This window comes from Protopterus annectens, chromosome 1.part2 (genome assembly GCF_019279795.1).
Source record: "Protopterus annectens isolate FY-2018-M chromosome 1.part2, PAN1.0, whole genome shotgun sequence".
Taxonomy (NCBI): Eukaryota; Metazoa; Chordata; order Ceratodontiformes; family Protopteridae; genus Protopterus; species Protopterus annectens.
Window position 1 is genome coordinate 1212070367 of NC_056727.1, and position 144179 is coordinate 1212214545.

Consider the following 144179-nt stretch of genomic DNA (forward strand, 5'->3'; position numbering starts at 1 on the left):
CATTTACAACAGGGCTGAATCAGAGAATGCCTTGTAGATCAGACATGTAACCTCTTAATAAAATATGGAGTAAAGGGATAGAGACTTTAGTTGGTCTGCATAAGACATGTGTCTAATGCTTTGCATTTTCTTATTAAGAAATCTATAGTAGCCACTCCAACTGGTGTAACTGCCTGGTTAGATATATGCAGAAGGAAGCACTGAACACGATTATGGGCCTGATGAGGGATGAGCACTATGACTTCCTTTGAACTTGATGCCATGCCTTTACTTATAAGTTGAGCCACACAAAATGATTTCCTCACTACCATAGCTGCCTGGTGGTCAAAGTTTAGGTTACTATCTATCTGTGTTCCTAGGACCCTCACCAGTAGGGCTTCATTTAGGGTGTGCTTTCAATATTATAATTTACAGTGATATATGATTAACTGAAGGGTATTATTACCTTTATTATTATTTTTAGCATTTAGTCTCAGACCATAGTTTTGGCACCAGTCTTTTGTCATTTTGAGGCCTGTTTGTAGGATGTCAACACTGTTTGGGGTTTCAATGATTGCTCCCAGGTTACAATTATCAGTGAAATTGGTGAGCCAGAGGCCCCCAACATTGGCCTTCACTTCAGAGAGGTATATACCAAACAGGAGGGGTCCCAACATTGAGCCCTGAGGGATACCACTAGTAGCAAATTTCTTATCGGAAGAAGATTCACCTGTCCAGACAACATGTGTCCTGTTAGTGAGCTAGTTTTGCTATCAATCTGACAATGCAGGGGTTTATGCCTAACTCAGTAAGTTTATCTATGATCCCCAGATAGGAGAATGTGTTGAAAGCGTTGGCCAGGTCTAGATAAGTAGAGTGCACCGATTTATCCTCATCCATGACCCTGGTGACTTTCTCAAAAAACTCCACCAGATGGAGCAGGCAGGTCCATGATAATTTTCTCCATGGTCTTGCAGATAAAATGGTCAAGTGTATGGGTCCATAGTTGCCTGGATCAGCTGATGGTCCCCATTGTGCAGAGGGATGAATATTACAGTCCACCATTCCTTTGGGACAAACCAGAGGCTGTGGTTAAATATGCTTTTTAGTGGCCCTGATAGATTCTGTTTTAAGCCATTTAAGAAGCATACTGGAATGTTGTCAGGTCCCATTGAGGCTGTGTTTTTGGCTTTAGCAAGCACAGTAAGAACCTGTTCATTTGTAATGACCAGTAGGGGGATGGTTGTTGGTATTTCTTTGCATGTGGTAGGTGATGAGGGGGAAGGAGTTTGAGCTGAACTTGTCGGCCAGCAGGTTTACTATAGTTTCAGGCTGGGTGTAGGTATTGCTGCTCATGATTAACTCAGCACATTGCTGAGCATTTCCCCTGAGGTTATGAACATAATTAAAAAAGTCTTATGTTTATCTTTCACCTTGGAGGTTATCTTTGTCTTGTAGTTTGTTTGGCAGATTTGAACAGCTCTCTAATTTTTTGTTAGGAATGGTGAGTGTCGTTTTGCACTTTTTGTCTGTTCCTTCTTATCTTTGGAAAGAATGTTTTTTTTCTTTTGTTGAATAGCCTGTTTATGTTAAGGGTTCACCAGGGTAGTTTATTTTTGCCAGTAATAATAGGTTTGACTTGGACAGGTACTGCCTCCTCTATGCAGCTATGAATGTGGTTGTACAGTGCTTTTGTGTACAGCTCTGAGTAGGCATCAGTGTCATCCAGGTTTGGAGGGGCTTGGACGTTTAATAAGCTATCACTTAGTTTGAGGTAATTGGCCTTAGCAAAGTTCTTAGGTTTGGAGTTTGATGGGGGTTCTAGGTTAGTTTTAATACTAAAGAAGATAATTTTGTGGTCAGGTCTTATGAGGGAGGAGTTAATGTATGGGAGGGAACAGCATCCCCCTATATTAGTGAGTACTAGGTCTAGTATATTTGTACGTCTAGTTGGGGAGCTAATTAGTTGCTCAAGGGTTTTGTTTTGATGAAGTCCAAAAGCCTCTGAGCAAGTGAATTATGGGTTGTATAAGTCTCCCAGTTTATGGAGGGGTAGTTGAAGTCACCCATAAGTATGGCGTTAGGCTGAATGTTAAGAGATCCCAGTAGGTTTAGGTAAGAGATGTGGTTTTCCAAACTCATGTTAGAGGATCTGCAGCTGGCAAGGATATGATAGGGGCTAGCACCTATGGTTAGTTGGGCATGAAGCAGCATAAGACAGTCAGATTGTTGGACCAGTCTAGCAGAATACTTGTCCTTTATAAACACTGAGACACCTCCTCCCTTTGTTTTATCCTGAGTTGTAGGGGATTGAAATATATGAAAGGCATTGTAGCTTTTGATAGTTATGGTGCTTCCCATGGTTTTGAACCATGTTTCCATGACTGCACATATGTCTGCATTCTCCAGGGTGAGTATTGCTTCCAGGGAGTGCTGTTTTTTATTTAAACTCCTTCCATTGAGCACCAGTACCTTTAGGTAACTGTGAGTGATTTTTGTTATGTTGGAGGATTTAACAACTTGGCACAGCCTGAAAAAGTCACTGTGAGGATAGACAAAGATTTTGCCAGTATCTGGAAGCCATATGGTGACAAGTGCAAACCATCTCTGGCAAAGCATTGTGGTTTGTCAATCATATCTCCCTCAGACTGCCAAATATTGGATTCCCTTGTTGTGACACCCAGAATCTAAGCCAATTGCTGAAGTCAATCATTTTTGCTGGTACTGTGGCATCAGCATTGGTGAAGGTAGGATGTTACTCAAGGCTAGATTCATACCTACCTGGAACACATATTCAGAAAGGTCCATCATGTCTCTCTTTATATAGTCCAGTGTGGTAGATCTTAGGTAATTTACTCCCACGTGGATTATGACCGTGTCATACTAGTACTTGTAGTTCAAAGACCAAAGTGCATGTGTGATCTGGCAGATCCTGGCTCCAGACAGATAGGCCACTGTGATCGCCTCCTTGTTTAGCCTGTAAGGTGGACATCAGTATGTCTTACAATGGAGTCCCCAATAACCAAAATGTTTGGCTGTGTTGTGTGTTGTCTTATGGGTTTGGGAGCTGAGTTACTATGATTCTCAGAGTTATGTGTTGTGTGATGTGCTGTCTTTTTTGAGCGTATGTGGGGTCACTGAGAGTTGTTCTTAGGAGGTCTTGGAGGTTTTGGTAAACTATATGCGAGTACTTCCACGTATGTGGGTCTATGTGTTTGTTCCTTAGTGTTGGTAGTGCGTGTTTTAGGTGTAAAGCTAGCAACCTGATTTTCATTTTTCATGTGTGTATGTGAGAGCTTTGCTTCCAGTGACATTGTGTATGTACAGCTCTTACACACTGTGTTTGTCTGTTCTAAAATTAAATGGTTGTCAGGGAACATGAGGCATTTACTACACTGTCTCAGGATGCCCATATCCACCAGGCCAGAAACAAAGTTGACAGAGAAGGACCTATCCCTTCTACCAGATCCTTAGTAGATGGGAAGGCATAAGGGACACTTAAAGGTCTAAGTGACAGTGTTTAGTAGTATGATGACCTGCAGTAATGCTGCCCTTTGCACAAACTGGCAGTTCTTCAAGCAGCTATGAACAGTGGGAGACTATGGAAAGTGTTTCCTACAATGGATTTTAAACTGGAGAAGGTTTGCTTATATACAAGGTATGGGTGACTGTGTTTGCATATCGCTCAAACACGAGGCAGAATGAAAGACTTTTACACAGTTAACTCATTCCCTCCAGAAGAGCTATTTTAAGTGTGTACCTTTAACTCCTAGTGGGTGTGGCTTCAGCCTTTAAAAAATTAAGTTATCACCTTACAGTTCTAACAAATACTAATTGACAGAGATCATATATCGATACAGTGTGTTGTCATCATGTATGCTTCAAGATAAAATATTCTGATACCTTGTATGTAGCATGGCTTTGTTATTATTAAGGCAAATATGAACAGGCAATATTTGACACCTAGAGGCACAGTAGGAGGTAACTGCAGAAATGCCTGGAGACGTTACTCGGCTGTAATGAGTCTCAGGTCAATCAGATAAACACACAGTAAGCCTTTCGCCAACAGTTCTTAACTTGGATGGGTTGAACCAGCCCTCTGCTCCCACCAGAATGTAGAATAAAATTCTCTTAATGTACAACCATTCAGCTCAAGTGCAGTAACAACTGCTTTTCAACAAAAGGCAGAAATCCTTGGAAATAAGTTCACAAACTTCTACAAAAACAGAAAATCTTTGCAAAACTTAGAAATATTGTGGCAAACTTAGGAGAAAGGTTGGTGAATTCAGAACAGCTTTTTCACTATCAGAGGAGCTTAAGAAATATCAGAATACTGTAACAAACAGATGGCATTTCTTTAACAAGCATAGTCTGAAAAACAGTGACAAATTAAACAAAATCAGTAAATGCAACACAGAACTGTTAAATAACTCTGAGATAGTTAAAGTAAGTGCAAAAACAAACAAACAAACAATTATGTAAGCTTTATAATGCCACAGATATTTTTAGATGCAAACCAATGTCTTGCAATCTCAGGTTTCCAAGCCAGGCACAAGGAAACTCTGAATAAATTTTAATACTGTAGTTAAATAGTAACTCCAGTGGCCCTCATAGGTCTTGTTTTAGACTATTCATTAGCCCACTGAGGTTGTGTTCCTGGCCTTAGTGAGGATATGCTCCCTATTTAGAATTGGAGGGGTTATATTTGAAGGTATTTCTCAGGAGGTGGCACAGGGTGAGTGGGAAGGTAAAGCTAGAACTGACTTTGTCAGCCAACAGTTATGCTATATCACTGAGCTCACTGAATGTGGCATCATTAACCACCAGCTCAACACAATGTTATGTGCTGCCTTTGAGGTTTCTGACATAGGTGAAGAAGGCCTTATGGTTGTCTTTTGCCTGGGAGGCTATTTTGACCTGAAAATTGGATTTATTGTACTTAATTGGTCCTCTTAGCTGCCTGTTTATTTTGATGAGAGAGTTCTTATCTTTATGGTCTATAGGTTCATAGGAGGTTACTAGGCTATTGGTTCTAAGGTCTTTTATAAGACTAGCCATATTATTCCATCTTTCCCTTATTGACCAAGTTGTATTGTCTATATTTGCAGCACAACTCTATGATCAGCACCAATTGCCATTATCCAAGAGGGGCATAGGATACACCCCCGGGATAAATTTATGGTCTCCCATCCAGCTGTCTAAGTTACACTTAAACAGAGTCATTGAGGAGCTCAATTTTATGTAAATTGGGCGGTTGTTCCAAAGGACTGGCAATCTCTGTGAGACATATCTGTATCTCCATCATGTCCTGTTAATGTCACTGGCTAGGTTAAGATCTCTAGAGTGAGTGAATCTTGTCCCATTTGATTTGCGGATGTGCAGCATTTCCATTAGGGCAGGGTCTGAGACTGCTCTGTAGGCCAGGCATAAGTCGCCTCTCAGCAGCCTATGACATAGAGAGTACAGTGACAAGGCCTTCAGTCTGTCCCTGTAGATCATGTGTTGAAGACCCTGAATTTTCTTGGTGAGAAACCTCTGAGGTTTCTCCAGCTGCTGCAGGTGATTGGTGAAGTACATACAGAAGGGAGAATTGTACTGATAAGGAGTGAGTACATGAGAGTTATAACATCCTTAGCTCTGGATGCAATGCCCTTACTTATGAGATGCGCAACATAGAAGGCCTTCCTTACCACTGTGGACACATGGTGATCGAAGTTAAGGTTGCTATCAATGTGTATTCCAATATTTTTAACCACAGGGTTTGAGCTAAAGGGGTACTGTTAATAATGTAATTTGCAGGGACTTTCCCTTTGCTAAAACAGATGACAACACATTTTTTGCATTTAGTTTAAGTCCATGGCTTTGGCGCCAATCATTTGTCTGTGTAAGCCCTTTTTGTAGTATGGCAACATTGTTGGGGGATTCAATGACTGCACCCAGTTTGCAGTCATCAGCAAACTTGGTAAGCCACAGGCCATCTATTTCACCTGGACTTCTGAGAAATAGATTCCAAACAGTAGGGGGCCCAGCACAGATACTTGTGGTACACCACTGGTAACTGGTCTGCTGAAAGAGGTGGAATCCCCAATTTTGACTGTATGCATTCTGTAGGTGAGACAATTGGCTACCAATCTAGTGACATATGGGTTAATTCCCAGCTAGATGAGTTTCTCAATGATGGCTGAGTGGAGGGTTGTATAAAAAGCCTTGGCTAAGTCAAGATAGGCTCTATGTATTGTTTTGCCAACATCCAGGGCTTTGGTGACATTCTGGAAGACGTTCACCAGGTTTAATAAGCATGATCTACCCTTACTGAAGCCAAATTGTGTCAGGTCAAGAGTTTAAAGGTCACTTATGTCTTTGTTGATAAGGTCCATGATGATTCTCTCCATGGCCTTGCAGATAAGACTGGTTAAGCTTATTTATCTATATTTCCCAGGGTCGATTGATGGACTTGTTGGCAGGACAGATTTGTGTCCCAGAGACTCCCCCATCTGTGGAATAGACTCCCTCTCCACTTCAAGCAGAGTACCTCATTATCCCTTTTTAACAGCAACCTGGATAACTGGATGGGAAATAGAAAATACACCCCTGGGATTTCACCTGTGTCCCTGCTGGGCAGGGGCTTTGGGTGCTGACTTGTTTAAACATGAGCTAAACTCTGGGCTAGGCTTATAAGGGCCTCAGGGCCAATAGCCTAGTAACCTCCTATGATCCTATGATCCTATGACCCTCTTTGTGCAAGGGAATTACTGTCACTGTTTTCCACTCTGCTGGGACAAAGCTGATACTTAGACTGTAGTTGAAGAGAGTGCCAATTGATTCCTCTAGATCCTGTTTTAGACCATTACTAGGCAGCCTGGGATGTTATCTGGTCCTACAGAGGCTATATTTTTGGCCATGGAGAGTGCAATTATGACCTGCTCTTTGTAGATACTAGGTAGAGGATTGGTCACAGGTATGCTTTGGGGTATGTCTGGTAGGGGGTGGAGTTTGTGCCATATCTGTATGCTAACAGGTTGGCGATGTCCTCAAGGTCAGTATGAGTGGTACTGTCCACTACTAGTTCATCACAAAGCTGGGCCTTTGCTTTTAGGTTTCTGATGTAGCTATAGAATGCCTTGTGATTGTCCTTAGCTAGGGATGCTAGTTTAGCTTCATAATTGGCTTTAGAGGACTTTACAAGATATCTAATTTGCTTGTTCAAGCTGTGGAGGTTGCTCTTCCTCTGCTGAGTCAGTTGTCTCTTGTTCTTAGACATTAGTTTCTTCCTCTTGTTGTATAACGTATTTATGCTTGATGCCCACCAGGGTGGCTTGTTTTTTGTGAGGAACTTGTTTTCATCTGTGCAGGTACAGCTGAGTCTATACATTTGTATAGGAGTTTATACAGAGCATTTGTGTACAACTCTGTATAGCAGTCATTGTTGACAGTGGTAGCAGGGGGTTTGACACGATTTATACCATCGCTTAGGAGGTTATAGTTTGCTTTGGAGAAAGTTTTCATCCTTTTTGTTCTTCAGGGGGGTCAGGTATGATCATTACTTCAAACGTGACTGATTTATGATCAGACCTTACCAGGGAGGGTAACACATAGGAGGTGACCCCCTATGTTGGTGAGTACTAAGTCTAGGACATTTGACCCCCTTGTGGGATTGCAGACTATCTGTTCCAGAGCATTTGTATTAACAAAGTCCAGGAACCTTAGGGTGAGCGTATTTGTGATCATGTATGACTCCCAGTCAATGGAAGGATAGTTGAAATCACCTATGACCAAGGTCTTTGGCTGTATAGTGAGTGACTCAAGTAGGTCCAGGTAGATAGAGTGGTTCTTGTGGTTTATTACTGGGGACCTGTAGCTAACAATGATATGGAAGGAGGTTGTACCTACAGTTAGTTGGACTTGGAGTAGCTCTAGGGAGTCATACTGTTTGACCAGTCTTAAGATGTATTTGTCTTTAATGAAGATGGATACACCTTGGCCTTTAGTTATTTTACGCTTGTTTTAAGGAGGTCTGAACATGTGGAAGGGATTGTAGCCTTGCATAGCTGGGATGCTCCCTGCAACCTTGAACCATGTCTCTGTGACTGCACAGACATCAGCATCTTCCAAGGTAAGAAGCACTTCCAGCGAGTGCAGTTTCCAATTTACACTCCTAACATTAAGCAGCATAACCTTGCGTTTGTCTCTAGTGGATTTTTTTTAAGCTAGTAATTTTGTTATTATGACATTGCCTAAAAAAGGCACTATGGGGGAGGCAAGTACCTTTGCCAGTAACTGAAAGCCAAGAAGTGACAGATGAAGGTCATCTCTGGCAAAGCAACATGGTCTGTCAACCATATCTTCCCAAGCTGATAGATACTGGATCCCGCTGGATTGACACCAATAGCTAAACTAATTGTTGAAGCCATGATTTGGTTTCCTTTTGTTGTATCTGACATACCCCCAGGGTGGATTGCTTTTGGAGTTAATTTTGGGCTTACTTCTGGTAGGTACAGCAGCCTCTATGCAGCCATTGACATGGCTGTGCAGAAATTCTGTGAACAATTCTTCTTATTCTGTTGTATTTTTAGGATTTGGATGGGCACTGAATTTTGACAAACTATTGGTTAATAAAAGGTAGTTTGCCTTGGAATCATTCCATACTGTTACTGGGTTTACTGGGGTTGCCGAGTTGATTTTGATTTTGAAGGTGACAGCTTTATAGTTAGACCTTATGAGGCAGCATTTTTCTATATTTGTGAGTATGAGGTCCAACATGCTGGAACCTCTAGTGGGTGCATGCACTTATTGGTTAAGGGTGTTTGTATTTACAAAGTCCAGGATCCTCTGTGCCTGCAGATATGGGGCTGTGTAGAATTTCCAGTCTATAGAAGTATAATAAGTCCTCCATAAGTAAAGTGTTAGGCTGGATGGTCAGTGTCTCCAATAGGTTTAAGTATGTGTTAGAAGTTTCATGGGACAAACACAAAGTGCAGAGTTTAATTCTCAAAGGGGATAATTGGCAAAGATTGAAATGGCCCACATGGGCACTTACCCAGTATGAACTTATGATCTGATCTGAAAAAGTAAATGATGTTAAGATCAGAAGTTTGATCAATGTACTGAAAACTATTTTTTCAAGGCATGATATTGTAAATGTGGCAGTATATAATCATGATACACAGTTTGCAAGTAGAGAGATCAAGAGATTATTGGAATAGTGGGAGTTGTAACCATGCATAATCCAAGATCCAAGTCAAGAGGGTTAATTGAAATTGTCACAAACCTCATGAAAAAAATCAAAGTCAAGAACGAGTCTTAGCAAGAAAGAGGCATCTGCATAACAACTCAATATGAAAGGTAGGTAGTGCTCTCAGGCATACAGGGATTACATCAGGTGAGAATGCTGTTTTTTTTCACATACCATTTAATCAGTCATGCTAATTCCCTCTCTCTCTTCTGTTTGTACAGGTTCAAGAACAGCCTGGCTAAAGAAATATTTTTTTACTTGGCCAATATGAATTATCAGGGTAGGGTACCTGCCATGGGAAATTGTTGTGTAATAGTTGTGTATCTTGGAGAATGAAACTGGATCAGAGTATGTCAAATTTGTTGATATTAAATAATTTTCCATAATGTGCCTGATATCCTGATTATATACAGTCAGAATATGATGACGACAAAAAATACACACCATCCAGCTAGAAATGAACATGATAAGAAATCTTAAGCTACTTTAGGTTCATAGGTAGGTACTAGGCTATCTACCCGAATGCATTTATAAGCCTGGCCGGAATGTGTTGGCTTTCACCGCCCCCTTAGATTAGTTCCCTGTGCCTCTGTCTAGCAGAGCCATTGAAGTGATCCCTGGGGTAAACTTTCTGTTTCCCACCCACTCGTCAAGGTTTCTCTTGAAGAGTGTTAGCGAGGAGCTCTGCCTAATGTAGATTGTAATCTTGTTCCAGAGCATGGGAAGTCTCTGGGTCAGGAATCTATCCCTCCAGCACATCCTATTTATTGTTGTGGTGAGGTTTAGATCCCTGGAGCGTGTGGCTCGAGTGGATATGGTTTTCTTTAGGTGGAGCATGTCCATGAATTCTGGGTTGGACATGGCCTTGTATGTCAGGCAGAGATCACCTCTGAGTAGGTGGTATGCAATCGAGTACACCTGGAGTTTCTTCAGTCGAGCTGCATAGGGCATCTGCTTGAGGCCAGTGATCTTCTTGGTGAGGTACTTCTGTGGTCTTTCCAGTTGTTGCAGGTGTCTTGTAAGGTATATCCCAAATGGGGCATTGTACTCTATGATGGGTCTGATGAGTGATGCGTAGAGGGGCTCAATGACCTCTTTTGATCTGGATGCAAACCCTTTTGTGATTATGGGCCACATAGAAGGATTTTCTAATCACTTTGGCAATGTGATTATCAAAGGAGAGGTTACTATCTACTTGGGTCCCCAAATCCCTTATTACGTCTTCCGTATTTAGGGGGCTACCACCTATGTGGTAGTTTGTGGGTACTTTGTTTTTTCCAAAGGGGATGACTATGCACTTTTTGGCATTTAGCTTGAGGCTATGGTTTTGACACTAAGTATCTCTCTCAGTGAGACCCTACTGGAGGATGTCTGTGTTAGTCAGAGAGTCAATTATAGCCTCTAGTTTGCAGTCATCTGTGAACATGGTCAGCCATAGTCCTCCTGTGCTTGCCTGTACCTCTGAGAAGTATATGCTGAACAGGAGGGGTCCTAGGACTGAGCCCTGGGGAACACCACTTGTAACCGGTTTAGAGTCAGACCTAGCTCTCGCAACTCTTACCATGTGGGTTCTGTCCGTGAGCCAGTTGGCAACCCATCTCATGACATAGGGGTTTATGTTCGGGATGGTAAGCTTGTCTATAATATCTGAGTGGGGAATGGTGTTGAAGGCCTTTGCAAGGTCTAGGTAGGCTGTGTGTACCACCTTTCCCTCATCTATAGCCTTGGTAACTGTCTCATAGAAGTCCACCAGGTTTAGGAGGCATGATCTGCCCTTAACTAAGCCAAACTGGGTAGGGTCCAGTGTTTGGAGGTTTCCAATGTCTCTGTTAATGAGATCCATGATGATGCGCTCCATAGCTTTGCAGACCAAGCTAGTCAGGCTTATAGGGCGATAGTTCCCGGGGTCCATTGTGGCTCCACCTTTGTGGAGTGGAATAACCATTGCTGTGCACCACTCTGTGGGCATGTAGCCTGTGGAGAGGTTGAGTTTAAACAGTGTGTTTATGTGAGGGGTTAGTTCATCTTTGAGCTCATGTTGGACGCAGCCTGGGACACCGTCCAGTCCCATTGATGCTGTGTTTCTGGCTTTGGAGAGGGCTGTTTTAACCTGAATATCTGTGATTTCAGGGGCACTACATTCTTCTGGTATAGTTATAGGCCCTTTTGAGGGTGAGAGGAGGGTGAAGTTTGCACTGAACCTGTCTGCCAGGATGTTGGGTATATCAGTCAGTTCAGTGTATTTTGTGCCATTCTGCACTAACTCTGAGCAGATCTGAAAATTGCCACTTAGATTCTTGACATAGCTAAAGAATGCCTTGTGGTTATCTTTGGAGTCCATGGCAATTTTTCTTTTGAAGCTAGCCTTGGATGATTTCATGAGGGAACGTAGTTTCTTGCTGATACTGATCAGGGATGTCTTCCCTTCTTGGAATTTTACTCTTTTCTGTACTAGTTTCCTCATTCTATCATATAGCTTGTTTATGGCAGAGGTCCACCAGCCTGGTTTCCTTTTCTTGGAGGAGTGAGTCTTGGTTTTGTTTTGGATAGCACGATCCATGCATTCTTGTAGGTGCCCGTCGAGTGCATTAGTAAAGGATTTTGCAGCTTGGACAGCATTGTCCTTTAGCATGGGGGCTTTGAAACTTTCCACCTCGGTCTTAAGTAACGTGAAGTTTGCTTTTGAAAAGTTTTTCACGGTGGTTTCTATGACTGGGGGTGGTGGCAGAATGTGGATATCCAGAGTGATTAGCTTATGGTCATATCTAACCAGCAAGGGGTTGACCTCTGGTGTGGAACACCGGTCGCCCATGTTGGTGATGACCAGGTCCAATATGTAGTCATCTCTGGTGGGGGTGTTGACCAGTAGATCCAGGGCATTTGAGTTTATAAATTCTAGGAAATATTGGGCAAGGGAGTTTGTACTTGAGTAGTTCTCCCAGTTAATGTTTGGGTAATTGAAATCACCCAATATGAGGGTGTTTGGCAGGACCTTTATGTTTCCCAGTGTTTCCAAGAATGCGGAGTAAGGGTCCTGAGACATGGTGGGTGATCTGTAGCAAGCTATAATTTGAATAACAGTTTTGCCTATTGTTAGTTGCACGTGGATGATCTCTGAAGCATCGTGCTGTGCCACTAACCTGGAGGTGTGGGTATCCTTGATGAATATGGATACTCCCCCACCTTTTGTATTTTGGTCCGGGTTTTGTGGCCGAAATGTATGGTATGAGTTGTAGCCTGGTAGTGCTGGGGTGCTCTCTGGAGCCTTAAACCAGGTTTCTGTTACTGCACATATATCGATTTTCTCCATACTGAGGAGTCCCTCAAGTGCGTGCATTTTGAGGTTTAGACTTCTGGCATTGAGTAGCATTATCCTCAGTTTTTTGTTACTTGTGCTATTTACGGCAGTGGGTTTGTCTTTTGAGCCTTGCCTAAAATAGGCACTATGGGGGTGGCAAGATTCTTGGCCAGTATTCGAAAGCCTAAGAGTGGCAGGTGCATGTTTGAAACCCAGTAACGCTAACGAATCCCTGTGTAACTATCTGCCTGCCTCTCTCTACTTGAACCCTGGACAACTGACAAGTTTATTGGTCATGCTGTAAAACTCAGTGGGACTCCCCTGCTTCCCCCAGGAACAGCAGTTGGTATCAGATCAGTTGGTCTAGGCTGGTGCCACACTATAAATAAAGGCATGTGTGGCAGGTAATGTAACAGACAAGGCAAGGTGGAGTTTTAGTAGAAGATCAAGCAAACAAGTGCTTGAAAGGTGCGCACTGGTTGTACATCCCAGTGATAGTGATGTAAGAGAGGTAGATTTGCAGTGGTAAAATGGGGTTTATCCATTAGTTACTTTCTTAGATATATTCATCCTAGATCTGTCTGAAACACTGCTGTAGACAGTCCACAGGCTATAGGAGATGGATAGGTAGGAAGGAAGGGCAAGTTCTAGCACTAAATACCATTAGGGCCTATGCAAAGGGGGAACAAAATGAAGTTACTAGCCTTTACAGCTATGGTAGTTGGTGTGAGGGAAAAGCCTCTAATGAATCGCTAGAAAGACTTGTCTGCCTCTAACCAGCCTCTAGAAAGATTTGTCTGGCAGTAGCTAGCATGCCATGGGGCAAGCAGGGGAGTCCCACTGAGTTTTACAGCATGACCGATAAACTTGTCAGTTGTCCAGGGTTCAAGTAGGGAGGGGGAGGCAGTAGTTACACAGGAATTCGTTAGCATTACTGGGTTTCAAACATACAAGTTTACCTGAAAGGAAACATTTCTAAGTAATGCATATTATGCATCTAATGAATAAAATTATGAATAATAATGGAAATGACACATAATGATACCACCCAATAAAGCACTCAAATCCAATAACAGTGCAGTTACTGAGACACACAACCATAACAAATGGTATTTGTGAAAACAGGAAGCAGCTACAATGGAAGAGATAAGAAGAATGCAAAGTGTAGGCTCGTTATTGAATATCAGACTCACCAATTCCCTGCCAATTTATCTTCCCAGTCGACAGATTTTCACCTGCAAAATAAGACTTTCACATTAATTGGCCTTACAGAAAATAAATCAAGTATAGCATTGAAATATTCCCCACAATAAGTCTGAAGCAACTACTCACATGTACTTTATTTTGTCTCTGTTGCTTAGCACAATCACAGCTGTGCCTTATTGCAAACAATACTCATTAAAAAGTATGTTAAAATGAAACATGGTTCTGTAATCACAGACCATGAATTAGGAGCTGATTTGTAAACATTTGATTACATAAACACCAAATAGACAAACGCAAGATGTTTCTGGAAAAGCAACATAGCAGCTATTAACCGTGCTGAATTAAAGAAGGAAAAAATGTAGGGAAAAAATAACCTGCTATGAGATAAAGCATTGCAAAGACAACACTCCTGGTATGTAAAGTTTCTATTTTGGCATACATGTATTTAAAAAAAAAACATAAAAGTCTGTCACCAGTAGAGAAGTACACAGCTCAGACAAAGTGAACCTGATGTACCGTGGATGTCACACCCTTTTCCCTGACATCATAAGCACCAACTGCTCCTATCTGCAGCAATACAAGCAAGGCATGCCTAATATACCTAGCACACACACACGCGTGCGCGCGCGCACGCACACACACACACACACACACACACACACACACACACACACACACACATATTACACACACACACACACACACACACACACACACACACACATACTGTGTATATGTATATATATATATATATATATATATATATATATATATATATATATATATATATATATATATATACATATATATATATATATATATATATATATATATATATATATATATATATATATGTATATATATAATATATATATATATATATACACACACACACACACACACACACACACACACACACACACACACACACACACATATATATATATATATTTATTTATATGTGTGTGTGTGTATTTATATATGGATTACCTTTAGTTAATCGACAGCCTACTCCATCAAAACCAACTTCACCGACACGGCAGAACATCAACAATGGAAGAGCCGATGTTTCCCACATGGTAAGTAACCGTTTGGCCATCAACCTGAACTTTGCCCCTTACCCCCATGGCAGTGCGTTCTCGGCGTTGGAATATTTATTAAGGGGGGTGTGGGGGATGAAGCCCTCCACATAGGGGTGTGTGTGGGGGGCATAGCCCACATCCGTGTGTTTGTTTTTTTGCTTTACTGGTAGTTTTTGAATTTGGGATGGCCAAACGGTTACTTACTGTGTCGATGTTCTGCCATGTCGGTGAAGTTGCTTTCGATGGAGTGGGCTGTTGATTAACTAAAGGTAACCCACATATATATATATATATATATATATATATATATATATATATATATATATATATCTGAGCTAGTATTTATTCTTTTACGGCTTAGCTGCTTAACTTTAACCCTGGGCTGTGACTGAAATTAGTCAGAAGTGATCAGTGTTTTTAATTGGTAAACAAATTCAAATAAACAAATCAATAAATAAATATAGTGACAAGGCATCTAGAGTCTTTTTTAGCACTTAGTGGGTGCAGGGCAGAGAAACTATTCACAACTGGGAGTTACCAATAAGAGGATGCAAGTACACACACACACACACACACACACACACACACACACACACACGTGTGCACATAAACTCACACATGGTGCATACACCTATGAACAATTTGGAGAATCACCAATTCATTTTTATCCTGTCTTTGGGATGTGGAAGAAAACAGGGTATATGATGAAAGCTCACACAGACACAGAGGGATGTGCAGGCTTTGCTCAGAAGGGACCCCAGTTGAGAACCAAACTAGACAGCTAAGTACTGGAGCACACCAAAACTAACTGCTGTAGCACTGAATATTTGTTAAATCTTTTTGACACAATATATTAAACTCTTTATTGAAGTGTACTAACGTTTGTGACATTAGACACTTAGTGTGATACCTGTAATGCATAGTGTTTGCTCCAGCTAAGCCTGTATTGGTGACAAGAATTCTGCTACTTTTTAAAAATGTACAGCTGTACCTAAGCAGAAATCTTACATACTAGGAATGTTTTAACACCATATTTTGTGTAAGATCAGGTTGGTTTTCCTAAATTTGATTTATTTCTTTATCATTAGTTTAACTGTGGCAGTGGAAAGGTCCAAAATGATTCATTTCAGCCACAAGCTAGTGTTACAGAGCTCAGAATAAATGTACAAGGAATTGTAGAACATGACAAAAGTTAGTGACACAGACAAATATCAAGAAAGTGGATTTTATTTCATCTTTAATTCTAGAACTACATTACCATTTACATGTTTATAGTACTCATTGTATTAAACAAAAATGATCACTGATTCTGTGGATTATATACTTAGGACTGTAATAGAGAAAGCACTTTTAGAAAATGGACTAAAATGATACACTTCAGGGGAATGAAGATTCTTCAATAGGGGGATCGAGGTACAGATGTCACCTGGTAAGAAAACAACTCTCCCAGTTCATGGCAGCATATTAAACTGCCATGAAGCACAAACTGAAAAAAAAAAAAAACAAAACAAATGGCAGCCTTCCTGTTTACTTTGCTAAATGCAGCTGTTTATCAAGTGTAAAAAATGTAAATAAAAAGGGGAAAAATACCTCAAGTAGAAGAAGAAACTGCAGCAGCAGCAGTAAGGACTGGCTGTTTTACTTGTTCCTTGCTAACTGCAGCTTAATAAGCCACCCTTAGTGAATGTAGAAAAAATAAAGAAAAATAATGCACTTAGGTGTGTGTGTGTGTGTGTGTCTGTGTGTGTGTGTGTGTGTGTGTGTGTGTGTGTGTGTGTGTAAATGATAGGGGGGTGCATTCCTCTCAGCTTCTTTGCTCGTGAATTCTGCATAAAGCTAACAATAAAGTGAATAAAATGACTTAAAACCAGGGACAATTTTTAAATATTACCCCAATTCACTTAAATGGTTAATAACAGCAATAGGTTTTCCATCAGCATGCATTTTTGACCAATAAGATGAACAAAACTATTAAAATCAAACATGTTCTAGGGACAGAGCAAAAACGTAAGACAAGATCAGTGACTTTCTGCTAAATCAGGCACAGTTGAGAGGTATGGGGGATTGCAATGACTGCTGTTGTATGAATTGTTTCATTCATTTGATCAAAATGAAATATCTGAGAGATGTGGCCAGTCAAGACTTTTTCTGTACATGCTGAGCATATGCGTGCGCACACGTGTGTGTGTGTGTGTGTGTGTGTGTGTGTGTGTGTGTGTGTGTGTGTGTGTGTGTGTGTGTGTGTGTGTGTGTGTTTGTTTCAATGTGTATGTATGTGCCTGTCCATCTGTGGGTCTGCAGAATAATATGCCCTTCGCAATCATATTCCACCCCTGGATTTTTAGAATTTTTGAAAATTCTAAATCTTTAACTGATAGAACAGCAGTGGTTATGGATTGTACAGAAACCCATTTCAGTGCTTACCTTTTGCTATTGGAAGAGGATTCAGTCAGGTATCACATTTATAAGCTCAAAAATTCATGCAGTAAAAAAAAAAAAAAGATTCCACAAAGACTTTTGATTAACTGTATCATATTTTATTTTTTAATTGGTAACAATCCTTGTGATTTACCCAGTTAATACTTTGGTCATGGTGAATTAAGTATGTGTTCTCATTTTAGTTAACATAGTTGTCATATAAAGTGATGTATTGGGGACAATATTTGTAGTTGCATTTCTTATGGCTGTTGTGTGTTAATAAAGAATCATTTTAATAAAACAATATTCAAAACATGTATATACTAATAAAGCAAACACAAAAGAATGTAATATGTAGCCCATTTTATAACAGCAATAACATCCTCTAGGGTGGGTGTTACAGGGAAATAATGGACCTTCCAGGGGTGTACAGACCTACTCCTGCAGCACTGGGCCCCATGTGAAGCTTTACTGCTTGCTTATCTTTTGATTATAATCATAAGATTTTACCAAAATGAAATACTTTTGCAAATGAGAATGTTAAATGTCGGTTAAAAATCTAATAGTGAAAATCAACCGAAGAAACGTTTAGTGAAGGTAGTGCCTAAAGTGTGGTTAATGATTTTGATGGAGGTGTTGCTAATCCTACTGAAGATGTTTATCAGACTATACATCAATTATTTGTGCTTTTGATGGAGATTTCTTTATCTGACTATACAACATTAATTTCTGCCTCCGATGGAAGTGTCACTGGACTGTCTGAAGAGCTGGCATCTGTATCTTCTTTATCTAGCAAAGTCTTTTTGCTGCGAAAGCTAAAACAGGTATGCATTTTCTTACTGCAAGAGAAAATATAACACATTTTAATGACTTGCAATTCATTTACCTCCCTGACATGATACATATATTTAGATAAGTTTAATTATATCACAACATTTATCACTGCAAAGCCTTTACCTTTTCCACTAACATGCACTAACATATAGTTTCAGCTTTGCGCTTTTTTTTTTAACCATGCCCTCACTCAGCAGTGGTGGAACACAGAGATTTTTTTCACGGTTACTTAAAAAAACATTTTCAAGGTATGTCAATAGTAGAAATGCTTTTTTGTATTTACTTTTTATACTCTCCACTATTCCACCTTCCTACCCAAAAAATCCAGCTTACATTTTCATTGTAACTTTTTCATGAATATCTGCTTTGTGCCCAGGATCACTCATGTCATACGGGCTACAATCTGAAATATGAACCTGGATAGAGAAGCATCTAATTCTGATATACCAGCACATTTCACTCTATGTTCTGCCCTGCATTAGTGAAATGCAATGATACTTCTATAAACAACCTGCTGCTAACAACACAGGGAGATGCTCAGTTCGGCTTGTGCAATATGAATAATAGCTTGTGAATAAGGAAAGAAGAGATGAGGAAGTTAGAACCACGGGTAAAAAAGAACCATGCATCTGGGGAAGAGAAGTCCAGGACAGCAGGGCAGAATTTCAGCAACATTGGCAATCTGCAGGATTAGGTTTGCCTTCAAATAGACCACAGGGTTATTCTGAATTCAGTAAGACACAAAGTTAATAAAATAACAGTGACAACCATGCACTGGCAAAGTAATCAAGGAACCTCAATCCTCACCACTAGCATCAGTGAGGGGCATGCACATTGGGAAGGATAACAAGTACACACACAGTAAAGTATAACTTCCCTTAAGAGCATACAGAGATCATCGTCTGTCTGGGACTGGTTTCTCCCTTTCTTTCTAGATCCCCAGTAAGACTCCCCACTAGCACAGCTATAGGGTACAGATCTCAGTCTAGTGGTCAAGCTAAAAGCTCCAGCACTCTCTCTGTCCAGTCAGTGCTTCGTGTCCCTGCCCAAGTAGCTGACACACACACACTTTGGAGATATGAGTTATATACAACACACAGACACTCCTGGGGAAGACTGGCACAGGTTCTCCAGCTATGCCCCCTTCTCTCCAGACTATAAGTCAGAAATCACTGCCACCAACCAATTTCACTGTGAAATATTACTGTTATCCAAATAATGTGTGACCCAGGGCTAAAGCTATTGGAGTGGCTTGGACAGTATCACAGAATACATGCAATGTACTCTAAGAGCTTAAATTATCTCTACACAAAAAAGCCACAGTTGAAATGTTTAAAAATATTTAATAATAAATAATAAAACACAAGACAATACTTATTACTTGAACACAATGACATTACAGAGTTCAGAAATCACAGGAAAATTATTTAAAAGAATACTGTAGAACAGTCTGATATAAATATAGAAAACAGCTAGACTAATCTAGCTAAATTTCTATCTAACGCTAAGAGAAATACTAAGATCTAAAATTCTACTTACAGAGCAAAGGCAGAGTGCTGGTGAGTTGATGTGTTCAGGATGAGACAAAATCCAAAAATGCTTAATTCTCTCTCTCTCTGATAAAGTCTTAAATTGATAACACAGTACTGCTTAGTCATTTCACATTACCTCATTCTTGACACTTCTCTGGTTCCCAGGCTAACAGAAACTCAAAAATTACTTTTCTTAGTAAGCTAAACCTAGCCAGGAAGCCACAGCAATAAAAGATGTTATACATGTAAAACCTTAGTAATTATCTCTTAAATCAAGACAATAGAAAGAATTTCCTGGCTCAGACATCCTGTCTCCAAGCTTGAGATCAAACAGTCATACAATTCTTGACTTATCAGCTTTCTTCCAGCAGAGTGCACTGTGGTTACATTTTTGAAGCTCAATACAACATATAGTTTAATCATAACATATACTTCTCTTTACATTTGTAAACCAAGCCTGTGGATTATATTAATATTTACAAATGACATAGAATTATCTACAAAATTCTATCTAGCTAGGCTGGCAGCCTTCACATATCCCCTCCCCGGAAAACTCAAGCTAGTTTTCCAAGTGACCCTTGAGAAACATTGCTTGAGAGGGTTAGGTCTATCAGAGTATACCTTACCCCATTCTCTGTCTTGAGAGCCCATCTGCATTGGCATTGCTACTCCCACTGCGGTGCTGCACTGACATATCATAGGCTTGCAACACTATGCTCCATCTTAGCAACTTGGCATTTTGCTGGCTACCTCTGTTTAACCTTGTTAGGGGATTGTGATCTGTAACTACAGTGAATTTTCTTCTATACAGACAAGGCTGAAGTTTCTGCAGTGCCCACAATATGGCAAGACATTCCTCTTCTACAGCAGCATAGCATTCCTCCCTGAATTGGAGCCTACTACTGAGATAAACCACTGGGCACTCTTCTCCCTCTGAAGAAATCTGGCTAAGTACAGCCCCCACCCCATGGTTCAAAGCATCCACCTGCACAACAAATTATTTGCTGTAATCTGGACTGGCTAACACAGGGGGCCCTCTCAAGACTTCTTTAAGCTTCTGGAATGCCTGCTCACATGCTGTGGTCCACACTACCTTATCTGGCCTGTTTTTTCTTGTCAGGTCTGTGAGGGGAGCAGCTATGGTATTATAACTGGGAACAAACTTTCGGCAGTACCCTGCTGTCCCTAAGAATGCCCTCACCTGCTTTTTGGTAGCAGCTGCAGGCCATGCCTGAATGGCTTCCACTTTGGCAGGTTCTGGCCTGATCTTGCCACTCCTCACTCTATGTCCCAGGTAGGAGACCTCTGCCATACCCACCTGACATTTGCTCGGCTTAATGGTCAACCCTGCCCTCTGTAGTATACCCAGCACCTCCCTAACATGTTGAAGGTGCTCTTGCCAGGAATGGCTGTAGATGGCAATATCATCTAGGTAAGCAAGGACAAACCCTCCAGCTAGGATATGATCTGCCAGCCTCTGGAAAGTTGCTGGGGCATTTTTCATCCCAAAAGGCATCTTTGTGAACTCATACAAGCCAAAAGGAGTCACAAAGTCTGACCTCTCTCTAGCACTGGGAGTCAAGGGCACCTGCCAGTAACCCTTGGTAAGATCAATGCTGGTAAGATACTTATCCCCACCCATCTGCTCTAGGGCTTCATCTGTCCTAGGCATGGGGTAAGCATTTGACTCTGTGTGACTATTTAATTTCCTGTAGTCCACACAGAACCTGGTGCTGCCATCCTTCCATGGCACCAGCACCACTGGGGAGGCCCAGGGCCTGTTAGACTCTTGAATTACCCCTAGTTCCACCATTTCCTGTATCTCCTCCCTCAGAGTCTGTTTGACTCTCTCAGGCACCCTATAAGGGGCCTCCCTAATAGGCCTTTGGAGTCCTTTATCCACCTGGTGTTGTACCAGGTGGGTGCACCCTGGTTTCCCAGTGATCATTTCCCCAAATTCCTGTAACACTGCTCAGATTTCTCGAACCTGTGTAGGAGATAGCTGCTGGGACATTGCTACCCTTCCACTGATGTGTTTGTCCGAGCCTCACTGAGGAGATCAGTCACCAGATCTCCCTCAGAGTCCTCCTGCAATCCACTGCAAGTACTCAGCACAAGGGCCTCCCTATAATGGTAAGGTTTCATCATGTTAACATGGTACAATTTGTGTCCCTGCCTCCTGCCTAGCAGCTCTACTATGTTGTTAACATCACTTACCTTTCTTACTACCTTGTAGGGTACCTCACAAGCTGCTTGCAGCTTGTTCTGTCTGACAGGAATGAGAGCCATTACCTGCTGCCCTACAGCATACTCTCTAGCTCGAGCATTCCTGTCATACTAGAACTTTTTCTGTTGCTGGGCTTCTGCCAGGTTATCCTGGACCAAGCCCATGAGTTCCCTGAGCCTTGTCCTGAGGTTTAGGACATATGCCACAACAGACTCCTTCTGGGATTCACACTTGCCTTCCACTCATCTCAAATTAAATCTGGAGGTCCTCTCACCCTATGCTCATACAGCAACTCAAAGGGTGAAAAACCCGTGGATTCCTGGGGAACCTCTCTGTAAGCAAACAACAAATGGGGCAAATATTGATCCCAATCCCTCTTAAACTGGTCTGCAAATGCCTGTAGCATGGACTTGAGTGTAGAGTTTAATCTCTCAACAAGACCATTAGTCTGGGGATGGTAGGGGGTTGTCTTTAGGTGCTTCACCTCACAGTACTTGCACAGACAAGTCAGCAGATCTGACATGAAATTGTCACCTCTGTCAGTCAGTATTTCTTTTGGGAAACCTACCCTGCTGAAAACCTCTAACAAAGCATTTGCCATCTTTTCTGCCTCAGTGGAAGACAAAGACACTGCCTTGAGGTATCTTGTAGCATAATCTACTACCACTAGGCTATACTTTTCCCTGTGGAACATGGGGTACTCACAAGCCCCACAATATCCATAGCTACCCTCTGAAATGGCTCTGCAATCACAGGCAAAGGCATCAAAGGAGCTCTCACCTTGTCTCCTGCCCTGCCTCCCTTTTGGCACTGCTCACAGGTCCTGCAGTACCCTATTACATCTCTGGAAATTCCAGGCCAATAGATGCTCTGCATAATACGTCTCTTTGTACGTTTTATGCCCATATGACCTGCAAGGATAATATCATGGGCTATGGCTAGAAGCACCAGATGGTAGGCTCTAGGCACTACCTACTGTTGTATTCTCTCCCTTTCTAGCCTTCCCTCAGAGGTCCACTCTCTATACAGTAATCCTTTGTCCCAGTAGGCAGATTCACCCTTCCCTTGAGAATCAGGTGCCTCACTTGTTATCTGCTTCAGGCCTTGTAATGTAGAGTCTGAGAGCTGAACCTGTCTCAACTCTCTGTTTGTAACCCTTCCCAGCTCCCCTTCCATAGGAAGTCTAGCATCCTCTGACAGCGGTGCCTCACTATCAGTCTGGGTACTACTACTCACCTCTACCTTTGCATTCACTTTCTCCAAAGGACCATCAGTACCAACAGGCAGCTGTGGCTCACCTTCAGTCTCACTGCTACAGGGTAACTCCCTCCCTCAAGTAACCATTTCACCAGTCCTGGTTGCAATTATGCGGTCTGACTGGGTCTCCCCCAGGCTACCAGACCCACATGGTTGTCTCCTAGCCTGACTGCGTGCAACTGCATTAACACATGGTACTGCATTATCAAAATCCTTCCCCATCAGGACATCTGCAGGATGGTAGTTTGGTACCCATATTGTCTCAAGACAACCTACAATTGGCATTTTGTCATTCCCACTTACTGGCTCCCAAAACCTTCGTTCCCCACCTTGCCTCCATGGACATCTATATGCCACATGGCCCCACAGGTTGGATTCAAAACATTTAACCCTAGGTCCTGGACGTGTACCTGGACTAGTGGCTTCCCCTGCTACTGTCAGATTCTGTTGGGGCAGTCTGGGCTGCCCACCATGGGTTCCCTTAGACCCATGAGCAGCACTGGGTGTCCCTTTCCTGTGCAGGGATGCCCTGCTTGCTAGGTATATGTCTCCCTTCTTCCTCAACGCATCTCAAGTAGCACATTGTCTATCAGCTAACCAGATCCTCATGTCCTCAGGCAAAGTGCTAAGGGCTTGTTCCCTCACCAAATGGTCTGCCAGCCCTTCAGAAGTAGTGACCTGACATCCACTCACCCACCTATGAAAATAAGTGCTCATTTCAGCAACATGTTCACACACACTTTCATCTGCCTTACATCTACACTCACAAAACTTTTTCCTATAACTTTCAGGTGTTGGCTTAAAAAATTCTAACAAACAATTCTTTACAGCATTATAGTTAAAACAGTCAACATCAGATAATTTGGAAAGAACATTTACACCTTTACCATGGAGTAAGGGGGTCAGGAACCATACCTAGAGCGTTTGGTCAACATCATACTGTTTACATACCCTCTCAACCATATGCATGAAACTATCAAAATTATTCCCCTCTGTAAAGTGTGGAAGAAATGTACTGACCTTTTGTGCTTCTGGGGTCCAATTACTCCCTTTCCCATTACCTCCATGACTCTAGCAAAGAGTCAGCATCTCCTATTCATGCTGCCTGTGCCTCTCTTACTCCACAGTTTCCATTTCTAAATGGCTGGCCTCCAACTCAAGTCTCTTTAGCTCCAGATGGATTTTTAAGTCCTCTGCAGAAAGGTTGAGCTGTCCATTCTCTGAGTGTTGTACATCTCCATGGCCTGTCTGATCGTCCTCCTGAGTGCTGTTTTCTGATGCAGTTTTGACCAAAACTGCAATCATGTCTGCCTTAGTCAGGTTTCCATGCACCAGTCCCTTAGCTTGACACATTTCATCCAACTGGCTCCTTGTCAGCTTGCCATACTCCTCCTCTGACATGCTTGCCTGCACTCTCTGACTAACTAAGCTAACAAAATAAATAAAACAATTGTGATCTGAACTCTGAATATTCACTGTGTGGCTGATTTAAAGTACAAAAGCACCTTCAGTGATCACTGTACACAAGTTACAGGAATTCACTACCCACACCACTACAAGCCAGTTAGTATGCAATGTGGCTAACTCAACATAATCAAACAATTAATATCGATGTGGCTATCCCACCACTGCCAAACAATTAATATGTGATGCCCATGCATTGTCCCAGTAATCAAGGAGCCTCAATCCTCACCACTGGCAGCAGTGAGGGGTGTGCACATTGGGAATGATAACAAGTACACACACATTAAAGTACAAGTTCCCTTAAGAGCACACAGAGGTCACAGTCAGGCTGGGGCTGGTTTCTCCCGTTCTCTCCAGATCCCCAATAAGACTCCCCACTGGCACAACTATACAGTACAGATCTCAGCTTAGTGGTCAAGCCAAAATCTCCAGCACCCTCTCTGACCAGCCAGTGCTTTGTGTCCCTGCCCAAGTAGCTGACGCACACACTTTGAGATATGAGTTATATACAACACACAGACACTCCTGGGGAAGGCTGTCACAGGTTTTCCAGCTATGCCTATTTCTCTCCAGACTATAGAAATCACTGCCACCAACCACTAATATCAGCTACTATAAGGCCCTTCCCAAAGGGTGGCCAATTTCACTGTGCAATATTACTGTTATCCAAATAGTAAGTTTGACCCAGGGCTAACGCTATTGGAGTGGCTTGGACAGTATCACTGAATACATGCAACGTACTCTAAGAGCTTAAATTATCTCTACACAAAACAGCCACAGTTGAAAGGTTTAAGAATATTCAATAATAAATAATAAAAACATAAGACAATACTTATTACTTCAACACAATGACATAACAGAGTTCAGAAATCACAGGAAAATGCTTTAAAGTAATACTGTAGAATAATCTGACATAACTATAGAAAACAGCTAGACTAATCTGGTTAAATTTATATCTAACTCTAAGAGAAATACTAAGATCTAAGATCCTACTTACAGAGCAAAGGCAGAGTACTGGTGAGTTGATGTGTTCAGGTTGAGACAAAATCCAAAAATGCTTAATTCTCTCTCTCTGAGAAAATCTTAAATTGATAACACAGTACTGAATCATTTCACATTACATCATTCTTGACACGTCTCTGGTTCACAGGCTAACAGAAACTAAAAATTTACATTTCTTTCTAAGCTGCACCTGACCAGGAAGCCACAGGAATAAAATACATTATATTTGTAAAACCTTAGTAATTATCTCTTAAATTAAAGAAGTAGAAAGAATTTCCTGGCCCAGACATCCTATCTCCGAGCTTGCGATCAAACAGTCATACAATGCTTGACTTATCAGCTTTCTTTCAGCAGAATGCATTGTGGTTACATTTTTGAAGCTCCATACAACATATAGTTTAATCATAACATATATTCTCTTTACATTTGTAAACCAAGCCTGTGGATTATATTAATATTTACAAATGACAAAGAATTATCTACAGAATTCTATCTAGCTAGGCTTCACAATAACAATTAGCTATTTATTTTTGCTATGGTTGCAGATACTGAAGTCTTGGATGTATCTGATGGCAAAATGGAACAGTGAAGTGAGAACTATGGAGAAGGAAAGAAGTAAAGCTGCAAACAGCAGTGATGTTGGAGCAAATAGTGTCTGTATACAGGTAAAGTGAAACTTTACTGGACTTGTGGAGGTGTAGAAGAGGTACTGTCCAGGGCAATGGGCACAGGGATACAGGGTATATAATAAGGGCCATTATATTAAGTAAATAAAGGAAGCGAGAACCTTTATTTCATTTATTTTGACATACTATAACTGTTAGGTAGTGACAGAGAGACTGGTTGAGCCTGGAGTGATTGAAGGTCAGTAAAATGGCTTATTAGGAGTCAGCATTTTGAGATGCATTAGTAAGAATAAGATCTGCTGATCTGCACAATGGTGTTGTTATTTTATTTAGTGTTGTTTAGGATTACTTCTGATGGAATTTATGTAGCTTTAAAATTTCTAAACCAGCCACTTGTAACTGGATTTAAGTTTACTAGTATTTTCAGTGGTACTTGTACATAAAAATGTATACTGTTACTTGAAAGATTGCAGTGGTAGATACTAGTTGGTTTGCAAGATGGTTATATAAAAGTGCATTTGGGGGGACTGTGTGCTTTCCCACAAGGATGAGGGGAAAAAGTCAAGTCACTGTAGTTTTGGTAAATGTAAAATGATTGAAGTAAGTTCGCTGAAACTATATTCAACAACAGTGGCTTGTATTATCTACTGTTGTGCAACCCTGGATTTGGTATATATAGATTTGGGGGATGTTGGGGTGTCCCTATACATGGGGTTAGTGGGTGTCTCCCCAAAATCTTTCTTCAGAGTGTTCACTGAAGCAGTTTTGCTACACGGTTCATGATATTTTATTTTTACCAAGACTGCCTTTGGCAACGTGACATGAACCCAAGGAAGAATAGGGTTTATGATGGGATTCTCATTTTTGCTGTGGGATGACCTGGTCACAGTTCATAGTCTATCTAATGCAGAATCCTGACAGTATTTAATAGATTACTTCAGGACGGCACTGGCACCTTCCTGTAAGTTTATTAGGCAGACATATATTTGTATAAAAAACATTTAATTTTCTGTATTTTCACAGCAGGCTGTACCCTTCATCATGCAGTAAAGGGCACTGCATATTTGTAGATGGGAAGTCATAGTACTCTGCAATTACATACCCACATGCAATCTAGAAGCCTTATTCTGTCTACCATTGCCCTTTACATTAACCACGTTGTAGTCTTTTCCTGGGCAGTCCAAGCTGGCTTCATCTCCAAGTCTAAATTAAACTCCAGGACTTGCAGAAATACAGAAAAATGGTTGTCAGCCTGTGAAGACTTTTTCTCATGCCATGAAGTAGCATTTATAAAGAATACGGCTGGAAACACTTCTGCTTCTTCCTCATTTGTCTTGAATACAGGTTTGTCAGCATGTTTGTACGTGTATTTCTGTTTATGGTCAGGATCTTCCTGGCTGGGTTTTGTTTGCATCTGCTTGGGGAATTTCTGCTTCCTTGGCTCCACAGTATCCATGTTTAGACAACTATGTCACCTGAGTTTAATAACCATTCTTCTGAAATTTATTGAGCAAGCTCAGCTTTCACCCTCTGAAAAGAGTTCTTGTTGACTACTAGAAGCAGGTGCTGTTTCCTTACCAGTCACTTTTCCTCCTGATTTGCTTCTTTTGAATGGTTTACTGATCTCTGAGTATACTTTCCAGTAAACCTTCCCTTCCTTATAACGTGTGACCCTGCACACCCTCTTTGCACTCATTCAGATTATCCACTTCCTGCTCCTCCCATCAGAAAGTGCTTTTTTTGCACATAAACAGTACCTACTTTTCAGATTTCTTTTTAGGTGACATTAATCTAAACTGACAAGCATGGTTGCATTTAATATTTTATGCTCTCTTTGTAGAATTATCTGTCTTAACTTGACCTTTGCATGCAGGCTCAAGGGCTATGCCTAACATCTCCTTTGAATAAACAACTTTATAGCTTCTTCTTTGTTATCAGTTTTCAGTGATTATCTAAGTGCTTTAAGATACTGCCACACTTTTGTGTCAACCATGTGTCCATGTGGGCTTTTGCTGGGTGATCTGTTCTCATTCCCCATCTTAAAGTTGCATGAACAACATGAGTGCATACTGAAACAGGGCATAGCCTATACAGAATTCCAGATCAGCCACATGCTGGAGCCTGACAGGAAGCAGTAAGGTGCTAAAATCGAGGAGGTAAATAAAGTAATGAAGCATAACACAATATGCAGAATAAAAGTAGTATAAACCAAAAGTTATACCTGCTAACTGACCACTGAGAAGGAATCCAATTAATGAAATGCAACACTTTGTGTAAAGTGCTGACATGAGATCTGTTCCTTAGTCACAGCAGAACAATAATACAGTTATGTAAAATCTACATCAAACATTACCCTAGTTCCAGCTGTGTAACGAGGCATCCCCTCTCCTAAGACTCTGTTTCCCCTGGACAATGTAAGAGAAGATATCAGCTCACAGTAATATAAAATCTACATCAAATGTTATACCTAGCTCCAGATGCTTAATATGACACCCCTTCTGTTGAGACTCGGCTTCTCCCAATACCATCTAAGAGAAGACAACCGAACAGAAGAGATGGTCTCCCCAGCCTGGTAACAAAACATCCATCATTAAGGTTCTGCTGCAGGATGGGAAAGCTCACACTGAGAATGGTGAACATAGTAAAAAATCTATGAGTAGTGATTCTGCAGCCAATAGCACCTCATCATCCAGGGAAATACTCACATCCTCAAGTATAAAAGCAGAACTATGTATATCATGTCAACCAAGGAGCAAAGAAAAGGCATGAAGGCCTGAACTTCGACACCACCATGCATCTTATCCCAGGGTGCCTAGATTATGTCCTCAAGAACTCTCTCTTCAGGCAGGAGCAGCCAGTGAAAAGTGCTCAGCTCTGCCCTAGTAAAGGAAAATCTCTTAGTGGACCTTAGAGAGGGTTTCTTTCAATTTACAAACCCCTTCAGAACTTGCTACCACAAAAGTGCTTAAGCAGAGCTTGCTATCAGGAGGTCCCTTGACAGAGCCACCCGAGAACAATCATCCATGCAGGGAAATAAATGTAGTTTTAAGACAACCTTCATGATGGCTCACACCTTGGTAAACATTAGGTGCAGAAAAAAGGCCAAACAGAAGCAATGGTAATAAAATAACACACAGCACTCTGAAAAACAGACTGAAAGAATCTCCAGTGGAGATACTCCAGATAAGGGTAATAAACATGTCTACAATATATAACAACACGATCCAGGTGCCCATGGTAGCAAAGCACAACCCTTCAGGAGTGACTATATAGACCTTGATCTACCCGATGTGCTAGCTGGAGTTATGTCTATGATGAGGCTGAAGTCTCCTGTTTCCTTCAGAACTAAAAACAGACAGAAAACAAACACCTGCAAAATACTGAGCTAATGAACACTATTCCCCAGTAGTTGTTTCTAAGTCACTTACAAATAGATAAATAAAACAAGGGGGAGTATTTTGAGGTAAAACAAATATCTTGTCTTTATGGTAGGTAAAAAGTAAAACTCTGTTAGTACCCAAGTAAATAAAATTATTATTGGCAATGAATGAGAAATTATTCCAGTATAGAGGACTGAACAGCCAAGCCTTCTTGATCAGAATTCAAAAGGGCTGCCAGCTGAAAGTTCCCTTGAGTTAGTTGCAATGTACATGGGGTATGTAAAACAACTCATCATGGATTCCTAATTAAATCCAGATATCTGTAATCATTGTAGAAGTAAAGCATAAAACAGTATGCACACTAAGAATTTTGATAGTGTTTATGGCAACTGGGGAGAAATAGCCAAGTAATGGGACCCTGTAATGGCTGCGTGGGGGAGGGGGCTGCATGAGTGGAGGGGGTGGTGCTATGTGCGTGGGGGTGTGGCTATGTGGGTGGAGGGGCGGGGCTTTGTGGGCGGGGCTCGGTTTGCACCCCCCTGCAAAAAATCCTGCAGGCTCCCTTGCCTGCATTCTGTGACCCCTTTGAGATGCGGTGACTGAGCCTATGGACAGATCTCTGGAGAAATCACTTAGATGCTGAGTTGAGGTCTTTCTCAGGGGAGAACTTCTGTGTGTTAAGACACAGTGTTTGGTAGCCAAGCTAAGAACCCAACAGTCTCTAGTGATGGTTGCACAAGCTGAGGAAAAATTCCAAAAAACACCCTATCATGGATAGTCCTAGACAGTAGTCAGGACTGTGGCTGCTATGGCAATGAAGTTCCTGTCTTAGTACCCTGGCCTCTGTGACAAGGGAGGCAAGGCTGCCTTACTTTAAGGTACTCTCATCACACATGAGGGAACTTCTTATAGAACCCAGGTGACCTTGAAGAAGCAGAAGGAGTGTGGAGCATCATAATAAAGCTTTATGCAGTAATCACTGACGGCTTATTCATTAGGAATCCACAAACAAATCCTGTGAGACTAGCCCCTGTAAAATCTCTCCTAAAATCTGTCCTTAAAAAGGGGCATTACAAATGGCCTGTCTGAGCTCATTCCTAACAGAGGACACCCTCAGTCATATCACCGTGCTAATACACATTCCAAAGCTTGCAGTATCAACACAACCAAATTTACAGTTGATGACATGAAAGCCAACAACAGAAGCTGCAATAAGATTCTTATCTAGCTCATTATTAACCCTGGAATCAGGAAGGGTTACCAGCTTTTCCAGTACCTGATCCCTTCATGAGGACTGGAACCTGGAAAAGTGATAGACGTGTTAAGGGACATAAACTTCAACAAGGCAGAGGAGAATGCCCCTCATGCTCATCCTGTCCAAAGCTTTAGACATCTGATTGGCTGCTAAGTTGGAAAGGTGCCATAATCCTTGGAATATATACTGCACTGAAGAGATCACACAAGAATTTCAACTAAAATGGTTCACCAGGATTTCATTTCACTCTGCTATGAGCTTGCACTTTTGTTTCTTTTTTTAACACATTTATTGAATTATCACTTGTGACATAGGCAAATTGACATTTGTATAAAAGTAATCAGCTGTATTAATAAGTTCACATTTACAAACATTATACTTCACATGTATTGCTATATATCATATAACCTGAGCAATATTACATAAATTATTCAATTCCTGCCCTTTACAAAAAAAGAAACATCTTTATTAAGCTATCACTTACGACACAGACAATCATACATTTATATAAATGAAAACAAACCACACTGCAATAATCCTAGTTGCAAGCATTTTACATCACAAATCATATTGAGGCACTCCCAGTTGCAAACATTATACATTACTTATAATCTACCCAATCATTTTCATTCAAACATTACATAGCTCATTTACGTCCTGCCTTCTTTTAAACCTCATTCCTCCCCTGTATATATCGCTCCCACAATTCCTATTTTCCTATGTAGTCTGAAAATTTCAGTTCCAGTTGATTTCCCTCTGTTACTATATTCACTACTTCTAGTATAGTTGGCTTAGAGTTTGATTTACATTTTCTAGTAATTGCTTTTTGGCAGCCATCATAATTAGACACAGCAAGGCCTTACCATGTCTAGGCAGTTCCAATTCTGTATCATAGCTCAGAAAAATCATCTCCCTCGTCACACCAATCTGCCCACCCAGCATCTCTGACAGTGCATCCCATAGGGAATCATTAAAGTCCGCCAACCAACTCACCTCACTCTCAGAAAATATGTTCCCAATTACCTCTTTCTTCCTCATCACACCTCCGTTTGATGTCTACCTGAGGAAAAATTCTCTGGAGTCTGTTTGGACTATAAAAATATTTATGTAAACATTTCCAAACAAAAATCCTAAATCTTCTAGATTTCGTTGCATATTTGGGAGATAAATATATATCCTCCCATTGTTTCTTTGTGAACTGTTTATCCAGTCTCTCTTCCCAATCCTTTCTAACCTCCTCCGATTGATTCTTATAGTTATCATGCAATATTTTATATGATCTACTAATTATTTCTTTTTAATGGCTGCTTCTGTTCTAGATTCTACTAAAAATTCTACCAGTGCTGGTCTCTCAATTAGGACCCCCCTATTTTTTTCTCTTTCCCTATACTCTGATATCAGTCCTTGATAGGGAAGGCAATCTCTAACCTGCAGTCCAAATAAATTCTTGGCATCTGCCCATTCTATCTTTCCCTGTCTAGTTATTTGCTCCCATTACCTTGGTTCCTTTGCCACTTTTCTCCAATAAATTCCATCCCCCCTCTTACCTATTGTCTGTAACCCTAATTGCAGTCATCCCTATCGGCGGAATCTCCTTTCTCTATTCCCATGTTGGCTTAGTTCTTAGATATTTTCTGCTACTTTATAGATTTATTATTCTGTATGATTATTGTTATTCTCCTTAAAGGCCTGCATCCAAAATTCAAGTCTCTCCTTGTTTCTTGACCCTTCCCCCTGTTTCATCATCATCCCTTTCCACTTTGAATTATAGTTTTCTGCTTGTACTATGTACAGGAGGAGCTTTAACTGTGTAGTTCTGAAATACCCCATCAAATCAGGTAATCCAAATCTACACTGTTCTGCTGCAAGAATCAGGTTATCACACTTGACTCTTGCTGTCTTCCCCTCCCAGATAAAGTCCTTCAGCTCTTTATTACTTGCTATCCACAACTTATCCTGTGGTTGATAAAAATATGCCTGACCTGTGTACAAGACTAACAGGACTAAAAACATTTTAACTGCTTGTATCTTACTATCCATATCCAAATAACAAAACTTCCATTTTCTCAGTTTTTGTATTACCTTTTGTTTAGTCTGTTCCCACATATTCTTAGCTGCCACACCAGAATCATTTTTAATCCATATTCCCAAGTACTTCATTTTATCATGTCTTCATAAATATGGATAACCTCTTCATATGTGGGTATATAATTTACTGCTATTGCCTTTGTTTTAGCTTCACTAATGTTGTATCCCGAAAAGATATGAAACTGCTTCAAAATGTTCCACAACACTGCAATGTCTCTTTTTGGTTTTATTAGGTAAAGGCATGCACTTTCTTAAGAGAAAATGGATCAGAATCTGGATTCCTCCAGGCTATAAAAATGACATTCTTAGGAAAGGCTCCATAGGTGTGAGTGCCAATAATTATTCTCTTGTTTCTGGGGGACACATAGGCAAGTATATGATGGCTGTTATCAGCCTGGGGCGCTCTATCTTCAAAGGAGAGGTATTCGACAAACTATTTGGAAAAGCAGACTTGTTGCCTTTATCTCTGTAGGAGATTAGTTCCCCTAGTTTTAAGTTCCTTTCCCAGGATAAACAGAATGGGAAGACTCCAACCCTAGATTTGGACTCAGATGTGGTGGATCAGCTCACACAAGATAGCAGTGGGGCTGAGTAAGCATCTGACATCAGTTAGTAGGACTCTAGTACTCAGGAAAGAAAGAGACACTTACTAAAGGACGTTTGGGATTGTAGAGGTCTGCTCATGGCCTAACGCTGGCATTGGGTCTTGTTCCATCTTCCAGAACCCATATGCACATGTCCTACCATAATAAAAATGCTTATACAGCATCTGGGCCACTTCACAAAGCTCTACTAGTGCAGGAAGACCTAGTAGGCCTTCTTAAACCTGGACCAGCAGTTTGAGAACAGTTCTTGGTCCTAAATGTGATCACCAAGCCCAACAATGGAACTCAAGATGCTGCTCTACAACTTTAGACTAGGTGCAAATGTGGTATGCCTACTCACCCTTGGGAAGGCAAGGGGAACACCCTGGGACACAGCCTTTAAGATAGTTACCAGGTGTGCACCACTCACAGGGATCTTGTCATTTGTGGATGATGGGCATGAGTATGACTCCTTGCTCATCACTTGGCAGCACATAAGAGCTATAAGAATGCTTTGATGGTGTAATTACCTAGCAAAGGGTAAGGTCAGTATTGAGGCTATGACTCTATCTTCTACGGATACACTGGCAGCGGCCTGCAATTATGTGAGGGATTCTCTTGGCAGTCTCTGGGCTGGTAACCTTCCAATGCTGCAATATTCAAGGACATTAGGTAGGTCTCAACTTTCTCACTTTTAAGCTGCCATGAGACAGGGTAGAATCAGTGACAATAATGGCAATACTTGGCATTCTGCTCCTCACCAAGACAATAAAAATAGTGCTGGTGTGGATCCTGGCTTATATAATCTGGCAATAACAGGAAGACTTTGTAGCATACCTCTCAAATGTACAGATCTTCACAGAATGTTCAGATTTTTGCCTCATATTTTTATCTGTTTTTCATAAAGTTGTGTTTCTAGCAAATCATTGAAGATTAAAGTCAGAAAATGACAGTCATTCGAGTTTCAGACTTCATGCCCTTCAGAAAATTCATACTAATTGCAAAACCTGTTATTCTGTCTACTTTCTACATTTATAAGAGGAATATTTTAAAATTTTCCCTATTTTTGGGTCTTTGTCTCCCATTATTTATGGCTTTGTTCAGATTTCCTGCTCTAAGAGGTTGAGAGGTATGTTTTGTAGATTTCAGTTTTCTAGGTATCAGATGGAGGAACTTTCCTTTAACAGACAGCAGGATCATGATATAAACTTTATGAGAAAAAAAATACCAAATGGTACAGGGGCTAGACATACAGTCCAAGCCCACTGCATGAAGCTACAGTATGTACTGGTGGGAGATGAGCTCAACCACCGAGGAAGGAAATAAGAGAGAGAATGATATTGTCAAGCTGGGGATTGCAGAAGAGGAAGTCTGAACATTTGTTCTCTGTAGAAATCCTGCAAAGTCAAATCCAGTATGCACAGCCCTTACGGAATTATGGAAAACTGAGTGGGAAATATAGCATGATTGAGAAATGGTAATGCCATTAATTATAAGCTGACAAACATGGATATATGCATCACACACACACACACACACACACACACACACATATATATATATATATATATATATATATATATATATATATATATATATATATATATATATATATGGTTTCACTTTATAATCTCGAAATACTAAAATACCGAATTTTAGTATCTCAAGACTATAAACCCGAAAGTGTAGTTACGTGAAACTGCATAATATCAAATGCAGACATGTCGAATCCATGATTGTGTTGGCGCGTTCGTGATGTGCAGTGTGGTTTGTGGATTTAGCTGGGGATTCAGGTTAGTGGTGTTTTTGTAAGGGTATTGGGTAGGGACTTTAGTGTGTGTGAGTGTGTGTAGTGGTGGGTTTTACATGTTTGTGTGTTTAGTGCAACCTCGGAGTTAGTATATATAAGTAGCAGGGGTGTGGGGGGTGAAGCCCCCCTGCTTATAGGTAGGGTAGATGTGTTTGTTTGTTATGTTGTGTTTTTGGTGTGTTGTTTTGTTTTTTGTAGTGTAGTTAGGTAGGTGTATGTATGCTTGTTTGTGTGGTGGTGTGCGTATGTGTATGATCGCGATTTTGAATTTCACGGTTGTGGGTTGTCTTTTTTTGAATTTTCGACTTTATAGTCTCGAGATACTGAAATTCGATATTTCAGTATTTCGAGATTATAAAGTGAATATATATATATATATATATATATATATATATATATATATACGGTGTTGTGTAATGTCGAAGTGCAAATGTTTATGGTATGTTTTTGTTTTCAGACAGGTGAGTAGGGTTTTAGGGGATGAGAATGTTTGTGCATGTATTTTGTGAGTTAGGGTTAGGTTCTGGGATAGGTGAAGAATAGATGTATGTTTGTGTAGAGTGTGCGTATTTTAATGTTAAGGTCAGGGTTAAGTAAGGGGATGGATGTAGTGTTTTTAGTGTGTGTATGTGCATCTTTGTGTGTGCTAGTGTGCCTTTTGTACTGGCAGTGTTACAAGAATGTTTTCATTAAGGTAAGGTGTAGGATTAGGGTTAACACCCATAACTAAGTTGGGCTGGGGGTTTCATGTGAAGAGCTTACTTATTTAAAGTTCGATGAAGTGATTATTACACAAAAAAACATGCATAGAAAGAGAACAAATGGGTACATCTACCCACAATAGTAGCAGAAAAAAAGAAACAGCACCCAAAAACATGCTTTTTAGGTCAGCCATTCACTTGGTTGACAGGACACTGATTGACAATGGTGCAAGATCACTATAATACCAAGACTGGGGAATATGCTATTCCCTCACTGTTGTGCAGTCTCTTGATATGTATAAGTAGCAGGGCAAGTGGGGAGCATTTGCCTGCTCCAAGGTTATGTCTTGGTGCTGCACATCAGCAAGTTGATTTTTTTAAGATCAATCACTTTTTATTGCTGTTATGTGAGTCAATCAGACAATCTACTGTGATCTAAATCATCTTACATAGACCCATGTATGTACACACACACACACACACACACACACACACACGCGCGCACGCGCGCGCGTGTGTGTGTGTGTGTGTGTGAGTGTGTGTGTGTGTGTGTGTGTGTGTGTGTGTGTGTGTGTGTGTGTGTGTGTGTGTGTGTGTGTGTGTGTGTGTGTGTGTGTGTGTGTGTATATATATATATATATGTACATACATATAATTATAGGAAAATGTAAAATACAAAGGAAGTAATGCATGGGTATTACATGGAACGGTGACTGGAAAAATTGCTAGAGGAGAACCCACTGGAATGCCTAGGGGAATCAAAAAAGGAGAGCTGTATCAAGTGTGTAATTTGCCAACTGATGCTAGGCTGATGTGTGCTTATGCAACTGGGGCTTCAGGAGCTCTGGTAGTCTAAATGTTCTATGTTTCATTTTAGACCTTATTGTTGTGAGAAAATTACTCTTTACCTTAACTATTCATCTGTACTGTTTGCCAGAATATGTACTTATTTACTGAAGGAATTACTAAGCTTCTTTTTCCCATATCCATCCTTGAATATTTCTCAAAACACCCACGTATAGCTAAACAGTAAGTAACATGTAAAAATGTAGTTGTGATACTATGCCCATTAAATTCTCTGTGCAAAGAAAGCCAGAAAGATTCAAATGTCAGAATGTTCACTTACTAACCAGGGGAAAAGTAAAGGTAAGCTGCCCACATTGTCTCATATGCAACATTTGGGGAGCAGATGATAAAAGGAGATGACATAATAAAATAAGATGAGATGACATAATAAAATGGGATGCAGCTAGACAAACTTTTGGATTAATGACCTCAGCTCAACTTTCAAATGCAAGTGTAATGTTAGACATCAAGGCAGAGTCTGCCTGCCCTGAACACCCAGCAATGAGTAAATGGACATAACAAGTTATGGTCAATATTGTGACACTGCCAGCCCAGCTATCTGGAATTTTGTAAATAATCATATGTCATTTGTGAATATTAATATGATTCATATGCTTGTCTTACAAATGTAAGAGAACTATATGTTATTTGTATATTAAACTACTGGTGCAGAAGTGTGTGTTGAAATGTATGTTATGTACTGAGCTTCAAGAATGTGTCCACAGTGTACCCTACTGTGAAAGAACAGAAATGTATATAAACTATATACCTGTACAAATGTATGTTTTAATAGTAGAAGCTGGAACATACAGCGTTAACTTGCAAAACTTCAAGAAAATAAGTTGAAAAGTAAAGTGTTTTATGATTGTGCTAAATCTCAGTAAGCAGACACAATGTCTAGAGCTAGAGGTTTTCCCGTTGACTTGAAACAGAAATAATTACTAGGTTTTAAATGTAAAAGCATTTTATTGTTATACGACTTCCAAGTTCTGCAAACTACAGAGAGATATGTACTTCTCAGATAGAGATGTTTAAAATTATGTTAGTTGCTGTTAGCCTGGGAACTGAAGGCAAGTGACAAAGAGTGATGTCATCTAGGCTGACCCATAAGTAATATTTGATATTGATTTAAGAATTCTCTCAGAGACAGAGTGGGCATTTTGTATCTTGTCTTGGATCTAGAAACATTCATTCATTCAGCACTTCTCATCTGCATTTGTCTTGCTCTGTAAGTCTAGCGATACAGTAATTTATCTTAGATATAGATAGGAATATAGTAAAGATTAGTTTAGATGTTTTATGTATTTATTTGAGACTGTCCTGCAATGTTTTAACATATTTCCTGTGATTCTGAACTCTATAGTTACTGTGTTGATTGAGTATTGTCTTGTTATTTTATTATTTATTATTAAACATATTTAAACCTTTTAATTGTGGCTGGTTTGTTTAGAGATATTTAATCTCTTAGAGTACTTGTATGTGTGTTTTGTGACACTGTACAGGCCACTTCTAAATATCCTTGAAAGTCTTGGTCACACTTACCATTTGGATAATAGTAACATTACACAGTAGGATTGGGCACCCTTTGTAAGGGCCTTAGAGTAGCTGATAAGTAGTGGCTGGTGACAGTGATAACTACCTTATAGTTTGGGCAGAAGGGGTCATAGCTAGTAAACCTGTGCCAGCCTTCCCCAGGAGTGTCTTTATGTTTGTATATAAATCAAATCTTAACGAGAGAGTGTGTGTGTGTGTGTGTGTGTGTGTGTGTGTGTGTGTGTGTGTGTGTGTGTGTGTGTGTGTGTGTGTGTGTGTGTGTGTGTGTGTATGCGTGTCAGCTACTTGGGCAGGGACATGAAGCATTGGTTGGACAGAGAGGGTGCTGGAGGTTTTGGCTTGATCACTCGGCTGAGATCTTAACTCTGTAGCTGTGCCAGTGGGGAGTCTTATTGGGGATCTGGAGAAAGAGGCAGAAACCAGCCACAGACTGACTGTGATCTCTGTGTGCTCTTAAGGGAAATTGTACTTTACTGCATGTGTACTCGTCATCCTCCCAATGTGTACGTCCCTCACTAGTGCTAGTGGTGAGGATTGAGGCTTCTTGATTACTGGGCCAGTGCAGGGGCATCACATATTAATTTCTTGGTGGTGGTGGGATACCCACATCACATATTAATTGGGTGATAGTGGTGAGATAGCCACATCACATATTAATTGGCTTGTAGTGGTGTGGATATTGAATTCCTGTAGCCTGTATACAGTGGTCACTGAAGGTGTTTGTACTCTCAATCAGCCATGCAGTGAGCATTCAGAGTTCATATCACAATTGTTTTATTAGCTTAGTTAGTCAGGGAGAGCAGGCAAGCATGTCAGCTGAGGAGTATGGCAAGCTGACAAGGAGCCAGTTGGCTGAGATGTGCCAGGGTAAAGGACTGGTGCATGCCAGCCTGACTAAACCAGACATGATTGCAGCTTTAGTCACAGCTGCATCACAGAATAGCAACCAGGAGGACAATCAGACAAGCCGTGGAAATATACAACTCTCAGAAAATGGACAGCCTCAACCTTTCCACAGAGGACTTAAAATCCATCTAGAGTTAAAGAGACTTGAGTTGTAGGCTAAGTATTTGGAAATAAAAGTACCAGAGAGACTGAGACATCTGGTGGCTGAAGAGAATGAGAAACAAAGGCAACATGAAAAGGAGATGCTGACTCTTTGCCAGAGTCATGGAGGTAATGGGGAAGGGAATAACTGAACCCCAGAAGCAACAAAGGTCAGTAAATTTCTTCCACATTTAAAGAGGGGGGATAATTTTGATAGTTTCATTCTTATGTTTGAGAGGGTATGTAAACAGTATAATGTTAAACAAGGGCACTGGGTACAGTTCCTGGCCTCCTTACTCCATGTAAAAGCTGTAACTGTTATCTCCAAATTGTCTGATACTGATTGTTTAAATTATAATGTTGTAAAGAACTGTTTGCTAGAATTTTTAAGTTAACACTTGAAGCTTAAAGGAAAAAGATTTGTGAGAATAGACGCAATGCAGATGAAAGTGTGTGTGAATATGTTGCTGAACTAAGCACTTATTTTCATAGGTGGGTGAGTGAATGTCAGGTCACTACTTTTGAAGGGCTGGCAGACCTTTTGGTGAGGGAAAAAGCCTTTAGCACTTTGCCTGAGGACATGAGAATCTGGTTAGCTGATAGACAATGCAATACTATAGATGAGTTGGGAAAGAAGGGAAACCTATACTTAGCTAGCAGGGCATCACCGCACAGGAAAGGGACACCCAGTGCTGCTCATAGGTCTAAGGGAACCCATGGTGGGCAGCCCAGACTGTCCCAACAGAGTCTGCCATTAGCAGGGGAAGCCAGTAGTCCAGGTAGACATCCAGGACCAAGGGTTAAATGCTTTAAATGCAACGAGTGGGGCAATATAGCATATAGATGTCCACAGAAGCAAGGTGGGGAACAAAAGGTGGGAGAGCCAGCAGTGGGAATGACAAAATATCTCGAGACAACAAGGGTACTAACTACCACAAGAGGTTATATCCTATCTTAGTGAATGGGAAAGAGGCCATTACTAAGAGAGACACAACCCGTGATCTAACCATTGTGTGTCCTGCAATTGTTAAAGAGGAGCATTACTTTCTTGGGCAGTCTACTCCAGTCAAAGCTTTAGGAGGGACCCCATTCCAAATACCTTTGGTTAGGGTTCACCTTGACTGGGAGGTTGGAAAAGGAACCAAGCAAGTAGGTGTGTTTGAGGCTATCCCTGCAGATGTCCTGATAGGGAATGATTTTGATAATGCTGTACCCCATGTGCATGAAGTTACATGCAGTCAGGCTTGGAGACAAGCATGCGGGTCTGGTAGCCTGGGGGAGACCCAGACAGACTGCACACTTGCAGCTAGGACTGGTGAGGTGGTTACTTCAGGGAGGGAGCTACCCTGTAGCAGTGAGACTGAAGCTGAGCCACAGCTGCTTGTGGGTACTGATATTCCCTTGGACAGAGTGACTGAAAGGGCAGAGGTGAGTAGTATTAGTACTCAGGCTGACAGTAAGGCACCACTGTCAGAGAATACCAGACTTTCTGTGGAAGAGGAACTGGGAAGGGTTACAAAGACAGAGTTGAGACAGACTCAGCTCTCAGACCCTACATTACAAGGCCTGAGGGAGGTAGCTAGTGAGGCACCTGATTTTCAAGCTAAGGGGGAATCTGTATACTGGGACAAAGGGTTACTGTATAGAGAGTGGACCCCTGAGGGAGGCCTAGAGGGTGAGAGAATACAACATTTGGTATTGTCCAGAGCCTACCATCTGGCACTTCTAGCCATAGCCCATCATATTCCCTTTGCAGGGCATATGGGCATAAAACATACAAAGAGACATATTATGCACAACTTTTATTGGCCTGAGATTTCCAGAGATGTAACAGGGTACTGCAGGACCTGTGAGCAGTGGCAAAAGGTTGGCAAGACAAGAGACAAGGTGAAAGCTCCTTTGATGCCTTTGCCTGTGATTGAGGAGCCATTTCAGAGGGTAGCTAAGGATATCGTGGGGCCTCTGCATACCCCAAGTTCCACAGGGAAAATGTATATCCTAGTGGTAATAGATTATGCTACCAGATACCCTGAGGCAATGATTCTGTCCTCCATTGTGGCAGAAAAGGTGGCAAATGCTTTGTTAGAGATTTTCAGCAGGGTAGGTTTCTCAAAAGAAATACTGTCTGACAGAGGTGCCAATTTCATGTCAGACCTGCTGGCTTGTTTGTGGAAGTACTGTGGAGTGAAGCACATAAAGACCACCCCCTACCATCCCCAGACTAATGGTCTTGTTGAGAGGTTAAATTCTACACTCAAAATTATGCTACGGGCATTTGCAAACCAGTTTAAGGGGGACTGGGACAAATATCTGCCCTATCTGTTGTTTGCTTACAGACAGGTGCCCCAGGAATCCACATGTTTTTTACCCTTTGAGTTGCTGTATGGGCATGGGGTGAGGGGGCAGCTAGATTTGATCCCAGATGAGTGGGAAGGTGAGTGTGAATCCCACAAGAAGTCTGTTGTGGCATATGTCCTACACCACAGGACAAGGCTCAGGGAACTCATGGGCTTGGCCCTGGAGAACCTGGCAGAAGCCCAATAGCAGAAAAAGGTGTGGTATGACAGGAATGCTCGCGCTAGAGAGTATGCTCTAGGGCAGCAGGTAATGGTCCTCATTCCTGTCAGACACAACAAACTCCAGGCAAGGTGGTAAGGAAGGTTAGTGATGTTAACTACATGGTAGAACAGCTAGGCAGGAGGCAGGGGCACAAATTGTACCATGTTAACATGATGAAACCTTACCATGACAGGGAGGCTCTTGTGATAAGTATTTGCATTACAAGCCAGGAGGAGTCTGAGGAGGATCTAGGGCTATGGGGAGCCAGACAGGAAAATCCCAAATTACTATGGTGGAGCCTAGAGTTGCAGGTATATGATGGGACAGAACAACACGGTACTGGGGTCAGCAATGCCAAGGCAGCTGGAATCTCAGGACAGGGCATGGGGTAAGGTACTCCTAGATAGGATCAACCCTCTCAAGCAATGTTTCTCAAGGGTGACTTGAAAAACTATCTTGAGTTATCGGGGAGGGGAGAAATGTGACACTGCCAGCCCAGCTATCTGGAATTTTGTAAATAATCATATGTCATTCGTGAATATTAATATGATTCATATGCTTACAAATGTAAGAGAACTATATGTTATGTGCATATTAAACTAATGGTGCAGAAGTGTGTGTGTTGAACTGTATGTTATGTGCTGAGCTTCAGGAATGTGTCCACAGTGTACCCTATAAATGTATATAAACTATATACCTGTGCAAATGTATGTTTTAATAGTAGAAGTTGGAACATACAGAGTTAATTTACAAAAAGGGTTTTACGATTTTATTAAATCTCAGTAAGCCGACACAATGTCTAGAGCTAGAGGTTTTCTTGTTGTTTTGAACAGAAATAATTACTAGGTTTCAAATGTAAAAGCATTTAATTGTTATATGACTTCCAAGTTCTGCAAACTTCTGGGAGATATGTACTTCTCACACGGAGATGTTAAAAATTATGTTAGTTTCTGTTAGCCTGGGAACTGAAGGCAAGTGACAAAGAGTGATGTCATCCAGGCTGACCCAGCAGTAATATTTAATATTGATTTAATAACTCTCTCAGAGACATAGTGGGCATTTTGTATCTTATCTTAGACCTAGAAACATTCTTTCAGCACTTTTCATCTGCATTTGTCTTGCTCTGTAAGTAAGTCTAGGGTACAGTAACCTCTCTTAGATATAGATAGGAATACAGTAAAGATTAGTTTAGATGCTTTATGTATTTATCTGAGACTGTCAATGCTGTTTTAACATATTTCCTGTGATTCTGAACTCTGTAGTTACTGTGTTGATTGAGTATTGCCTTGTTATTTTATTATTTATTATTAAATATATTTAAACCTTTTCATAGGTTCATAGGTTCATAGGTTGGTACTAGGCTATCGGCCCTAGGGCCTATACAAGCCTAGCCATAACAATTCCCTGGATATTTCTTCCCACAATATTTACTTCCCTGGACCCCTGTCTAGCAGGGTGTCTGACATGATCCCCGGGGTGAATTTCCTATCTCCCATTCAATCAAGGTTCTTTTTTAAGAGGCCACAGAGGCGCTCTGCTTGACATGTATGGGCAGTCTATTCCTGAGTATGGGGAGTCTCTGGGTCAGGAACCTATCCCTCCAGCATGTTTTGTTCATTGTGATGACAAGGGCAGGCTTTTAATTGTGGCTGGTTTGTTTAGAAATATTTAAGCTCTGTGAGTACTTGCATATGTATTTTGTGACATTGTACAGGCTAGTCCTAAATAGCCTTGAAAGTCTTGGCCACGCTTACCATTTGGATAATAGTAACATTACCCAGTAGGATTAGGCACCCTTTATAAGGGCCTTAGAGTAGCTGATAAGTAGTGGTTGGTGGCAGTGATAACTATCTTATAGTCTGCGCAGAAGGGGGCATAGCTAGTAAACCTGTTCCAGCCTTCCCCAGGAGTGTCTGTGTGTTTGTATATAAATCAAATCTCAAAGTGTGTGTGTGTGTGTGTGTGTGTGTGTGTGTGTGTGTGTGTGTGTGTGTGTGTGTGTGTGTGTGTGTGTGTGTGTGTGTGTGTGAGCTACTTGGGCAGGGGCACAAAGCACTGGTTGGACAGAGAGGGTGCTGGAGGTTTGGCTTGACCACTCGGCTGAGATCTTAACCCTATAGCTGTGCCAGTGGGGAGTCTTAGTGGGGATCTGGAGAAAGAGGCAGAGACCTGCCCCAGACTGACTGCGATCTCTGTGTGCTCTTAAGGGAAATTTTACTTTACTGTGTGTGTGTACTTGTAATCCTCCCAGTGTGTACATCCCTCACTGGTGCTAGTGATGAGGATTGAAGTTCCTTGATTACTGGGCCAGTGCAGGGGTGTCACAAGTATATAGTCTACAAGGGTGAGTCAGCCTGGTGTGTAACTATAATAATGTCTCCCAGACCAGTCCCTGACCCATAAAGGGATAAAATCCTGATTACAACTCAGACAGCCAGAATTCAAATTCAAGCACTGAAGAATCAGGTAAGAGAGGATGGGGTGAGCAGTGTGTTAGGTGAGGGAGGATGGAGTTGACGGGGGATGGGGGTTAGCAGTGTGTCAGGTGAGGGAGGATGGGGGTTAGCAGTGTGTCAGGTGAGGGAGGATGGGGTGAGCATTGTGTCAGGTAAGGGATCATGGGGGTGAGCAGTGTGTCAGGTGAGGGAGGATGGGGCTGAGCAGTGGGTCAGGTGAGGGAGGATGGGGGTAAGCAGTGTGTCAGGTGAGGGAGGATAGGCTGAGCAGTGTGTCAGGTAAGGGAGGATGGTGGCGAACAGCGTTTTCTTGTTCATCTATCCTCAGAGAAGGCAGATGTGATCCTTTTCAGGCCAACCTTATCCCACAGAAGTAAAGGCTTGCATGTTACCAGGGACCGCAAGACCAAGGGATGTGATGACTCCAAGCTAGTGACAATAGCACTCATGGGCATGCAAATGAGGATGCATACATAAGGGGAGAGTGTTTGTTGCCCTGCAGTGATGTGTTTACACACATCAATCACCAGGGGTGGGATAAGGGACAACACCAAAAACTATTCCTTTGTCAGAATGCCAGTAAAGGCACAAACACTGCTGTGGTTGCTTGTGTAATGGCCTTCCCAGCTACCCTCACCTTCAGAAGGGAACACCCAGGACTGGGGAGCAAATGGGCTGGGCTGATGGGGAGGCTTGATAGTCAGCAGGCACAACAGTGGGGGGAGCACATTGAAAAAAATATAATCTCCTGCCCAAAGATGCCAGTGACATTTTAATAAGAAATGACATATGAAACGTCTCTAATAAGAACAACTTTTCAAATAATCATTTATCATATATGCTTATTCACACATTGATGGTGCACTAATGTAACATAAAACAGATACATTGATTTGGAGTTAAGCTCGCTTTTTAGTGATTCCAGCCAGCATTCTGACTCATTATGCAGCACAAATTCTGATCCATTCATGCTGTCAGATCTGACAGAATCTGAATGGGGAGAAGTTCAATCCCAATGGATCATCCTGGAAACATTGAGATGTCTGCAGTCATCATCCGTGATAAGAAAAAGTGGAGAAAGCACAAAACAATACCTTACACAATACTGATGTGCTGACAATAGAGATCACTTCATCCTGGGTGCAGGGGGATGGATGCATAAAGTAAACAGACCATAAAGATCACTTCATCCTCAGTACAAGGGACAGGTACTTAAAGTAAACAGACCATGCAGATCACTTCACCCTAGGTACAAGGGATGGGTGCTTAAACCAAACAGACCATATAGATCACTTATCCTGGGTAAAGGAGAAGGGTGCTTAAAGCAAACAGTTATAAATGCTGCATACAACAACATTTAGTTGTTTGCCTATATTGGGGAGGGTCTTTTTTTTCTCCATTTCACACATCACCAGTACTTCCAAATTTAAGTAATAAATAACTACCCACCTATATTTCAAAATAAATAAATGTGCTCTTCAAATGAAAACATTATAATGTATTGCATACTTTGGAGTTGCTTTTATGTTTAGTAACCATAATTAAAAGTGGCACCAAATAAAACATGCAGCAAATTATACATTTCTTCTCTGCAGATCATGTTTAGTTCTTTTAAAATATTGCAAGGTAACAGCTACTGAAATATATCTTTTGGGGGATTCTGGATACCTGTAATCCCCCTAAAGCCAGCACTATAACGGGACTATAGAGAGGGTTAAAAACTAAGACAATGTTAATAGATACATGACTTAGCACACATTACAAATGTGCTGGTACAGCGTTATACCTGTACAGTAAAATTGTTTTAGTGTTTTGTTAGCCTTGGGGAACACCATGCAGCACTGAAGATTTAAAGAAACAAGCAGCTTTTTTCAGTAAACGACTATTACTACTGTGTACTTACAAGTGACTGCTGAGAAAGAAGCACAACACCAGGATGATGAGAATAAGAGCAATCACTGCAACACTCAGGCAAAATAACATCTTTTCATCATTAGATAATTCATTTATAAATCCAACTCGTTCTGTCTTCATACCTGAAAAAAATAAATGAACGCTTGAGTGTGCAAGGTTTCAAAATACAAAAATAAATATTTTCCATAATATTGTAGTTTCTGATAAACTATTATTCTGTATGCTGACTGAGCTAGTCTTATCCTGAAAAGGTTGAGGAGAGTGTGTGTGTGTGTGTGTGTGTGTGTGTGTGTGTGTGTGTGTGTGTGTGTGTGTGTGTGTGTGTGTGTGTAATTCCTCCCCATCACTCAGGACATTCAATTTTTTACTAAGGTTTATGTCATGGCACTTCTCTTCTATAGTCTCTTTTAAAATCTGAAAGTTATGACAAAAGAAATTTGTAATACTCCACCCCCTTTTACCCGTCTTCATAAGTAAGTACAAGGCTAGCTGCCCTTGTGGGCCATTTTAAGCCTAGCCAATTTCCCTCAAGGCTGAGAATCAAATGTACCTTCTGCTTGTGAGGTAAACACCTTAGCCATTATGCCACCCCCTAAGCCACGAAACACTGAGCTTGTCTTCTTTTAACAAGGCACACAAAACAGCTGACCTTTGCAGGAGAGTGACAAGGCCCATGTCCCAACACCATTATAGTACTTCTTACATGCCCACTACATATCCCAGTGACATGAAGTTCAGAGTCTAGGTCATACACACCTTTAACATTATAAAACGTTAATAAGCTAACAAGTAACATACCAGTATCATCGCTGTATACCATAAATTTAACAGAGGCAACTACTGTTCCACTTTCAAGGGTGTCACACTGAATGACCGTATTATTTTTTCCTCTCGACACGTCCATTATATAATAATGATTTTGAATTGGCACTGGTTCCTGTTACAAAAAGAAAGCCAAAGCTTAGAAACTATGTCAGAGAGGGCATCTATATAAGCAAATATGTATTCATTTCGCAAAGAATAAATTAAAAGATAACACCTCTTAGCGTATTGTGAGGACAACCCAAATCTTTTGTTCGTCAGTAATTCATTCTGGCTTAATCACATGATAAAATGTAAAGGATATTGTACTACAAATCAGAACAAGACTCTGAGATTCATGATTCAGTTAACAATTATTAAAACTCAGTTTGAGGCATTAACAGCAAAAATAAAACTTTCCTTTAATGGGGGATTACTATCCCCTTCATATTTAGAATTTCATAAATACTGCATTCTACAGAAAGAAGTAAGATTGTAAGAAGAAATTCTATGAATCCCTTTTCTGCCAGTGGTATATCTACTTGATGTAAAAGGACTGCCACAGGACACCAAGGATGGGGTAACTATAATAAAAGTCTGCATGAGGTTCAGTAAAGGGCAATTGATATGATGTTGCAGACCAAGAACAAGGCGTAGGATATTGCCAAGGACATGTCCCCACAGGAGGAGAACCACCAACACTGAAGTGGCTCACAGAGGTAGAGGTGTTCCTGGTATCCCTGTTTGGAAAAGAGAAGTACACTTTCATACCTCATGGTGGCAGTTGGGCTGGCATTGATTGCACAAGTGTCTGTAGGGGATACCCCAGTTTAGCATTAACCACTATATTACCACATTGTACAATGCATTGTATGTGAGGCTGGACCTCTTCTGCAGGAAGTGTCTGCATATCTGTTCCTCAAGTATCTTTGGTCTACAACTGCAATGTCCTTCACAGCAAGATATGTAGGCATCCATATGGTATTCATAGCCTCTTAACTCTAATGATCGTGTTGGAATTCTATGTTATTGTGCATCTATTAAATGCACCAACAGCTGATTTATTAGAACACAAGCCCAGTGATGATGCCATATGTGTAAATGCAGTTATTTTTAAGTGGAGCCATAATGTCACATTAGCATGGCAGCTGAGGTTTGCACAGCAATACATTTTGTGACCTGATAATGGAAAATTCTACTGGAGGGGTAAAACAGGAAAAAAGATATAGACATATGAATTAAAATGGAACCAATCTACCACATAAGGAGTGGTTTCTGGCCCAGAAATTGTAGTTATTGGTCGTTTGGACAATTTTTCCATCTCTCTCAACTTTCTGATTTAAAAGCCCGCATTTGCACTTGTTTCTTTCCTGTAACTAGTCTAGTTCAGATACAGATTCTTAGTTTTAGCACTTTAATTTGCTTATTCGTGCTTAGCACTTGTTCAGAACTTGTTGTAAGCACTAAATAAGCTACAAATTACTACAGCACTCAACCTTCCTCATTACCTAGAGGAAAACAGTTTTTGTACTTACTTTACTGACTTGCTTAGAGAAAAACAGCTCTTGTACTCACTTTCCTCACTTGTCTAGAGGAAAATATTTTTTTATTCAGGCATGTCCAAGGGTCAGCTCCCAGTGTTCTCTCCTGTCTATCTGATGAATCTGGGCATCTTGGGGCAATGTAGCAATTGCCTCATGTACACAGACAACCCTCTATTCCTACCACCTAAACACTACAACCTGTGAGAGATGCACTTATCTAGCCAAACTGGAGATAAAACTCTCTCCAACCAAGAATGAACTTGACAGTCAAGAGGAGAAGGTAAACACTTGCACCACACCACACTCACCACATAATCCCACTAAACCTACACCACCAAACTCCACACATAGAAACACAAAAACATTCCCGGAGGCTCTCAATAATAATCTGCTCAAGCAACAGAGGCCTCCAAATCAGAAACACAAGCAACCTCCACCCCCCAACATGACCCAAATGACACATAGCCCTCAGACTCAGTGTGCCACTCAACCACAGCCCATAAGGCAAAACAATGTACCCAACACACTAGTCATAGGTGACGCTATAGTCAGGCACACTGATGCCCACTCACCAGGCTAAACAAAGAAAAGGTTACTGCCTGTCAGGTGCCAGGATCTGCCACATAACCTATGCACTCAGGTCACTCCACAACAAGTACAAATATGACTCTGTCATTGTCCATGTTGGTGTGAATGACCTGAGACGTACCTCCCTGGACCATATGAAAAGAGACATGGAAGAGCTCTCCAATCTTGTAGCCCAGGCAGGTATGACCCCAGCCCTGAGTAGCATCCTAACATTGCCCAGAATGTTACCGCAGTACAAGGACAACATGATTGACTTCAACAATTGGCTAAGCTTCTGGTGTCATTCTAAGGGGATCCAGTATCTGTCTGCCTGGGACAGCATGGTTGACAGACCACGATGCTTTGCCAGAGATGGCCTGCACCTGTCACCCCTGAGATTCCAGACAGTGGCTAAAGCTCTTGCCGCCCCTGTAGTGCCTTTTTTAGGCAAGGTTCAAATGACAAATTCACCACCATAACAGTAACAGGCAAGCAAAAACTGAGGGTAATGCTACTCAATGCTAGAAGTCTAAATCTCAAAATGCACTCCCTCGAGGCACTCCTTGAAATGGAGAACATCGATATCTGTGCAGTGACTGAGACCTGGTTCAAGGCTCGAGAGTGCACCCCTGCATTACCAGGCTATAACTCATACCACACTTTTGGCCATCTAACCTGGACTGGAACACCAAAGGCGGAGGTGTGTCCATATTCATTAAGGATATCTACATCTCCAGGCTAGTTGCTCAGCATAATGCATCTGAGGCTATCCAAGTGCAACTAACTCTGGGCAAAACTGCAATCCAAATTGTAGCTTGCTACAGATCCCCCACAATGCTCCAGGATTCCCACTCCTCTTTTCTTGATATACTAGAAAATATTAGGGTTCAGCCAAACACCGTAATAATGGGCGATTTCAACTACCCCACCATTAACTGGGAAAACTACTCATGTACCAACTCCTTCACTCAACGCTTTCTGGAATTCATAAATTCCATTGCCCTGGATCAACTTATCCACACCCCCACCAGGGGCAATAATATCCTAGACCTAGTCATTACCAACATGAGTGACCGGTGTTCCACACCTGAGGTCAACTCCTCGTTGGTCAGATCCGACCATAAGCTAATCACTCCAGATATCCACATCCTGCCCCTATCCTCCATTAAGGAAACCACAGTAAAACATTTCTCCAAAGCCAACTTCATGCTTCTTAAGACAAAAGTGGTGAAGTTCATGACACCTATGCAGATGGACAATACAGTTACGACTGCTGAATCCTACACAAATGCACTCTATAAGCACTTACACGAGTGCATGGATCGTGCTATGCTAAACAGAACCAAGATGCTATACTCAAAAAAAGGAAGCCAATCTGGTGGCCCCCTGCCATAAACAAACTCTACAACAGAAGGAAGAAACTGTTGCAAAAGGGAGTAAAATCCCATAAGTGGAGGAGCTTCCTGGTCAGCCTCAGTAAGAAGCTAAGATCCCTTATAAGATCCTCCAAAGTTAGCTACGAAAACAAAATTGCCGCTGATTCTAAGGACAACCACAAAGCATTTTATAGCTATGTCAAGAATCTCAATGGCAACACCCAGATCTGCTCTGAGTTACAGCACAATGGCATGAAAATTACAGAACCAACTGATATTGCCAACATCCTGGCAGATAGGTTCAGTGCTAACTTTATCCCCCTCTCACCCCCTAAAGGGCCCATATCTATACAGGAAGAATGCAGAGTCCCTGCAATCACAACTACACAGGTAAAAGCTGCACTCTCTAAAGCCAAAACACTGCATCCATGGGACCGGACAACATCCCAGGCTGCATTTCACACAAACTTTAAAACGAACTGGCTCCCCACCTAAGCACCATGTTCAATCATAGCCTCATGTCAGGCTTTGTGCCCACTGAAAAACTTCTCTAAAGCAAATTTCACACTCCTCAAAACCGAGGTGGAATCCTGCAAAGCCCCCTGGCCTGTGGAAAATATGGCCCAGACCACAGAATCCTTTATAAACGCATTCTATGAACACCTTCAGGAATGCATGGATCATGCAATCCCAAATAAAACCAAGACCCAATCCTCCAAAGGCAGACGTCCAGTCTGGTGGACCCCAGCCATAAACAAACTATACAATAGAAGGAGGAAGCTACTACATGATAGAGCAAAATCCCAAAAAGGGAAGGCATCTCTGATCAGTATTAGCAAAAAACTACGGGCACTCATAAAATTGTCTAAGGCCAGCTTCGAGAGAAAAATTGCACAGGACACTAAGGATAATCACAAGGCTTTCTTTAGTTATGTTAGGAACCTGGGTGGGAATTCCCAGATATGCTCAGAATTAGTCCAAAATGACAAAAAATACACCGAACCTACAGACGTTGCCAACATCCTAGCTGACAGGTTCAGAGCAAACTTCTCCCCCCCTCCAAATCAAAAGGGCAAATATCTATCCCAGCGGAGTGCTGCCCCCCTGACATCTCAGATGCTCAGGTAAGAGCCACCCTCTCCAAAGCAAAAAACACAGCATCAATGGGACCAGACGGTGTCCCAGGCTGCGTCCTACATGAACTCCAAGAAGAGCTAAACCCAAACATAAAACTACTGTTCAGTCTCAGCCTTACTACAGAATATGGACCCAAAGAGTGGCGTACAGCAACAGTGGTCCCTCTCCACAAAGGTGGTGCCTCAATGGATCCTGGAAACTATCGCCCCATAAGCCTGACTAGCTTGGTCTGCAAAGCTATGGAAAGGATCATCATGGACCTCATAAATAAAGATATTGGGGACCTACAGACACTGGAACCTACCCAGTTTGGCTTTGTTAAAGGCAGATCCTGCCTCTTAAACCTGGTCAATTTCTTTGAAACAGTCACCAAGGCCATTGACGAGGGGAAGGTGGTCCACACAGCCTACCTGGACCTCGCAAAAGCCTTTGATACAATACCCCACTCGGGCATTATAGATAAGCTCACCAGCTTAAATATAAACCCCTATGTCACTAGATGGGTTGCAAACTGGCTCAAGGACAGAACCCACATGGTTAGAATTGCTGGAGCCATGTCAGACTCCAAACCAGTTACAAGTGGCATCCCACAAGGCTCAGTCCTGGGACCTCTCTTATTCGGTATATATTTCTTGGAGGTACAGGCCAACACGGAAGGACTGTGGCTGACCAAGTTCGCAGATGACTGCAAACTGGGCACCATAATCGACTCTCCAGCCGACACAAGCATCCTCCAAAAGGGCCTCACAGAAACAGACAACTGGTGCCAGAGCCATGGCCTCAAGCTAAATGTCAAAAAGTGTATAGTCATCCCCTTTTGCAAAAACAAAGTGCCTACAAATTACCACATAGGTGGTAATCCATTAAGTACAGAAGAAGTAATTAGGGACCTGGGGATCCAAGTTGATAGCAATCTCTCATTTGACAACCACATGGCCAAAGTGGTTAGAAAAACATTTTATATAGCCCACCTAATCATGAAGGGATTCACATCTAGATCATCTAGATCAGGGGAGATCATCGTGCCTCTTTACTCATCCCTCATCAGGCCCATAATTGAGTACAATGCCCCTTTTGGGATGTACCTTACCAGACACCTGCAGCAACTGGAAAGACCCCAAAAGTACCTCACCAAGAGGATCAAAGGGCTCAAACAGATGCCATATGCTGCCCGGTTTAAGAAACTCCAGCTCTACTCAGTGGCATACCGCCTGCTCAGAGGCGATCTGTGCCTGACGTATAAAGCCATGTCCAACCCGGAATTAATGGACATGCTGCACCTCAGAAAATCCAAATCCCATCGAGCTACACGCTCGAGAGACTTGAACCTCAGCACTGAAATAAATAGGACATGCTGGAGGGACAGATTCATAACCCAGAGGCTCCCTTCACTCTGGAATAAAATCCCAGTCCAGGTTAGGCAGAGTCCGTCATTGACTCTCTTCAAGAGGAATCTTGATGAGTGGATGGGAGATCGTAGGTTTACCCCGGGTATCACTTCTGTGTCACTGTTAGACAGAGGCACAGTATACTAACCTCGAAAAAGGGCATAGCAAAATTAATTTAAAATGGGTGTGAAAGCCAAACACACTCTGGCTAGGCTTATAAATGCCCTAGGGCAAATAACCTAGTATGAACCTATAAACCTATGAACCTATGAATGGCGCACAGCAACAGTTATCCCACTTCACAAAGGGGGAGCCACCACTGATCCTGGGAACTATCGCCCTATTAGCCTGACAAGCCTGGTCTGAAAAGCTATGGAATGTTTCATCATGGAACTCATAAACAAAGACATTGGTAACCTCCAAACTCTGGACCCCACACAGTTCAGGGTTTGTGAAAGGCAGATCATGCCTCCTGAACCTGATCGACTTCTTTGAGGAAGTCACCAAAGCCGTAGATGAGGGTAAGGTGGTTCACACAGCCTATCTTGATCTCGCCAAGGCTTTTGACACCATCTCCCATTCTGGAATTATAGCTAAACTCACTAAACTAGGTATAAATCCATACATCACTAGATGGGTTGCCAAATGGCCACTGACAGAACCCACACTGTAAAGGTTCCAAACTCCAAATCTGACTTCAAACCAGTGACAAGTGGAGTACCATAGGGTTCAGTCCTGGTACCTCTCCTGTTTGGTATCTACTTCTCTGAAGTACAGACTAACACAGAAGGCCTTTGGCTAATGAAGTTCGCAGATGACTGCAAATTAGGAACCATAGCTGAGTCCCCAAATGATGTGGACATCCTACAGAAGGGCCTCACTGAGACAGATGCCTGGTGTCAGAGCCATGACCTCAAGCTCAATGCCAAAAAGTGCATTGTCATCCCCTTTGGTAAAAACTCTGTACCCATGAACTACCACATAAGAGACCTTGGGACCTAGGTGGACAGTAGTCTCTCCTTTGATAATCACATGGCCACAGTAGTCAGGAAATCCTTCATGTGGCACACCTCATCACAAAAGGGTTCTCATCCAGGAAAAAAGTGGTCATTGTTCCCCTCTACTCAACACTCATTAGACCCATTTTAGAGTACAACGCCCCTTTTGGAATGTACCTCACAAGACATTTGCAGCAGCTGGAAAGGCCACAGAAGTACCTCACAAAGAGGATTACTGGCCTCAGACAGATGCCCTATACTGACTATCTCAAAAAACTCCAGCTTTACTCCATAGCATATCACCTACTCCGAGGTGATCTCTGCCTAACATATAAAGCTATGTCAAACCTAGAGCTGTTGGATATGCTACACCTAAAGAAATCCCAATCTCCCCGAGCTACACGCTCTAGGGACCTAAACCTTGTCACCACAATAAACAGGACATGCTGGAGGGATAGATTCCTATCCCAGAACTTCCCATACTCTGGAAGAAGCTACCCATCTATGTCAAGCAAAGTTCCTCATTAGCACTCTTCAAGAAAAATCTTGATGAGTGGATGGGAAATAGGAAATACACCCTGGCGATCACTTCTGTGTCTCTGCTCAACAGGGGCACAGGAAAATAACTTTCTTGGGTGCCGTAAGCCAGGGAACCTCATTGGCTTGGTTTACTTAGGCCCTTGGGCCAATAGCCTAGTACCTACCTATGAACCTATGAACCTATGAACTACATGTGGCAGTAGAGTTGGATAATGAATCTTGTTTAGAGTCTATACCCTCCTAGCTCCTGGACTCAATTCCAGTGCTTGTTTTCCAGGATAATCCCTAACACCATCCCCAAATTCAATCTCTGTGGTCCATGATCACCTCTACCACCTCCCAAATTTATGATGAGTATTTGTCATGCAGGGTCACTCCCATTTCCTGCAATCAAAATGATCATTATCTTTTGCAGTTTTACTGATCTTCCTTTGTCCATGTGTTTCTTCTTATGTTTCTAATTTCTTTCCACTTGCCAAAGACTTATTGATTTGCTACCCTAATTCTCAGTGCATATACATCCACTTTTAATTAATTAATGTATTATCTGGCTAAGTAAACTGTCCTATTATGGACCCTTTTCAGATATGACCAACCAATACACTCAAGAGCACTGCCTATAAAGAGTTCAGAATAGCATGGCAAATTCAAAAACAGTGCCCAAGCTAAACCATGCAGCTATGAAAAAGAACACTCCACAAAGGTAATAGCCACAGATCAGGCTGAACTCTTGATGTCTAGAGTTGCAAGCCAGCAATTTTAACAACTGTACCACCAAACTGCCCTTCTAGAGCCTTACTCTTTGCTACTCAGTCATGAAATGAAAGGGTCTACAAGATCTTTCTTCTAATCCTGTTATCAAATAACTAAATAGGTAAACCTCTGTGAAAAAGTAAGCATGTTATATGTGTAGGGATTTCCTCTTACAATTCCACTGCCAAACACCTTAGTGATTAAACAGGAATGACTGCAAGGCGACAATAACCTGTGTGGATTGCTAATAAAATTATTTCCTAGTAACAGTGCCAATTTAACTGGCATGCCTCTGAATTCCAGCATTTTTGTTATAGGTAGTTGCAGCACAATGGTTTACTGTGAAAAGGAAAGGAAAGTGTATACAAACATAAAGGGAAGTGTTGTGTATGAAATGACAAAAGTAGTGTAATAAGAAGTTATCTGAATAACACAATGGCTTATCTTAGCATTGCCTGTTAGGTATTTTAAGCAACAGCAGTTGTACAGTAAAAACAAATCTATAGATGGTCTGATGAGATGCATTGGTACTTAAGGTGTTACTTGGCAGAAGAAATCATTTGGTCATGCCTTTATTTCAGTGTATTTCAGTATAATTTTATTTAAATTTCATTTTACATGGTTTCTATATATAATATATATCCGCGGTGGTGGTGCTGCGGTAGCGTTGTCGCCTCACAGTAAGACGCTGTCTGGTTTGTCTCCCAGTTAGAGCGTCTTCTGCATGGAGACATGCGTGAACGGGCATTCCTTCATTGAAGGTTGTGTGTCAGGGCTGGCAACTCGGTACGTAAAAATCAACTGCCAATCATTAGCGAACCGGAGTTCCGCTGTGGCGACCCCTAACCGGGAAAAGCCGAAAGACAACAACAACATATATATAATATATATGGATCTACTTTACAAGCTCAAAGTTTCAAAACTTTGAACTGCAAATGGTTGAGACCATAAGATCGAAGTTTTGAAATTTTTGAAATTGTAATTAAAAAGAAAAAATAAAACAAAAAAATGTTTTACGTTTTTACAGAGGGGGACAAGCCCCCTGCATCCCCCACACCCCCGGCTAAAAACATATACCAACTCCATGATCACACTACAGTGAGGAAAACAGTACATTTCCTGTTCCCTGCTGTACTGTGATCCCCATTCAAAATGTTTGAAGTTTAAAAACTTTGATCTTATGGTCTCAACCATTTCCAGTTTGAAGTTTTGAAACTTCAAGCTTGTGAAGGAAATCCATATGTGTGCCTGAGTTAGAGGCCTTTGCCCTATCTGGAGCCATGTCCAGGTAGAAAACAACACTACTGCACCCCATAAGAGAGTGAGAGCTGTCAAGAATCATTCAGCCTCACCCCCTCACCCCCAGTCCTCTGTCATCCAATTTGTTACATGAGCTTGGGAACTCACTCCCATTAGCCCAGTTGTGGGCTCAGTTATAACAACTATTTCATTTAAATTTGAAATAACTGTTTCTTGTTTTATTTTATTATTATTTTTGAGTAGATTCATATGTCCATCCTTCTGTTTGTTAAAAATGAATCATGAAGACAATGAAAATATTGCAGTGCTTTTTCGGATCTTCAGTCAGTGAAATCCAAAAGCTCTTTTGCAGAATAAGGTCATAACTTAGTTTTTAAACAATATGTTTTCCATTGTATGCAATTTATCTTCATCTTATTATATTGATACAAGTCAGTGTTCGCCACTGATAAATGGTTGTTTTATCAACGTTTCAGCACTGCAAGTCTTTACTCCATTATTAATATAGGGATGCAGGGCAGCTTTCCCCCTGCAAAAAAAAATGCTTTTTTAAAAAAATTCTCATCAGTGGAATGTTCAGTTTGGTTGTTTCTATCCAAATGAATTTTTGCCCAGTGTAAGAGAGAGAGAGAGAGAGAGAGAGATGAAACATACCCCCTCCACTAACCTCAACTACCTGAAAAAAGTGATCAGTGAAAAAAGACAAAGTGGATAAATTAAAGTCAGTTTACAAATAAAGTTTTGATGAACACTGGCATTCAGCTGACTTCAAGAATGCTGATTCTAGTATTGTATATTAGTAACTTGACCAGTGAGTGGGAAAGAAACCACATAAAATGGAGCATATAGAATTTCAAAACACAAAAAAGAACATTTTCTACCAAATTAGTGAAAACCAGTCAAGTCTGTCATTTCTAACAAATGTGTGAACCCTAGTGCAGTCTTACTATTAATATTAACATGGGTCATCATGCATTGGCTTATTGGGAAGCTGTGTAGATTTAAATGCCTGTGGGGAGTTTGCAAATTCTCCATATCTGTACTGCATTTCTTCAGGTATTCTGGTTTCTGCTCACCTCCCACAAAATGTGCAGGTTGACTGGATTCACTAAAATTATCCCTTATATATTGTATTTACATTGATCCTTGTGTTCTGGACCACTGCTGAAAAGAGTTCACAGATCTGCTCTCTTATCCAGTTAACAAATGATAAATAAGTAAAAATAAACACTTCCTATCATAGATAGGTTGTAAGAATGGCTTATTAATCTATGGTATAAAATGAGATACATTCACTGTCTTACAGCCTATGGTACAGGGTCATGGCTGAAAAGGGTCACAGTCCTAGTTCACTTACCCAGTTATGAAACAAATAAAATGTCAGGGCCACTCTCACATTCTTTTTGACTGCTAAAATGGTTAACAATGGGAGGAGATTCATAAACATACCATAATGTGTGCACCTTCATTTACACATCATGGTAACCTTTTTAAATTGAGAGACAGTCTTACCAGAATGCAGTATGGTGCCCTAGCACAGAGACTTGCCGTACAATGTAGTATGCTAATGAGGCAGTCCGGAGGAGATGAATATGTTAATTAACCAGAACTACCTCCAGGATGGCATCTACATACCAAGCTATTAAGAAAGTTTCATCAGACATGTAGATCAGCATGGTCAGCCCCACCACATCATGGTAGTGAACATGTTCATCTATTGGCGTGTAATGTAGTACGGAGATTGGTGTGGGGGAAACACTAGCCACCAGGAATAATACGATTGTGTCATAATGGCACCAACACTGACACTGGGATTGTGGGAGGAGTACAAGTCACCAGGGTACAATACTTGCATCATAATGGCACTTACACTAGTATAAGGATTGGAGGAACAACTCAGAGACACATATGATGACTGTAGTGTGTATGTGTGTTTTTGTTTGAATCTGTACTTGTGTATGTGGGAGAGTGACTGAGGGGGGATTCCTATGGCTACACAATGCAACTGCAGCAGTGAATTTCTGCAACATACAGACCGGCAAATCAGCAATGTCACACTAGACCTTTTCAGGAATCCCCAGAAGTGTTGTTAACCATAATCACTTACCACTCACTCCATGTATTACTGCTTCAAAATAATATTTTACCTTGTATAAGAACAAAAATTCATAGCCCCTTTATGAGTCCTAAATGTCTGCAAATGTATAATATTGAACAGGGGAATCACAAAAAAGAGAGTGAACTTCCAGGTATAATCTAATCACAAAAATTTAAGGATGCTTATCCTTCAGTAATCACTCCAAGAACAGTTCTACAGAAATCATTATGTTAGAGGAAGAATTCTTTCTAGGGTGGTATTTTCCAGGCTGAGAATTCTTCATTGGAAAATTCTGAACTGCCATAAACCAATATATATATAACTCTATACATTATCTTTAAAAAGCTCTCATCTGCTTCTATTTTTTTTCTTTCTATATATGGACGAAAAAGTTTGACATACTCACCCCATCCTTTGGTACCATGTACCATGCATACAAAAATCTGGTGAAAGGTGGTATAAAAATACAAGATAATGTTACAGATTTTTCATTTTCACGTAGTGGAGTTCCCCCTTTAAAGAAAGTTGAAAAAATGAGATATCAGTGGAATAATTCCAACATTTTAGTAATCAGATTAAAAAAAATGACATCAAATTTTCATCATGGTTAAAAACACATTATGAAAAATACACGTGCATATGATATAATTATTCTATATTTCTATTCCTTTCATGGTTTATTTAATTCCAGCATAAATACAAACTCTTCTGTAGTGAAAGCTGCTTCCTCGAATTTCCTCCCATTTAATGTTACCAGACTACTGAAAAACATTTTAAGAACTGTTGCATGCTTGCTTTCTATAACCCACTGTACTGCCCTTTACTTGCTCACACATTGGTCAGCACTTCTTATACCCTAGCCATAAATAATATTACTTCCTAAATATAATATTAGGTACAAACACTACTCCTCTGTCCTAGATAGTCATAACGGACAAACACAAATCTAATTTCAAAATAAAGAATATAATTGTAGATAACTCAGCCACAATGTGAAGCAGAGGTCCAAACCCACAGATGGTAGCAAGATATTTTATTAACAGGCAGGATAAGCGCTTTCGTCTTGTGTACAAGACTTCATCAGATGCCTCCATTTTACATTTCATTTTATTTAAACCCATTTCAATTAAATTTAATTAAAATTTAAAGGTGCATAAAACCATATGTAAAGAATGAATATACAAACACTGCATAATCAACAGGCAAAGCCTAAAACTTTTTTAAAAAATACTCCTTCATAACATTGTATTGCTAAAAATAGAATAAAAAGAAAATAAAATATTTACTTGTTTAAATTTGTGTAGCTTTAGCAGTTAAAACTGGCTTAATAGTAATATATTCATTTAAACCGGGAAAAATGTTAGACTTTAACCTAAGCTGCCACTTCAATTCCCTATTTAGCAATAAATTTTTTTACATCTTCCCCTCTGAGATTCATTTTAGCACATCTTTAATCCCAAATTTAAAACCATTAAAGGAAGAACAGTGAATAGAATGTTTATATAGTGCACTAGTCTCTTTCTTAATCCTAATGTCATGGAAATATTCATACATTCTATCCTTAAGGGCCCTCTCCATTTTTCCTATATAGAATGCAGGGCACTTTTCACATATAGCCAAGTACACTATCATTTTTGTATTACAATTACCTTTACAAAACTATACTCTACTATTCAAACCATTTTGTAAACATACACTGTCTTCCTTAATGATATATGGACACTGCTTGCAGTTGCCACATGAACTAGTTTATTTATTTGTTTTATTTTATTTTATTTTACATTTGTTAACCGGGGGTGTCTGACTGAGCCGAAAAGGCCCTTCTTCAGCAGAGGCCTGGGGAGAAAAGCTTCACAAAGAAAAATTACAGACACATTTAGTTATTTAGACATGATCAGTATACACACAAATTACAAGAGACATGTTTTTACAGTGGTATGCGGCACATAAACAGTTACAGTGGAGAGAACAAACAAAAAATATTAATTTTAAAAATAAAGGTAATTAATAGATTTGTGGTGTACAGCTGAAATTTGGAACATAGGTAGAATACATACATAGTACACAGGTACAGTACATACATTGTAGATTAGCCAATGTGTGTGAGTAAGATTGAAAACTATTATCAAGTGCTCTAGATTTAGTATGTATATGTTATCCGCTTTCACTAGCAATCATGGCACTGACAACTTTGCTTGAGATGTTGCCTGATGAGGTCTTTAAAGGAGGCTTTGGATGATGTGTTTTGAATGCTAGTAGGGACAGAGTTCCATTTTTAGCCACTGAACTACTATATAGTGCATCTCCAAAGCTATTGTAGCTGTTGGTGACTTCTAGTTTGCTTGATGATCTAAGAGGCCTTTTGGTTGAGTGATGTTGTACTAGGATTTTGAGGGCAGGACACTTATTGGGAAGGTAGTAGATAGAATGACAGAGGCAGAGCTGATTGTAGGTTAGGAGGTTGGGCAGTTCAAGACAGTGGAGCTGTCTCAAAGCAGTACAGTGATGAGTTCTATATGAGCAATTTGCAGCAAAGCGGGCAATTCTGTTATAGCAGGCTTCCATTTTGCTTAGTTCAGTTTTGTTGAGATTAGTCAGAATGGGAGATGCATAGAGTAGGCTCGATAGAAGTTGGGAGCAAGCGATGGCTGATCTTGTGTTGTTGGTAAGAAATGGTTTGATACAGTAGAGTGACCCCAGTTTGGCATGTACTTTTTTTAATAGTTAAGTTGAGATGACTATCAAATTTTAGGTGGGAGTCTATGGTTATTCCCAATAGCTTAGCCTGTGCCACTGGAGCAATTGGAGTAGCATTTGTGGAGTAGATAGTGAATTGACTGTTAGTGTTTTTGTTAGAACTGGTTATAATCATAAGCTGAGTTTTCTTTGGATTGAGGATAAGTTGGGCTTTGGTAAGGTAGTTTTCAACATCAGAGAATGCTAGTTGAGTTGTTTGCAGAAGGGTGGGAATGTTTTGTGCAGCACAGATTAAGGTAGTGTCATCTGCATACTGAATTACAGACGCATGCTGTGTGGAGGTATGGAGGTCATTTGTGAAGACTGTGAATAGTAGTGGTCCTAAGATAGAACCCTGTGGGACTCCTATAGTTATGGGCAGCTGAGGAGAGAGAGAATTTTCCCATTTCACAGCTTGGTACCTGTCAGTTAAGTAGCTTTGGAACCAGGTAAGAGTGGAATTTGATAGATGATATTGGTTTAGTTTGTTTAGCAGGATTTGGTGTAAGACTGTGTCAAATGCTTTGGACATATCCAAAAAAAAAGAGTTGACACTTGTAGGCCTTCATTTTTGAGACGGTTTACTGTGTCTGTGAAGCAGAGGAGGGCTGTAGTGGTACTATGGGCAGTTCTGAAACCATGCTGAGTAGGTAACAGGATGTTGCTGTCTAGGAGATAGTTTAGCATCTGGGTATGGATGCATTTTTCTAGGATTTTGGCCAGGGGGGAGAGTAAAGCAATGGGTCTGTAGTTATTAAGTTCAGTGGAGGTCCCACCTTTATGTATGGGTGTAACATAGGATATTTTCCAGAGTTTGGGCACATAGTTTTCAACAATTGATCTGTTTATGAGAGTGGAGACTGGGATAGCAATAGCATCTGCTGTGAGTTTCAAGAAATAGCTGGGGAGTAGGTCGGCTGCTGTTGATGAGGTTTTTAGTTTGGAGAGCATGCTTTTGATTGAAGTGGTGGAAACTGTTTTGAGGGTAAAGCTTGTATTAGTGTTATTTGTGTTGTGGGGGCTAGTGAGGAAGGAACTGTCCTGTGATACTAAGGATAGAATTGAGTTCACAAAGTGGGAGTTGAATTGTGTTTCGATGGGAACTTTAGTGTCAGGGGTGGTTGGTTTGGGGGTAGCCTTTTGGGTGCATTTTAGTAGCTGGTTTACATTTTTCCAAACTTTTGTGTTGGTATTTAGTTTGTAATGTTGTGTAGTAGGATTTTTTTGTCCAGCCTAATGCATTTCTTTGCACGGTTGTGCAGTTCTTAGTTAGGCTTTGTGTTTCTTTGTTTTTTTTGATAGTAAAGCCAGGCAGTGTCTCTGGACTTGAGAATTTGTTTGGTTTCTTTACTGAGCCAGGGGTTTGTAGATGTTCTAACCTTGATTTTGCGCAATGGAGCAACAGTGTCTAGATGTTGTAGAAATGTTTTGTTGAACTATGCTACAGCCTGGTCAAGTGGGAGGGTTTTTAGGGGGGTCCAGTCACAGTTACAGAGTAAAGTGTTGAGGACCTCAGGAGATAATTTATTTGTGTTTCTAGTGGATATATAGTTAGTGGTTTTGCATATGCTTGTCTACTACGTATAAAGTATATTATGTTGTGGTCACTTAAGGTGTCTGGGAGACTGCCTGTGTGAGGGTACAATGTGGGGTTGTTAGTTAGGACCCAGTCAAGGATGGATTCCCTTTTAGATTTTTTTATCACATCTAGCTGGAATTTGGACTAGCTGCTGGTAGCCATAGAGATTTATTAGATCACTTGGTGGTTCTGATATACAGGTGAACCAATCTATGTTGAAGTCCCCCAGAATAAGGGTTTCTTGTGAGTATGTGGAAGAACACCAGGATAAGAAGTCTTCAAGGCTAGCAGGTGTATTACCAGGTGGAATATAGATCACGATTGTGGTGATGACCTTTTTAGGGTGAAGTTGAAGTTGTGAGATAAGTATGTCCCAATTATTGGGGGAGGGGTAGAAGTTTGGTAATTGATGGACAGTTAATACTTGTACAGTAAGGCAGTTCCACCCCCCCTTTACAAAGTGGTCTGTCTTGTCTAATGCTATTGTAGCTGGTAGGGAGAACTTCTGAGTTAGCTATGTTTTTATTTAGCCAGGTTTCTGTTAAAGCAACTATGTCTGGGGAGTAGTGTGCTATTGTGGCCTGGAGTTCAGGTATTTTATTTTTGATACTTCTAATACTAATATTTAGCATTAAAAGATGGTTGGTTTTGCTGCTGTTGTTGATTTGCCCAGGGATGAAGAAAGTGGGGGTGTTATGTTCTGACATTTGTGTTGGAGCAGTTTGTGTTGGACAGGATGGATTTGGGCCTGGGTTGGGGTGGATATCCCCACTTATGGTGAGCCTGGAGTTAAAATGGTTATACAGATGTTGGAGTTTGGTGAGGAGTGTGAGAAAGTATTGTGTTTTTTTGGAATAGGAATGAGAGCATATGTGTTTAGTTCTGAATTGGTCCATTATGTAGTTCTTGAATAACTGTGGGCAGATATTATTATAATGTGTGGTGTCTGTATAAGAGAGTGAATAATGTAGTGTTGTGCTACTAAGTTTAGGAATATTGTTAGAGTGATAACTTGTGGTGTTGTAAAGAATTATGAGAAGACAGACTAGACATAGTTGTGTGATAGTCATGGTTATAAAGTTTAAGTTGTTTCTAGGTGGGGGGGTCTGAATAGGAATTATAGGGTTGCACTATATGTGGATGGGGAAGTAGTGTGGGTGATGTAAAAAATGCCTAGTGGGAATGAGAGTGATTGGGAGTATTTTGTGTGGAGCAAGTTGGTGTGGTATAATGTGATATGACTTGAGGAGCAGTGATTGGTGGAGGTGATGTGAGGGTGAGCCGTGGGTGTGGCTGTGATTACTATAAATGTAGAAGTAGTGAGGGTGGGAGGAAATAGGGGGCAGGGCAGGGGAGCAGAGAGAGCCCGAGCGTTAGCGAGTGCGAACGGAGTGGGGCAGAGCCAACCAAGACAAGAGAAAAAAGTAAGTATTACTTTACAAATCTGAACACTTTAAACAAATTCCTGAGGTCTAATGGCTTACCGGCAAGCATAATGTAATTGCTGAATAGCACTTGTGTCCTGGTGGGAGACTACTAATTTAAAGATGGCTCCATGCTCAGCAGGATTCTAATATAGACTTTGTATTGGGGGAGGGAGATAGCACAAGGGGTGTAAACCAGGTGGAATGCAAAGAAACCAGAGAGGCAATCAGTGGAAATCAGTGAAGGCCTCAGAGGGGGTAAGTAATAATTCAAACTACCTGTAAAGTGAAGGAGAGAAGAGACAGCAAAGTTTATTAAGGTTGGGAGTGTATCTTCACATTGACTTGCTGATTAGTAACCAGTTTGTGCACAGATTAGAGTAGGGAGATACATTAGTAATGAAGGGGAATGTATAGAGATGCAAATAAACAGGTGGGCCTCCAAGTGATACAAACTAAGGCAGAAAGCACTGAGAGGGCTGCTTGATGGTTAATTTAGTCACAGGGATGTGAATTAAATGTATACTGTCTATTGGACAGCTAGGATTACTGTACTAGCGGGGGAGTGGGGAGGACACAAGGCTACAACAGTCAGTTTTATTAGCAAGCTGAGAACTACTAAGAAATACTGCTAATGTAATAGCTTCCCTCTCATAAAACATACAAGTAGAATGCCTGGGTGGACTGACCCTGCTCTTGAGGCTCAAAATGTATATCCTTGTTTAGTTTGCAGTACTGATTCCTTCTTATACTGTATGGGTAGAGTGGTAGCCGCAGACTGCAGATTTGCTTGAGTGTGCTCTGAAGAGAGAGAGAAAAAAGAGAGGATGAAGCTAGTAGGAGGAGACAAAGATAGATTAAAGGAAGTAATGAGAATACAGGAGGGTGTAAAAGATACAAATCGGAGGATAGTGTGGATCAAGCAGGAGAATAGATGCTACTGCTACAGTTTGAGAGTGCTTCAACAGTAACCACATCACAGTGCCATAACTTAGTTTGGAAACAGGTTAATAAATCATGCACAATACATTTATCAGCCAATTATCCTGTGCATACAGGAAAAAGGAAAATGAACACTTAGCACAGCTGAATCAGTAGCAGAGACAACTGTAGTGCTAAATCAGTAAATACGGTTTGTAACTCCAAAACTAGGTCAATTAGATGTACATTGCAGTTATAACAGCAGTTTTAGTAGCATAGAGGCAACATAGCTGCAGTGGTAGTGTCAGTAAAAACACAATTCCTGAATGACAGAATCAACCAGTTAAATAAACCAATAAGCAGATCAATAGTCAGGAATCAGAAAAATGAATACTAGTTGTATATATCCAAATACAGCAAAAAGTAAGTATTACTTTACAAATCTGAACACTTTAAACAAATTCCTGAGGTCTAATGGCTTACCGGCAAGCAGAATGTAATTGCTGAAGAGCACTTGTGTCCTGGTGGGAGACTACAAATTTAAAGATGGCTCCATGCTCAGCAGGATTCTAATATAGACCTAGTATTTGGGGAGGGAGATAGCACAAGGGGTGTAAACCAGGTGGAATGCAAAGAAACCAGAGAGACAATCAGTGGAAATCAGTGAAGGCCTCAGAGGGGCTAAGTAATAATTCAAACTACCTGTAAAGTGAAGGAGTTAGTTGCCTTTTTTGTTAGACATTTAGACATTTCCAATTGTTCAAATGCTCTTTTAAAATTCTTTCCAGTCCTAAAGGAAAATGCAGATTCATACCCCACCACTTCATACAACTCTTTGTTTGTTTTAAGCATACTCCAATTAGCCTTTATAATGTCTGTAAAAATTCCTGTAAAGCCATTAAACTCAGTTGCACATGCCCTTTGGAACTTATTGTTTTCTCTTAATTCAACAAATTCATCCAAGGGTTTTCCTAATAAGGCCTTGTTTCTAATACCCCACCCTCTATATACTTCATCCAGAACCCCTTGGACCATCTCTCTTGGATTATCCCTCTCCATAAACATCTCACCAAGATAGTTTAGTTCCCTAGTGAGATCTTTTTTATCTGAGGTCATTCTTGCAATACATACTGCTTGCCCTTTTACAAGACTTTTTTTCTGAAACATGGGATGATTACTAGTATAGTGCAAATAACTATTATACCATGTACTTTTTCTATAAATTCTAGACTTAAACCCTTCTTTAGTCTGAAAGATAGTAGTGTCAAGATAATTTATACTTAATTTATCCCATGTATAAGTAAATTTAAAGAAAGTGGTGCATTCATTTAAGTATTGCATAAAAGAATCTACAGTCTCTTTACTCCCTTCCCATAAAACAAATATATCATCCAAAAATCTCATGTATAGACATATATTGCTACTATATGGACAATTAAATACATATCAATGTTCCCATTCCAACATTACCATATTAGTGTAAATGGGGGCACAAGCTGCCCCCATTGCCACCCCACTAATTTGCTGGTAATGTTCACCTTGAAAACTTATATAGTTGTGGTCAAGCACCACCTCCATTAGTTCAAGAATCAATTGAATTTGGTCTTTGGACATTGTAGAAAACTTGCGAATGCTTTCACTAAAAAACTGATATCCTTCCTGTCTCAGAATACTAGTAAATAAATCCCTTACATCTATGGTGAGAAAACATAAGCTTTCCTTCCATACTTCATGTGTTAACTTGCTTAAGAACTCCCATGAATCTTTAATTAAATGGTCCGTCTTCAATATAATCTCCTTTGTCCAAAAATCAACAAATACTGCCAAGGGGTGAGTTTTAGAATTTCTGGCAGAAACAATGGGTCTAAAAGGGGGATCTCTAACACATTTATGTACCTTAGGTACCCCAAAAATATTTGGAATAATATGATTGGGTTGCTTTAAAAAGTAGTAAGTTTTACCATCTATTCTATTTTCTAACAAATATTCCTCTAATAAAGAATCAATTCTACCATAAGCTATCATAATTTCATTTTTAGAAACTGGGGAATAAGTATTGGTGTCAAGCAAAATATTAGCTATGGCATTATTGTATTCTTCTGTACCATAAAACACGACTCCACCTCCCTTATCAGGCTTCATAATACGTAAGTCAGTTTGACTCTTCAAATCATTAAACAACATTTTTTCCACCTTGTCCAAATTAGGAAGCTCCACATTGTTCCTATTACTTTTATATGCTTCATAAATTTCTTCCGTGACACACTTTTCAAACATCATAAGGACTGGGTGGAGGTGTGGATTAATTGTACTTTTTCTATGTAAACCTATCTGGCAATTTTTCAAATCTTCCTCAGAACTTTTATAAAGCATACCCAAATTCAACTTCCTAAGGTAAAGCTTGAAATCAACCAAGGTATGAGTTATATCCCCATAACTTGATGATACAAATTTAACTCCTTTGGAAAAAAGGTTAAAGTGTTCTTTCTTAAGAGTGAATGGTGTATAGTTAAAAACTGTAAATCCTTTATATTCACATACAGTTCCATCAGGATCTAATATAGGTGCTGTTTCACTTTCATTCCTGCTTTTTTCCAACCCTGGTTTTCCCCTGAGGCCTTGTATGTATGATGGTATCCCGGATCTAAATTGTGTCGGGTTTTGCTGGCCAATCTCTCTGACCTTCTTACTGCTAAAAAATGGTCGTTATGCTCTGAAAAAGAGTCTAACTCATCTAGTCCCCTGTGTGGGGTATGACCTGTTCTTTCATCCCTTACATGCTCATTAATCCTTTCGTCTGTGGATGCACCCACTTTTCCATTTTTATTTCTGTTGTAATTATTATTCTTGTATGGCCCAGGATATGCTATAACTTCAGTTTATTGCTGTTTATCTCTGACAAACTTTTTTGTTTTCTTAAAAATATGTTGTTAATTCTCTTGTTAACCCTAAACAAAACTTTTTTGTATAAATGCTCATATTCAACAAATAATAGGTCTTTCAAAATGTCATCATTCAATTTTTCCACTTGATTATTCAACGCAGCTAGTGCCATTTCATTTTGTTTTATTAATTTGCTAATGAGCCCTAACCCACACTCATCAAAAAAACAATGAAATTCTTTAATAACTTCTTCAGTGTTAACTATTCCAAAGGGGTATTTAAACATTCTCAACCCCTGTGGAACCACTTTAAGGCTAAGGCAACACTGCAAGTATCTATTATCAATTTGTAAACATTTAAGTTTAAACAACTTTTTTTCTAACATATAAATCATAGCTTTTAATGTAGGCACATCTTTATCAACATCAAGCGCATGTACGTTAACATTGCTATCATTTGTTGAAGCAAAGTCAAACTCAAAATATTTGACCATAATGTCATTAAAAGACACCAGTTCGTTAATGTTCATCCTAGTGCCCACAGTTCGTGCAGTCTTATCTCAGTTGTTATTTTCATAGTTTACAGTACCTTTGGAGTTTTTGAGACACCGACAAGCAGCTTGCTCGCAACTACCAATAGTTGCTTCATTACCAATAGGTAATGTCTCCTAGGTTGAATACATTTGTCCTTTTTCCATCATCACCGCTCATTGAACGTTAACAGACACAGTCTTTCCCCCACCATAACTCGCTGAAGAAGAGCGTGAGGACGACGTAGTCAGCACTTCAATGGCTCGCACACTAACAGGTGAAACTGAACTTGAGTACATGGCTCCGCACGTCGGTTCCTTTTGCCTGAACAATTCTATAAGCCTAGTAAGGTCCCCTTTCAAAGCCGATATCCCTCTCTGACCTTACGTATTTCTTTTTGAGTTTGTGCAACACTGTCCAGCCCAAAAAGTTCATCCTCCTCAATAAGTGTAGAATCACCAGACTTATTCTCCATAGCCAAAACAGTGATGAAGAAAATAATTCCACTAAAATGAATTGCACCAACCACAGGCACCTGGACCCCAAACAAGAACACTCAAAACAAAGAATATAATTGTAGAAAACTCAGCCACAACGTGAAGCAGAGGTCCAAACCCACAGATGGTAGCAAGATATTTTATTAACAGGCAGGATAAGCGCTTTCGTCTTGTGTACAAGACTTCATCAGATGACTCCATTTTACATTTCATTTTATTTAAACCCATTTCAATTAAATTCAATTAAAATTTAAAGGCACATAAAACCATATGTAAAGAATGAGTATACAAACACTTGCATAATCAACAGGCAAAGACTAAAACTTTTTAAAAAATACTCCTTCATAACATTATATTGCTAAAAATAGAATAAAAAGAAAATAAAATATTTACTTGTTTAAATTTGTGTAGCTTTAGCCGTTAAAACCAGCTTAATAGTAATATATTCATTTAAACCGGAAAAAATGTTAGACTTTAACCTAAGCTGCCACTTCAATTCCCTATTTAGCAATAAAATTTTTACATCTCCCCCTCTGGGATTCATTTTCACCACATCTATAATCCCAAATTTAAAACCATTAAAGGAAGAACAGTGAACAGAATGTTTATATAGTGCACTAGTCTCTTTCTTAATCCAAATGTCATGGAAATGTTCATATATTCTATCCTTAAGGGCCCTCTCCGTTTTTCCTATATAGAATGCAGGGCACTTTTCACATATAGCCAAGTACACTGTCATTTTTGTATTACAATTACCTTTATAAAGCCATACTCTACTATTCAAACCATTTTGTAAACATACATTGTCTTCCTTAATGATATATGGGCACTGCTTGCAGTTGCCACATGAACTAGTTGCCTTTTTTGTTAGACATTTAGACATTTCCAATTGTTCAAATGCTCTTTTAAAATTCTTTCCAGTCCTAAAGGAAAATACAGACTCATACCCCATCACTTCATACAACTCATTGTTTTTTTTTTTAAATACTCCAATTAGCCTTTATAATGTCTGTAAAAATACCTGTAAAGCCATTAAACTCAGTTACACATGCCCTTTGGAAATTATTGTTTTCTCCTAATTTAACAAATTCATCCAAGGGTTTTCCTAATAAGGCCTTGTATCTAATACCCCACCCTCTATATACTTTATCCAGAACCCCTTGGACCATCTGTCTTGGATAACCCCTCTCCATAAACATCTCACCAAGATAGTTTAGTTGCCTAGCAAGATCTTTTTTATCTGAGGTCATTCTTGCAATACGTACTGCTTGCCCTTTTACAAGACTTTTTTTCTGAAACATGGGATGATTAGTAGTATAGTGCAAATAATTATTACACCATGTACTTTTTCTATAAATTCTAGACTTAAACCTTTCTTTAGTCTGAAAGATAGTAGTGTCAAGATAATTTATACTTAATTTATCCCACGTATAAGTAAATTTAAAGAAAGTGGTGCATTCATTTAAGTATTGCATAAAAGAATCTACAGTCTCTTTACTCCCTTCCCATATCCCAATATCTTGCTACCATCTGTGGGTTTGGACCTCTGCTTCACGTCGTGGCTGACAAATCTAATTTCATTCAATACTATACACTCACCTCATAAAGGTCAAATTTCATTTGTTACGAAATACAAGTTCAGTACCTGGTGCAGTTGTAACAATGGGAAAACTAACGTTTCCATTATTTGCTATTCTTTTACTAAGATTAATTCTAGCACCACATTGAGACTATTTCTGAGTGGCTTAGTACAGTTAGTGGAACACCAGTATAAATACCCACACACCTTAAAAGCTCTACTGCAACTTCTCTTGGAAGTCAGTAATCAACCCGCTAGCAACTGGTCTTCTAACTGACAAGAAGTTAAGGCCACTTGATCAACACAAAATCAAATATCTAAACTGACTTCTAATTTCCTCATATTAAAAACACAGATCTGAATCATACACCACATTCAATGACCCATCTCACTAAGGCACAAAGGAATGAACCTAGATCATGTTCCTTGATTATTAAACTAAGCCCTGTGGTATCCTACCAGTCTTTTCAGGGATAAACACACACACAGACACATATATAAAATATATGTCTATATAATTAATGTTTACTAACTGCAAGAGGATTCATAATTACTTTTCAAACTGATTTACACTGCACTGAAATCACTTACAAAAGTAGCATTTAGTATCATGCTTGGGCTCTGGATGTAATAAACACTTGGTAAGCTTGTCTACTGCAGGAATTTGCTTCCCACATAAATACTTCAGTTTAGGTGGTGAAACCATAGAAGAAAGACAGAATAAGGAAAAGCAGTAGTGAACTTAGTGGCAGAAAAACAAGCACAATTCATTTTTGGAAAAATTAGAGTGGAACTAAAAAGTCAATGAATTTATAATGTCTGAGATATTGAGATAAACAGATGAGGAAAACACAATCCTGTTATTTGTCAGGAAAAATAATGTAGGGACTTGGTAGCATCTGCCCGACAGAGAATCCAGAGATGATCTAGAAGAAAAGTTTTGATTTCTGGTAAATTTTATGTGCTGAGCAGTCCTAGTGCCTGAAGGTACAAGACGTGAGCCTGAATATATTGATCTAAGACCCAATAGAATAACATGTGCAGTGTATAGTAAGTAAACAGTAACAATAAGTAGTGGTCCACACACACACACACATAATCAGGTTAGTGACATGGAGTACACAAGCTTGCAAACTGCAAAGCATAAAACAGCCTTCAGCTAAACTTCCTCTTTACTTTAACACTAAGTCCAAAACATGGTGCTCCTACACAGTTGTTTGTCAGGTAGCAATAATAGTTTGTCTTCATAAGTAAATAGTTTAAGATATATTCTTCTACTTTTGCAGTACTATCCATCTGTTCGTGGTCAAGGCTCTCGGAAGCACCAAGTGACTGACTAGCCTTCATGCAGACTTTCCTGTCTGCAATCTGGTACTTGTGGTCATCCTCTCCTGCAAAACTTTTTTTTTTGCAAAAGATATACTTTGGGGTCTCATGTGCTTCATTTGTCCTATTATGCATGTATAGCTCACAATTCTGGTTCATATTTTGGAATGTGGAGTTTAAGTGGCAGGGAAAGTACACACAATAGTGTGGTCCATCTAGTTTGGGTATTCAGTTAAATGACATGTTCTAGTCATAATCAAAAATGGGTGATAAAATCATATTTTAGGATCAGCTACAGAACTGATGACATTCAAAACATGTAAGTAAAAAGATGGTAGAACAAAGTGGTCAGGAAGTATTACTTAAAGACTGGAGCTATGAACCAAATGTACTATGTCTTGTGGTACAGAGTTCTGTCCCCATTGTCTCCAGTTGCATCCTGTGTGATTTCTAGCAAGTCATATGACTACAGTGGCAGTCCTGTGTTTCTACTGAACAGCACTGCTTGTGCTTTGTTTAGTTTAATAAATGAATAAGCATACTAAATTTAGAAGTGTAAGAAAATAAGCTAGCAGCTACAAATCAAACAAGTACTCAAGATGACAAGGGCTGAGAAATTTTACATAGATAATGGCCAATATGAAAGACACATTTTCTGCTTAGGTCTCAGGAGAACAAATATGAGTCTAAGCTGCAAACAATAAATTTCTAATCCTGTAGCAAAAAAAAAAATAAAAAATTAGGCTGAGATGCTGGTGTCCATAACGTATTCAAAATAAACTATAATATTCCACTACAAACTTCAAAAACATAAAATAATTAAGCCAACTGGTAACACACTAGCTTACAAAGTGTTAAATGAGAATTATTGCCTCCCCAAATGAACCCGCTTTCATTAAGAAGTGCCACCAATAGACTTAGAAGTCAGTATGGCCCTCAGTTGCTAAGACCACATTACAAATGAGCTACTACTGAAAAGGAGTTCTCTAAAGTCGTCTCTGTCACCTAAAACAGCATGCCTACACAAACTGAGTACACGTGCCGAAAGTCCACATCAAGATTCTGAGTGCAAATGTTGTATGTGTGTGTGTGTGTGTGTGTGTGTGTGTGTGGGTGTGTGTGTGTGTGTGTGTGTGTGTGTGTGTGTGTGTGTGTGTGTGTGTATGTATATATATATATATATATATATATATATATATATATATTAGTAGCTGTATATAGCCTCTCTTCCAAACACATCCTAATATGACACATATATTTTTATTACAAACAGCATTAATATGGCTAGCTTGTGTAACAGTGTTGTCCTTTTCATTATGTGGGTTTTAGCTGGCATATTACAACCAAGTACTGATTAGAATGCAGTCTGTTATGAATATGGCAAAATGTAATTTTATTAGTACATCAGATGTACATGTACTTTACAGTACATGTTATTACTGATTCTATTATTTATATTCTTGTCTATTTCATGAGTTTGGGCTGAAAATGGTGTTTGAACAATCCACTTCCCCAGTTAACAGATGTTAAACAAAAATAAAATATACTATATACCAATTAACAGACATGAATTTCTCATATCTTCCTGTTATCTGTTTTTTCTTCTTGTATTGAATACTTACATTCACAATCTGGATTTTCACTGCACTCCTCAACGCGGATAATGCATTTTGTTTCTCCTGCAGGACATCCTCCTGTCCTATAAATTTCTCGAATCCCTACTCCTGTTATATAAAAGAAAAATCCTTTTGTTTAGTAAGTAACTCTTGTAGCCTACAGGACAGTAAATTGATGAACTTGCAGCAATGAAATTAAGTTTTAAACAGTGACTTGAGAAATCATATATCAGATATAGTGTTCTTATCTTGTCTAATCTCAGTGAAGACATTATCCTGGTAACTTGCAGTACTTTTCCAGGGTACACAGCAAGTGTAAAATGGTGATGATAAAGACTGTCTCTGCAGTACAGATGTTTTTTTTTCTTCTACTACACAATATATAACCAGAGTTATATAACCAGAGACCTAGATGCTGGGTGAGGAGCTCAGGCAGTGATGAGAGTGAGTCACCTACACTGGCTTACAAATTCAAGAGGAAGGGTACTGGATAAGTACTGGCATCTGGGGAAACGTTAGAAGGTGAAGTTTCTGCAAAAAAAAAACTCAGAAGGGCACACGCCCTGCAAATAATTTAGGGTAGTTCAGCTAAGCATCATAGATGTGCTTAGACATGTATCCTTACCTAGCCACACCGGTGGCATAGAGGGGTAAAGCTCTAACTATGACACAGTCAATCTGGGTTTGATTAGCGGCTCGGGTGACTGATGGAGGGTCAGGGAGGAAGGGGTGGGTATGCCCATCCTGGGAGGGAGGGCATTCATTACTAATGCTACCTAAGGTGAGATGTGGTTCAAAGAGGGGAGTTGCCCTCAAACATAAGAGATGAGCATAGGAGGTAGGTCAGGGAAGAGGGTTGGGCATTTAAAGGAAAAAGAAAACAAAACAGGATGGAAGTGGAGACAGCTGAGCCCTCAAAACGCTCTTGGGATCCATGACCGGCTCCATTGACATCAGAGCAACTCCAAGGAGGGTAGAAGACAAGCTGGTAGACTCAGCATGGATACGAGGCACTGGGAGCCCCCACAGAGGACCAAGAAATAAAAAATAAGTCCATACCTAACACAACAAAAATGTTTTTTTTAAACATTTTAAATATTGTCTAACCATGTTTACTGTCACTGTTCTGCAGCATGACATTCAGATTACAAATGTGCTCATGTTATTTGGATATGATCATGAAATACAGAATAATAAAATAGAAAATGTGACTATTTATCTTACAATGTCGGGGTTAGCCACTTGGCAGAGTAAACATTGTCTCAAGATGATTAGTCACATTTACAATGTGGATGTGACCCCATGACCCCATGTAAAATGGGAAAAGAGAGATGATGATGAGAATGATTATGGTGACATTAGTAGAGAAAATAACTAGAAAATAAAAAAAATAAGGAGAGAGGAAGGGATGTTACGCTGTTGATGGATGAGACAGAAATGAGGGAGAGGAGGACAGCAAATAAAAGCATGGGAGAAATATGTCTATAGGTAGCTACATCTGGAAATCTATAGGGAAGTGATTAAGAGAATGCTGCACAATGTTTGGAATAATGTTAACAGGGACTGAGAAAGAAACGTATAAAAAAATGTTTTAACTAGGTATTATATAAAGGTATGTATAATATCTTTTACAAAAGAAATAGAAATATCATGTATTTTTAAATGAATGTTATATAAAATGTATATAAATGACATTGAATCTCACACCTAAGAATGAAATATGTCGATTAAGAAAAGATAACCCAGCCAAAAGCATATTTTTCCATTTTCTTTTTTGTCATACTACTATTATTTATGAAAATGTTTATATGTTTACATTTATTATATGGAATGAAATTTGTGGGCTACAGATAATCTGTGGTGAAGGCTGAGAAATGGAACATGGTGTTAAAAAGTTAGAAAAAGGAAAGATGTTAAATATATGCACCAAAAAAGATTGTTGTCCAATGATTTAATAGTTGCATAAAGTATTTGTGAAGTGAATTGATGGGAATATGTTATAATCTGTATAAACAGATGATATTTAATTGTTCACATTATTGATGAATAAAATAAAATTGTTTTTAAAAACGTGTCTAACCCTACTAGTTGATACCTACAGTCCTCATTTCTTGCCTTCCTTTCAAATCTCTTTGTATGCCAGGAAACAGAAGACCATATAGAAAATACCAACCAACGAAAAGCTTTATAATGAATTCCAAAAACTAGAAAAGAGAAGTAAGACAACTTTCAAAAAATCCCAAATTCTCATATCGTAACATCGAAAACAACAAAGGCAGTTCTAGACCCTAAAGACTTACTAGGAACCTCAAGAAACTCAGACCCTCTTAGAAGCCATTAACAAACTGTTACAAGATGTACCACATGACTGAAGAATATGCTCACAAAAACTACTGCTACAGAAGAAATACTGGTAAAAAAAATTTAAGATTGCTAGTGCCTCGGACAAACACAGCCTTCAAGGAGTACAGTTCATTACAACAGACCATCACATTATATAACCCCCAGATAACAAGCTTAACAATCATTTTAATTGATTAAATACTTCCAAATACACTCAGTATTTAATCCTTTAGGAACCAAGGTGTCAAACTTCAAAATATACATAACTTCTTTACTTAAAAGATTTTCCTTATAGAAGACACTTCCCCTACATGTAACACTACCTGTTCCAAAATACAACCTCTAAGTGTTTCAGTATTACCCCCATGAAAATCTTTAAAATGTGAAACTAAAGGGCTTTCCAAACAACCTCTTTTGATATCTCTGACATGTTCCTACAACCTAATTTTGAAAGCCCTCTGGCTTTCTTCAATACAAAACAAGTTACAGGGACAACACAGAACATAAACAATTCCTTCAGTGTTACAATGAAAATATTGTTTGGGACTAAAAATAATTCCATTAATTTTGCACAAATTATTTACCACTAAATTGCATACTGAACACTTACCACAACTATATGTACCCAATTTAACTTTCATTGGTTCTTGAATACTCATACTAGGGAAACAAATGTAGTATGGACTAAAAAGTCTGATAGGCTACGGCCTTTCTTAAAAGAAATACTGGAATATAGTTTAATTAAATTAACCAAATTTTTATCCTTCAATAATAGGGGCCAATAATATTTTAACAATTTAATTATCACTTAAAATATTATATATAGTTATAAAATAAATATCTCTGGTATTCCCCTGAATCTGGTTTCCTTCATAAGGATACCTTTCCCTAATATAATTTTCATAACATTCTCTGTGAATTATTTGAGATCTATCCTTCTTTTGTTCTCTATTATCAATCAGCAGATTCTTTCTAGCAGCAATAACTCTACCCAGGGAGTCTAAAACACCCCCTTTAATATAAGCCTTACTAACAAACATATCGCTGGTTTTATGGGCTTCATCAAGAAAATCTACCTCTTGACTACACAACTTACTAAGTCATAAAAATTCTGCATATGACAATGCAGTAATGAGATGCCAGGGATGGCAGCCAACTCAGCACTCTACTCAGCCACTGATTACATCCTTAGTAATTTTTTTCATGATGGCACACTTCCTGCAGTTATGTTTCCAACAATATCCCTCACTACAAAATGAGCCTTTTGGTCTACAACCTCCTATTCCTCACCCCAGGTGGAACAACCATGGGTTTCAAAAACAATTCTAGCAATAATTTGCCCAGCTCTCTGTCTAATTTTGCTCCGAAGTAGTGAAAATAAGGATCTCTCTCCTTTTCCCCACCATTATGTAATCTCAAGTAATTATACTTAGAGATGCAGGGGAGTGGGGGCATAGGGACTTAACCCATGAAAAAAATCCTGTTTTTTTTTTTTGTAATTTTGTATTGCATTCAGTGATATAACTACTCAAGTTTTTGCCCTCATTAGAATGAGAGCTGATGCAAATCTCATTGGTGTTTAGCCATAAACTCCATTATATAACACTCAAAACAAAAAACTCCCAGTTGAAATCTATAAATATCTTTGAATTCACCTTGAGTAAAGCTTTTGCTTCAGCTCCCACACCAACAAAACAATTTCTGTTGTTCCTGGCTAACTCAAGCCTACTTACAAATTTGCCAACAACCTTACCCCAGATGCCAGAAAGACAATAATAAAAAATATTCTGCTCGAATACAGTCAACCTTTAATAGCATTTGCCTACAATATCACAAAGAGAATACTTCAGAAAGAACTTGGATCAAATCTAGAGCACATTGCAAATTAGCATTAGTCTCTCTCCAGACTGCAGCGTTAGCACAAGGCTCCCTAGAAAGACTGATCTCCGTACAATGGACCCAGGGAAAAGTATAGTGGTAGGGCAGTCTCTGAGTCAGACAGACTGTATCACAGTAAGCTGCTGTGGATACTAGGACTTTTCAGTAAATAGGTAAGTGTCTTTTGGTAATCACTCCTGCAGTCCAAACAACAGAAAGCCAACATTTGGCATCTTAACCAAAAGAACACATGATAGCATACCTCTTAACTGTCCCTGATCTTTAGGGACATGTCTGATTTTGTCTCAAAATTTTGCTCTGTACTTCCTAATCCCACCTAGCACTGGCAATTTTCAGAGAAAGAATGGTGAATTACATTTGATAAATAATGACAATAATTAGAATTACAGATTTCTTACTTCAGAAAAGGTATGTTAATTTGCATGCTCTCCTTCTATTTAACTTCTCAAGTTAATAATAGTGATAGTTAAAAAAGTCTCCCTGGTTGCCTCTGATTATTTCTGGATTTATCCTACATTCTGGAATAAGAGGTTGAGAACAATGTCTGAAAGTATGACCACTTACATCCTTGTGTCTACCAGAATGAAGGATCATCATTCATTAATAGAAATAAGATCTAGAGCACATGCCAGGATTTGCTAGGATATATTTTACTGCTAGAATATTAATATACTTACCACATGATACAGAACAAGGACCAATTTTCAGTTCATATGGACTTTCATCGGTGCCCACATCTAAATTAAAATACAAAAGTATTGTTAGTTTTCTTTGTACAAGCTTAACAGACCATGTACATTTAAACTAGTATATGAATAAAGTCTCTTCCATTTCATATTTAAGTTATCTGCTCTGTGTACACCTCTGTTGGTGCCCTCATTCAATTTCTGCAGCTTGTTCAGCAATAAATATATTACACAGCTACGTCCATGAGTGAAACTTATATTTTTTTAACTGGTACAGTTGGATCAGATTGGAGCAGACAGCAATACTGTTTGGCTTCTGCAGCTGTGGGTTAGTTATCTCACTGTTTACCTAAGTCCTGCACACACTGTGTTGCCATTTTATACAATATTATAGTTGTTGTTTTACCTCGAATGCTGGTGTATCCTGACTTACTTAACACTACTTGTCAACTTGAGTGGGTAATCAGAGATCCGTATCATGACATGGTGTCAGAAGTAGGATCGTTTTTAGAAAATAAGACTGAAAACACCATTCTAGTCACCATGCTCAGTGGAACCCATTTTTATCAGGAATTCTGTTTTACTTCACAAAATGGCGGTTCTAATAATTTTCAGCTGTTTAGCAATAGAAAACAGATTTTTCTAGAAAACCGAGTTTTCATCAAATATGACAAAGTTTAACCCATCATTGCCTTTTAATTTTACAAACGATTCACCTGGTGAGCATGGAGGGCAAGGTTTGCATGTCTAAGAACAGCAACAAGTTTGATAAACCAAAGAAATTCAGGTAAACACTTTATTATATGCAAACAGCAAGAGGGTGAGGACAATATATAGTTCACTTTCATCCTTAGAGAGACAGAATGCTATATATGAACCAATATATTAGTAAACTCAATGAATATTTTGTGCCAAAAAGAAATATTTTACATGGCATGCTTCCATATATGTATTCCAGCTGCAGGTAAAAGTGCTGCAATTTTGATAAGGTGTTTATATGAACTGGCTGAAAATTGTGGGTTTGAGATAAAATGAAAGCTGAACAGATTAGATGCAGAACTGTAATGGGGCTGTCTGATAAAGTATCCCAAAGGCTGCAATTATAAGCGAGTTTGATTTTGGAAAACGAGATACAAAGTGCTAGAGAGACTGAGTTAGTAAACAAACAAGCATGAATAAGGCAAATGATGTGTGTGGGGTAAAATGCAGAGAAAATTGCAAGTTTAAAATGAAATGTGATAGTGGTCAGAGTAAACACGTGCATGAGTGGAGAGTGAATGTAAGCTCGGTAAATGCACAAAGTTTAACTGTTATCATGCTGAAAAAAGAGCATTGTGTAATATGAGGTAGAAAGTATAAGAAATGGAGTAAGAGGGGACATTTTGTTGTCATTTGTAAAACTATGATAATTCAAGAAGTTGGTGCTTTGAATAAAACTGGGAAAAGTGGTAGAGCAAGCATTTTTTCTGGGTTCAGTAACTACTATAGCTAACATTGAAAAAGACACAAGAAAAACTCCCAATTCACAGAACTTCAAGGAGTTTCAAGGTTAATACAGGGAACAATATTACTGTGATATTGCATGATACTTACAGAAACAACGTAAAACGTCCTCGGTTGCATGAAGCAGAGACAGAAATTTGTAGACCTGCAGGCAGCTTTAAATGCATTGGTAGATTACTAGCCATGTCTGAATGGAAGGGGCATAAATTTAAGTTCTGTGCTTACTTACTGGTTGGTCCATCTATATAAATAATCTGTTTAAAAGAGTTGTATTATGGGAGATGGGGCTGATTGCCAGAATAAACAAAGTCACTGTAGATGTTTGGTGAATTGTTCTCTTAACTGTGAACTAATAAAGATAACATGAAAGTCAAATGCTGTCCATTATGCCTTGATCGTACATCAAAGAGTGATGTTCCCTTCATTGTCCAAAGAAGAGGCAAAACTCAAAAGAATGCAAGGATATGATGTGATTGAAAGTGTAACTGAACTGACTGAATGGTGTATTCCAGTGGTCCTGGTCATGAAAAAGAATGTCATTGTTCAAATTTGTGATGATTTGAAAAAGCTTAACGATGCAGTCATGTGAGAAATGTTTATTCTACCTAAACTGGAAGACATTATGCCTAACCTGGTCGATGCCAAAATGTTTTCCACCCCAAATGCTTTCATTGAGTTTTGGCAAATATCCCTAAAGAAGAATATTCAAAAGCTGACAGCTTTCATTACTCCAATGAGAAGGTTATGTTTTAGAGTCAACCATTTGGTATAACTTCGGCACCAGAAATATTTCAACATGAAATGCATAACTTGCTAAAATGGCATGAAGGTGCTGACATTATCAATGACATACTATTGTTTAGTCCTGACAAAGATTCAAAGTTAGAGGCAGTGGTCCAAACTCTTAAAAAAATGTTAAAAATTCAAGTTTGATGCTAAATAGATACAAATGCTGCTTTGGAAAGACTCAGCTTCTATACTGTGGTCAGAGCATAAGAGCTAGTAGAATCAGACCAAACATAAGCATGGTCAGAGCAATAACAGAGTTAAAAAGTCCAAGTTTGTGCTAGATCTCTCTTTATAATGTTATGTCCAATGACAAAAATTATTAAAGAAAGATGTATCCTGAACATGGGGAGATGCTTAAGCCATAGCTTTCAGCAGAGTAAAGGAAATGTTAACAACTGCTCCAGCACTGGCATGCTATGATGTCATCAGATTAACAACAGCAACTGAGGATGTGAGGTAGCTATGGCCTAGATGCAACATTACTCCAAATCAAGGCTGGACTTTGGTCAACAGGTGCCCTAGGCAAAAGGGCTCCACAACACCCCCCCCACACCACCCACCGCCCCCATCTTGGTCTACCTACACCATCCAAATTACTGGAAAAGCACCCCTGCTAAAGGGGTGCCTTAGGCAGCAGCTGAGTTGGCCTATGCCTAAGGTCGGCTATGCTCCAAATGGATAACAAAATCTTATATCCTGTTGCTTATTTGTCTAGAATGCTAATTGATGCAGAACAAAGATACTCACTGACTGAGGACTGCCTTGCGAGTGTGTTGGCATGTGAGATGATCTCCAAATACCTATTAGGGTTACAGAGTTTCCATCTCCACACTGACCACAAACCAGTAGTTTTGCTAATCAGTTCCTGTGACCTAGACAAGGTACAACCCAAATGTCAAAGATTACTAATGAGACTGAAATGATTTAATGTAAGAGCAATTCATGTGCTTGGGAAACAGTTGATCATGGATCAGAAAGATATGGTCATATGTGACCTAGGTACTTTCTCTCATTTGATCATTATATTTCCCACCACAGCCAGGAAATCCTTCTATCAGTCCTAATTAATTTCTAAGGGAATATCTTCAAGATCATAAGAAATCATCCTACAACTGTATTCTTCCCTTATCAGACCCATCACTGAATTCAGTGTACACTTTATGTATGTAGTATGTACAAATCCAAGCATATCACTCAACTGGAAAAACTCCAAAGATTTCTAACCAAATAAATTAAAGGTCTTATATCTTTCAACTACCCCTATAGATTAGCACAATACTCCTTATACTAAATAGCCTACAGATTGCTGCAAGGTGACCTGAGTCTCACTTTTCAAACCATGAAAGATACAGTCCTATCGGACCTCCTATTTCTTTGCAAAACCAATGACTCTACAAGTCCTGCTCTAAGGACTTAAATCTACATCAACAAATAAAGAAGATTCACTGGAGATACAGGTTTCTAACTGAATGTGCTCCTAGCCTGTGGAGTAAGTTACCACTACAGATCAAAGTACTACTTTAGCTGCCTTTAAGGCTAGTCTTGATGACTGGATGGGTGGACTCAGATTTACACCAAGGTTATAATGCTCAATTTGGGAGGTAGGTACTGTTAAGTGCTTTAAAACAACAGCAAAAACGTTTAAGTTTGTTTGCTTAAAGGTGTACATGGTTAGGCATTTTATAGTCCCATAATTGCTTGTCCAGTCTGTTCCTATGGTCCTATATGTTATTCAGAAATATTTTCATATGACCAAATGGAGCAAGATACCAAAGAAAATGTGACCACCTAACTGCAGAGTGACATGCCAACATGGCCAGTAACTACCAAGTAACAAGATACCAAGAATAACCATGAATTACAGAGTGTTATTAATATGTCCAAGATGGATAGCCAACAACTAGACACAGACAAAACATCTACTGTGCAGTTGTCACACTTTCAGAGCACAGTTGCCAAAATGGCTTGCTGCTGTACCGAGATAGTACAATAGTATCCTTATCATAACATGCTGGTATTAAGAAGATATATAAAGAACAACAAGGTCTCTCAAAATGTCATGAAATAGCCATTACATTAGTGTGGCAACCTAACATAAATCTGGACATTGCAAAGCTTGTGCCAAAGTGTTAGTTATGTATTATCTATAAACCATCTCAAAGAAGAGAGCCATTACTACTAACACCATTAACAGAAGGTTCTTGGCAGAAAATAGCTGGTGACTTGACCACGTTTGATGGCAAAAGCTACCTAATAATAATGGAATATCACCCTCATAACATAGAGATTTTGCATGTACCGACTGTGACTAGCCAACAAATACTAGCCAGGTTCAAGACCATATTTACAAGATGAGACAGCTAGAGCCTTTGAGAGCTCTTATGTCATATTGAGCCACTGCACACAGTGTCACAGGAGTAAGCCCATCCCAACTAATGCTGGGAAGACAGATACATTCCCTTTTGCTATTTGAATCCAAACCTGAGCCCCAAACTATTCCATATGAGTTATAATACAAAATGATCAAAGAGCTAAAGTTTCATAGAAGAGATGCTATGATAAATGCTCTTCCATCCAACCACTACCTGTCCTTCACCCAGCCCATCTAGTGTACCTCATGTTAGAGTGGGGGGAGAGAAAGTGGGACACAGCAGGTATTGCAGTGCAAACAAACAATATGTTGCAACCCAAGGATAGCACCATAGTACAACCTCAGAGATATATTCAAGCAGTTTCAGATGAGCTTGACACTGAATGCTGAGTTCCTGAGAGTGAATTTCAGCTGTTTGAGCAAAAGATAAACAGGTCCTAAGTTAGTCAGAGTCATCTTATTTCCTCAAAAGTGTTACTTCAACCCAGTATCCAAGGCCTGCATCAAATGTTTAAATCCAATCTAAAATGACAACCCATGCGTTTTCATCCCTTGTGTCAATCTGTACCTAGTCCTGTCCAGACTGTTCTGCAAAGTAACTGTAATGCTGCTTTTTATAATGGCTGTCTAACCATTTTCCTTCCACAGGCTCCAGTTCTATTCATCTAACTAGAAGTGGGTGAGAAAGCAAGACTCCATAAAAATATCAAGACTGGAACTGAGCAATAGGGACTGGAAAAGTAATCCTGCAGATAAAATAAGATCTAAAACAGTGAAAGAATTCAAAAGAGCATATGGTGTAGACAAAAGCAATATTTATGAAGGGACAGAAAATAAAAGCTGTTTGTTAAATAAGACCTATATTTTATCCAGCTGGTAGGAAATGACTAGATGGTAGGCCAGGCAGTCCTTGTTTGTTATCAGAGTATTTTATTTTATATTTCTGTATATAGGAGAGTGCACTAACTGTGAATGCCATGGGGCTAACAGGAAATAGTAGTGACCATGCTTTATGAAAAAGAGTGTTCCAAAGCTCAGAGGAAGAGAAATGTCTTTTTTAGCTGAAGGAGACTAAATCTATAAATTGGTTCTCATAAGATTAATGTTAAGTACATCTGCACTAGTATACAGTGGTACAGGTTTATTGAAGATTACTCTTCAAGAGACACTGCCAAAGGAAGACCTTAGTATGAATTTGTGGTTCAACAAGCAGCATACTTACCCTTGGTGATGGAAGGTCAGAAGGATGCGACTTCTATTCTCACACCAGATGACTGGATTAATTTTTTTCATTACTGATACTGGAGTGAGGCATTAAGGGGTGTTGCACTCTTGAGTGTACCATCCCTCAGATGACACATTAGACCAAGGCTCCATATACCTGATTTGGTAGCTCAAGTGGATGTAAAAGATCTCATGACACTTACTGAAAACAGTACAGGAATTTCCACAGTGCCCTTGCCAAATTTCCCCTAATCAGTACAAACACCACCGTGTAACTTCCTGAAAGAACTCTCCAGCTGAGAGGGACTAACCTGGTCAACAGAAAATGAATAAATAAAATTCCTTAGAGTATGAAAGTTGATGTGAGCAACCAGACTTTATTTTCTGATTGTCATGTCCTCTTTTCAACTGCTGCATGTTCTGTTTGTTATTTTGTAGTTTTTCAGTTTCTTCAAACACTGCCACCTGCAATTTTATAAGTACTTATTCTGTGTACTGCTCTCTCTTATTCTCTTTCTGTTTTAGTTTCTCATGGGAAATATGGAGAAGGAAAGCATAATCAGAAATAATATGTTAACAGAAATGAGTGTGAATTCCAACATGTCAGCTTTTGATTTCAGTGATGGCCATTGTTTTCTTGTTTTGTTTTTAGCAGTGATTTGGAAGTCATGGAGAGGTGAAGCAGAGTTCAGTGTTATATGCATTTGTGACTGTTGATGTTAATGAGCAAAATTAAGCAGCATCTCTTCTTACAACAGAGAATGCACACGTAATTGGGACGGGTATTAATGGAGGTGAGCTACTGAAAATATTGAATGCAGAATATATATATATACACACATATATATATATATATATATATATATATATATATGTATATATATAAAATTGCAAATTCCATATAGATGTGGCAGATGGTTACAAATATCAGCTGCAATATATGGTTAGTGCAAGATATTGGCTGCTACTTATCATTTAAACTATATATTTCCAACTTCATGACTTGGATATTTAAAATAAAGCCATCAGTTGAAGGGTTATCATCTAGGTGGAAGTTGGGGAAGTTGGAGGAACTAGTAGAAATAAAGTGCCTGATCATTGCAGTTTACATATCCCCTAGAATATCTCTTTACAGGAATGCTGTGCTAGGGATCGGATGGCAATATTTTATGGTGGTATTCAGGTTTTTTGGAAACTGTGCTTAATACATATGCTCATAGGATCATAGGAGGTTTACTAGGCTATTGACCCTAAAGCCTGTACAAGCCTAGCCAGGTTATACCCTTGTTTCCTTATGGACCAAGATATATAGTCTATGTTTGCGTGCTAATCTAAGATCAGTACCAACTGCCCCTGTCTAAGAGGGACTCAAGTGAAACCCCCAGTGTAACTTTCTGGTGTCCCATCCAATTGTCCAAGTTACACTTAAATAGGTTCTTTGAGGAGCACTGTTCTACATGAACTGGGAGTTTGTTCCAGAGAACTGGCAACCTCTGGGAGACATATGTCTCTCCAGCATGTCCTGTTAGTATCGCAGGCTAGGTTAAGATCCCTAGAGTGAGTGAATCTTGTCCCATTGGATTTGTGGACATGTAGCAGCTTCATCAAGGCAGGGTCTGACACTGCTCTGTAGGCCAGGCACAAGTTGCTTCTAATCAGTCTGTACAATACTGACTAAAGTGATAGGGCCTTTAGCCTGTCCGTGTAGGTCATGTGTTGTAGGCCCTGAATTTTGTTGGTGAGAAACCTCTGAGGTCTCTCCAGTTGCTGCAGATGTCTGATGAGGTACATACAGAAGGGAGCATAGTACTCTATTATTGGTCTGATGAGAGATAAGTACAGAGGAGTTATAATCTCCTTAACTTTGAATGCTATACCCTTGCTTATGAGGTGTGCAACATAGAAGGCCTCCCTTATTACTGTGGACACCTGATGATCAAAATTAAGGCTGCTATTGACTTGCATTCCTAAATCTCTCACCACTGGGTTTGAACTTAGGGGAATATTATTAATGTTGTAATTAGCAGGGGTTTCCCCTTTGCTGAAGGGGGTGATAATGAATTTTTTTGCATTTAGTTAAGTCCGTGGCTTTGACATCAATCATTTGTCTGTGTAAAGTTATTGTGTAGTGTATGCTACATAATTCAAACTACTGCCCTCCATCTTATGATATCCAATCACCCACCTTTCAAACCCTCCATTCATTCCTAGACCCTCTGTAAGTCCCACACTCCTCCTAGACTACTATGGGTCCCTTTGATTTACTCATATTCCAGACTTAGTGTGTTCACCCTGATCATTCTTTTTGTATAATGTAACTCAGTCCTTATTTTTTATTTTAATTGGGAAATTCCAATTTAACATGAACCAGTGCTTTATACAATGACAAACAAGTATCTCTGAACTTATTGTTTTAATATGTTTTAAAATACTGCCTACACCCCCATCAACAGGACAACAAACCGAAAAGATACATACTTTAATCACTCCTTGTTGTACCTGGCCAAACTTATATCAGAATGAAACTGACATCTATTTACTCCATTATTGAGCATTCTAACTCACTTTGTGAATTATGAATACAGTTTTTCTGTGTTAAACTGTATCTACTGTCCTGCTAGACTCAGTAATATTGTATACATTGTGTAAATGGTAAATTTTACTTTGTAAATGGCAAATCTAGTTTTACTTCTTGTTACTGCAATACGTGTATGTATAACAACAATATAAAATATTGAAATGGAATTATTTGTCTGTATTTGCCATACAGGACCAAGAAGTGATTGAAAAGGATCTTCGGACCAACTCATTCACCCGGTTGACAAACTCGAGTACTTAAATTAATACATTTCTTTGAAAAATTGTAAATTAAAAGAACACCAGATGCATTTGATGCAAAGTGTTGTGGGAAAGATAGATACACGTCAAGTTCATAGAACGCTTGACCATTTAATGCAAAGCACCATGGAGGAGATAAATTTAGACCAGCCTGACTTATGGAGAATGCATAGTACCAAAGGATTTCTTAAGTAAACATAAAAGGAACAGATGTATACCATGGGGGAAGGGTAGAGGGTAGTGTATGTTATATGTACTGTGCCATAGCAAAAATTTGAGTGAGGAGAGAAATAGTTAACATTCTATAGCAGATCATACCTATTTGCCCAAAGAAGAAGGAGAAGAAAACAACTGATGAAGAAGAAAGTAGCCGCAAGGTAATTAATAAATGCCCTTTGAGAACATATGAGACTCCAGCATTGGGCTCCTTTGAAGGAGAAGGCATTTTGAAAGTAAGAAAAAGTTGGATTCATGGAAAGAGAGAAGCTTTAAAACAATTATGTGCACTGTGAGTAACATTGAAACTTCAATAACAATATTCTTTTAAGGGCTTGATGTAGCTCAAAGAAAATAAATAGTTGTAAGGTATGATATCTTATCTTATGTTGTTCTGTAGAGTAAAAAAAGGTGGCTTTTACACTACTCCATGAAGATGAATAGCAAAACCGTATATATAATCCTAAACACATTGGTAAGCTGATATACCTTTCTCACATGAAGGGACTCAAAAGTTAATCCAAGTAATGAAAGTGTTAACCAACATTTTTAAATGGAAAGCAGATGTATGCTGCTGGCAGTTTTCCTCATGTATGTGCTTTATGCGATGATGTTGAAGTGCACAAATATAAATAACACCGCAGCAGCAATTACATCAGATCACACATCCAGCAAATTAAAATATCTGCCAACATTCTGTAAAAGAGCCATTCCTACCCACTTCCTGGCTCAGGATATCCTGATCCCTCCCTCCATGGCAGCACTGCCTTCATACAGACTAGGGATGAATGCCTGAATGCATCTCGCTAAAAACACAAATGTTTTAATAATATTAAAAGATAATACCCAATACCTGAGAAACAACTTGGATAAAATAACCATCTCCTAAAGCTACATCCTCAGAAAAAAATAAGACCAACTATGCTACAGCACTAAAGAAGAATTTTAAAACTTTGAAGTTTAGGATTCTAGCAGTGCAGAAATCATACTGTAGAAGAAAATGCTGTGGTATTAAAGTCAAGCCAAAAATGCACATATAGTGATTTTTTCAAACCTTATCATTTTCAGAGTGCGTGTGTGTGTGTGTGTGTGTGTGTGTGTGTGTGTGTGTGTGAGAGTGTGTGTGTGTGCCTCCTGTGGAAGGTTGTGCGCCGGGCTGGCAACTCAACACCATAAAATTCCACTGCCAATCATGAGCTGACAGGTGATCCGCTTTGGCGACCCTTAACCGGGAAAAGCCGAAAGAAGAAGAAGAAGATCATAATTTTTCAAGTCTCACAACAAAAAAAATTCCAGAAAAAAAATAGTACAGTCAGTGGAAAGCAGTATGCCTTCTCTTCTACATATATACCCCCTGCTACAGAATTTTACCTTCAGTATCGGTATCAATGCTGTCTGAGGAAACCATTGTATCATAGCTCTCTGCAGGGGAGTCTTGCAGTCCTTCCACTAATAGGAACAAAATAACACTACATACAGCTGGTTTAATAAAACAGCACAAAAGCATGTTTCCTTTCTTCATGAAAAGATATCTTCCCTAGAATGACTTGCTGGAAATAAGAAAATATGCACCATTATCTGGATTGTAGTGAGTTGGGGAATTCTAGAACCAACTGTCACAATGGCAGTACTTAGCAGGCAATGAAAAATTGCACAGCATCATTTGGAATGTGGTAACATCATAATTGGAACTCTGTGCAGACATAGTCCATTGTAGCTGGTATTGTCTAAGGCATGATCAGATTGACTGCGTAATATTAAAAGCATTATCAAAGCCTAATATGCATTCATTTTTTTATGAAATATTTAATCTCCCACAGTCTTTAATGCTGTTTAGTGTAAGGTGCCAAGCATTTTTATGGTTAAAGTAGTTTTGCTGTAAAGTATGGCAGAATGTATCTTTGTTGTCACCCATGGGCTCCAAATGATCTGAGCAATATTCAGAAATGCAATGCTATGTTAGCTTGATGCACAACAACAAATACAGTTTAATTCTTTTCATTCATTCATTTTCCAGTTACATACTTAATACAATATAGGATCATGGGGAGTCAGAGTGCATGAGACACTCTGTAGGTTCAAGGCATAGAGCCTCATTAAGTACAGACTCCCAACCCACTGCAGGGCACACACACGGTTACATCTATAGAAAAGTTACATCCCAATGACTCTTTGGCATGTCTTTGAGATGTGGGAAGGAAAACAGACACATGAAGGGCATGCAGACTCCACACAGAAGTCACCACAGCTGAGAAGGGAACTAGAGAACCAAGATCTGTGAATCAGCATCATTATACTGTCCTACCTCCACTATGGGTGGAATACTCCTGTCATCTTTTTTAACTGACATGGAAAACAAAATGTAATAATACATCATAGCTGACAGAGTGATTATTGTTCTGATCTTAGTAGGTACCGTTCCAAGGCACTGCATGATGCTTAATTACATATGCATTTCAATTGAAACTATATTATGTCATCAAGGAGAATCTATCTCCCTCCACAGAACAATATTTGTACCTGGTAGTGTACCTATAAATAACAATACTTTACATTACTTATGTATACCTCTTGGATGTCACACACTACGAGGTACGTCATGCATTTTAGCACTCAGATAACCTTGATGCATGGCAATTTTCTACACTATCAGATGGCTTTTCCCAAGATAAATTCATAATAACTGGGTAGTCTGCTGATGTTATTCACAATAGTGCAGATGATTTAATTGTGTTTTACATATGAGTAAAATCAGGGCTATGGCATTAAAATATTGTCCCCCTGAGCAGTTATTTGTGAATTCTATTCTTAATTAACTAACTATACAGAATGATCCTATATAATAAAAGAGATCCCACAACACGTAGTTGTTCACACTGACTTATGACTGAGCAAGAGTACTGAAGTTTTTAGCCATTGTTTCTAAACATTGTATTTTACTACTATTTATGGATTGAGTATTATCACTAAATACCTTTTGGCTTTTTCACATTTTTTTTTCAAAATATGAATTATGAGAGTGCCTTAGAAATGGATCAGAAATCATATAAGAGTTTATTCAAATGCTTAAACCAAGCTCTGAAAATTAAAATAGTTAAAGAATATGTAGTGGCAATACTCAGTCCATAATCTTCATGTTTCTTTTCGCATAGTTACTCATATTTTCATAGCACTTCCGCAGTGGTGCAGCGGTAGTGTTGTTGCCTCACAGCAAGAGGTTCTCCCGTTTGATTCTCAGCTGGAGTACGGGGAGTGCCTTCTGTGTGGAGTCTGCATGTTCTCCCTGTGGTTGGGTGGGCGTTCAAAAGACATGCATAAATGGGCATGCCTTTGTTAAAGGTTGAACGTCGAGCTGGCACCTTGATGTTCATGAAAATCTACTGCCAATCATTAACGGACCGGAGTTCCGCTGTGGTGACCCCTAACCTGGAAAAGCTGAAAGACAACAACTCACATTTTCATAGCACAACATTTCTCCAATAGTTTGCTGTTCATAAACAAGGAAAAAACGTTGTAGTTAATATTAGTAAGTTTTACTGACAAATTATGCCTGAGATTGGGGGAATCAAGCAGTCGTTGTCATCACTGTTTATTTTAGAGGAGGGTACACTCTTTCCCCTGCCTTGTTACAAGCATCACAGGGGGCAGCCATTGACAGGGGCGCCCAGAAAGATCATTCACAGGGGAAGTTCCTGTGTACATTCCAAACTGATGAATTTACGAGGGTGGGGATCAGGGGGTAGGCCGAGGAAGAAGAAGCCACCCTATGATCAGGGTAATGCTTTGCCAACATGTCCCTGTCTGCTTCTGTGTACTGCACTGATTGAGAAGGGTACCATGGCATGGCAAATGGCAGGCAGTAAGCACATGATCAAAACCATGTGTAAAATACCTGGGCCTGTATTTATTAGTCTTTGGTTCTAATTACATTTGCATTAATCTGCCTGATTACAAATGGAATAAAATATATATTGCTTATTACGTAGTAAAGTAGAGCTATCACTCATTCTACCCCTGCATATTACTGTAGTGTGAGGCACATACCTCTCAACCACTTACAGCAAGAAATCTCGGCAAAGCCATAAATATTGGCGGGACAAATGCCCCAAAATAGAGACACTTTTTAAAATATTGCTCTTACAAACTTAAAAAGTTGCTAGAATAATAGGTTTTGCCCATTAACATGGATTTTCTGAAGGGTATGAAGTCTAAAACCCAAATGTCTGTCATTATTTTCTGACTTAAACCCACAAATATTTGCTAGAAAACCATAATTCTATGAGAAATAGACCAAAAATATGAGGCAAAAATCGGGACATTCTGCGAAAATCTGTACAGTTAATAGGTACTGGGGCAGCATCTGAAGCAGTCCAATAAATCTACTAATGCCTTTCTGCTCATTTGAATGACATAACATTGTTTGGAATCATAGCATCCTGAAACAAGGAATCATATGTTTTTTACTGTGCTCTTTGGATGATCCTGGCGTCAGACACTGTTACAGCAAATATTGCCAAACTGTGAGTACAAAATACTGGACTTAATGTCATTGACAACAGCTATTAGTTTTGTGGTAAATTGCTTGCTTTAATATACAATTTTGAAGCATTGAACCATTGATGTACAAAAACACTGACATATAGGAAGACAGCTTCAACATAATTATATGTTTATATTTTGTAATGGGTATCTAACTCGGCAGAACAGATCCAGTTTTCAATGGAGGCCAGTGAAGAAAGTCTCCATAAATGCCTAACATCTGAATCAGTAAATTATTACAATTTGTACAGTACAGTGGCAGAAGCCTAAAACTGCATTACATTTCATCATATAGCTTCATGATGCAAAAATATATGAAATACATTTATCAAATATACTGAATCACAGAGGAAACAATTGCCACGTCTCAAAAAAACTAAAGCAGTTATAGTATACAATTACTGCCATATGTGATAAACTTGGAAGAAGGCAAAACCATTAAAAACATTGCAATCCACTGCTTGAGCTCCTGCACACAGACACACACACATACACAACTCACATCTATTTACACATACAAACACACATTGCCAGTATGCACTATCAAGGTGAATGGGTGCATGCATTCGGTATATCACACAAATGGGCTGTGCTTTTTACAAACATAAAGGTATACTGGTCAAAGTAGAGTCAAGCAAATTATGTCCATTTTATTAAATGAACCATGTGAACATATTCTAGTCAGCAATATTAATAAAATAACTAAATAAAAAAAGGAGTCTTATTTTACTAAACAGATGCAATATTCCTCTATGAAACATAAAACAGAACAAGGGACTTATAGGTGAAAGTTGGATCGTTTGACTTACATACTGAATTAGTTTATGATTTGCAGGTTAACCCAGAGCAGTTGCTAGATGAATTGGCCAGTCCCACAGACTGGTGCTTCCCAGAAAACAAAACAAAATTGAAGACCAAACCAAAATATAATAATAATAATAATAATAGAGGAAATAAATGCTTGAGGAACAGAATGAAAGAGAAAAAAAGCTCCTCTGTTCTATGCTATTCAGTAACCAGTGTTGCTACATTTAGATAGTTACAGAAGCGTGACATACACTAATTAATTCATTGAAACGGCCATGGCTGTTAAAAACAATAACAAGCAAATATCAACATGTTGATTTTGAATGCAAACCACCAATACATTGTCAGTACTGAACCTCCACGTGTTCAACATTCCAGTCAAATCCCATAATAGTTTGTATCCAGAGTAGTCACACCCTTCACCCCACCCTCAGGATTGCTCTGGCTTAATCCATGGCCATAGTTTGCTCTTGCTTTCCCCCAATTAGAAGTTTCCAATTATTCTCAGTGGTGAAGATTACTCAAGGGGCTATTGCAACCCTCTCTAGTAATGCAGCCAGAGAAGCATGCTTGGCCACCTTCTTTTTTTGTCTAGGAATGTCCTCTGTATCAGTTAAGGCTACAAGAAGACTTCTGAACTTTTAAACATTTAAAACATGTAACTACAGATCTTAACTGAGGAAGTGTTGAGTTTGCTGTGATCCACCTGGGACAGTAAAACAACAATATATTCCCTACTTTTGTTATTTGCAGTGTCACTTCTTTGATAGCTTTTGCAAAGTACTTTGAAGTAGCTGCTAATGTACTTTGTTTATTGCACAGAAATTTTGATTTATCCATGTTAGTTACACTTCTTTAGATATTTAGCCAGGTTAGTTACAATTCTGCAGGTTTTTCACAAATCTAGAAATGTGTGGTGAAAGTTGTTGCCCTAATGTGTTTCTCTTTCCATTGTTTACATGCATTCATTCTTTATTTAAGCAGGGCTTTAATTTCTAGCAATAGTTATAGGATTTTTTTAAGAAAGAAAGAAAAAACAAGTTTGTCCCTAGTTATTTTTTTTTTCTGGTACATCACTGAGGATTATAGACAGTCAATACTGTTAGTCACTAGAGTTTCTTATATCTTATTGCTCAAACTACATGCTGATACAACACCTGCTGTTCTATTAACTGCTTTAAGTGAGATAGAATACAGTAAACTCTCAGTTAACTGGCACCCATGGGGATTGGTAGATGCCAGATAATTGTAGTTTCTGGTTGCTTGCGAGTTACTATTAAAAATAGCCCTGACTAATACTGTACCCTATACTATTTATTTGGTTTGACTTGTTCTTAGGTTGGGGGGAGAGGGAATTTATTCCTATCTTCCTTTTTATAACTCTAAAACTCTAAAAACGTAAGGTATGTTTCTGCGGGGGGGGGGGGGGGGGTTGGGCAGAAAGTGCAACACATGAAAATTGTACTGTATTTCTTCAATTTGTTTTTTTTCTGGTTGCTTGATAGTTCCGGTTGCTTGAGTTCTGGCTAAGAGTTTACTATAATATTTAAAACTTGTCTCTGATTTTGGGCCTTTGTCCCCCACTCCCATTGTTTTTGGCTTTGTCCAGAATTCCTGAGTAAAGAAGATGAGAGGTATGCTGTGATATTTGGTGCATTTGGATAATGGGAAATATGCCTTTAAATATGCCTTATGTATTTCAATTCTCACAAAAGTTAGCCAAATAAATATTTGGATTAGCTAGAATAAAAAGAAACTACCTATTCAGTAGTAAATAAAATGTTGCAGCCCTAAAGACAGACATAACAAAGCAGGTTTCTCAGCTGGAAGGATCATTATGGGGTAGAGCAGGGTTCTAAAGATTTGTAGTTCCTTACAATGGATGGCCCAGGCACGGCCTCCTGTGAATGCAGCCTGAGGAAAAATCAAGCCAAGATTTATATGAAGCTGGAAGAAAGACCTAGCTAAAGGATACAAGTATGACCTTTATTTTTAGATTCTGATTGTTGGAAGGTTATATGGGACCCAGTATTTTGTAGAGTAAACTTGAAGTTATCTCTACAGATTGTGAACCTTGCTTACAAGATACTGTAAATATTATAAATAGTTTCGGATCTAGCTGTAAAAAGATGAGTGAGCTATATTTCCAGTTCATCTTTCAGATACATTTATATTTCTGTTTATTTTGTATATATACTTCTCGTATATTTTTAAAACTTGACAATAACGGTGTGTGTGCATCAGTAGTTTGGTCATGGATTTGCCAGAATAACCTAATTACTCGTTTACTGTCATATGCATGGACTAGTGAACCTATTTTTCCACAGGAATTTGTTACCCAGCTATTTTGACCTCCTGTTCCATTGCATAACAAATAGCTCTTCACATATACAGCTAAAAGAAGTAAACCATCAGCAGATTAATAAGAGACAATGTTCATATACCAACATATATTCAACCCCCGGAACCAACTTCCACTACCTGTCAGGAAGGGTAGCACCCTTGCCACCTTCAAGGTAAACCTAGATAATTGGATGGGCAGCCTCAATTACCCCCACCCATATTCTATATTATATTGCTCTTCTTGAGGCTGGAGAGAACTTTTCAATATGAGTATTTGGCTAGGCTTGTAATTGTCTGCAGATCAAATGCCTAGTACTTACATATGAACTATACTTGTCATAAAGAAATTAAGCAACAATGATGACTTCAAGTCTTATTTAGCAACTTTTGAAAGGTATGCCAAACAAGAGAAATGGGACAAATCAGAATGGTTAAAAAAATACAGAACAGCAGACTGTGGCAAGTAAGAAAAATTTAATGTAGTGCTAAAAAGCACATAACAAAGAGAACATTAAACAGACAGGTTTCAGCATAGATAAAAGCAGCCTTCTTCACTGCATACAAATGACAAATAGAACAACCCCTTTCTCTTATATAATCAGCAATTGAGGCTTAATTGATACACTTAATATTTAAAAGTGCTCATTCAATCCAGGAGAAAATAACCCCCCCCCCCCCCCAATTTAATAATCCATTTTTTCTCCATATTATTAAGGGTCTGATGCCATACAATCTTATTAGATCTATTACCCCTGATCCAATCAATAATGGTAAAATAAAAGGACCATTAGTATGTGAAACAGTATGTTTGTAGAGGGCATTAGTAATTCTCTAATGTCTAATGTCACTAAAATGTTCTGCAATCCTAAATTTAACCGGACGTGAAGTCTGGCCAATATAAAACACAGAACAACTGCACTTAGCCAGGTAAATGACCCAATCAGTTTGACAGTTAGCAAAAAAAGAAATGCTATACACTTCACTGGCATTTTTGCTGCTAAAGTCTTTGGTCTTACAAATCCTAGAACAGTATACACAATGACCACAGGGGAAACAACCAACCAAATAGTCCCCTGATAAAGTAGATTGGACTTGTGGAACTTGCTGGCTACGTCCTCATTTATAGTGACTCAAGATAGAGCCCAGGTTCCTTACCCTTCCTATAAGAGAACTGGCATCTATTATTCAAAATTTCAGATAATTTATTATCTGCCAAGAGAATATTCCAATGCCGTTGGACACTATCAGTTAGGACAGCAGTGTTCCTACCATATGTAATTACAAAATTAATAACTGGCTCTTGCTCTTGAGGCCTAACCTTATATTCTAGAAGAGAATCCCTATGTATAGAATCCACAATATTCTTAGCATGTAGTATGTGCCCCAACCTATAACCCCTATTCAAAAACCGGGAGGTAAGGTCATCCATGCATATATCATATGAAGCTTCCTTTGAACAAATACATTTCATTCTCATATATTGAGACTTTGGCATATTCCTACAAATGTGAGGAGGATGATAGCTGATGGCATGGAGAAAGGAATTGTACTTCAGGTATTTATGGTAAACTTCAGAACTTAGGGTGTTATCCATTTGCCTAGTCACCAGTACATCCAAAAATGTAATACAGTCCTTCCTGTAGTTCACCGTAAATTGAATTCCCCACTTATTTTCATTTAAATAGTTGATAAATTCTTGAAGGTACTCAGAATCCGATCCCCACACCAACCAGCAATCATCCAAATACCTCCTCCATATGTCCATGTCCACCAAAAATATATTATGAGAACTATCATAGATAATCTGTTCTTCAATATATGCCATAAATAAATCGGCATATATTGGGGCAAAAGAAGCCCTCATAGCCATACCCTAAATCTGCAGATAACATGCATCACGATATAAAAATACATTTTTGGTAAGGACATTTTCGGCTAATCCTAACAGGAGTGCATTGAATCCTGGGGAATATAATCCTGATCTGGAAAGCCAATATTCCAAAGCATCAATACCTGCCCAGTGAGGAATATTAGTGTAAAGGGCAGTTACGTCAAGGGTACAACGTAACCATCCTGGTTCTAGCTGTAATTCGGAAATTATCTGAAGAAATTCAGTTGGGTCCTGTATGCGGGCAAGTACTCACATCAAAAGAGGTTTAAGGTACTTAATTAGAAATTGGGAAAATGGATCTGTTAGTGAGCCTTTTCCTGATACAATTAGTCTACCAGGTAGAATCCGGGGTCCTTATGTATTTTTGGGAGAAAATAGATATATGGGGAGAGGGGGTCTGGCACAGATAGATGGTAGAAAGTTTGGTTCGAAATAATACCCTCATCTTTAGCCAAAGTTAGGAATTCATCAATCTGTTTCTTAAAGGACGGGGTCCTTTAAGAATCGAGATCGGATTCTGAGTACCTTCAAGAATTTGTCAACTATTTAAATGAAAATAAGTGGGGAATTCAATTTACGGTGAACTACAGGAAGGGCTGTATTACATTTTTGGATGTACTGGTGATTAGGCAAATGGATAGCACCCTAAGTTCTGAAGTTTACCGTAAATACCTGAAGTACAATTCCTTTCTCCATGCCACCAGCTATCATCCTCCTCACATTTGTAGGAATATTCCAAAGTCTCAATATATGAGAATGAAATGTATTTGTTCAAAGGAAGCTTCATGATATATACAGGGGTGACCTTACCTCCCGGTTTTTGAATAGGGGTTATAGGTTGGTGCACATACTACATGCTAAGAATATTGTGGATTCTATACATAGGGATTCTCTTGTAGAATATAAGGTTAGGCCTCAAGAGCATGAGCCAGCTATTTATTTTGTAACTACTTATGGTAGGAACACTGCTGTTCTAACTAATAGTGTCCAACGGCATTGGAATATTCTCTTGGCAGATAATAAATTATCTGAAATTTTGAATAATAGATGCCAGTTCTCTTATAGGAAGGGTAAGGAACCTGGGCTCTATCTTGAGTCACTATAAACGAGGATGTAGCCAGCAAATTCCACAAGTCCAATCTACTTTATTAGGGGACTATTTGGTTGGTTGTTTCCCCTGTGGTCATTGTGTATACTGTTCTAGGATTTGTAAGACCAAAGACTTTTGCAGCAAAAATACCAGTAAATTGTATAGCATTTCATTTTTTGCTAACTGTCAAACTGATTGGATCATTTACCTGGCTACATGCAGTTGTTCTGCGTTTTATATTGGCCAGACTTCACGTCCGATCAAATTTAGGATTGCAGAGCATTTTAGTGACATCAGACATCAGAGAATTGCTTATGCCCTCTACAAACATACTGTTTCATATACTAATGCGTCCTTTTATTTTACCATTATTGATTGGATCAGGGGTAATAGCTCTAATAAGACTGGATGGCATCAAACCCTTAATAATATGGAAAAAAAATAGAGGGTTTATTTTCTCCTGTATTGAATGAGCACCTTTAAATATTAAGTGTATCAATTAAGCCTCAGTTGCTGATTATATAAGAGAAAGGGGTTGTTCTATTTGTCATTTGTATGCACTGAAGAAGGCTGCTTTTATCTAAGCCAAAACTGGTCTGTTTAATGTTCTCTTTGTTATGTGCTTTTTAGCACTACATAAAATTTTTCTTGCTTGCCACAGTCTGCTGATCTGTATTTTTTGAATTGCTCTCTTTTGGGGCCTTGCAGTTGCCGTACAAGCAGGGGTGTCTGTCTTTACAAATCAGAATGGATCAAATGCTTTCATCCCAATTTAACAGGAGCAGCACTAATAAATTATACAGATATGGAGTGGACTAATTACACCAATTATAAAAAGCTTAGAAAAGAACTGTTAGCCAGGGCTGTGGTGACTTCTGAAGTGCAAGCTGTGAATTTTTACAGCTGGACCTTTAATGCTGACAAACCAGTAACAGCTCATATGGCTGAGTTAAAACACATTATAAAGCTGTGGTTAGAACCATTTAGGAAAATAAAAATGGCTGTGAAATGTTGACAGTGGGCATATGTAAAATAGCATTATCTAGTGATATGATAAATCGGGTATTATAAACGAATTCCAAGAATTCTGATACATTAGTAAGTAAAATATTTTATTTAATTGCTCATTTTTAAACTAAATTGTCTGCTTCTAAATATAAAACTGCAGAGGGATCACAAACCTAAACTCTTTTCCACTAGTACTGAGAAAAATACCAGTATTAGCAATGTGAGAATTGGTGTGCACGTTACAAATGAAACTGTTCCTAAGAAATTTGGTAAAATTGAATCCTAGCATTAAAAAAGCAGCTTTCTGCGATTGGATTATAGCTATGTTAGTAAAGTGTATTATATTTACAGAAGGAAGAGAAGTTCAAACTTTACAAGATTTTAGAGGCATGATTACCCTTCTCAAAAGGCCCTATTTATATAATCATCTGGTTTGTAACAGCAATAGCGGTGTAGATGCATATTATCAGAGTTAAAAAGGAATATCCATTTACATGTGTGAAAGTTCAAACAGCTTTAGGAAAATATTTGCATTTTATAGCTGTGGTACCTATTTTGACTCATTCCCTAGAATTCAGTAAACTCTGTGTAGGCTCTGCGTAGACCCTACTTGGAATAAATCCATGTACACTGTCACAAAGTTCTCTTGGCAATGTGGAATCCATATTAATGATGCGAAGTGCACTTAAGTGAGGTTTTGCGGAGCGTCCCAATAGTGTTGGCTGCAAACCCTCATAGAACAACACAGGTAATGAATCCTTGTACACGAGAGCACTAATGGTCCATCCCCATACCTCTCAACCTCTTGGACCAAGAAATCTGTACAAAGACAATAAATAAAGTGGGGCAAAGCCCAATATCTATAAATTTAGAAAGCTGACAGAATAAACTGCTATGCATTAGCATGTATTGTCTGAAGAGTATGAAGTCCAAAATGAAAATATCTGTCATTATTTAGTTACATCAGTCCCAAATGATTATATCAAAACCATAATGTTTATGAAGAACACCGCAAAAATATAAGCCAAAACCATGGTAAACCTGCCAAAAGTAGTTATATCTGTTATGTCTGGCTTTTCTCCTTTTTTTTTCTCCCCATAATTGCTTGATGTGCAGAGGTGTTTGGAGATGCATATCCCATTTGTGCAGTGGGACCACCCATGTATCAGACATGACCATGACCCAGACATCCAAAAATAGGAACCAGATGCTTTCCATTAGTTTTACTGGACAATGCTTTGCATTGTGCAAACCCGGTGAGTGGCACTGCTCTATGCTCATACCATCAAGTTAACAATGAATACTAAAATACATTACTCATGTAACTAATCCTATGGTGACGTGTTGAGTGTTGGACTAGAGTGCAGATGGTCCTGAGTTCTAGTCCAGGATATGTAAAATTTATTTATACTGTTTTGAAATTGCAGCTTATCCAAATAATATGGTACTGTAAGGAAATAACCATGGAATTGTACTGGTTGACAGTTTTTGTTGATATATTTGAAAATGGTGCGCACTGCTTAGCATCACTCAAACACTGACTTGCTTGATGCTAAGTAGAGTGCACCCTTTTTAAATATATCAAAATACAGACGGTGCACACTCTCAGGAAGTGCAGTTGGCTGGAAAACATGGTATTTAAAGGTGAATTGGTGGGAATTGCACTTTGTACACTGAGCTCTAACCTTTGCAGTTATGTCTGGTATTGGAGAGGGTCTGCAATTTAGAGCACAGTGCTGGGGTGTCCAGGAGTCCAAGGTTTTTATTGAGCTGCTCGTTAGGGATCATGGCCCATGCCTGTTGCAGGAACACTATACCAGCTCCCAATACAAATCTGAAGCCTGGGATAGTTTGGCACGAGCTCTTACCAGTTCAATTGGTATCCCTTGCACTGGTGAACAATGTCATCACCACTATGATGACCTCTGTAGGAGAAAAAGGGATACTCTTGATCAGTGGATCAGGGATTGTCAGGCAGGGAACACCCTGGTGATGTGTAATTATGATTTACATGTTTTACCTGCAAATACTCAAGCTGACTATGGTAAACACTGGTATTCATAATGCTTTTTCTTTTCCCTTTTTCCACAGCTGCAGAAGAGAGGGCCTCACATCTGAGGTCCCATGGTAGGCAGTAAGTGAGGATGACAGAAGCATGTGGTTAAGTAAGCATAATTACTTAAAGTACTGCTACTGCAGCCTCAACAGTTATAGATTAGTTGCTATACCATACATTTTTTGGAATTTGGAAATGCATATCTGAACAGTAAAAACAAATATACATGCATTACTCTGTGGCATAGCTTTCAATAGTGCTTTCTGCTGAATACCCATGTTTAAGAATCACTGCTTTGCTCTGGTCATCGTAGAATTCATGGTTGTCTGACAAGTAATTTATATTGAAGTCAATAAATAATGATTGTCACAATGTTATGTTAACACAAATCCTATGCAACTATCCATGTGTGTAAGACGTTTAACTCACAAAATAGGTCAGAAACAAATTTCAGGTGTCAAAGCTTACTTAAATCATTTCTTATTTGCAAAATATAAAACAAAGCACTCAGAACACTCTAAACAAATTTCTAGTTAAATGAAATGTCTGAAACTGTGACGTATTGATAAAAATATTCAAATGACTACGGAACATGTTTGAAATAAAGTCTGAATCACATAAAATGTTTAAAATAAGACAAACAACTGCATTTTTTTTTGCTATAGGTTCATATGTTCATGAATCCTGCACTAAGGCACTGCATGAGCACATCCACTCATAGATGAATCGTGCCATCCTAAATAGAACTAAGATGCCCTCCTCCAAAAAAAAAGAAGCCAATTTGGTGGTTCCCTGCCATAAACAAACTTTACAACAAAAGGAAGAAACTGTTGCAGAAAAGAGGAAAATCCCAGGATACAAAAACTCCCTTAGCAGCCTCAGTAAAAAAGCTGAGATCCCTCATAAAGTCCCCCAAAGCTAGTTATGAAAATAAAATTCCCAAAGATTCCAAAGACAACGACAAGGCATTCTATAACTATGTCAAGAATCTAAATGGCAATGGTCAGATCTGCTCTGCGCTACAACAGAATGGCATTAAATATACTGATCCCAAGGATATTCCCAATATCCTGGCAGATCAATTCAGTGCCAACTTCAGCCCCCTCTGACCCCCTAAAAGGCCAATCTCAATACCGGAAGATTGCCAAATTCCGGTAATAACGGCTACACAGGTAAAAAATGCACTCTCCAAAGCTAAGAATGCAGCATCCATGGGACCAGATGACATCCTGGGCTATGTATTACATGAACTACAAAATGAACTGGCACCTCACCTAAGTGTCATGTTTAATCATAGCCTTACCTCAGGCTTCATGCCCACTGAGTGGTGCACAGCTACAGTTATCCCACTCCACAAGGGGGGATCCACCTTGGATCCTGGGAACTATTGCCCCATCAGTCTGATGAGCCTGATCTGCAAGGCCATGGAATGTATTTTCATGGGAACTTATAAACAAAGACACTGGCAACCTTCAAACACTGGACCTCACCCAGTTTGGGCTCATGAAGGGCCAATCTTGTCTCCTGAACCTGATTGACTTCTTCGAATCAGCTACCAGAGCCATGGATGAGAGTAAGGTGGTCTACACAGCCTATCTCGACCTTGACAAGGCCTTTGACACCATCCCCCTCTCTGGACTCATAGATAGACTTACTAAGCTGGGCATTAATCCCCATGTCATTCGATTGGCTGCCAACTGGCTTACTGACAAAACCCACACTGTAAAAGTAGCCGACTCCAAATCCAGCTCCAGACAAGTGACAAGTGGAGTATCTCAGGGTTCAGTCCTGGGACCGCTCTTGTTTGGCATCTACTTCTCTGAAGTACAGGCCAACACTAAGGGACTCTGGCTAGCAAAGTTCGCAGATGACTAAAAACTGGGAGCCATTATTGAATTCCCAAATGATGTGGATACTCTACAAAAGGGCCTTACAGAAACATGGGCTCAAGCTCAATGCCAAGAAATGTATAGTTATCCCCTTTGGGAAAAAAACATGTACCATGAATTACCACATAGGTGGCAGTACACTAAACACCAAAAGTGTGATAAGAGACTTAGGGACACAGGTGGACAGTGGTCTCACCTTCAATAACCACATCACCACAACAGTCAGGAAATCCTTCTATGAGGCACACCTCATCATTAAGGGCTTTTCATCCAGAAAAAATGAGGTCATTGTCCCACTGTGCAAATCCCTCATTAGACCCATTATAGAATACAATGTCCCATTTGGTATGTACCTCTCAAGACATCTACAACAACTGGAAAGGCCGCAGAAATACCTCACTAAAAGAATCACAGGCCTAAAGCAGATGCCCTACGCTGACCGCCTTAAAAAACTCCACCTATACTCTGTCACATATCGTCTACTCAGAGGCGATCTCTGCTTAACATACAAGGCCATGTCAAACCCAGAGCTATTAGACATGATACACTTAAAGAAATTCCAATCCATCAGAGCCACACACTCCAGGGATCTAAACCTTGCCATCACAATAAACAAAACATGCTGGAGGGATAGGTTCCTAACCCAGAGACTCCCCAGACTCTGGAATAGACTGCCCATACATGTCAAGCAGAGCACCTCTTTGGCCCTCTTCAAAAGGAACCTTGACGATTGGATGGGAGAAAGGAAATTCACCCCGGGGATCACGTCAGTCGCCCTGCTAGACAGGGGTCCAGGGAATTAAATAGTGTTGGAAGAAATAGCCAGGGAATTGTTATGGCTAGGCTTATATAGGCTTTAGGGCCAATAGCCTAGTACCAACCTATGAACCTATAAGAAGCTTTCTAGGGCTTCCACAAGTGTATAAATACTGAGTACATGTGAGCCTAACTCCTATTTTGTATTAAGCTGTTGAGATGTAAGCATGCATGTCTGTGTAGTCTGTCAGTTAATCGGTTTGTTTATATTTTGTACTGCTGCTATCCATCCTGATGTGTTTCTGCGTAATAATGCATATAAACTAACTACCCTACCTGTTTGTCTTCAATTATGAACCAAGATGAGTGACATGGTGTCAGAAGTGGCATGTCTAAAAAGGACATGGTATCAGAATGGGATCCAGAAATCCTGATTCAGGACTGAGAAGGCACTTCTTTAAAGGTGGAGGAATAGAGAGGAATGGATCAGCCCTACTGCACGTTTAACTCACAAAACAGGTCAGAAACAAATTTTAGGTGTCAAAGCTTACTTAAATCATTTCTTATTTGCAAAATATAAAACAAAGCACTCAGAACACTCTAAAAGAATTTCTAGTTAAATGAAATGTCTGAAACTGTGATATATTGATAAAAATATTCGACTGACCACAGAACATGTTTGAAATAAAGTCTGAATCACATAAAATGTATAAAAAAGGAAAAACAACTGCACTTTTTTTGCTATGTACTACTTTTTTGCATTAATTAAAGCTATTCGAGACATCCGAAGTATACAGAGTGCTCGCAAGTTTGTGCAGTATTACAGTACAGTTATTTCACAAAATACAGCCATTTCAAAGCATATTTCATGAAGTACAGCATTTCAAAGCGTTTATTGTGCATTCCCCCTCCCCCCCAAAAGGAGAGATATCTATTCCAGAGGATTGTAGCCCCCCAAACATCTCCAACGCCCAGGTGAGAACTGCCCTCACTAAGGCAAAAAACACAGCATCCATGGGACCGGATGGTGTCCCCGGCTGTGTGCTTCATGAACTCAACGAGGAATTAAACCCACAGTTAGGACAGCTGTTTAATCTTAGCCTCACCTCAGGATACGTACCCAAGGAGTGGCGCACGGTGACTGTGGTCCCACTTCATAAGGGCGGTGCCTCCACAGACCCTGGAAATTACCGCCCCATTAGCTTGACAAGCCTTATCTGCAAAGCCATGGAGAGGATCATAATGGAACTCATAAATAAAGACATAGGAACTTGCAGACTTTGGATCCAACCCAGTTTGGCTTTGTCAAAGGCAGATCCTGCCTCTTAAACTTGGTTGACTTTTTCGAGACAGTCACCAAGGCCATTGATGAGGAAAGGCAGTCCATACAGCCTACCTCGACCTGGCAAAGGCCTTGACACAATACCCCACTCAGGTATCATCGAAAACTCATCAGCTTGAATGTAAACCCATACATCACAAGATGGGTTGCAAACTGGCTAAGTGACAGAACCCACAGGGTCAGAGTTGCTGGAGCCATGTCAGACTCAAAGCCTGTCACAAGTGGTGTCCCACAGGGCTCAGTCCTGGGTCCACTCTTGTTCGGCATCTACTTTTCTGAAGTACAAGCAAACACAGGAGGGTTATGGCTGACAAAGTTTGCAGATGACTGCAAACTGGGTGCCATAGTCGAAAACACATCTGACACAGATATCCTCCAGAAGGGCCTCACAGAAACGGATAACTGGTGCCAGAGCCATGGCCTGAAGTTAAACGCCAAAAATGCATAGTCATACCCTTCGGGAAAAACAAGGTTACCCCTAGCTACCATATAGGTGGCAATCTACTGAGCACAGAAAAGTAATCAGGGATCTGGGGACCCAAGTTGACAGTAGCCCTTCGTTTGACACTCATGTTGCTAAAGTAGTTAGGAAAACCTTCTATATCGCCCACCTGATCATGAAGGGATTCACATCTAGATCAAGGGAGGTCATCGTCCCCTGTACTCATCACTCATTAGACCTATGATTGAGTACAATGCCCGTTCGAATGTATCTGACCAGACACCTGATGCAGCTTGAAAGGCCCCAAAAGTTCCTCACCAAAAGGATAAAGGGTCTCAAAAATATGTCTTATGCTGCCCGACTGAAAGAACTCCAGCTCTATTCAGTCTCATACCGCTTGCTCAGAGGTGACCTGTGCCTGACATATAAGGCCATGTCAAACCCAGATTTGATGAATATGCTTCACCTCAAAAATCTAGATCCCTCAGAACCACAAGGGCGGGAGACTTAAACCTTGACACGGTTATAAATAGAACATGCTGGAGGGACAGATTCATCACCCAGAGACTCCCTATGCTGTGGAACAAAATCCCGGTACATGTGAGGCAGAGCACCTCGCTGGCCTTGTTCAAGAGGAATCTTGACCAATGGATGGGAGATCGCAGATATACCCCAGGGATTACTTCAGTGTCACTGCTTGACAGAGGCACAGAAAAATGATAGGCATAGTTTTTATTCAAACTAAAGGGGTGGCGAAAGCCACATAACTATGGGCTAGGCTTATAAATGCCCTTGGGCAGATAGCCTAGTATGAACCTATGAACCTATGAATGTTATGATAAGTACTGGCTGTGTGTGCATGTTCATACATAGTTACAAGGGCCATATTTTCACTGTGTTTGGGTATACTTTGTTGGCATGGCTGAGGGATTTCGAAAATCAGGTCCACTTGTCTTTGATGATAATATTGCAGAGAATTGGAGAGTGTTTGAGCAAGAGTACAATATTTTCCTACAAGCTGCATTTTCTGATAAAGATGACCATAAAAGGCATTTATTCTGATTAATTTAGCTGGTTCAGAAGCCATAGAAAGAGGGCATTCATTTGTGTATGTACCTGCTGTGTTTGTACGAGAGGGGAAACCGCCATATAGTGGTACCAGCTGAGTCGAGGGAAGAACCAGAGTGCTTAAAATGTAAATTTAGAAAAATGTGTAACCCCCAAACAAACATTACAATGGAAAGGCACTTATTTTACACAAGAGATGAAAAGCCTGGTGAAATGTTTGCAGCATAAATAACTAACTTGAGAAACAAGGCTAACATGTGCAGATTTGGTGATTTAAGGGATGAAATGACAAAAGACAGACTTGTGTGTGGTATTAAAAATGGTGCTGTGAGATTTTGCTTCATGACAGTGATTTAACTTTGAATAAGGCCACTGAGATTTGTCAGATATATATGAGTTTACAGAAAAGCACAAAAATACGCTTACAAATGAGAAATACATGCTTCCAGTATCTTCTAGTGCTCATGTGGATAGTATGCAGCACGTGGTTAAAAGAAACAATGCACATGGCAGCAACTGTAAGCCCTGCAGCAGCCACAGGGAAACCACATACTTTTCTAGCAAATTCCAGAGTATGCACAGACTCAGTGAAGCACAAGAGTGAGTCAGCAAACTCAAAGCATGTGCCTATATCTAGTTTCATAGTTAACTGTCGTAATTGTGGTGCAAATCATTAGCCCAAAAAAGAAAAGTGCTTAGCTTTCGGTCAGCAATGCCACAAATGCAATACGTGGAATCATTTCAAAGGGTTTTGTAAATCAAACTAAGGGCATTTTTTTATTAAAAGAGAACATTCAAAGAGACAAGTTGATCAATTAGAAAGCGGGGACCCTACATTTTATGTTGATGATGTGTTCGTGTTTAATGAAACAATCAATGCAGTTGATTTATGGGCAAAGAATGAAGTATTTTGTACTGTTCGGATAAATGGAAAACCCATAGAGCTCAAAGCTGACACAGGTTCAAAGTGCAATGTTATGTCAGCAGAAACCTTTGATAGAGTATGTGTTGGTGAGAAGCTTGATTTAGCAAAGTGTGCAAAGCTTGTTGCTTATGATGGTGAAGAAATTCAAACTGAAGGTTCAGTAGTGCTTTCATGTTACTCTGCTGAGAACAGCTATGACTTGCAATTTTAGGTAGGCACGTGGTGTCATTATTAGGCCTCAGAGACAGTTTGAAAATGGGACTACTTTCATTTAATAAAGAAGTGCACCATGTAAGCTTAAAAGACCACAGTTACAATTTCACCCAGTCTGCTTTTCTACCTATGCTGATCTTTTTGAAGACAAACTAGACAAACTCCCAGTTGTGTATTCCATGAAGTTAGACCCTGAAGTCAGCCCAGTTGTCAGACCAGCCCAGAAAGTCCAGTAACAATGCAGCACAGAGTCCAAGCTAAGCTACATAAAATGGTGCAGCAAGATGTGATTTGTCCAGTAGGTTCATTAACAGCTACTAAATGAGTATCTTCCATGGTTGTAGCTCATATGAAAAGCTCAGATGATATCAGAATATGTATTGATCCATGTGATTTGAACAAAGCACTGAAAAGACCTCATCATCCAATGCATACAGGCGAAGTCACTGTCCTTATGCCAAATGCCACATTTTTTTCTGTCTTAGATGCAAAGAGTTCCTTTCGGCAAATTTTGCTAAACCGAAAATCTACATTGCTAACAACTTTCAGTATTCCGTTAGGCAGGTACAGATTTTTGAGAATGCCATTTGGGATAAATTCTGCCAATGAAGTCTTCCAGCATGCAATGAAGCAATTTTTTTCTGGGTATCCATGTGCTATTATAGTAGATGATATTTTAGTAGGAGGTAATGGTGAAGCTGAGCATGAAAGAAACCTCAAGAAAACTCTAGAAAGATCATGTGAAGTGAATCTTAAGCTAAATCCTCAGAAGTGAAATTCAGGCTATGAGAAGTTGCTTATGTTGGTCATTTGTTTACCAGTTCAGGCTTATGACCAGATCCTTCCAAACAAATGGGTCTATACCACGGCATCGAAACGTAATATCAAACACCTAAAGATCAACAAGTATTCATCGAAATGCATTTCCATGAATCGATGAATATTTACAGGGCAAATAAACACTTACCCCGCAATCCAATGGAACTAACTTAACCTAAAACAAACCCACTCATATGGGGGGCTGCACTCCCCCACACCCCCCAATATGGGAGCCTGTGCCCCCCCCACACCCCCCTAACTAAATATACCAACTCCAAGATCGCACTACAGTGGAGAACAGGGCAACATTGTGTAGTTGGCCAACTACATCTTTGCCCTGTAAGTATTCATCAAATCTCGCAAATGCGTTTTGATGAATACTTGTTGATCTTTAGGTGTTTGATATTACGACATTTCAACATCGTGATATAGACCCAAGCAAACAGCTATTCTTGAGATGCCATCTCCAGAAATGTTCAAGCCCTGCAAGGTTTTCTTGGCATGGTTAACTACTTAGGCAAGTTCATTCCAGACTTGATCCAACTTTCAGCACCGCTTAGAGAGCTGACACATAAAGATGTATATTGGTCATGATCAGAACACCAGAGAGCATTTGACGTCCTGAAATAGAAGATTGCCAGTCCACCAACTCTCATATACTATGATGTTCATAAACCAGTAACTCTTTCTTGTGATGTTTCGAAATTTGGTCTTGGTGCAGTCATTCTTCAAGTGGGTAGACCAGTAGCCTATGCGTCCAGAAGTCTAACCCAAGCTGAAATGCAGTATGCACAGATAGAGAAAGAGCTTTTGGCAATTGTGTTGGTATGTTCGAAGTTCCATGATTATATTTATGGTAGACTATCCAGATTGAAACAGATCACCAACCTCTACTCACTATTTTGAGAAAGCCTATGCATACAACTGAAGCCAGATTGCATTACATGATGCTCAAACTGAAAAAGTATAATTTCAAGCTTGTCTACACAAAAGGCAAACTTCTTTTTCTTGCTGATATATTATCCAGATCACTCAGAAATACCACTGAACAGCATGAAAATGAGAAACTTAATCTTGAAGTAATGAAAGTGAGAATTTTTTTCTTCCACACATCTTGATGAGCTTAGAAATTATACAGCCACAGATCCAATACTTCAGAAGCTCAACCACTTTATCAGTCGAGGATGGCCGTCAAAGCAAATTTTTTTACCTCATGACCTGCAACCATATTTTCCTTACAGAGATGAGATTTTGTTTGACAATGGTATCATCATGAAAGGTCTAAAAGTGATTGTTCCAAAGTCCTTACAACAAGAGTATATTACTATGTTATATCCTGGTAAATAAGGAGACCACACGGTTCTGGAGTTGTAAGGCCTTTCTTTATTCAGCATCTCCAGGTGCGCACCCATGTTACATATTCACCACTCCATAGCCATACATACATCGGAACCAACGAGTCACCAGAGAATACAGAACCAACACTACATGTTGTTAATTCCCCATAGCGCCCCCACAGCACAATAACAACATTACCTGCCCGAATACTACATTCCTCCCCTCTTAAGCTATTGACATACGCCTCCTTACATAAGAGAAACGAGGGAGCAAGTCAAAAAACAATCCTTCCAGTCACTTAATTTCTAAATAACCGGCAAGTTATTAAACGGTTACCATACAAGCAAGTTATGTTGTTCTTCTAACCTATACATACACTTTTAACACTGATAGTCCTTCAAGTAACTAGGTTTAACCAGTGTACACTTAGAACGGCGCAATGGTACCACCCTAGGTGACTCCGGTGTCACAGTTACCACCTCTGGTACCGATGTGTCCATCCCTGGAAAGGTTTGGTCCTCGGGAACCTCTCCTTCCAAGTCCCGGTGGTCTTCCTCGGCCCCCAAGATCGGAGATCCTCCTGCCGCTGCGAACCCTTCTTCCAAAACTAACGGTATTTCCGGGGCTTGCAGTTCCATAAAGTCCTTCTCCCGTTCGCTCCGCAGAATCTGGTCCACATGTCTCCTGACCACAAAACCTCCATTCAACCTCACCTGGTACGACAGTGGACCAGTACTCTTTACAATGAACCCTGGAATCCATTTAGGTCCATAGCTGAAGTTTCGAGTCATCACTGCATCTCCCACCAGGAAACTTCTTCCTCTCCGTCGTCGATCCTGATGTTCTTTTTGCCGCCATTGTGTCCTCTCTACCTTAGCTCAGATGTTTGGATGCACCAGATCCAATGTTGACCTTAATCTCCGTCCTTGCAACATCTCGGCAGGTGACAATCCGGTGGTAGACTGGGGTGTAATGCGGTAGCTGAATAACACCCTTGACACTTTTGCTGCCATACTTCCGTCTCCGGCCTTTATAATCATTGCTTTAAAGGTCTGGACAGCCCTTTCAGCACAGCCATTTGAAGCCGCATGGTATGGTGCTGATGTGACGTGTACGATGCCATTTTTTTTCAGAAAACCCTTGAACTCTCCACTCATGAAACATGAAGCATTATCTGATACAATAGTCTCTGGTAGTCCTTGACTACTGAAACTCTTCCTAAGGCATTCAATGGTCGTGGTGGAAGTGGTTGTTTTAACTGGATAGGCATCCATCCATTTAGAATGAGCATCCATTATTATCAAAAACATTGCCCCCATAAAAGGCCCGGCATAGTCTATATGAAGTCTTTGCCAAGGTCTACTCGGCCACTCCCATGGGTGTAGTGGTGCCGTCACCGGTAAGTTGCGATGTTGCTGACAGATGTTACACTCTTTCACAGCGACTTCAATGTCGTGGTCCAACTTTGGCCACCAGAAATAACTTCGTGCTAAGGCCTTCATTCGGGTGATGCCCACATGACCCTGGTGCAGCTGTTGTAAAAGTGCACGTCTTCCTGGGGGCGGAATTATCACTCGTGCCCCCCACAACACGCATCCATCTTGCACACTCAGCTCAGTTTTCCTCACCTCATAAGGCCGGAAAACTGGATCAGGTTGTTGTGTTGTCCAGCCTTGCTGGACCCACTGAAACACTCGAGCCAACACTGGGTCTTTTCGTGTCCATTCGCTCAGTTCCCTCGCTGACACCAACGTGATGTCCTCCATCATCAACACTCGGTCCTCCGTTTCCATTTGCTGGAGAGGCGCCTGTAGCGGCAGACGGCTCAGCGCATCCGCATTGCTATGGTGTTTCCCGGACTTATAAACAATCTCATATTCATAAGCTCTCAATGTTACAGCCCATCTCTGAATGCGGGGAGAAACCATCTGAGGCACGGCCTTCATCTCGTTGAACAGTGACAACAAGGGCTTATGATCAGTGCAAACAGTAAACTTCCTGCCATAGAGGTATTTGTGGTACCGCTTAATTCCAAAAATTACAGCCAAACCCTCTTTGTCTAGCTGGGAATAGTTGGACTCCGCTGGTGTCAAGGTTCGTGACATGAACCCGATGGGTCTTTCTTGTCCATCTGGCATACGGTGTGCCAACACAGCCCCTAACCCATAAGGTGAGGCATCACATGACAGAATTAAGTCCTTATGACTATCGTAGTGCACCAAAACCTCTGAGGACTGCATTAGTTTCTTGGACTGCTCAAACGCTCTGTCCTGTTCCTCCTGCCACGTCCACAGGGTCTCCTTCCTTAATAGTGTATGTAAAGGAGCTAACAGCGTTGACAGATTTGGTAGGAACCTGTTATAATAGTTAAGTAAGCCTAAGTAGGCCTTCAGCTCTGTAACATTTGTGGGTGCAGGTGCCTGTTGGATGGCTTTTACCTTGTTTGGCAGAGGGTGTAGGCCCGATGCATCCACCTTGTAACCCAGGAACTCAGCTTCCTTTTTCATGAAAGCACATTTACTCCGCTTCACCAGCAGACCAGTCTCTCGCAGTCGCCTCAGCACCTCGTTCAGAGTCTCCAGATGCTCGCGATTGTTCCTACCTGTCAACAGGATGTCGTCCAAATACACAGCCACCTTCGGAATTCCTGACACCAGTCCCTCCATTATTCTCTGGAAAATAGCTGGACTAGAGGAAACATCAAAGGGTAAACGATTTATTTGGAACAAACCTTTGTGTGTGTTAAGGGTGACATATGGCTTTGACCCTTCCTCCAGAACAACTTGTTGATATGCATGACTGAGGTCCAGTTTGCTGAACCTTTCACCTCCCGACAGCTTTTCAAACACATCCTCCACCGTTGGTATTGGATACTGCTCCAGCTTCGAAACTTGGTTCACTGTTAGCTTGTAGTCCCCACATATGCGTACAGTATTATCTGGCTTTAATACTGGCACAATGGGTGCCGCCCATTCCGAAAACTTTACTGGTTCAATTATACCTTGCTTGGTGAGTCGCTCTAACTCAGTCTCCACTTTCTTCTTCATTGCGTATGGTACGGGTCTGGGTTTGTAAAATCTTGGCGTTGCATTTTCTTTAACGTGTATCTTTGCTGGTGGACCCCTCCAGGTACCCAGTTCCTCTTTGAACACTTCTTTGTTGTTCTCCAGCACCTCTTGCAATGTCAGCATCTGCTGTTCTACTTTATGGAGTTGTAGACAGCCCATGTCCAGCTCCTTTAGCCACGCCCGGCCTAACAGGTTTGGTCCATTACCTGCCACCACCATGACTGGCAACTGTTTGACTTTGTCTTTATGTGTTACAGTTACTTTTGCCATCCCCAGTGTGGGAACTGTTTCACCTGTATATGTTTTCAAAGTCACTGAACAGTCCTGCAGCTCCTGAGCTTCTTTTAGCCATAACTTCCCATACTCAGCCTTTGACAGCACTGTCACACTACATCCAGTATCCACTTCAAACTGCACCATTTTACCATTTAAGTCCAACTGGGTTGTAATGGGATTGACTCTTACCAACCTTGCCTCTTTCATGTTAAACATAGTAAACACTTCCTCGACTTCCCTGGTTTGTTGATCTGTACCTTCACGCATATGGTGTGCATACTGCCGTTTTATTTTCCGGTTTCCCTTCCTGTCCATTATGCTGCTCTTTTCCTCCCCCTTTCTCTGCTGGTCCCTAGAGGGCGTTGACCTGCACATCTTCTTCACATGGCCCTTTTTTCCGCAAGCATGACATTTTTCATTTAAGAAACGACAGTTCCGTGACAAATGTTCACCGCCACACCTGTAACAGGCATACTGACCAGACTTCTCTTGTGATTTATGCTCCATGACCACTTTATGCACTGGCAGTGGGGTAGCACTCCTGCTCCCAACCCCTTCGATTGCTTTTGGTTGTAAATCACGAATGTCTTTATTCGCTGTCTCGATGGCCTGTGCCAACTTCAAGGCCTTTTCAAACGACAACTCAGGCTCCGCTAATAATCTGCGTTGTATGCGGTCATCTGCAATGCCACATACGAGCCTATCACGTAGCATTTCTGTCAGTCTGTCACCATAATTACAGTGTTGCGCCAGCTCCCTCAGCACCGCAACATACTCCGTTACCGTTTCATTGGCTAGTCTAGTCCTTGAATTTAACTTGAACCTTTGGACTATTTCACTCGGCTTCGGGTTATAATGTGACTGAAGCAAGCTCGTCAACTCCATGAACGATTTATCCCCTGGTTTATCAGGACTCAATAAGTTCCTCATCAGACTGTACGTCTTGCTGCCCACCGAGCTCAGCAATATGGCTCGCTTCCGGCCCGCATCCATTATCTGGTTTGCTTCAAAAAAATGTTCCAACACTTCACAATACTCCTCCCAGGTCTGTGTCTGACAGTCGTATGCAACCAGCAACCCTAACATGGAAACAGACATAACTCCGGCAGCCCCAGTCTCTTCGTCGTCCGACATTAACTGCACCCCGCCGTTTTCACTCTTAACGGACTCGGAGGCATCCCATCCTCGTCACCAATATGTTATATCCTGGTAAATAAGGAGACCACACGGTTCTGGAGTTGTAAGGCCTTTCTTTATTCAGCATCTCCAGGTGCGCACCCATGTTACATATTCACCACTCCATAGCCATACATACATCGGAACCAACGAGTCACCAGAGAATACAGAACCAACACTACATGTTGTTAATTCCCCATAGCGCCCCCACAGCATAATAACAACATTACCTGCCCGAATACTACAATTACCATCTTGCATTGTGGCCACCCAGGAACTGATTCTACTAAAAGAAGGATGCAAGAAATAGTATTTTGCCCATCTATGTCACAGGATATTGAGAGAGTACTTTCATCTTGTTCTGTATGTAATAGTACTAAGCCACATCAACAGAAAGAACCACTTCAGCTAAACCAGATTCCTGAACTACCTTGGTCGACAGTAGCTACAGACATTTTCGAATGGAATGGTCAACATTAGTTGGTGTTCATAGACTCTTATTTAGATTGGTTTGAGATTTACCTACTTCCTAATCAAGCGAGTACTGTCATTACTAAGTTAAAGTGTAATTTTGCAGTCCATGGTAGCCCACACAAAGGTACACAGTTTACAAGCCAGCAATTCAAAAGATTTGCTGAAGTGTGGGACTTTACTCATGTCACGAGTAGCCTGAGTACCCACCATGTAGTTCAAAGTGCAAAACAATTACTCGAAAAGTCAAAACGAGACAATAATGATGTTTTCTTGAATCTCTTGAATCTCAGAAATGTTCCTCATGATAAACATCTTGGTTCACCTGCACAGAGACTTTTGTCAAGAAAAATATAGAATCACACTACCAATTAGTAGTTCATTATTGGTTCCATGTGTCAAGAATAACAAATCAGTGAAAACCAATCTGTTGAAGAAACACTTGTCCCAGGAGTCTTATTATGATAAGAACAGCAAACTGCTCAACCCATTATGAGAAGGGGAGATAGTGAGGATGCAGAACTCCAAAGGTTTTGATCGGATTGGTGTCATGAAAAGTGTATGTCCAGAGCCAAGATCGTATATTGTGGAATCACAAGGAGCAAAATTTAGACAGAATCAGAAACATTTGATTCCGGTGTCCTAGCCTATATTGCACTATCATACCTGTGAGAAGGACTCCAAATCTCAGAGTGAGTTATCCAGTGTTCCCGTTCTAGATGATGTTCCAGTAAATATCCCTGTTCCTGAGAAGAATCCCAAAACTCCAGAATCTGTTTGTTCACCAATGACTGCCCCTGTTCCTAAACTCAGTTCTGATTGTTATATCACTAGATCAGGTTGCATTTCCAGACCATGTTCCAGACACATGGCAACTTGGACATAAGAACATGAATGTTGTATTTATTTCTTATTGTCTATGCTATTGCATGTTTCTTTTCAAATGTCATTATATTGTGGGCAATTCATTAAAGTGGGAGGATGTAGATCAATATGTCGGTATACCTTTAAGAAGCTTTCTAGAGGCTTGCACAAATGTATCAATACTGAGCACATGCAAGCCTGACTGCCATTTTGTAGTAAACTGTTGAGATGTAAGCATGCATGTCTGTGTAGTCTGTCAGTTAATTAGTTTGTTTATATTTTGTACTGCTGCTATCCATCCTAATGTGTTTCTGTGTAATAAAGCATATAAACGAGCTACTCCACCTGTTCATCTTCAATTATAAACCAAGACGAGCAACAGATATGTCAAGATATCCTTCTCTAAAAGGTGGCGAGGTATGGTCTGTAACACAAAGCAACAGCTGCACATTCTCAGATAACAGTGACTATGAGTCTAGAAAGTGTAAAAGGAAGGACTGTTTACATTATGTTGTATTCCAATGGAAAAGTACAGTATTGCAGTAGTCACTGATTGTGGGCTCTAATACCACTTAATAAAGTTAAAATCATCTGATTATAATACTGTGTTATCTTTTCATCAATAAAAATACAGTACTGTTATGGCATCATCATTATACCATTTGAAGCGCAGACCTCCAGACCTGTGGCTTGAATGGCCTGATGTCAGTTGTAATCACTGTACATGTAGTCCAAGTAATAAAGAAAATTCTTGGCAGTAGTTATTTTTTAAAGTAGAGTATAACAGAATACAATAAAATAATTTTAGACGGCTTGGTGTATGATCTGTGAAGTTACTAATGTTCTCCATTTTTTCTCTCACCCCACCCATATCTTCTTTTTGTTATTTCTGGATTACTTATTTTATTATGCTTTCTTTGTTATTATCATTATAACATTATTTATTTAATCATGTTTCTCCTTATTATGTTTTATTATGTATAATTTTATCTTGTGCTGTTGTTAAATACTTTCTCATTTTTATTATTTATCATTCTGTTTGTAATAATATTAATACTTTTTATAATGCTTTAATATTGTTTATTTTTTAAATCTTTTATTCAATTTCTTTTATGTTTTATTTAATTTTTGCTTTTGATTTTTCTTTACGTTATTACTACAACTCAGCAGGGTAGACCAGTTCCTGGTGATCCATCTAAGCTCACTCCACTGACTACAACACCAAGGCCCAGCACTTCTGGGCTGCCATCTGGAGGCCCTCCTGCTGCCCCTGCACTACCTCAACCATCAGGTAGTTCTGCCCCAGGGGCCAGGCCTGTGGTTCCCTCTGATAGCAGAGGCAGAGGGGGTGTATCCATCACCTGTGTGGAATTTCCAGATGTGTTGCATAGGATTGTGCACCAGACTCTGGGCACATGCTTATACTAGATGGAGAATATGCTTTCCATCCTTGTATGTCAGACTGCCCATAGGTGCAGACGTTGGCCAATGCAGCCAACGGTCAGAGATGGAACAGTGCTGACAGTCCAATGGGTGAGGACGTCAGTCACACTGTTACCATGCTGACGTCCATGGGGCCTCATTTCCTCCACCCCCAAACCAACCAAGTGCTCACCCTCTCTTGAGCCTTTCACCAAATCTGTCCTTCACTTGTATGTCTTGTCTGTCTGAAAATGCTTCCTCACCTTCCCAACTTGCCTGCCCCAGACTTGCCTATGTCCCTTGCCCAACAACATTCCATTCCCTCCTTTAAAAAGAAAAGGTGCCTGTCCCAAAAACAAAATATTGCCCCATACATAGCTCTCCATTTTGCACATGCGTACTTGACACACCTAATTTGGTCCAAATGGCTTCAAAATGCAATTATGTTATTTTCACCCCTCTCTCTGAAGGTGACAGTCCAAATTCAGCTAAAAATCTGTATATGTGCCCAGTTGTTACTGTTAAAGAAATGGATATCTATGGCCTTCCCTACAGTTTCCTGCACATCCCTGCCTTTCTTTCACTTTGTTTTTCCCTCTGCTTGCTTCCCATTTCACCACTTTTCTATCTTCTTGAAGGACACAAGAGGGGGTGAACACCTTGGTTGGGGTAGACGAAAATAAGCTTTTCTTTCTCTTAAGGTCACTACTCTTCCAAACAGCTTGCAGAAAAAAAGGTAAAAAGGAATAAAGAGCAGAGTCCAACAGACCCTCACAGGCTTTTATTAAAATATAAATAGCTGTATAAAATTGTTAGCGCTTTCGGGATAACCCTTCTTCAGACAATATAAAACATAAATTAAGCCATCTTATATATAACATTTAAACCATATGCATCTAATCACATTCAATATACTACCCACCTCTTTTTTTAAGGCTGGTTTTAAAGAAATAGTGGTATTTAGGCCAAGTAAATGGTCTGCTGCTAGTTCTATTATCTATTTAAGTTCATTGCATTCGGTAACGTTTACAATGCCCCCCCCCCCCATCTTTTATTCATTCTAGTATTTTGTATAACCATAAAACAAAAGAAACATGATCTGGAAAAGTCAATGTGTGTTGACATAGGGCATTTCGTTCATCATTTAACCTTATAAATGACAGATGATGTAATATTCTAGTTTTCAACTTACAATTGGTCTTGCCTACATAAAAACTGGGGCAGGATTTACTTTGTGCCAGATAAACCACATTTTCAGTTTGACAGTCAGCATTTAATCTAAAAACATACCCCTTGGTTGGGGTGGGAGTTTGGGAATTGTGAGCCTAAGAACATCATGTTTGGTGACAGTGAGAATCGAGTCCCCACCCACTGGACTGTCATTACAGTCATCTCACTGTGCCAATGACTAATATGTCTGACATCTGTGTCTCCTTGTGTTATTATGGACAATGATGGAGAGCAGTGTCTCCACTCAGCGTAAGTGTGCAACAATTATTTGGTGCACAATTCTACACACCAAACCTAGCAGTTCAGCTCAGATGACAATATCACCCCCCGCCTCTGCTCCCAGAGGGAACCACAGGCCTATCCTCTGAGGCAGAACTACCTGAGGGTCCAGGTAGGGCAGGGGTAGTGAGGGTGCCACCAGGCTGCATCCAGAAGTACTGGTCCTTGGTGCTGTAGCTGGTGGATGGAGTGTATGTGTTCCACGGGGAACTGTCATACCCTGCGGTGCTGTAGTAATAACAAATAAAATTAAAATTCAATAATGAAATAAGCATAACACAAAATAATGTACAAAGTAACATCAAATAACATTTAAAGATATAATAAATGAATATAAACATACAAATAATATAATCACAAACAATGATACATAATAAGAATGAATATGTATTTAACAGCAAAACAATAAAAATATACATAAACAAAACATAAGTAATTAAAAATAATTATTATAATGGAAAATATGATTATATGCATAACATAATAACAATACAAAATGGAAAAAATAAAAAAATAAAATAATAAAAAAGAAGAGAGGGGTGGGGTGAGACAAAAAAAAGAATATTAGTAACCACACAGATAATATACAAAGCTTTTTACAAATAATGTACTATATTCTGTTACAGTTTACTTAGAACAATAACAAATGCTAATAAATACCTTTATTACATTGAATACTACCCTGTTGCTTAGACAGACGCACTATGCTACAGATCAGATTGCATCCAGTAATCATTCATGCTTGCATATATTGAACATATGCATGTTGCATGTACAATGTTTACATTTGAAAGTAGCCGTCTGAGGCACAAGTATGGAGGTCTTTACTTCCACTGCTATCATGAATATGTAACACTACTGAATTTTATTGGTGACAAGCTAAAACAGTATTGTAAAGAGCTGACCTTAAATTTTGGGAGTATGTTATTCGAACTCACAAGCAGCGACTAATGTAATATTGTAATTTCCATTTGGAATACAGTATAATGCCAGCACACTTTCCTTTATACTTTATAGGTACAGGGTCACAGTTATAATGATAACAATCTGCAGCATGCTCTTCACACCTGATTTTCTACAGAAACGATATAGTTGGAAGCTATATTTTGTCCCCTTCATCATTCTCATTATTCTTTCTCTTTATAGATATTTATATCAATTTCTTTAAATCATTCATGTCTAAAACTTTCACTAAATAACTCTCTAAAACTTCAGTGCTCTGTGCTTCAAAAATATATGTTCAGATATTCCCTCCACTTTACCTATATTACACAATCTTTCTTGCTATAATGTATATTTCATGTTTGCCTTCACTCATAACTCATTTAATAACAGCTTCCACAAAAAATCCATACTTTCATGCATATTATCAAATCTTCTCTGTCTTTCTTTTATTGCCATATTTATTTGATCTTCCAAATGTTCCTATGGGCAGACAAAAAATCTACCATCACCTTTCTATACCATACCATACCATAATTTCTCCTTCCATATCCTTTGATTTTACTTTCCATATCCTCATCTTCCCTATGTACTCTTTTACCTCACTACTATCATGTTTCCTTTTTTCTTACTCCCTCCCTCTATCCAGATATCTTCACACTTCTTAAGTAATATCTTAGCCAAGTATTTCTTACAGTCTTTTATCTTTTTAGTACTCATAACAGATGCACTGACACCAAAAGTACTAATACATTTATTAAATCCAAACCACCATTTTTTAGTCCCATATACTATTTCTCTTTTTATAAGATTTAACCTAGATCCCCATAAATAAATAAATATAATATCTAGGATTTCTTCTCTAATTTTGCTGGAAGTAGATACAATCCTCCCATGTAAGTAGGTTTCTCTAATATATATGTATCAGCCATATATACCTTCTTCTGTTATGACATCTGAAATGTCTTCCATATTTTCACTTTTCTTATCTCTTGTAATATCTCCTTCCACTGGCCTATGCTTATTTCGTGCCTGCTGTATCTTATTCCTAACACACTTGTTTAATTTATTTTACAGTAAACACTCTTATCTTAATCACAACACCAAAACTATTTAATTTCATTCCTACCTCTAATAATTGTTTTCTCCTTTTACCACCATTCTCATCCTGACCTTATTCTTTACCATTTTTACTGAACCATCTGCATATCATATCAAAACTAACATCTTTACCTCTTTTCTTGCTTTCTACCTTGCTTCCTTCTCTTTACTTAATCAATCCGCTATCACAGTATTCATTACCAGTGCAAGAAAAAAAAAAAACTTCCACTTACTGGTCATCTTTGTTTAGCTTCTTTATTTACTTTTATCCCAACCACCATTTCTCCGACACTCTAGCAAAAATATTCTCATGTCAATGTTAAGCATTAATCTTTCTTTCATATATACATATTTGGTCAATATAACCTAAACCTGAGTGCGACTCACATTATTAAAGGCTTTCACCACATTATATGACAATAACTACCTCCCCTTGTGTCTAACTAAACTAGTGTTTCCTTTATTATTATGAACATCTCCTTTGCCCTGCACCACAAATACCCCAATACAGCACTTTTGACATCTCCCAACATTTTTTCTTCAGTATTCTCACAAATATCTTATCATTTGTATTACCCAGTACACTTGACCTCCATTTTTTTTAAAACTTGTCAGTTTTATTCTGAAAAAATTAATTATCTCTTCAGATATTTCTTCTTGCTTTATACCCTCATACAGCCATTCATTCATTATTTTTACAAAATATTCTTCTACTATTCTGTCATCTCTTTAAAAAATATATCCTAGTCAATCCAGACCTTGAGACATTTTTTCATTTACTTCTCTTAACACTTTATCCATTTTTCTTAACTGTCTCTATAATGTATTTGGTGTGCCCTTTTTATTTTTAAGAATGCAGTGTTCTTTGTTCATACCCTTTAATTCCTTATATATTTCCTCTGTACATCTTGTCATAATCTCCGTTATTTCCTCCTACTTGTAATTAACTCTCTTTTTTAGCCTCTACCTGTATTTAAACTATCTCAATTTCTTCATGCTTCACTTTCTTGCCCCCAAAAGGCATAACTTCTTTCCTTTTTCATTTCAAAATGAATCTATATCTGTATATCATATTTTTATTTTTTTCTTTATACTTTTCATACAACTCTCCTTCTTCTTTTAAATATGCCGTACTTTCTGTAGCAAATCCCTATACTTCCAAAATAATATAACATATTCTTGTTTTCTTAATTTTCTCTGTTGGATTAAGCTTCTGGATGCACTTTCTTATATATTTCTTTCAAACTCACCCATGTACATGTCCATGACCTGTAAAATGGTCTCATTAACTTATGAGCCAGGATTCAGAAGAATTATCACCTCCAGCACTCTTTGGGCAGTGCAATAGTGCCCAAAAGCAAGATGGTGATAATGTGGAAATGAAAGGCATGATAAAGCTGGATTGAGTAATATCTCATTAGTGGTGCAATATCATCTCTCTGAACTGAACACTGCACTGTTAGACCTAACCATGATAATAGTCTCCCTTCCTACCCATGAGGGCACCTTCAAATCACCCACAGACAGCTGCAAGCACACACACACACACACACACACACACACACACACACACACACACACACACACACACACACACACACACACACACACTCACACTCACACTCACACACACACACACACACACACACACACACACACACACACACACACACACACACACACACACACACACACTTCTGCAGTTTTGCAGTACATACTCAATGGAGTAGTAGAAGATCTGCTCCTGCCAAAGAAGTGAATGAATATGCTCTCTCAAAAGACGATATACATTTTTTTCTTCCCTGCCAAAATAGCATGGTAGAGCTATTTTTGAATTACTCTGCACCATTCTAATGCTTGTGAAATTTCCAGAAGAGAGCACATGGCTAATTTGCATTAGCCATGCCCACATGCTGCCACGATTTTATCTGTCCTTCACCAGCATGACCATTATAGTGCTACAGACAAGGCCCTTCTTAACATTAAGTGATACAGTAGTTTCTTAACTGCTCAGGCATAGCTCACTGTGAAACTCTGCACAGAACAGGTTAGTACAAAGTGTTATGCCTTTCTAAATTGCAGGATTTATCTTTCCACAACACTACAGGTTCAGTCTTTAACATTCCACCTTTACTGACCTCCCCATCAACTGTTTCATTCCTTGCCCTTCGATTTCTTCATTGTCTCCAGATAAAGCCTATATTACTATATAATCTGAGTAATCTGCTTCCTTGTACTTCTTTCATATCTTCTGACAGAATACCATTATTTGCCTCTGTCCTTCTGTTACCCCTTGTATATATAAATTCCCATTCTTTATCCAATTTAAAAGCAGAACATTTCTGTCTCCTACATTGGTATACACATATACTATAATCAATCAATCAATCAGTTAATCAATCCCTCTCACATTTTCTGTATGTTAACTTACAATTACTTTTTGGATATCCAAATTCTACACATTAACTGCATCTTCTTTTTCTGTAATCCTGTATTAAACGCTCATCACTAATATCTACAGCTAGCTTGTAAAATGCAGAAATGTCTTTTGATATAGTGCTACTTGAAGCTCTAATACAGTTCACACTCTGCCAACAGAGCATCTCTACTTATCTCTTTTCAGCTCCAGTGAAACTGATACCTATAACTGCAACCTGTCTTGCACAGTACCAGCTGCATAAACAGAATTCAGTACCTCCATGTGGCTTTGCTCAATGCTAAAACACTGTCCCACTGCTTAACATCATGGCTGCTCATCTACTTCCTCCTTGTTAGTCATATCCTTCAAAATAATATCATGTAGTCCATATAATTGCATATAGTTATTTGCAAACAACTATTTTGCATCCACAATTCCAATCTCAACAACTCGACTCTCCTTATCGCAGCTACTGTCTTCTGTCTCTACTTCAAGCATTAGCACACACTCATACTCAAAATAGTAGTGAGATTTACCCAGTGCCCTGGCAAAATTCCCCCCAGTCAGTATGAATACCATTTTGGGGCTCCCCTGAAAAGTACTAAGTAAACTAATTTTGCATGCTATTATGTGTAAAAATGTTATATTTCTCATGTATTACTTTCCTGTATACTAAAGAGCAACAGTTCATCCTTATTTATTATGCCTCTCAATTCTCCCTGATTTTGCCTCATATTGTAGCCAAGTGCCTGGTAAAATTTTTTATTTTCTGGTAAATCAATGATTTTGGGTCATTGTCTTCTTATTATTTTTGGCATTGTTCTGTATAGTAGTTATCCTCTTTTAATGACCAACCCTGAGACTCAGAGTAAGTTATGCTAATTCTCTAACTTGAGTTTGCCAATTAGTAATAAACTGAGAATCACAGATTTAGAAACAAGATAAAGATGCACCAAGAAACATCTTATTGGCAGCTAATTACCATGTCTCTGAATCAAATACTGTGCAGTCAGACCTAATTGATGTTCTGTCTACCAATTTACCCATCTCAGTTGTGCAGTACATTTCCACCATGCATCTACACACACATGCAGACCCTCATGGAGACATACTCTCATGCACAAAGACATATACGCACACAAACACACACATATTCTCACACATGCACACACACGTTTACGTGCACACATACACATCCAAGCAGCCACATTCATGTCCCTTCACACACACACACACACACACACAAACATATATATATATATATATATATATATATATATATATATATATATATATATACATAAATACATGTACATACACACGCAGATACTCATACCCATAGACATCTCTGCTGTACCTACCTGTACTCAAGCTACAATCTATGGATGCATCCATAGCCATCCAAATGAATCCATCCAAAATATACCATTTGAAGTTATATTTTTTAACACAGTGTATTTATCGCTGTCCTCTTCTTATGATAATTTGCCAACATAACTCCCTCATTTTCCTTGTTTTTGTCTTTTGTCATTAAGCACATAAATATAATTTTGCAATGACTCTCCAGTTAAGTTATTTAAATACTTTTGCTCTCTCACTGTATTCCACACAATCAAAATACAGTGTCCAGCTAGTCAAGTTGTAGTGTCCTTTTATTCTTGGCGGCTGATGAGTTGCCTGCCCTCAATATAGATTTGCCTGTGGTAGCTCTTCATGGTCTCATCTTTTCTGCTCATACTAATGAGCGCTAGAGGCTCAAACTGGGAAGTTCCTCTCCATTGACTCCATTTTCTTTACTCCTTTAAACACCTAAGCACTGGACAAAATGCAAGGTCAGTTGCTAGTTTCACCTCTGTTACCTTTTAGCAATAGGCCACCTAAGACAGTGTAGAAACTGCCTCATACTCAGAGATATTGAACTTGCACTCAACACTAATACTTTCATCTGTGAGAGGTGTAACTACCTAATTAATCTGGAGGTTTCCATTTCACATATAAATCTTTCCTGTGAGCTTTGTACAACCTCACCATGATACTTTTCTAATTGTACCAAGATGTCTTATGCAGAGACTGCAAAATAATCAATTCCAGAGCCTTCTAGAAATAAGAAAATTAGACTACTCATCCACCTCATACATACCTATCATAGTCACCCAGTAAAAACAATCTATCATTTTGAATCCAACAGCAATAGAAATGTATCAGAGATAGGTGATTCCATTGTCAGGCTCACTGATTCATCTCTCACAAGGCTGGATAAGAAGAGGGTTACAATGAGTTGTCTTTCAGGTGCAATGACTTCTGATGTTACAAGGGCCCCAAGGACTCTAACTCTTGACAAATATGACTATGATATGACAGTGGTACATGTGGAAGTGAATGCCTTGAGATTAGAACCCTGAGGGATATGCAGAGAGATGTCAGCTCTTTCAAGGCATGTTACAAATGCAAGTAAGCCCTGAGTCCTGAGTGGAATCCTTCCTTCCCCTTGAATGATGGTTAAATATAAAGAAAAGCAAAGATAATTGGCTTCAATAATTTGTTCAATAGTTGGTGTCATTTTAGGGCATGCAGTATGTGTCAGCACAGGATAAGATCATACGATCATAGGGTCAAAGGAGAATGTTAGACTAATGACCCTAAAGGGCCTTTGTAATGATCCCTTAGGTTTGGGAGGTGGGCATTATATAAACTTAGGCATGAATGGATAAGTATTTACAAGCTTCTCAGACCTGGGATAAATTTACAATTCCCCATGCATTGATCCAAGTTTTATTTGAATAAGTGCAGGGAAGAATCTTGCTTCACATGGATGGGAAAACAGTTACAGAGAAGGGGTAGTCTATGAGACACATACCTGGTCCACCAAACTTTTCTTTTTCTGTTTCAGGTGAGGTTTAAGTCCCTGGATCAGATATTTCTAATGCTATTTGTTTTGCAGACTTGCAACAGGTCCATTAAGGCTGGATCAGAGCTTTGTAGACTAGACATAGGTCACCTGTCAGCTGCCTGTAGGATACTGAGTATAAGGAGAAAGCTTTGAGGTGGTTCATATAGGACATGTTTTCTAAGCCACTTATTCTTTTTATGAGGAGCATGTGGGCATCCTTCATTTGTTGAAAATGGCTGGTCAGGGCAGGTGCACTAGGAAAGGCAATTATTAGTGAGGCTAGAAATGAATTCAGGGAAGGGTAAAGTACAGAGCAGGAGAATATACACAGAAACAATATGAGGATAGTGGGTAACCAAAGAGAAAGGATAGGAGCTGCTGGCGTCTGCTTTTCGTGGTGACTAGCAAAAAAAAACACTGTAAATTTTTGTTGTGCTTATAACGTCTAGCATTAATTAAAAGATTAACTTATGTAGTAGTTATTTACTGGGACACATACTTCAGTGGTATTATTTTAAGTTTAAAATGGTGGCTTCCGGACCAATAGAGTTGCAGGGTATGTGTTAAGGTCCTCAAACCTGTGTTGCCTGTACTGTGGCCAGGAAAAACGCAGGGAAAAATCCACTAGGGCTATAAAAAGAGACAGGAGGGAGATTAGTTATGAGCAAGTAATTCAGGAAAAGAGCGAGAGACAAAAATACCACGGGTAGAGAGAAAACAAGTAAATCAGGTAGGCAGAGGCATTAATTTCCATTGTATGAGTGTCTTACACACATAGCTAGCTAAAAACACAGCAGTGTTTACACCTATGCATAAAGTAATGCAGAACAACAGTAGTTAACAACAGCACAGTGTAGACATCTGTTTGATCAAAACAGGAGGTTCTGTTATGAAGAAGTTCTGAGCACTGTTGTGTATTTTTTTAGTTTTCTAAAGAAGCTAAAGAAGGATTTATAATTATCTTTGGCTTCAGAAGATAGGCAAAGTTCATGGTCTTCTTTAGATGACCTGATTGTGGCTTCTTCAGTTTTTTTTTGCATTTTTATACAATATTATCCTTGAGAAGATGGGTTTTGGGTTTACTCCATAATTTATGGAGTTTCTTTCTTTTGTTTTATAAATTATTAATGGTGGTGGATCACCAAGATGGTGTTTTGAATTTCCCATGATACTTGGTTCTGGTAGGGATTGCTAGCTCTATGCATTACTCTAAATGGATGAATTCCTTAGGGAAGTTTGCTGCTGTAATAATGTTTAGGGAGGTGCAGTCATAAGTGAATTTTGATGTTTCTCACATAGTAGGTTGAGGGTGGCATGTTTTTAGTCCCTAAATTCAGTAGGGTTTACTGTAGAAGCTTTTGGGATTTTAAAGGAGAAGGTAACACGTTTATGGTCAAATTTTACTGAGGAAGGAGACACCAGAAGAGTAGTGTAAGAGGTGGTCATATTTGTAAGAATCAGGTTAAGAATGCTGTGCCCTCTAGTAGGTTTATTTACCAACAGCTCAAGGGAATTTTTGTTTATTAAGTCTAGAAACTTTTGGGCATATCCTACACTGGAGATACAGATGCCCCAGTTTATTAAAGGGTAGCTACTGATATCAAAAATGGGAGGTTTTGCTAGTAAAGAGATTGTTTAGAACACTGAGAAACCTTACAAGGTCACCGGGGGACAAATAAGTTGTTCTGCAATTCTAATTAACCCTATCTAGAGTGATATGTGGTTCAGTGAGTTCAGTTTGTGGGTCCCTAGATATCTGCCAGAAGGTAATATGTTCATTGACAAATATGGAGACTCCACCACAGTTGCCATTAAACTTAAAAGCATGAAAAGTGCTAAACCATGGTATAGAGGGAATGCTCTCTTTACATATAATTCCAGGTTTCAGTAACTATAGTCGTTAAACCCTAAGTACCAGTATGGCTCAGTCATAGTCTCTGTGGGTGCAAATGACCTGAAACGTACCACCCTGGACTATATGGAGAGAGATATGAGTGCTCTTGGACTATGTGTCCCAGACAGGTACAAGTCTAGCATTGAGCAGCACTGAAACGTACCACCCTGCACTATATGGATTGAGACATGAGTGCTCTTGGACTATGTGTCCCAGGCATGTACAAGCCTAGCATTGAGCAGCATTATACCTTCTTCAAGGATGCTGCCACAAGGAGGCCCCACTTTCACAGTCTGTAGTCATACTGTAAATCAAGATCAAGCGACCTTTTGCCCTTCTGCTCCATGGGAGGTTTCTGTCCTCCCCGAGCTTGCCTTAGGACACCTGCATTACTCGACAAGTGTACCACCCCAGTCAAACTCCCCACCTGACACTGTCACTGTGTTTTTGGTGTTATTCAAAAGGGTACTATATTTATCAGCCTAGCAGGATATGATAGTCAGATCACACACTTTTGCCAGGGATAGTCTGCTCCTGTCCCCTTTGGGCTTTTTTATAGTGGCTAAAACCTTTTCCATCCCCAACTGTGCCTTTTTAGGCATTGCCAATCTGATAAACCTTCTGACATAACAAAACCAATGCAAGCACATCTAAAGGTGTTATTGCTCAATGCCAGGAGTATAAACAAAAAATGCTACCATCTACAGGCTGTCCTCACCCTAGAGAATGTAGACATTTGTGCAGTTACTGAGACTTGATTTAGACCTCAAAAGTGCAGGGCTCCAATGCCTTCCACACATTTAGAAAACATACTCCACAGAAAGGGATTAAAGGTGGAGGTGTCTCAATTTACATCAAAAACATATGCACTTCAAGCCTGATCAATCAGTACAATACACTTGAGCTTCCCCATGTTCAAATTAGGCAGTCCCATATCATATCCTTGCAAGCTACAGGTCACTCTCCATGACCCAGGAAACCCATAACACATACTTAAATGTACTGGAGACGCTCTTCATTCAACCCGATACCATATTTGTGCGTGACCTTAACTATGCCTCTGTAGACTGGGAATTATACTCAACTCCAAGTATGCATGCCCAGAGATTCCTTTACTTTGTAAACACAAATGCTCTGGGCCATTTAGTCGGTATGCCCACTAGGGGGTGAAAACATCCTTGACCTGATCCACATAAACATGGGAGAATGTTGCAAAATCCCTAGAGTATTGTTCTCACTTGTCAGGTTGGGCCATAAAATTGTCTCCTTTCAAATAAAAATAAAACCCGGAATCCTTGCTACCCCTGGATTTTTAGGAATTATTCCAATGTAAACTTTGGCAGCACAGTGGTACAGCGGATAGTGTTGTCACCTCACAACAATTGGTTCCCCAGTTTGATTCTTGGCCGTGGTGCTTTTTGCGTGGAGTCTGCGTGTCCTCCCAGCATTCACGTGGGTTTCCTCTAACATTGGCCATGGGTGTGAGTGTGTGGTGTGCAAGAACTACCATGGCAGGGTTAGCCATCCAGCAGTCTAAACCTTGGCTCTAGATGATTTCTCCTGTTGAAGTGACACCCCCATGTGCAAAAATGGGAAAAAGGGGCTGTGGCTGGATGGATGGATGGATTCTAAGGTATGCTTCTTACTATTAAGTAACATCTTCATAAGATTCCATGCTCTCTGAATCCCTGAGAACACCACTGCCTAAGCAGAATTCTTCATTGAAACCCTGTATAATCATTCAAACAGCTGCAGAGAAACAGCTGTAGTGACCCATAATAAGTGCAGGACTAACTCAAAAAACAAGCCACCTTGGTATAATCCAAACATCAAAAGGCTGTACAACAAAAGGAAGAATATCATGGCAAAAATTAGGAGCTGCAATACACAGAAAGGAAATAAAACTCCATTATCAATCAAAACAAGTAACTCAGGGTACTTATCAAGTCTACCAAAGCCAAATTTGAAGTAAAATAGCCTTCCAGGCCAAGAACATTCACAAAGCTTTATTCAGCTATGACCGCAACCTCAAAGGCAATAGACAGCAAATTACTGAATTAAATGTAAATGGAGCCACTGGCATTAAGCCAGAAGATATAGCAGATCTACTAGTCAACAATTTCAGCTCCAATTTTACCCCCCCCCCCCCAGATGCCCCTCAGGAAACACCTACAACCATAACTTCCCCTAATTACCACTAGGGAACAGGTTCTCAAGGCACTCTCTAAGGTCAAGAATATTGCATTAATAGGCCCTAGTAATATCCTGGGATGCTTCCTTAATAGCATGCAACAGGAACTATTGGGCACACTCGAATCACTGTTTAGCCACAGTCTCCAAACAGGTTTCATCTGAATGAACAGAGGACTGCAAACAGTTATCCCACACTGCACAAGGGTGAGCCATCCATTGACCTGGGGAACTATTGTCCGACTATAAGCCTGACTTGTCTAATATGTAAACTCATAAAAAGAATAATCATTGATATGTTAAATGATGGCATAGGAAAACTACCGACACTAGATTCAGCTCAGTTTGGCCTAGTCAAGGGCAGGTAATGCCTACTGAACCTGTTGGACTTCTTCAAGAAGGTCACCAAAGCAGTGGATGAGGGCAAGATGGTGCACACTGTCTACCTTGACCTAGCCAAAGCAGTTGACACAAAACTTCAGTTAGGTATTAATCCATATGTCACCTATTGGTTAGCCGAATGACTCAAGACAGGACCCAAGAAGTTAAGATAAAGGGAGTCTAACACCACAAAAAGACAGGTAACTAGCGAGATACCTTAAGGCTCAATGCTAGGGCTGCTTCTGTTTGGCATCTATTTCTCTGAAGTTAAGGCTAATGTCAAAGGCATCTGGCTGACCAAATTTGCAGCTGATTGCAAATGAGGTGCAGTCATTGAATCCCCCCATGACACAAGTACCTTCCAAGTAGGCCCGACATAGACTAATAACTGGTGCCAGAGTCATGGTTTTAAACTCATTGCTAAGAAGTGCATAACATTATCTTTACATAAGACAGTCACCCCCATGAATTACTACATGATAACACACTCCCTGGAGTAATCATTAGTCAGGGATTTGGAAACACTTGTAAATAGTGACTTGGCCTTTGACCATCCTGTGTCTACAGCAGTAAGGAAATCATTCTATGTTGCAGAACTTATAAGCAAGGGTATGGCATCCAGGTTGAAAGATGTCATCTGACTCTGGCCTCTTAAGACCACTCATTGAGTACAATACCCTTCGACATGTAGCTTTCTTAACCTGATTCTTACAAATATGACCACCTCTTACACTACTCTTCTGGTGTCTCCTTCCTCAGTAAAATTTGACCATAAACGTGTTACCTTCTCCTTTAAAATCCCAAAAGCTTCTACAGTAAACCCTACTGAATTTAGGGACTAAAAACATGCCACCCTCAACCTACTATGTGAGAAACATCAAAATTCACTTATGACTGCACCTCCCTAAACATTATTACAGCAGCAAACTTCCCTAAGGAATTCATCCATTTAGAGTAATGCATAGAGCTAGCAATCCCTACCAGAACCAAGTATCATGGGAAATTCAAAACACCATCTTGGTGATCCACCACCATTAATAATTTATAAAACAAAAGAAAGAAACTCCATAAATTATGGAGTAAACCCAAAACCCATCTTCTCAAGGATAATATTGTATAAAAATGCAAAAAAAAACTGAAGAAGCCACAATCAGGTCATCTAAAGAAGACCATGAACTTTGCCTATCTTCTGAAGCCAAAGATAATTATAAATCCTTCTTTAGCTTCTTTAGAAAACTAAAAAAATACACAACAGTGCTCAGAACTTCTTCATAACAGAACCTCCTGTTTTGATCAAACAGATGTCTACACTGTGCTGTTGTTAACTACTGTTGTTCTGCATTACTTTATGCATAGGTGTAAACACTGCTGTGTTTTTAGCTAGCTATGTGTGTAAGACACTCATACAATGGAAATTAATGCCTCTGCCTACCTGATTTACTTGTTTTCTCTCTACCCGTGGTATTTTTGTCTCTCGCTCTTTTCCTGAATTACTTGCTCATAACTAATCTCCCTCCTGTCTCTTTTTATAGCCCTAGTGGATTTTTCCCTGCGTTTTTTTCCTGGCCACAGTACAGGCAACACAGGTTTGAGGACCTTAACACATACCCTGCAACTCTATTGGTCCGGAAGCCACCATTTTAAACTTAAAATAATACCACTGAAGTATGTGTCCCAGTAAATAACTACTACATAAGTTAATCTTTTAATTAATGCTAGACGTTATAAGCACAACAAAAATTTACAGTGTTTTTTTTTGCTAGTCACCACGAAAAGCAGACGCCAGCAGCTCCTATCCTTTCTCTTTGGTTACCCACTATCCTCATATTGTTTCTGTGTATATTCTCCTGCTCTGTACTTTACCCTTCCCTGAATTCATTTCTAGCCTCACTAATAATTGCCTTTCCTAGTGCACCTGCCCTGTTTTACTGTCTTCAGACTCTTACATATTAATGTTTTTTTTATTTTTTTGCCCTGCTTTTAGCTGCTAGTAATACCTCTCTCTCCCCCTCCAAAGCCCCTCTCTATTGTAGCTTATTTTAACCATACAGCACTGGGTTTGCTTCAAGTAAATCTACTTGTGTAGCTTAAGGCCAGTGTCCTTTTGTAAGCTTACTTCTGCTCATATTTTATCTCTTTTTATTTTATTTCTGGTGACTATACCTTTAGAAACATTATATCCTTGTCTCTCAAGCTAGTTTTTCACTATCTTTTTCTGATTGTTTCTTTGACTTCATCTTGACCAGGGTGCTAGCCCTGATCTGTTTGCCCTTGCTACACCCGGGTTCACTTCGCTCCCCTACCATACCCCCATTCCCACCCACCCCATTACAATTACCTTTATACCTAACTATCCCTCCCCTTCCTGTCCCACTAGCCACTACAATTCCACTTCCTGCCTATTGCCAAAACCACTTTACTAATCTGTCAGTCTTGTCAACACCACTTCCTCTATACCACTGTCTCTCTACCTACTCTATCTGACCATATTTTATTCCAACATGTATTATTTTTTAATATCTTCTACACTACTCCTTATTCTCTCTATCTCCACCTCTTACCACTCCAATCTCTCTGAGCCACTCCTATGTTCATCAACTTCTCGCTCATACAACATATATCCAACTACTTCATCTTTTACTATCTCCCCTAATCTCTTTACTACCTCTACCTAAAGTCTATATAAACTATCCATAATACAGGTTTTTAAACCTTCCCACAAAGCTAAGTCAAAACTATACAAACTCCATCTAGCATCTACTACACACTCTCTCCTCACTAAAAACCTACTTTGTTCTGTAGATATCCATTCCAACCCTGGCCCCTCTTCTCTCCCCAAAACTACCTCTACACTGCCCCCATCTTACTCCTCTAACAGTCACCAACCTCAGTCATAACAATCATATCCATCCAAATACTTAACTATTTACTCATTGAATATTCAGAGTCTAGCAAATAAAGTCACTGAGCTACACTCGTGGATAGCTCTCAATACCCCTCACATCCTCTCCCTATCTGAACCCTGGCTCAAGCCACAAATATCAAATAGTGAAATAGTCCCACCAGGTTATAATATCTTCCGATCTGATAGACCTGTAAAAAAAGGTGGTGGCGTGGCCATCCTCTACTCAAACATTATTAACCTCTCACCATACCCTTCCCCAATTCCTGACTTCCTCCCAGCTGAAATCATCATCCTTAACTGTCATCTGAATCCCCACAAAAAACTTGCAATTGCCTCTATCTACCTTCCTCCTGGTAACAATTTGCCCATTCTTGAAAAAATCCTATCCTGGTTCTCCCACAACATACCATATGAGACACTTATCCTTGGTGATGTCAACATTGATTGGTCCAAACTCACAACTGACTCCCCCCAACTCAGTATCCACCTACACGGCTTCCACCAACTTATAACATCTCCCATTCGCTTCCATAAAAATTCCACTTCCAGCTCCATCATAGACTGGATCCTTACCAATTCCCCCCACCAATACCACAATCCCACCACCTTACCTGACTCCCTCAGTGATCATCTCCCTACCACCATCTTAAGACACTACTCTCATATTCCTAAACCCCACCTTATCAAAGACTGTCGAAAACTATCGACTTTCAATTCATGCCAATTTAACTCCATTCTCCACAACATAGATTGGTCCATCCTAAAACACCTCCCCCTAAACGATGCTGTAAGCACTTTCAATAGCATCTTCATGAATACTCTAAACTCCTTAGCTCCCTCTAGGAAGATCAGAGTAAAATCAAACCATGCTCCCTGGCACTCCATAGAGACTAGGAGGTCCCTTATGAAACAAAGAGATTGTGCTTGGAAAACCTGGACTAAAACTAAACAACCACCTTTTCTTCAAAAATACAGGCAACTGAGGGACCTTGCAAAAAACATACAACTAATGACAAAAAGTTATACTATAGCTCTGCTCAGCTTAACAACAAATCCAATCCTCAAAAATTTTGGTCAACTCTCAACAACATTCTCTATCCTAGAAAGCCCTTTAAACCCTCCCCATACCCTAACTCTTCCTCTCAGGAAACAGCTACCCTCCTGAATAAACACTTTATCTCTTCCATCCAAAATCTGGTAACCTCTAAGCCAAACTCTACTTCAACACCCACCTCTCCAAGTCCCACTAACACAACTTTGTTTTCTTTTGAGCCAGTTCCCATTACTTACATCAAATCTCTACTATTCAAGCTAAAACCTTGCTCTCCTTCCATTGACAATCTATCTCCTGCATTCTTTTAGCAAACCACCAAGAACCACCACGGCTTTGTAAAACGTTATTCCTTTTATTCCAACAATACAAAAAAATGTTAGAGATTGTTGTAAGCACTTTCGGGTATACACCATACCCTTCTTCAGACATATAGCTATTAACTTTTGTCAACCATTTAAATAGCCAAAAGGGTGCCAAACTTAATTCCATTAACAATCAAGTCCTTTAAAATCTCCATCCACCATTAGATGGAAGTAAAAGCATTTTTATCGAATAAGCCCCTAGAACGTATAATTTAGTATAAAAACATATTAACATGCAGTTATAAAAACTTTTATATATAATCTATCAAATATACAAATAAATACTTCACACTAATAACATATTAATACCTCTGAAACTAACTTCTATTCCTTTTACATATACTGGACTTATTATTATAACCTTCAAATATTAAAGTCATATTCATTATACACATATATTCTACCTGAATAACATAGTTTATCTAAGAACATATTAATGTTTCAGGGGTCTATCTCTAAGAAAGGGTTTAATAGACACCCTATCATTCAGACCTTTCCCCTTATCAGATTGCATTCTAATAATCCATCTAGTTTCCTCTTTCTCCGTATAATTTTTAACATTCCCTAACCTATTATTTCTTCCAACTAACTCTATAACCATAAATTTGAACTTATACTCCAACCCATTATTTAAAACATGTTGTGCTAATGCATTTGTCTCATCTTCTCGATTGATGGCATAAATATGTTCCCTGACTCTTTCTCTCAAGGTCCTATTAGTCTTGCCTATATAGAAGCTGCTGCATTTTATACAGCTCGCTAAATAGACAATATCTCTTGTCTTACAGTCAGCATAATGTCTAAAACTATAGGTCCTTTTCGTGTCAGGATGAATGAAACTACCAGATGCCATCATATAAGAACATTGGTTGCATCCTCTACAGGGAAAGGTCCCTTGTCTGCTGGATGTGACTCCCTTCTTACCCTCTTTCTCATAGCATAGCAACCTCTTCAATGACTTACTATTACGATAACTATAACTGGGTTTATGTCCCACTATGGTTTTTATTTCTTCATTTGTGCTCAGTATAGCCCAGTTATTACTAATAACATTACATATATTTCTATTATTATTTGAAAAGGGAATATTCAGCCTCAACTGTGTTTTAGGTAGCCTAATTTCTTTCATCTCATTAACATGTGCATGGACATTCTTTCTTCTGAAATAAGGTCTTCCTTTCCCCTTCCTATCTATGATTTGGGGATCCATCAATACATCACTCTCTTTGCTAGAGTAGCCCCTTTGAATAAATACATCTCTCTGTTTTACTAGGGTTTCACCACAATTCACATCCTCACTAGTCAAGTGTGATATTCTTCTCCCTTGATTAATAACTATATACTGATATATATGTCTTGGATGCATGCTTGTATGATGAAGTAAATTATTCTTCCTACACTTTTTTCTATATAGTGATGTAGTGAAAGTTTCTTTATCTCTAGCAATAAAAACATCCAAAAACTCAATTCCAACCTTCAACCGTATACCTTCAAATCTAAGAAAACTTGTGGTCTGATTTATGTACTCAATAAATCGAGATAAGTCTACTTCTGTGCCTTCCCATAGGATAAAGACATCATCTACAAATCTCTTGCAGTATAAAATGTTGTTAGCATATTCTATCTCCATAATATGAGTCTTCACCCATTGGGCCATTACTAAATTGGCGTATGAGTTCGCACATGGCGTACCCATCGCTACCCCTTGTTTTTGTATATAATATTCATCAATGTACATAAATACATTGTTTTCCAAAATTAATTCAAGAAGCATCATACATTTCATTATAACATCAGAATTAACATTCCTATCACATATAAGCTGTCTTAAATAATCCAGTCCATCCTTAGGAATCATGGTGAACAATGATTTAACGTCTAAAGTTACTAATCAGACATTAGACATATCCACTTTTTCATCCAGCTTTTCAGAAAATGTCACAAGAAAATCCTGTGTGTCCCTGATTATGGTGTATGACTTCTAAACCAATCCTCTCAGTTGATTTTCAACATATATAGAGAGTAGTTCTGTTAACCACCCTCTACTTGAGACTATAGGTCTCAATTTTGGATTATACAGGTTTTTGTGAACCTTTGGTAAACCTCTGAAAGTTGGTATTGTCAATAATTCAACTAAAAGATATCTATATAAATCTGCATCAATAATATTACACATAAATAAATCATAAAGATGACTATGCATATTATTGATGATTTTAATTGGACTCTATTTATCAGCCTGTATGTCTCATTTTCTTTTAACATTGATTGCATTGTCTCATCGTAATAATGCCTATCTAAAATGACAATGGCACCCCCCTTATCAGCAAGTCTTATTACAATCTGTTCATTGTTATTTAGGCTAATTAAAGCCTCACACTCATCATGACTTAAATTATAAAAAATATGATTACTATTAGACTTATCATTCCATATTTTCATAAGATCACTTTCAACTGCTTGCTCAAATGCCTCTAAGAGAGGATGTATGTACGGTATGAAAACACTAGCATTTTTTTAAACAAAGAAACTTCATTCTCAGGTCCATTTTTATATAACATTTTCAAATCTACATTTCTAACAAATATCTTAATATCTAATATAAAGACACTAATATTAACCCCTTTCGAGGGTATGAATGAAAGACCTTTATTTAGTAAGGCTCTCTCATGAGTTTGTAACTGATATTTTGACAAGTTTTTCATGGTGATGTTGAAGCTGTCACCTGTTCTTCCGTTAAACTAATTTGTCTCACAAAACACCAATGCCCTCAGTTTGTCAGCAGAAGGGGGGGGATCTAATCAAGAAAGTAATACTAAAGCGAAGGCCTTAGTGAGTAGCTACGAAGTAAAATTAACAAATGTGGATCGACCTAATGGAAATATAGTTAAATCTAATGTGAAACACATTAGTTTAACGGAGGAATAGGCGACAGCTTCAACATCACGTAATGAATGTGCTAAAGTTACTGAGACACATGAGATTGGAAATTCTAATATAGATGTTAGAAAGAAAGCAGCTTCACTGAACATGATACAGCCTTCTTTAAACTACATTGCTCACCAATTCCCGTTACCCATTCGGGAGCCAAGGAAATGGACTCCTACGAGAATGAACAAGAACCGGAAGATATCTGGAGACTTGATGCACTCACAGAACAAAATACAGAAGTAAGTGAGTCTAAACTAGTGATAAACTTGTTGAAATATCAGTTACAAACTCATGAGAAAGCCTTATTTGTTATAATAATAAATCCAGTATATGTAAAAGGAATAGAAGTTAGTTTCAGAGGTATTAATATGTTATTAGTGTGAAGTATTTATTTTTATATTTGATAGATTATATATAAAAGTTTTTATAACTGCATGTTAATATGTTTTTATACTAAATTATAAGTTCTAGGGGCTTATTCGATAAAAATGCTTTTACTGCCATCTAATGGTGGATGGAGATTTTAAAGGACTTGATTGTTAATGGAATTAAGTTTGGTGCCCTTTTGGCTATTTAAATGGTTGACAAAAGTTAATAGCTATGTGTCAGAAGAAGGGTATGGTGTATACCCGAAAGCGCATACGACAATCTCTAACATTTTTTTGTACTGTTGTAATAAAAGGAATAATGTTTTACAAAGCCATGGTGGTTCTTGATGGTTTGCTAAAGGAGGTTTTTATCGTAAGATATTCATCTAGTCACCTTTATCCTGAAGCTGCTTTTGTGATTTAACTATCTCCTACATTCCTCAGACTTGCTGCTGACTCAATTGCCTATCCTATATCTATACTAATTAATCAATCTATTCTGGAATCAACTTTCCCCACCCTTTGGAAATCTTTCTTCACTACCCCTCTTCATAAAGGTGGAAACTCCACTGGCCCCTCAAACCACCGACCCATTGCCATTCTGTCCCCCCTCTCCAAGATATTAGTAAAATGTACTCACTCACAGCTTCTCAATCACCTCCTCACACATCACTTACTTACCCCTACCCAACATGGATTTCGTCCTCACCACAGCACCACCACTGCACTCCTCTCCTTCACTCATATCATTGCAGAGGCTTTAGACAACAATAAACTCATTTCCTGTCTCTTCCTAGATCTCTCCAAAGCCTTCGATACTGTCTCTCATCCTCTACTACTATCCAAACTTACAAATCTCCACCTATCCCCCTCCACACTTGCCTGGTTTAATAGTTACCTATCTGGCAGGGAACAATCTGTCAAATGGCTCTCGTCCTTCTCACCTTTCCTTACCATCTCCACTGGTGTTCCCCAAGGCTCAATCTTGGGACCCGTTTTGTTTAACATCCTCACCAATGATCTTTACACCTCATGCAAAGAATCCTCCCTTATTCAGTATGCCAACGACTCCACACTTATATCCATCTCAAATAACATTCCTGACCTACACCCCCTGACCCAACAGGCCCTACTATCCACTGAACAATGGCTCTCTCACAACCTATTGATCCTAAATCCCAAAAAGACCAAACTCCTACTTTTCCTTCCCCATTCTCTTTCTCATCACAAAACCTCCTTTTTTATTACATCTTCTAACAATACAACTATTCAACCTGACACCCACACAAAACACCTAGGGGTCATTATCGATGACAAACTCAAGTTCAACCTACACATACTCCAATGTATAAAAAAAACAAACCAGAAACTTGGTCTGCTATATCGGAACAAAAAATTCCTAACCCCTGAATCTAGACTTACCCTGGGCCAGGCACTCCTCCTCCCCTCCCTCTTATACGCCACCCCAGTTCTTACCAATATCCAGGCCTCTACTCTAAACAAACTCCAACAGACTTACCATAAAATAGCCAGATTCATTACTAACTCTCCATACAACTCACACCACTGCATTTCTTTAAACTCTCTAAAATGGCTTGAACTTCCCCAATTTCTGCTATCTTATCAATTTCATATGCTACACCCTATTCTTTATAAACCCTCCTTCTGTCCATCTCTATCTTCCTTAGTCTCCATCTACATCCCATCCCAGACCCTCCGTACTTCTAACCAACAACTACTTGATATCTACCACCCAAAAAGGTCAGTAGGCAAACTACTCTACAAAAACTCCCTTGCCCATGCATGGAACAAACTTCCCCTTGACTTACATTCAATCTCCCACACCTCACACTTTAAAAATGAACTAAAAGCTTATTTTCTCAATTCCAGAACCTGCCCTTGCCATGACCCTGCCTAGTCTTCCTTCCCTTTATGTACCCTCAAAAGGACCATACTTAGTACCTCATTACACTTCTCTCTCCAATGTGTCTACTATGCATTTGCATAATTTTATACAAACAAAAAATGTTTATTGTTGACCTATTGAACTATATCAATGTAAAATTGTTACTTAGCTTCTTTTTAATGCAACTTTAACTTTATGCATGTAACCCAACATATGTGAATCATTTTGCTATAACTGCTATTATATCAATATTGTTTAAAATTGTACTTGTTTTAAAATGCACTACTGGAGCTTTTCTCCTCGGGTCTCCACTGAAAATGGGCCACATGCCAAGTTGGACAAACCCGGTTAACAAATGTCAATAAATAAATAAATAAAATAAAATAAATAAATATTGTCAATATCCTTGCAAACAAGTTTAGTGCCAACTTCACCCCCAAAACTTCTGTTTAAAGCCCTGAAATACCTGATTCCCTTACTCCCCCAATTATCTCTAAAAAAACATTTTTCCATGGGACCTGACAATATATTTGGTTGCTTAATTAATGGAATTTGATAAGCACATTCCTCAAACTGTTTTGTCCCTGATGAGTGGCACACAATAGTGACAGGGGTAGCCTTAGTTTAAATGATGCCTTAGGCAAAGTAGTGTTTTGGCACCCTTTAAGCCCCCACATACACCATACTCCTGAAACACCTCTATTTGAGCCAACCCACAAGTAGGTCACTCCCCATGAAAGCCACTCCAGTTATTTCCTTCAATTATTTTAATGCATGAAAATCAGTAAACACTTTATCATACTATAGGAAGAAAAGAAACCTTGTGATGTAGTTAAACTGCAAGTGAATGTGGAATTTTCCTTTAATAATAAACCTGCGCTATCTGTTGCTCCTTTAAGAGTTCCCTATCTGCAGTTGTGATAGACAGTAATTTTCTACCTTTAAACAGTGTAGACCTGTCACATGCATTGCTTTGTACAAGGTGGCTTAAATATTACACATTACATAAGCAAGTGCTACGTACCCTGATGTGTGCTTCATGCCCCTGACAGGTCAACCATCAAGTCAACATACTTCAATGTCAGCGACACAGTAGTAAGGGATTTGATACTGCAGCTGAAATTCTGTCCTGATCCTGAGGATGAAAAGGAAAGCAGTATTACCATTAGTGACTACTGTCTTGAGCTTTGCATCTAATGGTAGACAAGTAGCTCACCAACAGTGTTAGCTGATTGGTCAGAATTGTCTTGGCAGTCTGTGTGACAACAATCCAATGTTTCTTATCAATTATGGATTAAAGATGGAAAGATGTGCAATCTTGAAACTCCACTGATTACAGTACATTGCTATTCTGTAAAACTGTCAGGTCTACTTGAGTAATTTGAATACATTCGTTTTTAGTTGGCACAGTTCATGTTAAAGAAAAACAGTAATATTTTCAGATTAATGATTTTATTCCATTGCTGACAGTAAAATGTTTAACTTGGACACTTTTGCTGACAGACATTTTCAAGCTGTATGTAAATAAACACTTCAATATTTTCAGATTTATGAAATGTTTAATTGATGGATGCTGGTTTTATGTTGCCATATGCAATTTTGACAGTAACTTTCAAGACACATCGGCTGAAAAAACTGTACAGTGAGTTTTCATTTGTTCACTATACTTTACTTAAATTACAAATACTGTTGTAGCTCCTGATAATTAAAATGATTAAAAACTGGCAATGTCCCTGCTAGCATTATGCAACTACACCTTCATTACACATGTTGAAATACATTAGCAGATGCAAGTTGAGAACAGGGTTGTAGTCAACTTTGTTGTACCTATTTTGGTAAGCCAGATACAGTAGTAGCAAATTAATGCCTAACTGACAATACCTAGTGCTTCCCTACTAACTCTGTTGGAGTGCTTTCCTACAGTAACTCTGTAGATGGCATTCCATTTCTTGCATTCCCTCAGAACTCCACCCAAGTAGACATATTACATAACTCTTATGCCTTCCACTATAGAATCTGATTGTAGTGTATGTCAGATGTGAAGTTATGCATGGGGAATGGCAAGGATGCTGTTACGATAGCAGCAGATGTCTCCTGCTCTGCTATTTTATTATAATTCTGACAGGAAATTATATTTCTAAGTTACCCTATATGATCTTTTGAACTAAATACTACTATGTTTAGACATCCTAAAGGATAATATCAATTATTTTTAATATATCAATATTTTCTGTCAAAATTTTATTTAGAACATTTCTCACTTATAATTCCGAATGAGTCACACAAATGTGAGTTCTCAAGATTCATCTTTGAAAAAAGACTTTCAGTCTGTTCCAATCGGCATTCAAGAACTATCTTTGAAAATGGACAAATAGACAACAAACTAGACAATTTTAAAGACAAGTGTTCTAAACAAATGGAACAATTACAAGAGTCTCTAAACCAGCAGAAAATACAAATATTGGGGATAGAAGAAGCATTAAATGACATGGAAGGGAGATTAACTGAGGAAGAAAATAATGTAGAATTCTTATTGAAACAAAACACCCTGCTTTTGATCAAAATAGATGATCTGGAGAATAGGTCTCAGAGAAATAACATTCGGATCTTTGGTTTACTTGAAAAATTGAAGGAGGAAGTATGACAAACTTTTTAACATCCCAGCTTCCTAAAATTCTTGATTTACCTGAAGCTGTGTCATTTGGAATTGAGAGAGCACACAGGTCTTTAGTTGTTTCTCCTTCAAAAATAACTTATCTCCAAGATCTACTATTGAAACATTTTTGTCTTCACAAGACAAAGAACTAATCCTAAAAACAGCCTGGTCAAAATCTCTCATCAAGTTAGAAGATAAAATAATAATATTTGACAATGATTATTCATCTGCTGTGATGCCCAAGAGGAAATGCTTCCTTCCTTTAATAAAATAACTTAAAAAAGACAGATCAAGGTTCAATTGCTTTCTCTAGCCAGACTCAAGGTATTTTTTTGGGTGAAACCAGAATCTTTGAAGATCTAGGCAATGCCATGACATTTTTGAAAAAAAAAATACTAACAGATCAAATAGAGGATATGGACTGGAACAACATCTCCATGAAGAGACAAGTTGAAAGAAATAACTGGAAAATCAATAAAAGAAAGAAGAAACCAAAAAAAGTGACTTTTTAATTAAAACCAAATCATAGTTAGTTTACCATACAATCTTATTTGCCTGTAACAACTTCATATAATTCTGCTTTAACGTTCTTATGATCAATTAGCCTACAGCTATCCAACACCAAGCTAATTCTTTTTCATCCTGTTTTTAGTTTAATTTAGCATATACATGTAAAAGGCATCAGGCATTAAATAAACAATTATTTGTTTAGTATTAAACAACACATTTGTTTAGTTTGAATTGGTGTGGATATTTCATGTAGGTTTTTGAGATATATAGTATAATTCTAACCACATGGTTAGAATTGCTGGAGCCATGTCAACTCCAAACCAGTTACAAGTGGCATCCCACAAGGCTCAGTCCTGGGACCTCTCTTGTTCGGTATATATTTCTCGGAGGTACAGGCCAACACAGAAGGACTGTGGCTGACCAAGTTCGCAGATGACTGCAAACTGGGCTCCATAATCAACTCTCCAGCCGACACAAGCATCCTCCAAAAGGGCCTCATAGAAACAGACAACTGGTGCCAGAGTCATGGCCTCAAGCTAAATGCCAAAAAGTGTATAGTCATCCCCTTTGGCAAAAACAAAGTGC

At 39.4% G+C, this 144179-nt stretch overlaps 1 protein-coding gene across 1 annotated transcript; it reads right to left on the reverse strand.

Annotated features, from left to right (window-relative positions):
* Nucleotides 1-46467: 46467 nt before the first annotated feature.
* On the reverse strand, nt 46468-113346 carry SPACA1 (sperm acrosome associated 1). The gene is given in 9 exon segments (XM_044060234.1): nt 46468-46473; nt 47055-47288; nt 59220-59326; nt 73911-74012; nt 78824-78883; nt 110724-111299; nt 111420-111891; nt 112738-112901; nt 113031-113346. Coding segments are annotated over 9 exon segments (2037 nt in total).
* Nucleotides 113347-144179: the final 30833 nt, after the last annotated feature.